Genomic DNA, 141857 nt, shown 5'->3' with positions numbered 1-141857 from the left:
AGGCTGAATGCCCCTGGGTTCCATCCCCAGACCCTCAAAAAAATAAAAAAATAAATAAAAGAAATAGAGCCGGGCATGGTGGCGCATACTTGTAATCCCATATTTGGGAAGCTAAGACAAGAGGATCGCAGTTTGTGGACAGCCTCAGCTACTTAGTGAGACTCTTTGCAACTCAGTGAAACCCTGTTTCAAAAATAAAGAATAAGCTGGGCGTGGTGGCGGACGCTTGTCATCCCGGCGCCTGGGAGGCGGAGACAGGAGGATCACGCAGGTTCGAAGCCAGCCGCGCACGCTGGCTCAGGAGACCCTGTTTCCAAATAAAAAAATGTAAAAATAGGTCTGGGAGTGTAGCCCGGAGATAAAAGGGCTTCCAGGAACCCCTGTACCACCAAAAAAATAAAATAAATAAATAAATAAATAAAGAATAAAAAATAGGGTTGGGGGTGTAGCTCAGAGGTAGAATGCCCCTGGGTTCCGTTCCCAGTACAGTAAGTGAATAAATAAATAAATATTAGGGCTGGGGAGCATAGCTGAGAGGTAGACTATCCCTGGGTTTAACCCCCAGTTTCACACACACAAAAAAAAAAAAATTAAAAAATAAGAAAGGACTTTCTTATCTAGTATTTGGAGGCTAGGACAGGAGGATCACAGGCTCGAAGCCAGCCTTAGCAACTGCAGTCAGCAACTTAGGAAGACCCTGTTTCAAAATAAAATAAAAATGTCTGGGGGATTAGCTCTGAGGTAGAATATATCTGGTTCAATCCCCAGTACCAAAAGAAAGGAAGGAAGGAAGGAAGGGAGGGAGGGAGGGAGGGAGGGAGGGCAAGCGAGCAGTCTTCTTTCTAGGGTCCGAGGCTGGTGGGCAGTGGAGGCTGGCGGGCAGTGGAGGCTGGTGGGCAGAGGCTGGAGAAGATCTCCAGCCCCTGGGAGGGGAGGGCAGTGGGGGGCTGGCATGGCGGTAGCCCTGGCCCAGGCCTCCACCTTGTCCCACCCCAGGGGTTCCAGGAGGAGGTGGCTCAGTTCCAGGAGAGGCTAGCCACCAGCCAGGGCCCTGTGAGTTGTGCCCTTGTGGCCCTGATGTCCCACGGGGGGCCCCAGGGGCAGCTGCTGGCGGCTGACGGCCAAGAGGTGCAGCCAGAGGCCCTGGTGCGGGAGCTGAGCTACTGCCGGGCACTGCGGGGCCGCCCCAAGGTCTTCCTGCTGCAAGCCTGCCGTGGGGGTGAGTGGCGCCTTCCTCCCGCAGCCCTCAGCCTCCCTCCTTGCTGTCTGCTTCCCCCGGGGGCCCCGGCACTGGTGCTTTCCACCCCTCTTCCAACGTCTGCTGGAGTCAAGCTCACAGATGTGAGCCCTTCACCCTCAGCTCTGTCATCCAGCACCCAGAACCATCTGCCTCCTGGCGGGCCTGACCCAGGGCTCAGGGTGCTGGGTTCTCATCTGACCCCATTATTCATGTCTGGGCTCCTGGAAGCATCTCCAGGTACCCCCTGAGTCAAAGGAGCTCCTCCCTTTCCTTCCCCAGGGAACAGGGATGCTGGCCTGGTACCAAAAGCTCTCCCCTGGTACCGGCGCTGGCTGCGGGCACCTCCAGCCATCCCTACACAGGCAGATGTCCTCCTGGTCCATGCTGATGCCCAGGGTGGGTCCTGTCCACCTTTCTACTGGAGCTTGGGTTTGGCAGGGTTGGGGGTGGAACCTGTTGGGAGTGTTTCCAGGGCTCTCGGAGGGGTTCTGCTGCCAGCGCCTTCATTCCCTTGTTGCCAAGACAAAAGGAAGAAGATCTCCCTAAACCTCAAGGGCCTTTGGGAAGTGAGGGCCCTGTGTGGCCTCTGGGGAGCCCCAGGAGGCTGGAGAATGCACTTGACTCCTCCTGCAGGCAGCCCCTCCATGGGCCCCACGCCAGGAAGCTCTGACCAAGCAGACATCCTGACAGTCTACGCAGCCACGGAGGGTAAGAACCACGCGCTTACGCTGGGCTCACTGATGCCATAAGATCTGGAGTGGCCTCAGGGCAGTCTCAGTCCAGTTGCAGCTAAGTCTTCTTCCTTCCATAGTTTCTTTCTTTCTTTCTCTCTTTCTTTCTTTCTTTCTTTCTCTTTCTTTCTTTCTTTCTTTCTTTCTTTCTTTCTTTCTTTCTTTTTTTGGTGGTACTGGGGTTCCTGGAAGCCCTTCTACCTCCAGGCTACACTCCCAGACCTATTTTTATACTTTTCTAGTTTGGAAACAGGGTCTCTTAAGCCAGCCTGTCTGGCTTCGAACCTGCGCGATCCTCCTGTCTCTGCCTCCTAAGCGTGGGGATTACAAGCGTGTGGCACCACGCCCGGCTCATAGTTTATTTTTTTTATTTTAATTTTTTTGTGTGGGTTTGGGGATTGAACCCAGAGGCATTTGACCTCCGAGCTACTCCCCCTGCCCAATTTTTAAAAATTCTTTATTTTGAAACACGGTCTCACTGAGTTGCAGAGGGCCTCACTAAGTAGCTGAGGCTGTCCACAAACTGCGATCTTCCGGTCTCAGCCTCCCAAATGCTGGGATTACAAGCGTGCGCCCCATGCCCGGCCATAGTTTATTATTTGTATTAATAGTAATGATGGCCGGGTATGGCAGCACATGGTTGTAATGCCAGGACTTGGGAGGCTGAGACAGGAGGATTGCGGTTCACAGACAGCTTCAGCTTCTTAGGCCCTTAGTGAGGCCCTCTGCAACTTAGTAAGACCTTATTTCAAATATAAAGAATAATTAAAAAAAAATAAGGCTGGGGGTATACAAGTGTATGGTCACCTCCAGGCTGTAAGTTCTGTCTGGGGGAGGCATGGCAGATCTCTGCCTGATGGCCCTGCCCAGTGCCTGGCACCCAGTAGGCCCACAGTAAATGTTTGTTCAATATTGAATTTACCTACGTATTCACTCTGCAAATATTGAGAAACAACTTGTCCAGATGCCAGCAGTCCCTGCCCCTGCCTGTTCTGGCTGACCCCCAGGCTCTGTACTTGCCCCCACCCCACTGGGCCCCTTGGGTGGTGAGAGGGCGGGTGGGGGTCCCAGGGGTCCGAGTCTACTCTGGCCGTGCCCTGACTCAGGCTGTGTGGCGTACCGGGATGAGAAGGGCTCAGACTTTGTGCAGACCCTGGTGGAGGTGCTCAGAGCCCAGCCAGGGGGAGACGTCCTGGAGCTGCTGACGGAGGTACGGAGCAGAGGGGCCGCGGACCGGGCGGGAAGCAGGCTTTGGAAAGCGGCCGGGAGGTGCCCGAGGGACCAGGGCCATGCTGGTTTATTTGAATGGTTGTGCTGGCTGGCTGGAGGCGAAGCCTTGACTGGGATCTGTGTAGCTAAGAGCAGCTGTTCGCGCTGATGGGGGCACTAGAGGGCGGGGGCCTTTCCCACTGGCTGGGGCTTCTCTGGTGAGAGCAGGGAACTCATGGTAGGCCTTTGGGACACTGTGAGGCTCCAAGATCACCAAGTCGCACTGGAAGCCTTAGCCTTCCAGAACGGCAGGTAGGCGCTCGGTGGGTACCAGGCTGACTGCTCAGTCCTAGAGTGCTGGGCACAGGCTGAGTGTGGCCCCCAGGTCAACAGGCGGGTGTGCGAGCTGGACGTGCTGGGGCCCGACTGCGAGGAGCCCCGCAAGGCCTGCCTGGAGATCCGCAGCTCGCTGCGCCGCCAGCTCCGCCTGCAGGCCTGATGCCTGCGCTGCCTCCTGCTCTGTCCAAGCCACCCACCCTCGGAGTGCAATAAACGCGTTAATAATCGCTGTGCCGTGGCACTGACTGCTCTGGATCTGAGAGATAAAGGATGTAAAATGATAAGGGTGCAATCGTGCCCCTGGGAACCAGAGGCTGCACCGGCGCAGGTGCCCGAGCCCAGGACCAAGGGACTATGTGGGCTGAGGGGCTGGGCTGATGTCCTGGGAGCGGCCAGGGGGAAGGGCAGGAGGGGCAGCCCGGCGACCTCATCCCTCTCCGCCGGGCGCCATGCAGGTGCAGTAGACGCTGCTTCTGCCTCCTGGCAGTGAGAGTCGGGCCCAGAAACCACTGCAGATTCGCCGGGAGAAGCGGGGGGGCAAGGGCAGGGCCCCGGGGCGGTGGGCAGGCAAGCCCCAGTAAAGGTCCGAAAGGACCTCGCGGCGTGGAGAGGCGGCCTGGCTCGTCGGATCCAAACTCGTAGCCAGGCCCGCAGGAGCGGCGCCCGCCAAGCCGCCCAGTCCCGCCCAGCGCAGCTCCGCGCCCGGCCGGAACCCCGAGGGCGGGGCTGCTCTCCAGGCCCGGCCGCGCAGGGGGCGGCACTGCGCAGGCGCGTCCACACGTTTTATGGGAGAAGCCGGGAAAGAGCACTTGTGGGGCCGCGTGGCCTAATGGATAAGGCGTCTGATTCCGGATCAGAAGATTGGGGGTTCGAGTCCCTTCGTGGTCGCTGCTGTGTATGCTTTTACTAATACACCTAGAGTTTTCCTGAGCACACGTAGGGCCCGACCCAAGCCCTGGGACCCCTCAGAATCCACCCCAAGCAGAGCATCTCGGAGCCAGCATCCGGGGACTGACAGCGACTCCTATCAATAGGAGTCCAGGCGATGGAGACAGACCGGGTTTATGGTCCTGGTGGGGGTTGTGGAGTTTCCCCAAGAACAAGAACACCAGAGGGCCCGTGCATTTGTTGTGCACAGTATTTATTTATTTATTTTATTTATTATTTATTTATTTTATTTATAATACTGTGCATAGAATTGGGTAATACGTGCATTTGTGCACAGTATTGGGTAATTCACGACACTGAATTGTACAATTGAAAACGAGTAAGATGGCAGTTTGTATAGACATACAGAGTATATATTCACAAATTTTAAAAATTCAAGACAAGCTTGTAATCCCAGTACTTGGGAGGCTGAGCCAGGAAGATCGCAGGTTCACAACCAGCCTCAGGTACTTGGTGAGCCCCTCCCCAATTTAGTGTGACCCTGTTTCAAAATAAAGAATAAAAAATAGGGCATGAGGTGTAGCTCAGAGGTAAAATGCTCCTGGGTTTAACCCCCGGTACCAAAAAAAAAAAAAAAAAAAGCAAGACAAAATCTAATAGATTATTATTTTTTTTCTTCTCGACACTGAGGATGGAATCCAGGGGCATTCTACCTCCGGGCTGTATCATCAGCCTTATTTTTTATTTTTTTATTTTGAAATAGAGTCTCACTGAGTTGCAGAGGACCTCACTAAATAGCTGAGGCTGGCCGGGAACCGCGATCCTCCGGTCTCATCCGGGAGGCTGGGATCCCAAGTGCGTAATCCCGAATGCTGGGATTACAAGTATGCGCCACCATGCCCGGTTTAATAGATTACTTAGATTTCTTGCAATGAGAGTGCACCCGTGTATGACTAATGTTAATGTACTTTTTTTATTTTTTTGGTACTGGGGATTGAACTCAAGGGAGTTCTACCTCCGAGCCACACCCAGCCCTATTTTATTTTTTCCAGTTTGAAATAAAGTCTCACTAGGTTGCTGAGTATCCCTACGTTGTCGAGGTTGTCCTCGAACCTGCGATCCTCGAGTCTCAACCTCCCATAGATGAAAAGCGTGCGCGGTGCGTGTAGAGGCAGGCAGGGTCGAGCTGTCCTTAGCCTGGAAGGTTCTCTGTCTGCTGAGCTCGGCGTCTGGGGCGGGCTAAGCCCTGGATAATGGAGGGCCGCAGCGGCCTGCGCGCGTCCGGGGCACCCACGGCCGAAGTCACTCTGCGTCGCAGAGGTGTAATAAGGGCTCACAAATGTACGACCTCCACGACGTCAAACACAAAACAAAGAAAGGAAAACAGGGGGTAAACAGCCACGCAGAGGCGGTAAGAGGGCTTGAACCCGCAAGGCCCAGGCGGAGGCCATCAGGCCCTGAGCAGAGTAGGGAACAGAGCGCGCTGCAGCCCAACCTCATGCGCATCCTGCTCGCACACATTCTTCTGCAGCGGCGACCCCGCAGTGGAGGGCTGGTCGAGGACTTGGCCCCGGGATCCCTGCAGGCCAAGCGAGACGCACACATACGCCCCAGGCCAGCGAGCCTAGATGACGCCCAGCGCGTCCTGACTCAGTCTCGGGTTCCCAGGCGCAAGTGCGAGATCTGAGCAGGAGCCTGGAGCGGTCTGGATTCGGCCGGGAGATGGCGCAGAGTCCTGCGGGAACCAGGCAGAGGTGAATATGGCGACAAGGGAGACAGGCAGGATGCTCAGGTGTCAGCCCCGGTGGTCTAATGGATAAGGCGTTGGCCTCCTAAGCCAGGGATTATGGGCTGGATTATGAGTCCTACCTGGGGTAAAGGGATAAAGGAAGCATTCTAGGCCAGGGTTAAAGTAAGCAAATAAACTCTTGCTGCCTTAATAAATCAGGGGAGGGTTTGGTCTATTTTCTGAAAAAGAGTGTACATTTCCAATCTTCAAATAAGAGTGTATTTTTAACAGAATTTCAAGAATTGCCATTCTAAACCTAGTAGAGTGGCGCATGCCTGTAATCCCTGCTACTTGGGAGACAGGAGGGTCAGAGTATCAGAGGCAGAGTGTCCCTGGCTTCAATCCCCAGCACCAAAAAGCAAAAACGGAACAAAACTATCTGTGTGTGTGTGTGTGTGTGTGTGTGTGTGTGTGTGTGTGTGTGTTGGGGATTGAGTTAGGGACATTCTACTTTCGAGCTATATCCCCAGCCCAAATTTTTACTCTTTATTTTGAAACAGGGGAGGGTCTCACTAAGTAGCTGAGGCTGTCTGTGAATCGTGCTCCTCCTGTCTCAGCCTCCTGAATACTGGGATTACAAGAAGGTGTCACCACGCCTGGCTCAAAACTGTTCTATTGGCCCTGTAGCTACAAGATTATTTTATGATGGTCAGAAAATGTCCAGAGTTTCTGTTCATGACATTCTGGAGTTGAGGGTTATATACATTACAAGGTAAACTTTACCTTGCAAATATCTAGAAAAAGCCGGGTGTGGTGGCACACACTTGTAAGCCCAGTACTTGGGAGGCTGAGACAGGAGGATCCTGGATTCGCAGACAGCTTCAGCTACTTAGGCCCTCCGCTATTTAGTGAGACCTTGTTGCAAAAGAATAAATAACAGGGCTGGGAGGTAGAATGCCCCATTGGGTTCGATCCTCAGTAACACACACACACACACACACACACACACACACACACACACCCCCTAGAAAAACTAGCTCGATAAAGACAAGCTACTCTGGACGTGGAGGAAGTTTGGTGGAACATGTCCTGAGTCAGCAACTAATCCTGCAAGTCCTGCTTACTGGCCAAGGACAAATCTTGTCCGGAGGGGATACTGAACGCGGCCAACATCTGGCCCCCTGGAGGACCTCTCCTGCGCATCCTCCTATCGTGTGCATCGAGTCAACCCGACAAAACTTTCGCCCAGCGTGGGGCTCGAACCCACGACCCTGAGATTAAGAGTCTCATGCTCTACCGACTGAGCTAGCCGGGCGGCTCCACACGTGGCTTTTTTTCTACATGCTAATTGGAGTTCTCCAAACCTCTTGTTTCAAAGCGGTGCAGGCGGTCCTGGCTCCCGGGCTCGCGGCGGCGTCCGTGCCGCGTCGGTGTCTCCTCCCCGCGGACGCAGAGGCCGCCTGTGCCCATCTGTGCGGCCTCCAGGGCCGGAGGTAGGGACCCGCCACCGCGGCTCGTTGGTCTAGGGGTATGATTCTCGCTTTGGGTGCGAGAGGTCCCGGGTTCAAATCCCGGACGAGCCCGCCTTTTTGCCGCGGGCCCTGGCGACCCGATCCCAGTCACCCGAGGGTGCCAGGCCCCTCGCCATGGCAGGTGCCCCGCGTGCCAGCCAGTCCGCCGGGAAGGCGCTGGCTCTGGCGGGTGGTTCTTCAAAGCTCCTTCCTCTAGAAGGAGGATCGCGCAGGTTCAAAGCCAGGTTAAGAGAGCCTGTTTCCAAATAAAATATAAAATAGGTCTGGGAGTGTAGCCCGGAGGTAGAAAGCCTCTGGGTTCCATCCCCAGCACCACCAAAACAAAAACAACAACAACAAAAAAAACTAAATAGGCTTTATCAGCCAGGTGGGGTGGCCCACACCCGTAATCCCAGTACTTGGGAGGCTGAGACAGGAGAATTGCAGGTTCAAAGGCAGCCTCAGCTACTTAGCGAGTCAGCAACCTACCTAGCAAGATGCCATTTCAAAAATAAAAGTAAAATAAAGTAGGGCTGGGGTGTAGCCTCAAGGCCCCTGGATTTCATCTCCAGTACCAAAAATAAATAAGTAAGTAAATAATTTTTTATTTTTTGCAGTACTGGGGATGGAACCCAGGGGCCTTCTACCTCCAAACTACACCTCCAGCCCTCCAGCCCTATTTTTTTTTTTATTCTTTCTTTTGAAACAGGGTCTCACTGAATTGAAAAGGGCTTCTCTAAGCATCTGAGGCTGCCTGTGAACTGCGATCCTCTTGTTCACCGTCAGTAATTTTTTTTTTTTTTTTTTTTTTTGCGCTTCTGGGGATGGAACCCCGGGGCATTCGACCTCCGAGCTACACCCCCTGCCCTATTTTTTATTCTTTATTTTGAAACCGGGTCTCACTGAGTTTCACAGGGCCTCACTAAGTAGCTGAGGCTGGCCGCAAACCACAATCCTCAGCTCTCAGCCTCCCAAATGCTGGGATTACAAGCATGTGCCACCACTCCTGGTTTAGTAAATCATATTTATTTATTTATTTATTTATTTATTTATTTATTTATTTATTTGGTGGTACTAGGGGTAGAACCCAGAGGCTTTCTACCTCTGGGCTATACTCTCAGACCTATTTTATATTTTTTATTTGGAAACAGGGTCTCACTAAGTTGCTGAGAGCCTCACTAAGTAGCTGAGGCTGGCTTCAAACCTGTGCAATCCTCCTGTCTCAGCCTCCCAAGTGCAGGGATTGCAAGCCACCACGCCGGGCAGTAAATCTGTTTTTTTTTTTTTTTTTTTTGGTGATATTTTTACATTTTTATTTGGAAACAGGGTCTCCTAAGCCAGCGTGCGCGGCTGGCTTTGAACCTATGCAATCCTTCTGTCTCTGCCTCCCAAGCGCAGGGATTACAAGCGTGCGCCACCACGCCCAGCTAGTAAATCATTTTTAAAAGTGGGCTGAGGGCCAGGCGTGGTGGTGTAAACTTATAATCCCAGTTTTTGGGAGGCTAAGACAGCAGGAAGGCAGTTCAAGGACAGCCTCAGCTACTAAGTGAGGCCCTCTGCAACTCATTAACCCTGTTTCAGAATAAAGAATGAACCGGGTGTAGTGGCCCAGGCTTGTAATCCCAGCATTTGTCAGGCTGAGACAGGAGGATCCAGATTCATGGACAGCCTCAGCTACTACTTAGTGAGGCCCTTTGCAACTCAGTGAGACCCTGTTTCAAAATAAAAAATAAAAAGGGGGTGTAGCTTGGAGGTAAATTGCCCCTGGGTTCCATCCCCAGTACTGAAATAAATAAATAAATAAATAAAAAATAAATAAATAAAAATAGGGTTGGGGTTATAGCTAGGAGGTTAGAATGTCCCTGGGTTCCATCCCCAGTACCGAAAAGAAAAAAAAAAAAAGAAAAAAGAAAGGAAGGGCTGAAGGTGTAGCTCAGAGGTAGAATGTCCCTGGGTTCAATCCCTCGTACCAAAACAAACAAATAAATAAAACAACAAATATCCAGGCCTGGGGTTATAGTTGGGTGGCAGCAGGCCCTGGATATAATCCCCACTACCTCGATGCCATGAGAGAAGACTGTTGCACAAGAGCCCGTCCTGGGCTCTCGGGGAAGGCTCGCAGGCTCAGGACTGGCCAGTCTGGGTGACTTGGGAGGCTCGGGCGTCCGGGCTGTTTTTGTGGTCTGGTTTGCGGGCCTGGTTTCCAGGGCAGGTGGACGTGGCCAAGCGCGGATGGAGGGGTGGGGCTGGGGCTCTGCTCGGTGGGCAGTGCAGTGTGAGTCCAGGGCCTGGAGCCGGCGTTGCCTCCCTGGACGCTGGCTAGGCTGAGAGGGTCCAGCGCCCAGGAGGCCCCAGATTTCAAAGCTTCTTAATGGGAAGGTAAGAGATGGTTCATCCATGCAGGGCTTTAGCAGAGACGTCGGGGCTGGGAGGAGTGACCCCATTTGAACCCTCAAATCCTATAGGCCCCAGGGGTTCCTGCCCTGGCAGGAGAGTTGAAAGCAGGAGCACTCCAGGACGTGGACCAAACACCCTCTCCCTCTCCTCTCTCTCCTCTCTTCTCTCCCCCCGTTTCTTCTCTCTTGTCTCTCTCCTCTCTCTCCCCTCTCCTCTCTCTGTCCTCTCTCCTCTCCCTCTCTCTTTTCTCTCTCGTCTCTCTTCCCTCCTCCCTCTCTCCTCTCTCTCTCCCTCTTTCCTCTCTGTCCTCTCTTCTCTCTCCTCTCTCTCTCTCTCTCTCTCTCTCCTCTCCTCTCTCTCTCTCCCTCTCTTCTCTCTTCTCTTCTCTTCTCTCTCTCTCTCTCTCTCTCTCTCTCTCTTTCTCTGGTACTGGGGATTGAACCCAGAGACATCCTACCTCTGAGCCACACCCCCAGCCCAATTTTACTTATTCGGAAAGGGTCCCGCCAGCTGCCGAGCGTGTCACTCCGTACTGAGGCTGTCGCGGCGCCGGATCCTCCTGTCTCGGCCTCCACGCAGTGGGATCACAGGCGCGGGCCACCGTCTTTAGGAGATGAGGAGTCTGCGCGACTCCTAATCCCGGCTCCTGTGTGCGGGCTGCCATGGGTTCTCCTGAGCCTTAACAAGCACGCCTGAGCCTCCCGCCCCGGACCTGGCCCCGCCGAGGCCGTGGTGAGGGGCATCCAGGCTGCGCCGGCCGCCTTCTTTCCTTGCCGCCACAACCGTCTAAGACTCTGGGAACCTTCATCTTGGGCCTTCACATCTGAGTCTGGGCCTCCCTCCCTCGGGCCTCCGAAGGCCTCCCCAGCCTCAGGCCCTGGTTCTGGGCTTTCTACCCAGCTCGGGGGGGGGGGGGGGGGGGGGAAACCGGGGACTGTGGGCGTGGCCTCCAGTGCTGGGAGGGGCTGGCCGGGGGTGTGGGCGTGGCCTCCAGTGCTGGGAGGGGCGGGCCCGGGTATGGGCGTGGCCTCCAGTGCTGGGAGGGGCGGGCCCGGGGTATGGGCGTGGCCTCCAGTGCTGGGAGGGGCGGGCCCGGGTGCTGTGGGCGTGGTCTCCAGTGCTGGCAGGGGGCTGTGGGCGTGGCCTCCAGTGCTGGGAGGGGCGGGCCCGGGACGCGGACCCCGAGCGCCAGTCCTGGGCGGTTGGGCCGGGGGCGCCTGGGGAGCTTCCCAGGCTGCCGGCCTCAGGTCCACGGCGCCGGGAGAGGGCTGGAACCCAATCCCGGCCAGGACTTTCTGAGTGGACGGGTCTGGCCACGCTGCGGTTCCCCTCGCCCCGACCTCTCCTGTCGGGACCAGCATCAACATTTTCTCCCACAAACAGCAGGAAAAGAGTACTTCAAGGAAACCGACGGCTGCGGAGGGCGGGGAGGAGCCTGGGTGAGCTCGCCAAGAGCAGCAGGCGCCGGCCTGGGCAGCCGGCTCGTTGGTCTAGGGGTATGATTCTCGCTTAGGGTGCGAGAGGTCCCGGGTTCAAATCCCGGACGAGCCCTGCTTTTGAGGCCGGGGCGGGGTTGGCCGTGACCCGGGCGCCAAGGAAGACCCTTCCCACGGCGGCCGGGCTCCAGGACTGAGAGCCGGCGGCCGGGGAGTTCCCGTCGGGACAGAACCTAAGGGGAAGTTAAAGGGAGCGTACTTTTGAGAGCGCAGCCTCCGCAGCTTTAACCTATTCGCAATTTAGCGAGACGCTGTTTCAAACTTTAAAAAAAGTAAAATGGGGCTGGGGGGTGTGCCTCAAAGGAGACGGTCCCTAGGTTCAGTCCCCAGTACCATACACACAAAAAAAAAAAAAAAAGAAAGAAAAAAGAGAAAAAAGAGAAGAACTAGAAGGCGGACGGGTTCCTTCCGCTAACCAAACGCAGGGGGGTGGATTTGTTGGGTCCAAAGACCCCCAGGAACCTTTTTTAAAGTTGCCCCTTGCTCGTTTAGATGGTTGGAGATCCAGTTCTAGTGGTCTGAAAACCTGGTGTGGCTCAACAAGCTAGTTGGTCAAAAGATCGCCCAACGTGGGGCTCGAACCCACGACCCTGAGATTAAGAGTCTCATGCTCTACCGACTGAGCTAGCCGGGCTGATGCGGCCACGGCTCGCATAAATTGGCCATCAGCGAACTAAAATGAATAGGTAGTTCACAAGAAACCAGCCTGCAGATGGGGCCACCAAAGATGGGACCACCCTCCCTCAGGGACGCCCTGGGGTCCTGCCCGGAGTCCATTCCAGTTCCCATCTCGGAAACCCGGTTGGGAGCGGCGGGGAGGCAGGAGCTTTAGGACCTTGCAGGGTGGGGCTCGGGTGCCTTGTGCGGCCAGCGCAAGCTGAGCCCAGGACCCTGGCACCCGGCCGGAAATGGGCCCCCACATTTAATAAAATCCTTGAACTTACATCATTGTATTTATTTATTATTCTGTGCATTGAACCCAGGGACATTCTATCTTTGAGCTACAGCCCAAATATTTATTATTATTATTATTATTATTATTATTATTATTATTAAATTTTTGCGGGTCTGGGGATAGAACCCAGGGGCATTCGACCTCCGAGCTACACTCCCTGCCCTATTTTTTATTCTTTATTTTGAAACAGGATCTCACTAAGTTGCGGAGGGCCTCACTAAATGGCCTCACTAAATAGCTGAGGCTGTCGGGGAACCGTGTTCCTCCAGTCTAAGCCTCCCAAAGGATGGGATTGCAAATGTGCGCCACCATCCCTGGCTACAAATACTTTATGTAAAATTTTTATATAAAAATAAAATATGGCGGGGCGTGGTGGCGCACGCTTGTAATCCCCGCGCTTGGGAGGCGGAGACAGGAGGATCGCACGGGTTCGAAGCTAGCGGTGCTGGTTTAAGAGACCCTTTTTCCAAATAAAAAGTATAAAATAGGTCTGGGAGTGTAGCCCGGAGGTAGAAGGGTTTCCAGGAACCCCAGTACCACCAAAATAAATAAATAAATAAATAAATAAATAAATAAATAAATAAAATATTAGCCGGGCATGGTGGTGCATGGTTGTAATCCCAGGACTTGGGAGGCTCAGACAGGAGGGTGGCGGTTCGAAGACAGCTTGAACTACTTAGTAAGACCCTCTACAATTTAGTGAGACCCTGTTTCAAAAATAAAAAATAAAAAATCGGGCTGGAGGTATAGCTCGAAGAATGCCCCTGGGTTCAATCTCTAGCACCACAAAAATATTTTTAAAATATTTTTATTCTTGAAGAAGAGCCTCGCGAGGTTGAGGCTTCTGGCCACTTGCTGAGGCTGTTCTCGACCTCGCGATCCTCCCGTCTCAGCCTCTCCAGCCCTGGGGTTTCGTGTGTGTGTGTGTGTGTGTGTGTGTGTGTGTGTGTGTGTGTGTGTGTGCGTGCCTCCCCGCCTGGCTCTTGAATTTATATTAAATCCGCCAGATTTCGCCTGTTCCCAGGGAGATTTCTCGGTGCTTCATTTGAATTATCTAAAATTGATCTATTTTAGTTAAAAATAGGGGGAGAATCTGCCTGCGTCTGTGGTCTTTCCTCGTTCGAGCTGGGATTTCAGGTTCTTCCAGAGGCCCCCTCGGGCTCTGGCCAAGAGGGGAGGGCGCGCCTGGCCGCTCCCCCCGCGGACAGAGAAACGCGACCCGCGGGGCCGCTCTGTCCTGGCGGGTCCCAGGAAGGGCCAGGGAGAGGAGGCCTGAGCCCGGGTCCAGGCCGCAGCCGACGAGGCGCCCGCCGCAGCGCCCCTGGCGGCCAGCGGAGCAGCCCGGGCTGGGCTGCAGGTCAGCGATCGCGGCTAGGGAGACAGAGGTGACGGGGCATCCGCGGGAAGGAGCCCCACGTTTTCATTAAATTTGGGGGTTGATATTCGCACCCACGCGGCTATGTGAATCCAGGACGTCCCGCACCCTACGCCCTAAGCGACAACGAGCCACCCCGCGTTTTGTTTTGCGTGCTTGCTTGTTCTTGGACACCTCCACACCCATTTTCTCAGCCTCGAAACAGTGTCCAGGGACCCGGCAGCTGCCCTCCAGTCTTTGGGGGGAACCGAGAGCAGGAGCCTAAAGAAAGCCCCTTCAACTTCCAGGCCCCACTTGGCGCGGGGGACGCCACTCTGGCCTGTAATGTACTTGGGAGACCGAGACAGGAGGACCGCAGGTTGGAGGCCAGCCTCAGTAATTTAGCAGGCCCCTCAGCAACCGAGCGAGACTCTATTTCAAAATAAAAAACTAAAAGTGACGGACGCGGCGCCATTCCTGCCGTGTGACAGGGTCGCAGCTGGGAAGAGAGTTCCGCAGGGCTGGAAGACTGAAACTAAAGCCATTATCCCTCTTGATTTTAGTTATAATAATGATCGTATTAATGAAGCTTGAAAATTGCTTGGAATGAGGATTGACGTTTTGTAATAATCTGAAAATCGATGTGAATATGACTGGAAATGCCCTAAGATTTGTGCTGGGAACAGCACTTAGAGGAATATGACTATGGGAGAACCTTCAAGAAGCTGCAGAGAAAGGAGCTCCCTGCTCTGCTTACAGCACCTGACTCACTTAAGGTTTTAGCCATGAAAGGAGAAGTTAACTTTAGGGAAATTATAAACCTACTGTGCAGGGCCCTCCATATGCTGCTTGTAAGTTAGGGGGTCGACTGTGGTGCCCCCTCGGGGGGCTAGCGCTAGTCAGGATACTTTACACCTCCAACCAGCCTCCACTTTCCTGTAGAGAGTTAATATGGCTGGATGTCAGGACTCCGCCATTCCTGCAGAGGGCTGGGCAGGCAGGGGCCGCCTGGGTGCCTGCTCAATAAGCACAAAAGAGTTCTCTTGATAAACAACTTAATAGGTATTATAGACAATTAGGTGTAGGCATTGTATGTTAGAGAAATAGAATAAATTCAGTGAGGTTTTGGTGGTTGAGTCAGAATAAGTTAATAAATACCTAGTGGCCAAAATAGCAGATAAAATGAGCAGTTAATTTTAGAAGTAGATACAGTAAGTCTAATATTTAGTGTTAAGATAGAGGATAGGATAAATTTAGAGTTTATTATGTGTGATGTAGAGCAGTAATATATTTAGTAGGTCAACTCATTACTTTTTTTTTTTTTTTTTTTGGTGGTGGTACTGGGGGTTCCTGGAAGCCCTTCTACCTCCAGGCTACACTCCCAGACCTATTTTATATTTTAACTTGGAAACAGGGTCTCTCTTAAGCCAGCGAGGCTGGCTCTGAACCAGCACGATCCTCCTGTCTCGGCTTCCCAAGCACGGGGATTACAGGCGTTCGCCACCACGCTCAGCAACTCATTACAAATTAATAAAAAACAAAATACAGAAAAAACAGGTGGCTTCGAGGTGTGCCTGCTACGTGGAATTCAGGTTAATGAAAAACTAAAAGAAAAACAATAACTGTGTAATGTGATTTTTAAAAATTAAATGAAAAGCAAAATACATATGATGTGGCTTGCTGTGACTTGTCAGATTCGTGTGTAAATAAATATAAATAAAGTATATTCTAGGGCACAGGCAGAGATGCCTTCCCCTGCTCCTAAGCATGGCGTCTCTCATTCTTCGATTTCGCTGACCACCTCTCCCTCAAGCCCCCTGGCCTGGCCGAGGCTGGACCCCGGCACAAAAGGGCTGGGGTGTTGCTAGAAAGTAGAGCGACCTGGGTTCCATCCCCAGCACCAAAGAAAAAAGAATAAAAAAATGTCTGGGTTCGCTGGGCGTGGTGGTGCACGCTTGTAATCCCCGCGCTTGGGAGGCAGAGACAGGAGGATGGCGCAGGTTCGAAGCCAGCCTTTCTGGTTTAAGAGACCCTGTTTCCAAATACAAATATAAAATAGAGCCGGGCGTGGTGGCGCATGCTTGTAATCCCAGCGTTTGGGAGGCTGAGACCGGAGGATCGCGGAGGGGGTGTAGCTCAGAGGTCGAATGCCCCTGGGTTTCATCCCCAGACCCTCCCCCCCAAAAAAAGTCTGGGCTCCCTTTGCTCAGGGATGTGGATACCAAGGGCCCCGGTTCCGCTAGTCTGAAAGGGCGTTCGTTCCTCGCCCTCCTCCCTACCCCTCGAGCTACTCGGGCTGCTGCAATAAAGGGAGGGGTCCTCCCTGTGCCGCCGAGGTGGGCAACGCCAGGCGCTGGGGTCTCGCAGCCGCTGCCCGCCCCCTCCCAGGTCTGGGCTCGCTCTTCTGAGTGGCCCAGGGCCAGATGAGTGGCAGTCACTTTTATTTTTTTTGGAACTGCGAGTTGAACCCAGGGCATTCTGCCTCCGAGCTACCCCTCCAGCCCCATTTTATTCGTTATTTTGAAAGGTTTCACCAAATTGCAGAGGACCTCGCTAAATTGCTGTGGCGGTTTGCAAACCTACATCCTCCTGTCTCGGCCTAGCAAGTCAGGGGCTGCAAACCTGCGCAGGCAGCCACTGCCGAGCCGCCTCCCTCGTCCCCACAGCCACTCCACTCCAATATATATATGTTGGGCAGCGGGGCGTTCTACCTCCGAGCTGCAACCCTAAACCCCAATCTTTTTTATTTTGAAACACAGACTCCCTCAATTGCTGAGACTGGTCTAAAACCTGCAATTTTCTGGTCTCACCCTTCCAAGGACTGGGATTACAGCCAGTGAGCACCACGCCGGGACCTGGGCCACAGGGCAGGAGAGAGGGCCTCCACTTCCGCCCGGCTAGCTCAGTCGGTAGAGCATGAGACTCTTAATCTCAGGGTCGTGGGTTCGAGCCCCACGTTGGGTGGACTGCTTTTGATTCATAAAATTGCAACTTGGAATTAGAATGGCCCTGGGCTCAATCCCTAGGGTCCAAGAGAAAAGGAAGGCAGGAGGAGGTGAAGCCAAGACATTTCATTGAGTTAACCTCGAGTTCCAAGTCACCTGGGGGTCCGGATCCTGAACTGTCCCCTAGTCTTTCAAAGTTTGAGAGGTCTTTAGGCTCAGCAGGGTTTTTCTGCTGCTGGAGCGTTCAGCGTGCTAGGTGGTTAGGTCCTTGCTTCTTGAGCTTCTGTCTCTGTCTCTGTCACACAGTCCCCCTAGAGCAGGGACGGGGGCCACACCGAGATCCCGTATTTGGGAGGCTGAGACGGAGAACCGGGGTTAGAGGCCAGCCTGGGCCATCTAGCGAGGGGAGGGGCAGGGCAGGACAGGGCAGGGCAGGGCAGGGCAGGGCAGGGCAGGGCAGGACAGGGCAGGGCAGGGCAGGGCAGGGGCAGGGCCGGCGCTGGGGCTGCGCCCGCTGTGTCAGTCACCGGCAGGGGCGGCCCTGGGCTCTGGCCATGTCCACTGCCCTTGAATTTAACCTCGGGGCGGGTCTGAAACCCGACTCTCCTCCCTTCAACCCACCCCAGGATGCCAGGACGGCCACAAAGAGTATGGGAGAAGGGAACTTGCATGGCTCGTTGGTCTAGGGGTATGATTCTCGCTTAGGGTGCGAGAGGTCCCGGGTTCAAATCCCGGACGAGCCCCTTTTCCCTCTCTCCAAACTTTTTTCTTCCCCCAAGATGTGGTTCAGAGATTGAGGCTCTGCACTGGATTTCCGAGTCTGAGTTCTAGGAAGGTGAGGGTGTGTGTGTGTGTGTGTGTGTGTGTGTGTGTGTGTGTAAGAGAGAGACAGAGACAGACAGAGACACAGACAGGCAGAGAATTGGACCTGGGGCGTTCTACCTCTGAGCAGCACCCTCAGCTCTATTTTTTGTTTTTATTTTGAAACAGGGTTTCGCTAGGCTGATGAGAGTTTCACCACTTGCTGAGACTGTCTTCTAACAGAAAGGTGATTTTTTAAAAGGTCTCTTGCCAGGCATGGTGGTGCACGCTTATAGTCCCAGCATTTGGGAGGCTGAAACAAGAGGGTCACCATTTGAGGACCGCCTCAGCTACTTAGTGAGGCCTCTGCAACTCAGCAAGACCCTGTTTCAAAAATAAGAATAAAAATAGGGCTGGGGATGTAGCTCAGAGGTAGAATGCCCCTGGGTTCCATCCCCAGTACCTCAAAAAAGAAAATAAATAAATAAATAAATAAATAAATAAATAAATAAATAGGGCTGGGGATGTCGCTTGGAGGTAGACTGCCCCTGGGTTCCATCTCCAGTACCACACGCACGCACACACAAGGCCTCTTTTGAAGGCGCTCTTGCTGAAGCTGCCCTCTCCCAGCTTATTAACGTCTCGTTGGAGTCTGTGCCCAAAGAGATACCTCCATCGGGTTGCTTCCGGGCACTGAAGGAGAGGTCTTCCTGCACAGGTCAAGAGCGGAATCTTCTCCGAGGGCTCCCAGCACTCGGCCGGGGCTAGAGGCCGGAGCTGTAGAGGGATCCTGAGCCTGGGCGGGCCCTGCTGTTCACATTTGTATCTGGAGACTGGGTGATTTCTATCTTTCTCCTTCTCAGCCCGCGGCGGCCCGGAGCCTCCAGGAATCCTCTCCTCCCTGGTCCTAATCCGGAAGGAATCCAGACCCAACCAGGCTGCTGGGGCGCCGTGTGTGAGTCCCAGCACCTGCCCCGGCCTCGGCTTTATTATGAGGACAGCGGTAACAGGCAGGGTCTTTGTTTTTGTTTGGGTTGGTGGGTTGAGAATGGGCCGTGAGCCAGCGATCATGAAGAATCCGATTTGTATATCTGAAGATCAATCCGAGGGAAAGACAGAAGCAGAAGCTTATTCTAGAGCTCACAGAATTCCCTACACAAATGCCAGCCTCAGCAAATTAGTGAGACCCTGTTTCCAAATAAAATATAAAATAGGTCTGGGAGTGTAGCCCGGAGGTAGAAGGGCTTCCCAGCACCACCAAGAAAAAATAAATAAAAAGAATAAAATGTCTCACCTAGCATAACGTTCTCCAGGTCTTTCCATCTTCTTGTGAATGACACGACATAAATATATTAAAAAGAATAAAATAAAAAATTACTAAATTAAAAAAAATAAAAGACTAAAAAATAGAGCTAGGGGTGTAGCTCCCAGGCACAGTGCCCCTGGGGGCATTGTGGGGCAGATATGGGGCTGGGGGTACGGAGGTAACTCTGCCAACCCCACCGACCTGCTTCCCCCATAGGCAGCAGGACTCTCAACGCCAGAGGTGGGGGCTCCAGCCCGTCAGAGACATCGCTCCTTTGGGGAGCCGGGCTGGGAACGGGCAGAAGCCTGCCTCTGGGCAGATGCTTAATAAGCAGCAGTTGTGCGCCTGCCTGTGTCTTGACCAGGCATGCGGTCCAGAGTGGCTTGGCTCCTCCAGAGCACCTTCTGGCAGCTGCTAGAGGAGGGTGGGAATCTACACAGGCGGCGGCAGGCAGGAGAGGGCAAGGGCCGTCATCCCGAGCCCCTGCTTTCCCCCCAGGATTCCATCCCCAGGCGCCGCACCTCCGGACCTGGGGCTGCAGCCCACACCTCTCCTCTGGGTGCTCCCGCCCTCGCTGCCGAAGGCCATGGCAGTGTGGGAAGGTGGAGGGGGCGTCCAAGGCCGCCTGCAGGGGGCGGGGGCCCCTGTCTCCAACACTAACATTACTTTATCTATTTTTTTTTTTTTTTTTTTTTGCGCGGTACTGGGGATGGAACCCAGGGGCATTCCTATTTTTATTCTTTTATTTTGAAACCGGGTCTCAGTGAGTTGCAGAGGGCCTCACTAAGTAGCTGAGGCTGTCGGTGAACCGCGATCCGCCTGTCTCAGCCTCCTGAGTGCTGGGATTACCGTTGTGCCGGCCACCTCACCTAATTTATAGCACCCTCAGACCCACCTTCTGGATCTACGTACCCGGTAGCTCCCCTCCCGTGTCGCCCGGCTAGCTCAGTCGGTAGAGCATGAGACTCTTAATCTCAGGGTCGTGGGTTCGAGCCCCACGTTGGGCGGTTCAGTGTTTTAGCTTGGGCACCCGAGAGTTCATTGATTGAGCCCTGGGGAGCCGCAGCATTCTCAAGTGGCCCGGGATGAACAGATCCTGAGCCCTCTCCGCGGTCTGCAGGGCGGGTCCTCTCCAAGCACTTTTTTTTTTTTTTTTTTTTGCGGGTCTGGGGATGGAACCCAGAGGCTCTCGACCTCCGAGACACACCCCCTGCCCTATTTTTTATTCTTTGTTTTGAAACAGGGTCTCACTGAGTTGCAGAGGGCCTCACTAGGTAGCTGAGGCTGTCTGGGAACTGCGATCCTCCTGTCTCAGCCTCCCGAATGCTGGGATTACAAGCGTGCGCCACCACGCCCGGCTCCGGCCGCACTTTTGTTCCAGCGGGGGCGGCAGCGAGGTGACAGGAGGGCGGCTTGGAGACGCCAGGGCGCCACGCCCCCAGGGCTCCATCCCCTCCAGGGCGCCACCCCCCCAGGGCGCCATCCCCCCCAGGGCTCCATCCCCCCAGGGCTCCATCCCCTCCAGGGCACCATCCCCCCAGGGCGCCATCCCCCCAGGGCTCCATCCCCCCCAGGGCGCCACCCCCCAGGGCTCCATCCCCTCCAGGGCACCATCACCCCACGGCGCCACCCCCCCAGGGCGCCATCCCCTCCAGGGCACCATCACCCCAGGGCTCCATCCCCTCCAGGGCGCCATCCCCCCCAGGGCGCCACCCCCCAGGGCTCCATCCCCTCCAGGGCACCATCACCCCAGGGCTCCATCCCCTCCAGGGCTCCATCCCCCCCAGGGCGCCACCCCCCAGGGCTCCATCCCCTCCAGGGCACCATCACCCCAGGGCTCCATCCCCTCCAGGGCGCCATCCCCCCCAGGGCGCCACCCCCCCAGGGCTCCATCCCCCCAGGGCGCCACCCCCCCAGAGTGCCATCCCCCCCAGGGCCCATCCCCCCCAGGGCTCCATCCCCCCACCCCAGGGCGCCACCCCCCCAGGGCGCCACCCCCCCAGGGCCCATCCCCTCCGCCAGCATCGCGGGCTGGGCGCAGGGCGCGGGTTTCTCCCCAGTTCGTACCTGCGGCGGGAGGGGCCCCGAGTTGGGCTCCTGGCGCCCTTGAACTCCCCACCCAGCCGGGCAGGGCTGACACCTGAGTCTTCTCTGGACTCTAAGTCCCGCCCAGGTCGCCGTCGCCTACTAAGGAGAGCGGCCCGGACGTTGCTCGTGGCTCGTTGGTCTAGGGGTATGATTCTCGCTTAGGGTGCGAGAGGTCCCGGGTTCAAATCCCGGACGAGCCCCTCCTTTTCCATGAACCAAAAAGTAGTTGTCTCCTTAGACTTCTGGGGCCTCTTTTCGGGGGTAGAGCTGAGACTCTCAGTTACCTAACTGAGACCCTGTTTCAAAATAAAATGGGGCTGGGAGTGTGGCTCAGACAGAGAATAAATACCTCGGGGTTCAATCCCCAATACATAAAAGAAGAGAAAAAAGAAAACTAAGCTAGTTTCAGATATCTTAACTTTGGGGGGAAGGAGGTTCACTTCCGGGCTACCCCCCCCCCCAGGCCTTTTCATTTTATTTATTTTTGATGGAACTGTTGATTAAACCTAGGGGCACTCCTCCTCTGAGCTATGACTTTAGCATAGCCCTACTTTTTATTTTTTTTAATTTTGAAACAGGGTCTCGCTGAATTGCGGAGGGAGGGCCTCACTAAATTGCCGAGGCTGGCTGCCAACTTTGCACTTCTAATTGTAGCCTTGGGATTGTAATTGTAGTCTAGGGGGGTTCTATCTCCGAGCCACACACCCCAGCTCCATGATTCTAGGCCGCCAGTGTCAGAAATTATAATGATAAACCGGGCGTGGTGGCGCACGCTTGTCATCCCAGCATTTGGGAAACTGAGACCGGAGGATCGCGGTTCGCGGCCAGCCTCAGCTACTTAGTGAGGCCCTCTGCAACTCAGTGAGACCCGGTTTCAAAATAAAGAATAAAAAATAGGGCAGGGGGTGTAGCTCGGCGGTAGAATGCCCCTGGGTTCCGTCCCCAGTACGGAAAAAGCAAGCAAACTAAGTAAAAAGAAATAGTAGTGAGACCTGGGGGCGCCAGGGCGGAGGACCCGGGCCTCCGGTGGTCTGCTCGCGCGGTGCGTGTCCCTCGGCCCCCCCCCCAGCTCCGTGCGCGGGAGCTCGGCCGGGCGCAGCAGGACGGCTCGACGAAGGCCGAGCCCCGCCGCGCTCCCTCTGCCCTCGGAGCCGTCCTCCAGGGCGGCCGGGCGCGGGGAGCCGGGAGCAACCCGGGAGGGAGCTCGGGTAGGGGTTGGAAAGTTGCCAGGAATCGCCGAGTTCTCCCCAACAAATGCCCAATGCGAGGGCCGGCTAGCGACCAGAGGGAAGTTCATCCTTCTAAGGGTTTCAGGCAGCTTGCGACGGCCGCCCCAGTGGCCTAATGGATAAGGCACTGGCCTCCTAAGCCAGGGATTGTGGGTTCGAGTCCCACCTGGGGTAGTATGGTGGCGGCTTTGCCCCTGTTTTAGCTGTGGCGGGGAGTCTGAGACTGACGTCAGGAGTTCGTCCTCAGTGGTCAGGAATTCCCTTCCCGGACACGCGGAGGGGAGGTACCGCAAAACAAACTCGGAGAGGGAACCCCTCCAATCCTCAGCAGGGAAGTGGGTGTAAGTTACTCAACCCCACCCTTACCAGGCTCAGAGGCATTCCAACCCGTGAGCTACATTCCCAGTCATATTTATTTATTTTTTTTTAAACTAGGTCTCTCTCTCTCTAGTTTGCTAAGTCCCACTAAATTTCTGAAACTGGTCTTGAACCTGTGATCCTCCTGTCTTAGCCTCCCAAGTACTGCTGCCACGTTCCCCTCACCCTGATTTTTTTTTTTTTTTTTTTTGGTGGTACTGGGGTGGAACCCAGAGGCTTTCTACCTCCAGGCTATACTCCCAGACCTATTTTTTATACTTTATTTGGAAACAGGGTCTCACTAAGTTGCTGAGAGCCTCACTAAGTAGTCGAGGCTGGCTTTGAACCTGTGCGATCCTCCTGTCTCAGCCTCCCAAGCGAGGGGAATTACAAGCGTGAGCCACTTGATTTCTTTTTTTGTTTTGTGTTGTTTGTTTGTTTTGTGATCCTGGGAATTTAACCCAGAGGCATTCTACCTCTGAGCTACACCACACCCCTACTTTTTAAAAAATTCTTATTTTGTTTGTTTTTTGCAGCACTAAGGATGGAACCCAGGAGCATTCTACTTCTGAACTATACTCCCAGCCTTATTTTTTAGTTTTTTTTTTTTTTTTTTTTTTTTTTTTTTTTGTGGGTCTGGGGATGGAACCCAGAGGCATTTGACCTCTGAGCTACACCCCCTGCCCAATTTATTATTATTATTATTTTTTTTTTTTTTTTTTTTTTTTTTTTTTTTTGCGGGTCTGGGGATGGAACCCAGGGGCACTTGACCTCCGAGCTACACCCCCTGCCCTATTTTTTATTCTTTATTTTGAAACCGGGTCTCACTAAATAGCTGAGGCTGTCTGCAAACCGCGATCCTCCGGTCTCAGCCTCCCGAATGCTGGGATTACAAGCGTGAGCCACCACGCCCGGCCAATTTTTTATTATTATGAAACAGGGTCTCACTGAGTTGCGAAGGGCCTCGCTAAGTAGCTGAGGCTGTCTGTGAACCGCGATCCTCTGGTCTCAGTCCTCTGAATGCTGGGGTGACATGATTTAATACCTGTCGACTCCACCTGTTGGCCTTGGCTCTAGCCCAGTGCATTGCGAGCTCAGGAGTCATGCAATATTCAACACAGAGTATTTCACGTAGTCATCACAGCTCTAGAGGGTGAGTCATATTTCTCCACTCTACAGAGGGTGAAGTTTTGTGATCCAGAAGAGGTTGATCACTGAGCGGGTGGCACACGCCTGTAATCCCAGTACGTGGGAGACTGGGACAGGGGGATCGCAGGTTTGAGGACAGTCTCAGCAATTTAGTGAGACCCTTTGCAACTTTGTGAGACCCTGTTTCAAAATAGTATAATAGAATAGGGCTGAGAGTAGAATGCCCCTGAGTTCAGGATTTATTTAGTTAAATAAATAAATCAGTAAATAAATAAACAGATGGTTGGTAGGTCCCTGAAAGTCATACAACTGGAAATGGTGGAGCTGAAAACTGCAAACAGGTCTATAAAAATGCAAAACCGATTCTCTTATTATTTATTTTTTATTTTTTTATTTTTTTCGGGTCTGGGGATGGAACCCAGGGGCATTTGACCCCCGAGCTACACCCCCTGCCCTATTTTTTATTCTTTATTTTGAAACCGGGTCTCACTGAGTTGCCGAGGGCCTCACTAAGTAGTTGAGGCTGTCCGCGAACCTCGATCCTCCAGTATCAGCCTCCCAAATGCTGGGATTACAAGCGTGCACCACCACGCCCGGCTCTATTTATTTTTGCAATACTGAGAATTGAATCCAGGGGCATTCCACCTCCAAGCTACACCCCCGGCTCTATTTTTTATTCTTTATAGTTATTTTTTTATTTTTTTGGTACTGGGAATTGAATCCAGGGGCATTCTACCTCCGAACTACACCCCCAGCCCTATTTTTTATTCTTTATTTGAAAACTGGGTCTCACTGAGTTGCAGAGGGCCTCATTAAGTAGTAGCTGAGGCTGTCCACGGACTGTGATCCTCCTGTCTCAGCCTCCCGAGTGCTGGGATTACAAGTGTGCCCCCCACGCCCGGCCTACAGCTGATCCTCTTAATTAATCCAAGCATACCCATCCCTCCCAGCGCGGACCCAACCTGGCTTGGTGGAGTAGAGCACGGAGCTGAGGGTTCTCTGTAGCCGAGGGGTTTTTGCTGCCATGGTTACCCCCAGGATAGCTCGTTTTCACTGTTGCCTGATCCCAAAGCAGTTATTCCGTGACATAGGTGACAGCATTTTATTTTCAGTGCTGGACTCCACGGAGCCCAAGACGGGAAGGGACAATTACTCTCTGCTTGACTCTAACGAGACTCTTGGGAATGCCGTGGGGCCAGGCGGCCGCGGTAAGAGCTTGCCCTGTGGCCCTCCTGTATAACCTTCTTACACCGGGGCTCCGTCCAGGGACTCTGGCTCCTTGTGCCTGTGCACAGCCTGCTCCTGGAGACAGCTCCTTCTTCCTCAGACCAGTCATCGCTGGCCAAGTCGAAAGAACAAAGCAAGCGCAGGACCCCTGGGGCCAGTGAGGACTGCCATTCCTTCTGGGAGAGACAGATCAGTGGTGGGCGTCATCCGGAGCTACTTGGTGGTGGAGCCTCGTAGGGTACTTGGTTTTTTTCCTTTTACCTTCCTTTCTTTCCCTGCTTTCTCTCTTCCTCTCTTTATTTCTTTCTTGGTACCAGGGATTGAACCCCGGGGCATTCTATCTCCAGGTTACACCCCAAGTCCCCTTTTTATTTTTCCGGGTCTGGGGATGGAACCCAGGGGCATTAGATCTCCGAGCTACACCCCCTGCCCTATTTTTTATTCTTTGAGACAGGGTCTCACTGAGCTGCAGAGGGCCTCACTAAGTAGCCGAGGCTGTCTGTGAACCGCGATCCTCCTGTCTCAACCTCCCAAATCCTGGGATTACAAGCGTGCGCCACCATGTCCGGCTTTCCCCCAGCCCTTTTTAGTTTTTATTTTTATTTTTTTGTTTTGAAACAGAGTCTCGCTAGGTTGCTGAGTGGTTTGCTACTGGCAGAGGCTGGCCTTGAACTTTTGATCCTCCTGCTGCAGCCTCCTCGGTCTCTGGGATTACAGGTGTGCGCTACAGTGCTCATGATTTCTCAGGTCCTGTTAAGTGGAGCCACGTAAGCAAGCCCAAGGCCACGGGCGGGTCCTCGCCATCGCCCATCCTTAAGTCTGTTCTGTTTTCCCCGCGGTCCTGACTGTGGGGAGTACAATGGGCTCAGCGTCTGCCCACTTTAATTTTTACAAGGTAAATTCAGGGAGCTCAGTGGAAAAATGCAGGAAAGCCTGGCCCAGACCTCGGTAAAGTGCTCTGTAGACGTGATTCCAGAGGGGAGCAGCGTTGATTAGATTATTTCTCTGTGAGTAGTTACCGATGGGTTGTGATCTGACCCTCAGCAAGTGAGGCGGGAACGCGTAACATGTCCAAACAGGAGATGAGGAAACAGAGACGTTTCTTCTGAGGTAACAGCAAGACTGATCCGTGTTGTGGCCCGCGATGCCAAAGAACAGTTACTATGGCAACCACTTTTTTTTTTTTTTTCGGTACTGGGGATGGAACCCAGGGGCATTTAACCTCTGAGATATACCCCAGCCCTATTTTTTATTATTTATATTTTTTGAAACAGGGTCTCACTGAGTTGCAAAGGGCCTCACTAAGTAGCTGAGGCTGTCTGTGACCCACAATCCTCCTGTCTCAGCCTCCCGAGTGTGCGCCTGACTGACAGCCACTTTCTAATGCCCTCCCGAACTCACTAGAGATACTAGAGTCACAGAGCATCCCAAGTTCCAGGCCAGTGCATGGAAGATGAGTGAGACCCCATTTCAAAATAAAAATAAAAGCCGGGCGTGGTGGCGCACGCTTGTCATCCCAGCATTCGGGAGGCTGAGACCTGGAGGATCGCGGTTCGCGACAGCCTCAGCTACTTAGTGAGGCCCTCTGCAACTCAGTGAGACCCGGTTTCAAAATAAAGAATAAAAAATAGGGCAGGGGGTGTAGGTCAGAGGTAGAATGCCCCAGGGTTCCATCCCCAGACCCGCCAAAAAATTTTAAAAAAATAAATAAATAAAAATAAAATGGGGATAGAGGTGTATCTCAGAGGAAGAATGCCCCTGGGTTCAATCTCTAATACAATATTTAGTTATAAAGATAAGCTATATATATAGCTACAGTATTTTATTGTGCTCAGTCCTTACAAGTACAAGGTAATAGTACAAAGGTTTGAGAACAAACTCACTGTTACAGTCTCCTGAGGTACTGTGACATACCTGTAAGGAAACTAACTTTCTTTCTTTCGTTCTTTCTTTCTTTCTTTCTTTCTTCCTTTCTTTCTTTCTCTCTTTTTTTGTAGCACTGGGGATGGAACCCAGGGGCATTCTAACTCTGAGATATCCCCTGGCTCTATTTTTATTCTTTATTTTGAAACTAGGTCTCACTAAGATGCAGAGGATCTCACGAAGTTGCTGAGGCTGGCCACTAACTTGCGATCCTCCTCTCTCAGCCTCCCAATAATTTATTTTATTATTATTATCTTTTTGGTTATACTGGGGTTCCTGGAAGCCCTTCTACCTCCGGGCTACACTCCCAGACCTATTTATACATTTTTATTTGGAAACAGGGTCTCTTAAGCCAGCGCGGCTGGCTTCGAACCTGTGTGATCCTCCTGTCTCTGCCTCCCAAGCGCGGGGATGACAAGCGTGCGCCACCACGCCCAGCTCAGCCTCCAAATACTTTAATTCCAGGTGTGCACCACCATACTGAGCCCTGCATTCTTAAGAGCCGTGGTTTCCAAAGCTTTAGATTTTATTTATCTTTGCTTCCAGCCCAGGCTCCCACCCCATGAGAGGCACGAACCTGTCGAGCGTCTCCGAGTTCCTCCTCCTGGGCCTCTCCAGGCAGCCCCGGCAGCGGCAGCTCCTCGTCCTGCTCTTCCTGACCATGTACCTGGCCACGGTCCTGGGGAACCTGCTCATCATCCTGGCCATCGGCGCAGACGCGCACCTGCACACCCCCACGTACCTCCTCCTCGGCAGCCTGTCCTTCGTGGACCTCTGCTTCTCCTCCACCACGGTCCCCAAGATGCTGGCCAACCACCTGCTGGGCAGCAAGGCCATCTCCTTCTCCGGCTGCCTCACGCAGATGTATTTTGTTTTCATGTTTGTGGACATGGACAACTTCCTCCTGGCCGCGATGGCCTACGACCGCTATGTCGCCATCTGCCACCCCTTACAATACACCGTCAAGATGACCCCTCAGCTCTGTGCCCGGCTGGTGGGGGGCTCCTGGCTGGTCGCCGGCCTGAATGCTCTGCTGCACACCCTGCTGCTGGCCCGGCTCTCCTTCTGTGCCGACAGCGCCATCCCCCACTTCTTCTGTGACATCACCCCGCTCCCGCAGCTGGCCTGCTCAGACACGCGCCTCAATGACCTGACGATTCTTTTTGAAGCGGGGCTGGTCATGATCGCCCCGTTTATTTGCATCCTGGTGTCATACATCTTTATTGCCTGTGCCGTCCTGAGAGTCCCCTCGCCTCGGGGCAGGTGGAAAGCCTTCTCCACCTGCGGCTCCCACCTGGCGGTGGTTTTCCTCTTCTACGGCACCATCATATCTCTGTATTTCAACCCTTCGTCCTCCCACTCGGCTGAGAGAGACACTGCAGTGGCTGTGATGTACACGGTGGTGACCCCCATGCTGAACCCCTTCATCTACAGCCTGAGGAACAGGGACTTGAAAGGGGCCCTAAGGAAGATGGTGGGCAGAGCTGGGCGTGGGGGTGCGTGCCTGTAAACCCAGTACCTGGGAGGCTGAGATGGAGGATCGCAGGTTCAAGACCAGCCTCAGACACTTAGTGAGACTCTCACCAACCTAAGGAGACCCTGTTTCAACACAAAAAAATAAAAAAAAAGGGCGGCTGGAGGTGTAGCTTGGATGTAGAATGCCTCTGGGTTCCGTCCCTAGTGCTTCAAAAAGAAGGAAAAAGAAAGTAGGCAGCAGGCAGGACACTTCCTGTGAGGTGAGGAACCCGACTAAGCTCATCTCCAGGAGACATACAGTTCACCAGTGGAGTTTGACCACAGAAACCCTTGCACACATTTGTGATCCCAGAACATGAAAGGTTGAGACCGGAGGGCTCTGGGTTAAAGGCCACCCTCAGCAATTTAGAGGCCCCCTTTCAAATAAAAATAAAAAGGGCTAGAGGTATGACTCAGAAGTAGAGTGCTTCTGACTTCAAATCCCAAAACCAAAGAAAGAAAGAGAAAGAAAGAAAGAAAGAAAGAAAGAAAGAAAGAAGAAAGGGAGAAAGGAAGGGAGAGGAAGGAAGGAAGGAAGGAAAAAGAAAAGTCTGGAAAAAAAAACCCAGGACCACTGTTCACTGTGCTGCAGGGGCCTCGAAGGCAGTGGTTCCTTGTTAATTTGTGGACTCTGATTCGCCTGAGACCTTCCGCCTCTATAAAGTAATGGGACTTGTTTCCATGACTTGAAATTATTTCATATCTAAAGCAAGTATTTTCTTCTCACATGGTTAGGAAGCTGCTGCTCCTGTGTGTCTGAACATGAGTCACCTAGGAAGCCTTTACAGCACTGTCTTCCGATACTGAGCTACCAAAGCAGTCTGTGCAGGTGGGCCCTCTGAATAAGTCAATTACCTTGCCAGGTTACTTTCAATTTTATGAGTTTTTATTCGCTGCTTCCCTAGAATCTGGTTCTACCAATGTGTCCTCTGTAATGGTCAGTCATAAAGGTGGGCTAGCGGGGCGTGGTGCTGCGCGCTTGTAATCCCAGCATTCAGGAGGCTGAGACAAGGGTATTGTGGTTCGCGGACAGCCTCAGCTACTTGGTGAGGCCTTTACAACTCAGTGAGACCCTGTTTCCAAGTAAAGAATAAAAAATAGGGATGGGGTGTAGCTCGGAGGTAGAATGCCCCTGGTTTCTACCCTCAGTACCGCCAAAAAAAAAAAAAAAAGGTGGACTCAGAAGACGCTCACACAATTAGTTTTGAGACTCAAACCAAAGCCAGCAGCGTGAACTGTGAGCTCGGGTGAGTGATGGCGAGGCTCCGCGCTGTCCCGGCGCCCCGCATCCCCAGGTGAAGTCTCCAGCGCGTGGGAAGCCGCCGGCGCGAGCCGATTGGCTGCCGGCCGGGGGCGGGCCTTCCGGCGGCCGGCGTAGGGCGTCGGCGGCCAGGCTCTTCCGGCCCCGCCCCGCCCGGCTGCTCTGCGGCGCCGCCTGCGGAGGGCGGTGGGCGGGAGGCCGTGGCCTGCGGGAGGGGCGGGCTGCCGGGCGGGAGGCGCAGCGTCGCCCGCCCGCAGTGTCTCGGGGAACTTAGGAAACGCGCAAGAGCGAGATCTGTCTGCTCTTCCCCCACTCAGGTGGTGATACTTGTTTCTAATTACTGAAAAAAAAAATTTTTTTTTTTGGTGGTACTGGGGTTCCTGGAAACCCTTCTACCTCCGGGATACACTCCCAGACCTATTTTTTTACTTTTTTTTTTTTTTGGAAACAGGGTCTCTTAAACCAGCGCACGCGGCTGGCTTCGAACCTGCACGATCCTCCTGTTTCCGCCTCCCAAGCACCGGGATTACCAGCGTGCGCCACCACGCCCGGCTAATCACTGGCATTTAAACGCCTTTCCAGTAAAAGTATCTTACTCAGTATCTTACCCTTACTCACCCTTACTCAGTATCTTTTTCTTGATACTGAGGATGGAACCCGGAGGCATTCTACTTTTGAGCTACACCCCCAGCCCTATTTTATTCTTTTTATTTTTTATTTTTTTGCGGGTCTGGGGATGGAACCCAGGGGCATTCTACCTCGGAGCTACTCCCCCTGCCCTATTTTTTATTCTTTATTTTGAGACAGGGTCTCACTAAATTGCAGAGGGCCAAAGCAGCTGAGGCTGGCTGTGAACCTGCGATCCTCCTGTCTCAGCCTCCCAAGTACTGGGATTACAGGCCTGCACCACCACGCCTGGCTTTGAAAGCCTACATGTCGCAAATAGTTTGCACCACCCTTCTGGAGGTGCGCTGAGAATCCACTGCAGTGGTTTTCAATCGCATACAGGATAACATCACCCGAGGAGCTTAGAAAATGTTTATACAGATACTTGGCAAAGCTTTACCCAATTAAATTGGGCCCTCTTAGCCGGGCGTGGTGGTGCACGCTTGTAATCCCAGCGCTGCGAGGCTGAGACAGGAGGATCGCACAGGTTCGAAGCCAGCCTCAGCTACTTAGTGAGGCTCTCAGCAACTTAGTGAGACCCTGTTTCCAAATAAAATATAAAATAGGTCTGGGAGTGTAGCCTGGAGGTAAAAGGCCCCTGGGTCCCTGAGTTCCATACTCAGTACCGAAAAAAAAAAAAAAATTGGGCCCTCTGGAGTTTGGTGTGGTGGCACACACCTGTGATCCCAGTGCTTGGGAAGCTGAGACAGAAGGCTCACGGGTCTGAACCTAGTCTCACCAAGTTAGACCCTGTTTCTAATTAAAAAATAAAATAGAGCCGGGCGTGGTGGCTCATGCTTGTAATCCCAGCATTCGGGAGGCTGAGACAGGAGGATTGCGGTTCGCGGACAGCATCAGCTATTTAGTGAGGCGCTTCGTAACTTAGTGAGACCCTATTTCAAAATAAAGAATTAAAAATAGGACAGGGGGTGTAACTCGGAGGTCAAATGTTCCTGGGTTCCATCCCCACACCCGCAAAAAAAAAAAAAAAAATAATAATAATAATAAAATAAAACAGGGTCGGGCATGGTGGCGCATGCTCGTAATCCCAGCATTTGGAAAGGAAACATTGCTGAGTGCCAGTGATGCATGTCTGTAATCCCAGTCCTTGGGAAGCCGAATAAGAGGACCTCAAGTTCAAGGCCAGCCTCAGGAAGTTAGAGACCCTCAAAACAGTGAGACCCCAGCCAGGCAGGGTGGCACACACTTGTAATCTCAGCATTTGGAAGGCAGAGTCAGGATGATTGTGGTTCGCAGCAGGCCTCAGACAAACAAATAAATATATAAATAAATATAAACTGGGCATGGTGGTACACACTTGAAATCCCAGTACTTGGGAGGCTGAAACAGGAAGATCAGAGTTTCTTGGCCAGTCTCAAAAACTTAGTGAGACCCTGTTTCAAAATGAAAAGAATACAGCTGGGTGTGATGGCGCACGCTTGTAATCTCAGCATTCCAGAGGCTGAGACCAGAGGATCGCGGTTCGCGGACAGCCTCAGTGTGGGGAGCCATTTTCGCGGACAGCCTCAGTGTGGGGAGCCGTTAAGGTTTTTTACCTAATCTTGTCTCACCCTTACTCAAAAGTGCACTTCTGACTGTCCTTTCCCCAGAGTCAACAAGGTTTGGAGTCATGGAGTCTAAGTAAATAAGACCCTCTCGGAATGATTGATGCTAACTGTTCTGTCTGCTAGTTAAGATTAGGTTTATGTTGTAGCAGGGTACCGTTTGACTCGCAAAGTGATATATGTACTTTGGATTTGTCATTATTGCATTCCTGTACGACCCAAAGCCGGAAATTGTATAAATACCAGAAGAGAAATAAACCTGGTTGTCGGCCAGTAGAGATATCGGACCAGGAGTGTGCTGGCCACCCTCCCATTCTTTCATCCTCACGCCTCTCTTCAGAACCCGTACTTTTGCCGGCTGGCTCCGGCACCTCAGCTACTTAGTGAGGCCCTCTGCAACTCAGTGAGACCCTGTTTCCAAATAAAGAATGAAAAATAGGGCTGGGCGTGTCGCTTGGAGGTAGAATACCCCTGGGTTCCATCCCCAGTACTGCAAAAAAAAAAAAAAATTGTTTTTTAAAAATGACTGGGGGTATAACTTGGAAACAGAATGTCCCCGGGTTCACTCCCCAGTGCCACTAAAATAAAACAAAACACAAATCCCTGAACGGTGGCAGAGAGGATCATGGGTAAAGGGGCTCCTCCGAGGACTCAGAATTGCCATGTTGGGACGTGGCTGGTGAATGACAAGAACTGTCTCGTTCCGGCAGGACAGTAAGGAAGTCAGACCTCACGGGGAAGCCTGGGTTAAAACCACCCCGACTAGAGGAGAGACTGGTGCAAGACAGCGGAAACAAGGCGCACTTGGGTGAGGACAGGGACGCGTGCTGCTGCAGGAACGAACACAACACCCGCTCCGCCTCCGCCTCACTCGTCCCTGCTTGTGCCTTTCCTCTGCTTTGTTCTTTTTTACTCCCCTTTCTCCACATCTTACACACACACAGGATGTTAGTTGTTAGCTTTCCACGTTTGATTAAAAGTTCCAGAATGTCACGTCGGAATCAAGAGTGGAGGACACGAGGTCCTGGTGTGGACTGGGCTGCGGGCACCGACGGGCAGCTCCGATGGGCAGCTCTACAGTGGGGAGGCGGTGTGTTGTGTTAGGGCCAGGCAGCTTCTTTTGTGCTGCAGGGCAATTGGGCGACCAGGGCCTGAGTTCCTGTGTGCTGGGAGGGGCTGCACAGCTCATCTTTGTGGGGTGTGTGTGTGTGTGTACGCGCTTTGCTCTTACCCATAGACTTTTGTTTGTCCATCTGTGATCAGCCAGCTTCTGGAATTACAGGGACAGGCCAAGCCCGACTGAGCATGACCTGCCAGGCCTCAGTCCCAGTCCCAGGTCCCCCAGTCCAGTCATGAATCCCCACTGAGGAGGGGGTGATGGAGTATAAATTAGGCTGTGGAACCCACACCCCCACAGGCCTGTAGATTAGGGGGCCACCCGCAGACAAGGATGAGCCATCGTGGGCTGGGAAGACATCCCCAAAGAAGTCTGTAGGAGCATTGTTAGGGTTTGGACCTAGCCTGTCTCCCAAAGACTCCTGCGAAAGCTTGGTTCCCCTGCAGCAGTGTCCAGATGTGGGGTGGGGAGGTGACTGGATCCTGAGGGCTCTGGATTCACGCGTGGACTAATCCACAGAGGGGTTCTAACCTGAGTGGATCACTGGGGGGGAGCTTCAGGAGAGGAGGCCTGGTCAGAGAAAGCAGGTGGCTGGGGGTGCCCGAAGGGCACTTCCTGTCCTTGGCCCCTCTCTGCCTTCTGCCTTCCTCCTCCTCCATCCTCCTTCCTCCTCCTCCACCCTCCTCCCTCCTGCTCTCTCCCCCCTCTTTCTTCTCTCCTCTTTTTCTCTTTTCTCTCCTCTCACCTCTCTCTCTGCTCCCTCTCCCTCTTTCTCTCTCCTCTCTCCTCTCTCATCTCTTTGTCCTCTTCTCTCCTCTTTATCTCTCTCCTCTTTGTCCTCTTTCTCCTCTCTCCTCTCCTCTTTCCCCCTCTCTCCTTTCTCTTTTTCTTACATCTCTTCCTCTCTCCTCTCCTCTCTCTCCCCCTCCCCTCCTCTCTTTCTCCTTCCTGGCCGCCATGAGCTGAGCAGCTGTCTTCGGCCACACCCCTCCACCATGACAGGGGCGGAGACCGCTGAAACCCTGAGCCCTTTCCTCCTTTAGATGTTTTCCTCAGCCCGGCGTGGTGGCACAGCTTGTAACCCCAGCGCTTGGGAGGTGGAGACAGGAGGATCGCGCAGGTTCGAAGCCAGCCTCAGCTACTTAGTGAGGCTCCCAGCAACTTAGTGAGACCTGTTTCCAAATAAAATATAAAATAGGTCTGGGGGTATAGTGAGGCTCCCAGCAACTTAGTGAGACCTGTTTCCAAATAAAATATAAAATAGGTCTGGGGGTATAGCCCGGAGGTAGAACGCCTCTGGATTCCACCCCAGTACCACACACACACACACACACACACACACACACACACACACACACACAAAAGGATGTTGTCATCAGTGTTTTAGGCACAGGGACGGTAAGGTCAGGCAAGTATGAAGTTCCCCAGTCACAGCTTGCTATGGGGGCTCCCCGGTTTCTCTGCCCCTAATTTTAAGAAGGCACTCTTCACAACAAATGCTTTAAAGGATCACGGCCACCTCTGTAGTGCCACTTGCCCCCCACTTCCCTGACCCCTTATCTGCAAATGTATCAGGAACTGCAGTCAGTGACCAGATATGAGAAAAAGGGGAGGTTGACCCAGATACTGCTGCAATATCCTCAGTGTCTGAGCTGAGAACAAAAAATTTTTTTTGTGGTACTGGGGATTGAACCCAGGGGCATTCTACCTCTAAGGGACACCCCCAGCTCTATATTTTATTCTTTTTTTTTTTTTTTTTGGTGGGTCTGGGGATGGAACCCAAAGGCATTCGACCTCCGAGCTACACCCCCTGCCCAATTTTTTATTCTTTATTTTGAAACAGGGTCTCACTGAGTTGCGGAGGGCCTAAGTAGCTGAGGCTGTCCGTGAACCGTGATCCTCAGGTCTCAGCCTCCCGAATGCTGGGATTACAAGCGTGTGCCACCACGCCCGGCTTATTCTTTGTTTTGAAACAGGATCTCCTCATTAAGTTGCAGAGAGCCTCACTAAGTAGCTGAGGCTGGCCACAAACCCATGCTCTTTCTGTCTCAGCCTCCCAAATTCTGGGATTACAAGCGTGCGCCACCACACCCAACCAAAATTTTTTTAAATAATTGCCAAATTATGGAACCAGCTAAATGTCCATCAACAGATGAATGGATTACAAAATGATGGGCTATGTACACAATGGAGTTTTACTCAGCCATAAGGAAGAACAAAATTACATCATTCACAGGGAAATGGATGGAACTGTCGAACATTATGCTAAGTGAGATTAGTCACAAAAAGTAAAAAGTCGCATGCTGTCCCTAATATTTGGGAGCTGGGGAGAAAAGGGGTCATAGGAGGAACTCTAGACGAGGAAGGAGAAGCCAGAGATGAGCAGGTAAGGTGACCTAGCCGAGGGGGACGGGGGGACTCGCTAATGTACAGGGTGTACACTCACAAACATCGCAAAGTCAGTCACTAAGCCAAACCTGAGGAGGGGGAGGGCCTGGGATGGGACTGGGGAGGGCTAAGTGAGTGCTGTGTGCCTGTGTGCCTCCACCATCTTGAGCCCCATTAAGATGTACGACTACAATGCACTATTAGAAAATGTAAAAAAAGTTTAATAACTGATTCTTCAGCCAGGCGTGGTGGCGCACGCTTGTAATCCAAGCATTCGGGCTGAGACCGGAGGATTGCGGTTCACGGACAGCCTCAGTTTAGTGAGGCCCTCCGCAACTTAGTGAGGCCCTTTTTCAAAATAACGAATAAAAAATAGGGCAGGGGGTATAGCTCGGAGGTAGAATGCCCCTGGGTTCCATCCCCAGACCCGCCCCCCCCAAAAAAAAACCCCCCCAAACCCTGATGTTTCAAATCTACAAATATAAGCTTAGACGAAGCCAGGTGATGACATTTGAAGTCTCAGGGGATTTTCTCCACCCCAAGTTCCGGCCCAGGATGTAGAGGATCTACTTTGCCATCACTGTTGGTCCACAGGGACCAGGAGCTGGGTGGGGCAATTATGTTCCGCTTGTCTCTAATGAGACTCTCAGGGAGTCTAGTCCCAGCGGCCATGCAGACTACTGTAAATACCTGCCTCGTCCTTCTCCACAGAGGATAAGGCCACGAATGCCTTCCTTGCTCAGACCTGCCTATACTTCTGAGTCTTTCCAATCCTTAGAATAATGAAAAACATTGACCAGCAAATCCAAGGTAATGAAAACACGTAGCAACAGCTCTGACCTGGCCAGGTACCACTGCCACGATGGACGTGTCAGGGTCTCCTACTGATGACGACGGTCTCTGCGGAACCCACTTTGCTAAACCTCCACGCCCAGGGATCAATGACAAGGGCTGAGTCCACCAGTCAGAGCTAGAGGTGAACACAGTGGCAGCCAGTTGGTCCTCTTGTCCCCGTGAGCTGCTACGGTGGGAGCGCACCTGGGGCTGTTCACAGACCCACAGCATCTCAGAGAAGGGCCATGGGTGTGCCTGCTGTTGTTCTTTTCTTTACATTTTTTTTTTTTTGTGGCCCAGTTTGAAATCCAGGGGCATTCGACCTCTGAGCTACACCCCCTGCCCTATTTTTTATTCTTTATTTTGGAACAGGGTCTCACTGAGTTGCAGAGGGCCTCACTAAGTAGCTGAGGCTGTCCACGAACCATGATCCTCCAGTCTCAGCCTCCCGAATGCTGGGATTACAGGTGTGTGCCACCACACCCGGCTTTGCCTGTTGTTCTTATGGTCGGTCTCTCTCTCTCTCTCTCTCTCTCTCTCTCTCTCTCTCTCCCTCCCTCTCTCTCTCTCTCTCGTTTTTGGTACTGAGGATTGACACTGGAGGCATTATGTTACCTCCAAGCTATGCCTCCAGCTCAATCTTTTGAGTTTTTTTCAATTTGGAAATGGGTTCCCACTAGGTTTGTGAGCCTCACCACATTGCCAAGGCTGGCTTTGAACCTGTGATCCTCTTGTCTCAGCCTCCCAAGTACTGGGATTAAAAGCATGCACCACCACGCCTGGCTATGTTATATCTTATAAAAGCAAAAGACGGAGTCCACTGGGACCAGCATTATCTAAAACTGGGACAGGGGCAGGTGCTGCCTTAGCAAGCTTGACACAGGTTTCCTCACACGACCAAGGCTGGGCTGGTGTCTGGCGTCTAAACCCTCAGCGTCTACACTTCTCACCTCGATCTTTCTTCTTGCAGCTGGGCTCAGACCATGAGAGGCACGAACCTGTCGAGCGTCTCTGAGTTCCTCCTCCTGGCCTCTCCAGGCAGCCCCAGCAGCGGCAGCTCCTCGTCCTGCTCTTCCTGACCATGTACCTGGCCACGGTCCTGGGGAACCTGCTCATCATCCTGGCCATCGGCGCAGACGCGCGCCTGCACACCCCCGTGTACCTCCTCCTCGGCAGCCTGTCCTTCGTGGACCTCTGCTTCTCCTCCACCACGGTCCCCAAGATGCTGGCCAACCACCTGCTGGGCAGCAAGGCCATCTCCTTCTCCGGCTGCCTCACGCAGATGTATTTTGTTTTCATGTTTGTGGACATGGACAACTTCCTCCTGGCCGCGATGGCCTACGACCGCTATGTCGCCATCTGCCACCCCTTACAATACACCGTCAAGATGACCCCTCAGCTCTGTGCCCGGCTGTGGGGGGCTCCTGGCTGGTCGCCGGCCTGAATGCTCTGCTGCACACCCTGCTGCTGGCCCGGCTCTCCTTCTGTGCCGACAGCGCCATCCCCCACTTCTTCTGTGACATCACCCCGCTCCCGCAGCTGTCCTGCTCAGACACGCGCCTCAATGACGTGATGGTCCTCACGGAGGGCGCCCTGATCATGACCGCCCCGTTTGTTTGCATCCTGGCTTCCTACGTCCACATCACCCGCGCGGTCCTGAGAGTCCCCTCGCCTCGGGGCAGGTGGAAAGCCTTCTCCACCTGCGGCTCCCACCTGGCGGTGGTTTTCCTCTTCTACGGCACCATCATATCTCTGTATTTCAACCCTTCGTCCTCCCACTCGGCTGAGAGAGACACTGCAGTGGCTGTGATGTACACGGTGGTGACCCCCATGCTGAACCCCTTCATCTACAGCCTGAGGAACAGGGACTTGAAAGGTGCTCTTAGAAAAGTGGTTACCATGAAATTTTAGCTCACTACTAAAAAAACGTTTTTAATTTTTTTTTTTACTGTGTGAAGTTGAGTGTTTGTCTTTTGTAGAAGTATCAAGTTGGGCATGGCGGTGCACGTCAGTGATCCCAGTACTTGGGAGGCTGACACAGGAGGATCACTGGATCAAGGCCAGCCTTGACAACTTAGTGAGACCTCCTGCAACCCTGTGAGACTGTTTCAAAACCAAAAGTTTTAAAAATGACTAAGAGATTGCAAGCATGTGCCACCATGCCCGGCTAGATTATATCTTATAAAATAAAAAGACAGAGTCCACCAGGACCGGCATCATCTAGAACTGGGGAAAGGGGCAGGTGCTGCCTTAGCTCAGATTAAAATGCCCCCAAGTTTAGCCGGGCGCTTGGGAGGCTGAGACAGGAGGGTCGCACAGGTTCGATGCCAGCCTCAGCTACTTAGTGAGGCTCTCAGCAACTCAATGAGACCCTGTTTCCAAATTAAGTACAAAATAGGTCTGGGAGTATAGCCCGGAGGTAATAAAGCCTCTGGGTTCCACCACCAGTACCACACACACAAAATAAATAAACAAATAAAATAAAATGCCCCTAGGTTCAATCTCTAGTACAAAAAAGAAAAGGTGGAGGGAGAGGAGCTGGGCATAGTGGCACATGCCTGTAAGCTCTGGTACTTGGGAGACTGGGACAGGAGTATCACAGGTTTGAGGACAGAGTTAGCAAGTAGTGAGACTCTCAACAACCTAGTGAGACCGTTTCAAAATAAATAAAGAGTGAAATAGGGCTGGGGGTACAGCTTGGAGGTAGAATGCCCCTGGGTTCAATTTCCAGTACCACAAAAAAAACACAATAATAATAAAAACAAAATAGGGCCGGGCATGGTGGCGCACGCTTGTAATCCCAGCATTCGGGAGGCTGAGACCAGAGGATCGTGGTTCCCAGACAGCCTCAGCTAATGCCTGTGGGTTCAATACAAAAATTATTTATTTCTAACTCTAGATAGAAGCTGCATCACCAGTCCTATTTTATTGTGTGTATGTGTGAGTGTGAGTGTGTGTGTGTGTGTGTGTGTGTGTGTGTTTGTGTGTTACTGGGGATGGAACCAGGGGCATTCTACCTCCAAGCTATGCCCCAGTCCAATTTTTTTTTTTATTTTTTGGTGGTACTGGGGGTGGAACCCAGAGGCTTTCTACCTCCAGGCTACACTCCCAGACCTATTTTATACTTTATTTGGAAACAGGGTCTCACTAAGTTGCTGAGAGCCTCACTCAGTAGCTGAGGCTGGCTTCGAACCCGTGCGACCCTCCTGTCTCAGCCTCCCAAGCGCGGGGATTACAAGCGTACGCCACCACACCCAGCCTTATTCTTTATTTTGAAACAGATCCTCATTAAATTGCTGTGGCTGGCCAGGGACCTGTGATCTTCCTGTCTTAGCCTCCCAAGCGGTGGGATTACAGGCGAGTGCCAACATGCATGACAAGTTGGGACAATTCTGATTGGGTATCTTAGTATATTTCATCATCTAGACAGACTGAGGCTGGAGTTGTGATTGCACAGGCGCGCCAGCTCCTACTGGCGAGCATACGCGTTGGTCATTTTTGTGGCTGAGCCAACACTGAGGTCCCGTGCTCAGATGTGACTGCAGAACGGTCTGATTCTGTCTGGCTCTACCCGTCACAGAGCGAGTGGCCTTTTTGGCACGGATGCTCTGTGAATTTGTGATGTTCATCAGGTGAGCTCAGAGCTGTGAGTGCCAGGCCAGCTCCAGAATACTGGGGCGATTCACTCTCTAACAGAGACGCTGAGGAACACACCAGATGGGACCTCAGACTGCTGACGGTACGGAGGGAAGGGCTGAGAGCTCCAAGATGCCCTACTTCTACCACTTGTTTGAGCTAATTAAAAAATCTCTGGCCAGGCCTAGTGGCGAATGCTTGAAATCTCAGTACGTGGGAGGCTGAGACAGGAGAATCACAGGTTCATGGCCAGCCTCACCTACTTAGTAAGGCCCTCCAAATTTTAGTGAGAACCTGTTTCAAAAAAATTAAAAAAAGGGGTTTGGAGACCAGGCATGGTGGCACACGCTTGTAATCCCAGGACTTGGGAGGCTGAGACAGGAGGATCCCAGGTTTGAGACAGTCTGTTAGGAATAATGTACATCAGCACAAGTACGATGATGATTGTTAGAAATAATATGCATTGTGTTTCTTTTCTCTGACATCTTTCCCCTTTGAGTTTTTGCAAGATGCGGGCTGATGCCTGCTTAGTTAGATATGACTGCCTCGGCCAGGGGATTCCACCAGAAGACTATCTGTGTCCCACAGAGCACACCTTATCGGACTAAGCCACACAAGGACAAATGTATATGCACTGCACCGACAGCTGTGGAGTGAGCGTCCCTGAGCGCCACTCTGCCGTCTGTGAGGATGAACGCTGGCTTGGCCAGGGCACTCCCTGGTAGCCGCTGGGCAGTTCCTCCAGACGACGGTCAGATGCTCACAGTCTCCCATCGGTGAGCCAAGGAAGCCTGTGTCACGGTGACTTAGAGCCACCTGACTTAAGAGCACAGCTGCTCTTGGTCAACGACCTCCTGTCGACCACCTGCTCTCCAGCGATTAGTGAGAGTCCCCTGGCTGAGGTCTCCGGTAGGCAGGCATTTGCACTCCCAGTAAACTAAGCAGCCTGCCTGGACTTCATGCTTGGACGAGCTTCTGTTGCCAATTCATCACAACAGTCTCAGAGACTTGGGAGGCCTCTGCAGATTAGGGAAGCTCTGTTTCAAAATAAAGAACAAAAAATCGGGCTGAGAGCCCGGCGTGGTGGCGCACGCTTGTCACCCCAGCATTCGGGAGGCTGAGACAGGAGGATTGCGGTTCGCGGACAGCCCCAGCTACTTAGTGAGGCCCTCTGCAACTCAGTGAGACCCGGTTTCAAAATAAAGAACAAAAAATAGGGCTGAGGATGTAGCTTGGAAGAAAAATGCCCCTGGGTTCCATCCCCAGTACCGAGAAGAAAAAAAAAATCAGGCTAAGGGTGGAGCTGAGAGGTAGAATGCCCTTGGGCTCAATCCACACAGACAGACAGACAGACACACTCCAGTGTCAATCAGCTGTATTCTTTTTTCCCCACTTTCTGTTCCATTTATGCCAGTGCACTCAGATATTTTTACTTAGGTCCTGATTTATATCCCAGATTCTCAACTTTTATTTTTATTTTATTTACTTATTTATTTTTTTGTGGGTCTGGGGATGGAATCCAGAGGCATTCGACCTCTGAGCTACCCCCAGCCCTACATTTTATTCTTTAACAGGGTCTCACTGAGTTGCAAAGGGCCTAAGCAGCTGAGGCTGGCATCAAACTGTGATCCTGTCTCAGCCTCCCAAACGCTGGGATTACAACTAGTTTTTATTCTTTTTTTTTTTTTTGCAGGCCAGGGGATAGAACCCAGAGACATTCGACCTCTGAATGTCTCACTCTGCCCTATTTTTTATTCTTTATTTTGAAACAGGGTCTCAATAAGTTGTGGAGGGCCTAAGTAGCTGAGGCTGGCCAAGAACCCTGTCTCAGCCTCCCAAGTACTGGGATTACAAGCGTGCGCCACCGTGCCCGGCTCCAAACTTGCGAATTCTCTCTTCTACCAATTGGTTGAAGGTTTGGATCTCAATATGCTTCAAAGGCTTACGTGCTGCTCCAGGCTTGGTGGGGCGCGCCTGCAGCTCCAGTGCCTGGGAGACCCACACAGGATGGCTGCAAGTTCAAGGGCAGCCTTAGCAATTTACAGAGACTTTCAGCAACCCAATGAGACCGTTTCAATATAAAAAAGTAGCTGGGTGTGGTGGCACATGTTTTAATCCCAGCTCTTGGGAGGCTGAGACAGGAGGATCACACAGGTTTCATGCCAGCCTCAGCTACTTAGTGAGGCTCTTAGCAACTTAGTGAGACCCTGTCTCCAAATAAAGGATAAGAAAAAATAGGTTTGGGAGTATAGCCTGGAAGTAGAAAAGTCCCTGGGTTCCACCCTCAGTATCACACACACACACACACACACACACACACACACACACAGGGTTGGGATGTATGTATCTCAGAGTAGAACACCCCTGGTTTCAATACCCAGGTCTCCCCAGCCCCCCATGCCTCATGTCTCGATGGTTTGGTCCCTAGCTGGTGGCATTATGGGGAAGTGGTGGCAACTGTAAAAACTGAGTCCTAGTTAGCGGAAGCAGGCCCTGGGGGTGGCCATTGAAGGGCTTTTTGTGCCTGATCTGTCCCTCTGCTTGCTGGCTGTCATGAGGTGATCATCTCTGCGCTCTCTCTCTCTCTCTCTCTCACACACACACACACACACACACACACACACACACACACACACACGGCCATGATGTTCTGCCTTACCACAAGCCCACAGAGATGGATCTACGGTACTATGAACGGAAACCTCTGAAACTGAGCAAAATAAGTATTTCCTCGTGTGTGTGTGTGTGTGTGTGTGTGTGTGTTGGGGGGGAGGGTGCTGGGAATTGAACCCAGGGACATTCTGCCTCCGAGCTACACCCCAGCCCCTCTCTTGCCTTGCCAGCCCTGTCTTGGCAGGCAGCTGAAGTTCTCCTGTTGCTGAGGTTGGCCTTGAAACTAATTCTGTCTCAACTCCCATGTACTGGGATCTCAAGTATGCACCACCATGCCACCTAAATTTCCCTCTTTTAAGTTCATTTTCTCAGGCATTTTGTCACAGCAATTGAAAGCTAACACAGTTCAAAACCACTGAGCCCTTGCAATGAACTTTTTCGTTGTTATTGTACTTTCCAATTTCAGAATTTCTTTTTTTTTTTTTTTTAAGATTTAAAGAAGTTTATTAGAAAGATAGAAATACAGAAAATAGAGCCGGGTGTGGTGGCGCACACTTGTAATCCCTGCGCTTGGGAGGCAGAGACAGGAGGATCGCACAGGTTCGAAGCCAGCCACGCGTGCTGGCTTAGGAGACCGTTTCCAAATAAAAATGTAAAAATAGGTCTGGGAGTGTAGCCCGGAGGTAGAAGGGCTTCCAGGAACCCCAGTACCACCAAAAAAAAAAAAAAAAAAATACAGCCCCATGCCATTTATGGCATGGGGGGGTGACTCTAAATGAATACACCCCAATTCCAGAATTCTGTTTGATTCCTTTCTCGGCTTTTCTCTCTCCTCCTCCTCGGACTCAGCATTGTTGTTACACTTTCATTCACTTTTTTTTGTGGGTCTGGGGATGGAACCCAGGGGCACTTGACCTCCAAGCCTATTTTTATTCTTTATTTTGAAACAGGGTCTCACTAAATTGCCAAGGGCCTGAGTAGCTGAGGCTGTCTGCGAACTGCGATCCTCAGGTTTCAGTCTCCTGAATGCTGGGATTACAAGCATGCGCCACCACGCCTGGCTCATTTACTTTTTGTATATGTGGTACTAGGGATTGAACCCAGGGGCGTTCCATCTCTGAGCTACACTCCCAGCCATTTTAATTTTTATGTTGGGGATCTCTTATTTTTAAGACAGCTATCACTAAGTTGTGGAAAACCTAAGTTGCTGAGGCTAGCCACGAGCCTGCAATTCCCGTCTCAGCCTCCCAAGTACTGGTCGTACAAGTGTGAGCCATCATACCCGACTGTTATGATTTTTAAAGACAGTGTGTGTTAGCAGGGACTGAACCCAGAGGCATTCTACCTTTGAGCTACACCCCAGTCCAAATTTATTATTTGGAAACAGGGTCTTGCTAGGTTGATTAGTCTCAGTACTTGCTGAGGCTGTCTTCAAACCTGCAATCCTCCTTGTCTCAGCCGCCCAAAGCACAGGGATTACAAGAGTGTGCCACTATGCCCAGTTCCTATAAATGACGTTTATCCTTGTTGACAGAAAAATAAATGGCAGATAAAGGAATAATGATTGAACTCAGGACCATTCTATCTCTCAGCTATACCCCCAGCTCTACTTTTTTTTTCAGTACTGAAGATTGAACCCAGGGGCATTCTATCTCTGAGCCACACCCCCAGCTCTACTTTATTTTTCATTTTCAAATAGGGTGTAAGTTGTCTAGACTGTCTTCAAATTTGTGATCCTGCCGGGCGTGGTGGTGCACACTTGTAATCCCAGCATTCTGGAGGCTGAGACAGGAGGATCGCGGTTTGCAGACAGCCTCAGCTACTACTTAGTGAGGCCCCTTGAAACTCAGTGAGATCCTGTTTCCAAATAAAGAATAAAACATAGGGCTGGGGGTGTAGCTTGGAAGTCGATGCCCCTGGGTCCTATCCCCAGTACTGCAAAAAAAAAAAAAAAAACCAAAAATAAAAAAACAAAAAATCTTGTGGACCTCCTGCCCCCAAGTACCAGGAATACAGGCATGCCCTAACACACTTGGCTACTTTTACTTTGGAACAGGGTCTGGCTAAGTCTCATAACAAGGTATTAGAATTTCAGGTGTGCCTCACCTCACCCTTCTTGTTCCTTGAAAATCTTGTTTTTTGCAACAGAGTATTGAACCCAGGGGCATTCTACCTCCAAGCTACACCCCCAGTCTTATTTTTTTTCTTTTTATTTTGAAACAGGGTCTAAGTTGTAGAGAACCTTACTAAGTAGCTGAGGATGGCTTCAAACCTGTGATCCTCCTGTCTCAGACTCCCAAGTACCGAGATTACAAGCGTGCGCCACCTTGCGTGGCTGTCCTTTCAGATTTTCAACGCTTGCCAATCTTGTTACTACACTGCAATACTGCTTATGTTTTGTGGTCACTTTTTTCACGTAACCGGTGACAGGCTCCTTACTAGATTTACTAGTCCCACAGCTTTCCAGGGGCTCTGGCAAAGGGGGCGGCTCCCTTTTCCTGTCACTGCCTGGGGACAGGGGACCCTGTGCTGCCCTGAGAGCCGGAGCAGCACCCCCACCCACACTGGAGAAAACATGTGCTGGGGCCTGGCCCTGCCAAGCAGGGTCTTCTCTCCTGGAAAGCCCTTTTGCCCTGGCCATTGCTCGGAGCCACTCTGCCATTTCTGGATTTATGTGTGGAATCCTCGCAGAAAACAATGGAGCTGCTGCCCTGGAAACAAATGCCGTCCGTCCAGCGCAAGCCAGGCTCCCAAAGAACACTGTGGGCAGCCAGTTTTGTCCCTGGTTTCAAAAGACGCTGATGGCTTGTATCATAAGGTCATTAAAGGATAGTTGGTAGTTTTAATTGTTGTGGATTAAGATTCAAAGCTGAACTGAATCATAAAATTTACTTTCTTCAGAATACTTTGTATTCAGGCTGGGGGTGTAGCTACAAGTAGAATTCCCCTAGGTTCAATCCCCAGTATTACAGAGAAAAACAAAAAACCAAAAACAAAAAAAGAGCCCCTGGGAAATTTATTTTTATTTATTATTATTATTGTTATTTTTTGGTGGTACTGGGGTTCCTGAAGCCCTTCTACCTTCGGGCTGGCTTTGAACCTGCGCGATCCTCCCGTCTCCGCCTCCCAAGCGCGGGGATTACAAGCGTGCGCCACCACGCCCGGCCCCCTGGGAAATTTAAATCATGCAAACTGACCAAAAAAATCCCTTAATTGCACCATAGAGTTGGTTCCGTAAGAGCATCACTGGCTTTGCCTCTAGACAGAGAGAACCAAAGGGTCTGGGCATCAGTAGGCCAAGACCTCAGACATCCTCTGCAATGAAGACATGTGAAGAATCCTCTTTGGGGACAACGTGCTAACCACTAGAGGCGTCATCTAACTACTGTGCCTTGTGAGGTAGTGACCACTCCACTGCCAAAGATCTGATGGTCTGATGGCTGTGTAGCGAGAATTAAGCATGTATGTTTGACAAGCCACGGATACAGGCATCCAACTTTTTCCTGCCTCCAGGGTCTACCATTTTTCTTCAGGTTCCTGGGTTTCATTCCTAGCAGGAGAGATCTTGGGTCGTCACAGGGACAAGATCCTGAAGCCGGGTGTGGTGGCCCACACTTGTACTTGGGAAGCTTAGGAGGATGGCAGGTTCATGGCCAGCCTCAGCTACTTAGTGAGGCCCTCCACACTGTTTCAAAATAAAGAATAAAGAATAAGGGCTGGGGGTGTCGTTCAGAGGCGGAATGCCAATGATACTGAAAAAAAAAATCCTGAAGCACCTTCCTAGATAGCCAGACCTGAGCGATCCAAAGGTCTCTTGGCAATGAAGGCACGAGACAGCTGTGTGAGACATTAACAGCTGGCGAGAATACAGAAAGAACAGATACCTTTAAATTATACCACGAATCAGGTGTGCTGGCGCATGCTTGTAATCCCAGCATTAAAGAAGCTGACCCCAGCTTTGCAGCCAGCCTCCGCCACTTAGTGAGGCCCTCACACAATTTAGTGAAATCCCATTTCAAAATAAAAAATAAAATCGGGCTGACTGCAAATGTCGTTAAAAATTAATTATTTTGTTTATTTATTTATTTTGGTGGTACTGGGGGTGGAACCCAGGGGCTTTCTACCTCTGGGCTATACTCCCAGACCTATTTTATACTTTATTTGGAAACAAGGGTCTCATCAGGTTGCTGAGCCTCACTAAGTAGCTGAGGCTGGCTTTGAACCTATGCAACCCTCCTGTCTCAGCCTCCCAAGCGCGGGGATTACAAGCGTGCGCCACCACGCCTGGCTAAAATTAATTATTTTAGATTAGGTACAAGTGAGAGTACATTTTTGACAATCAAATACTGTACTTTTCCTCCAGAGCAAACAATTCAACACTCAAGCCATATGAGGGTGCTCTGGGAGGGTTACATGAATCGCCATCAGAAACTGTTGGTTTAATCGATCAGGACTTTGGTTCTTTTCGGGGACACAGTTCCAGATACAGACCCTGGCCTTTCCCTTCTCTCAAGTGTGAGTTCCCACGTGAGGGAACAGACCCATCTCAATAGATAAGCAGTGCCCTGCTGACCCGGCAGGTCAGTGGCCCCAGACTCATCATCTTGTCTTTCTTGGGAAAGAGCACTGTGACCTACACATTGTTGTACCAATTCATAAAAGCGCGCTTTAGTCCAGGAGCCCTGGCAGAGCCCTTGATAATGTGTCTCTCCTTGTACATTTTCAGTTGAGGTTTCAGCTAAGCTGGAATCTACCCCGGCTTGGCTCTCAGGTGTCCCTGTGTCCACGGCAGCTTAGGAGACTGCTGAGGCTGAGCCGGGCCGTCCTGACTCACTTTTGCTTCTGGGGCGGACGCGCCGAGTGGGTCTTCTCATGCCGAGTACAGTTTGAGAGCCGACCAAACCTTCGCCCACATTTTCTGCAACTGTAAGGCCGCTCGGCCTCATGGCTCTGAAGATGCAGCACAAATTCCTCATTCCTGGGGAAGGTTTTCCCACACTCTGGGCACTTGAATGTCTTCTCCCGTACATGGATTCCTTCATGGCGACTCCGATGAGAATTCTGACGGAAATTTTTCCCACACTGAGAGCAAGAATAAGGCTTCTCCCCTGTGTGGATTCGCTCGTGTTTGTTGAGGTTCGTTTTATGATTGAAGCTTTTCCCACAGTGGCTACAGTCGTAGGGTTTCTCCCCAGTGTGAGTCCTCTGGTGGGAAATGAGGTAAGAGCTTTCATGAAACTGCTTTCCACACAGCGGACAAGTGTACCATCTCCTCGTTCTCTGGCTCTGGGTCAGTGCGAAGACACTGATGTCCACGTATTTTGAGAGCTCTTCTAGGGGAGTGTCATTTTCAATGGTGACCAAAAGATTTCTCATTTTCCTTTGACATGGAATGGATTTAGTCAGTCTTTTGTCTTGGCAACCTGGAGGTTGCGCAGAGACCGCAGAGCAATCTGCTCCATAACCATCCGGAGATTTCCCCCTGCAACCTTCCTCCTGGAGGTCATCGCCTGCGGGACTACTGTCCCTGACTGTGGAAAGAGAGAATATTACAGCTGCTGAGGACATGACCACACCAGACAGGAAAAAACAAGACAGGTGTGTGTGGTGCTGAGGATCATACCTCCAAGCGACACCCCCACCCCTATTTTATTATTCATTTTTAATCAGAGTTCTGCTAAGTTGCTGAGGCTGACCTTGAACCTGTGACTCTCTTGTTTCTGCCTCCCAAGTACTGGGGTTACAGGAGTGTGCCATGATGCCCAGCTGACCGCTAATCTTTTTTTTTTTTTTTTTTTTGGTCAGTACTGGGGATGGAACCCAGGGGAATTCTACCTCTGAGCTACGTCCCCAGTTCTATCTTTTTTTTTTTTTTTTTTGGTGGTACGAGGCATGGAACCCAGGGGCCTTTTACCTCTGAGCTACACTCCCAGACCTATTTTATTTTTCTTTCTTTCTTTTTTTTTTTTTTTTTTGCAGGTCTGGGGATGGAACCCAGGGGCATTCGACCTCCGAGCTACACCCCCTGTCTTATTTTTTATTCTTTATTTTGAAACCAGGTCTCACTGAGTTGCAGAGGTCTCACTAAGTAGCTGAGGCTGTCCACGAACTGCAATCCTCTGGTCTCAGCCTCCCGAATGCTGAGATTACAAGCGTGCGCCACCACGCCCGGCTATATTTTATATTTTATTTGGAATCAGGGTCTTACTAAGTTGCTGAGAGTCTCACTAAATAGCTGAGGCTGGCTTCGAACCTGTGTAATCTTCCTGTCTCACCCTCCCAAGTGCTGGGATTACAAGTGTGCACCACCACTGTTTCCTGTGATCCTCCCATCTCAGCCTCTCAAGTACTAGGATTACAAAGTATGCACCACCACGCCTGCCTTCGTGTGTGTGTGTGTGTGTGTGTGTGTGTGTATAACTGGGTATGGAACCCAGCGGACTTCTACCTCTGGGCTACATTCTCAGACCTATTTTATTTATTTCTTTTTATTTCTTTATTTTGTATTATTTTGAAACAGGGTCTCACTAAGTTACGGAGGGCCTCATTAAGTAGCTGAGGCTGTCCGCGAACCATGATCCTCATGTCTCAGACTCCCTATTTTATTTTTTATTTTGAAACAGGGTCTCACTAAATTGCTGAGGCTGGCTTGGAACCTGTGATCCTCCTGTCTCAGCCTCCCAAGTACTGGGATTACTTATGTGTGCCAGCACATACAATTTCTATCTCTTCTATTCCTTTTTTTTTTTTTTTTTTGGTACTGGGGATGGAACCGAGAGGCATTCTACCTTCAAGATACACCCCCAGCCCTATTTATTTATTTATTTGTTTATTTATTTACTTATCTGGTATGGGGGATGGAACCGAGAGGCATTCTACCTTCAAGCCACACCCCCAGCCTTTTTTTTTTTTCAGCACTAGGGTTGGAACCCAGGGGCATTCTACCTTTGAGCTATACTCCAGCCCTATTTTTTATTCTTCAATTTGAAACAGGGTCTTACTGAATTGCAAAGAGCCTCACTAAATAGCTGAAGTTTTCTCAAACCGTGATCCTCCTGTCTTAGTCTCTCAAATGCTGGGATTACAAGCATGTGCAACCACACCTGGCTTTTTTTTATTTTTTAAATGGTGTAAGTTGCAGAAGGCCTTATGAAGTAGCTGAGGCTGTCTGTGAACCTGGATTCTCCTGTCTCAGCCTCCCAAGCACTAAGACTACAGGCCTGTGCCACCACACCCAGCCCCTTTTATTCTTTTTTGCAGTACTGGGAATGGAACCAAGGAGCATTCTATCTCCTAGCTATACCCATAGCCCAATTTTTTATTCTTTATTTTGAGACAGGGTCTCACTGAGTTGCAAAGGCCTCACTAAATAGCTGAGGCTGTCCACGGACTGCGATCACCTGTCTCAGCTTCCCAAATGCTGGAATTACAAGTGTGCACCACCATATCCGGCTCCTTTTATTCTTACCAGTATAGTGACTATTAATTTTATATTCCTAGACAAAAATCTAATTTGGTCATGGCAATTTTTATCAGGTTTTGATATTTTTGTTATACTAATTTTGTAAGAGGAACTCAGAAGTTTTCTTTCTTTCCTTTTTTTTTTTTTTTTTTTGGTGGTACTGCAGTTCCTGGAAACCCTTTTATTTGGAAACAGGGTCTCTTAAGCCAGCGAGGCTGGCTTCGAACCTCCGCGATCCTGTCTCCGCCTCCCAAGCGCAGGGATTACAAGCGTGCGCCACCACGCCTGGCCAGAAGTTTTCATTTTTTATATTCAAAGTTTTCATAAAACTATGAAATTGTGTAAATTTTAGTTTTACAGAGTACCTATCTACGAGCTAAAGCTCCAGTGCTCCCCCCCCACCCCCCGTACTGGGGACGGAACCTAGGGGCATTTTACCTCCAAGTGACACCCCAGCCTTATTTTTTATTCTTTTAATTTTTTTTTGTGGTGCTGGGGGTGGAACCCAGGGGCTTTTCTACCTCCGGGCTATACTCCCAGACCTATTTTATATTTTATTTGGAGACAGGATCCCACTAAGTTGCCGAGAGCCTAAGTAGCTGAGGCTGCTTCAAACCTATGTGATCCTTCTGTCTCAGCCTCCCAAGTGTGGGGATCACAAGCGTGCGCCACCATGCCTGGCTCTATTCTTTTTTTCTTTTTTTGTTTTGCAGGTCTGGGGATAGAACCCAACAGCATTCGACCTCTGAGCTGAGCTACAACCCTTGCCCTATTTTTATTCTTTTTTTTTTTAATTTTTATTTTTTTGGTGGTACTGGGGGTGGAATCCAGAGGCTTTCTATCCTGGGCTATACTCCCAGACCTTTTTTTTTTAAATTTTTATTTGGAAACAGGGTCTCACTAAGTTGCTGAAAGCCTCACTAAGTAGCTGAGGCTGGCTTCGAACCCGTGCGATCCTCCTGTCTCAGCCTCCCAAGCGCGGGGATTACAAGCGTGCGCCACCACGCCCGGCTTTATTCTTTATTTTGAAACTGGGTCTCACTGAGTTGGAGAGGCCTAAGTAGCTGAGGCAGTCGAGTTGGAGAGGCCTAAGTAGCTGAGGTAGTCTATGAACCGCGATCCTACCCAAATGCTGAGATTACAACCTTGCGCCACCAAGCCCGGCTCTATTCTTTATTTTATGAGTTAATTAACTAATTTATTATTTATTTATTTTTGTGTGCGTCTGGGGATGGAACCAGGGGCATTCGACCTCCGAGCTATACCCCCTGCCCTATTTTTTTTTATTTGAAACCGGGTCCCACTGAGTTACAGAGGGCCTCACCAAGTAGCTGAGGCTGTCCTCAAACCGCGATCCTCCAGTCTCAGCCTCCCAAATACTGGGATTATAAGAATTAGCCACCATGCCCGGCTTCTATTCTTTATTTTTGAAACAGGGTCTCACAGAGTTACAAGAGCCTCACTAAGTAGCTGAGGCTGCCTGAAAACCGTGATCCTCCTGTCTCAGCCTCCCAAATGCTGAGATTACAAGCATGCTCCACCACGCCCAGTTACTCCAGCCCTATTTTTATTCTTTTGTTTTGAAACAAGGTCTCACCAAGCTGCAGAGGGCCTCATTTAAGTAGCTGAGGCTTGCTGCGAAATCATGGTCATCCTGTCTCAGTCTCCCAAGTGCTGGGTTTACAATGTGTGCCACCACACCCGGCTTTACAGGGCTTCCTGTTAAACTGTCTGAGGTTGTTACTTTTTCTTGAGTGGAGAGTAAATCTTATTTCTTTTTTTGGTACTGGGGATTGAACCTAAGGGGATTCTACTCCTGAGCCCTTTACTTATTCTTTATTTTGAAATAGGGCCTAAGTAGCTGAGGCTGGATGTCAATTTACAATCCTCCTGTTTTAGCCTCCCCAAGTACTGGAATTACAAGCATACACCACCATGCCTGGCTACCCCTTTGTTTTGATTGTACCTAGAGGCATCCTACTTCTGAGCGACACTACCAGTTCTCTTTTTAAATTTTTATTTAGAAAGAGGGTCATATTAGTTCGATGAGAGTCTATTTGTTGAGACTGTCCTCAAAATTGCAATCCTCTTATCTCAGGCTCCCAAGTTTACAGGTGAGCCACTCTTCCAACTATAACCTATTAATTTCTAATTTTATAATATTTTCTTTATTTTTTGTGGTACTGAAGATGGAACCCAGGCTTTCCATCTCTGGGCTATATTCCCAGACCTTTTGTGTGTGTGTGTGTGTGTGTGTGTGGTACTGGGGGTAGAACCCAGGGGCTTTTCTACCTCCAGGCTATACTCCCAGACCTATTTTTATTTTATACTTCATTTGGAAACAGGGTCTCACTAAGTTGCTGAGAGCCTCACTAAGTGGCTGAGGCTGGCTTTGAACCTGTGTGATCCTCCTGTCTCAGCCTCACAAGCTCTAGGATTACAAGCATGTGCCACCACACCTGCCTACCCCCAAGACCTATTTTATATTTTATTTTAAAACAGGGTTTCACTGACTTGCTGAGACTCATAGCCTGCTGAGGCTGTTCGCGAACTGCAATCCTCCTGTCTCAGCGTCCTGAATGCTGTGATTACAAGAGTGAGCCACCACGCCCGGCAAAGAATTTTTGTTTTGATTCATCCTATTTTTCTAACTTTGAATCGAAGGCTTAATTATTCTTTTTTCCTACCTAATACACTTTTTTTATAGCCATGAATTTTCTTTTGAGCAAACCATAGATTCTGATACCCACAGACTGATAAGGATAGCAGATTCAGAGTGTTTTTAGAAAAATTATGCAATTCCAATTTGTCTATCCTTTTTTTTGTGTGTGGTACTGGGGGTGGAACCCAGGGGCTTTTCTACCTCTGGGCTATACCCCCAGACCTATTTTATACTTTATATGGAAATAGGGTCTCACTAATTTGCTGAGAGCCTCACTCAGTAGCTGAGGCTGGCCATGAACCCAGATCCTCTTGTTTCAGCCTCTCAAGTACTGGGATTACAAGCGTGCGCCACCACGCCCGGCTTTGCCACAGCTTATTAACTCATATATTTCTCATAATACTATTGTGGAGTATAGGAACTGTTATGGCTTTACGGATGTGATAAAACTGAGGCAGGAAGAGGTTAAAAATTTGCCAAAGAGCTGGGCATGGTGGTGTACGCCTGCATTCCCAGTACTTGAGAGGCCGAGACAAGTGGATTCCAGGTTTGAGGCCAGCCTCGGCTATTTAGCTAGGGCTTGAGCAACTTAGTGAGACCTTGTTTCAAGAAAAAAGAATAGGGCTGGGAATGTAGCTCAGAGGTAGAATGCCCTGTGTTTAACCCCCCGCAAATAAACTGTCTGCCACTGGTCACACAACCATGGGAAGGGAGGAGGGGACTGAGTGTCAGTTTGCAGAACTAGCCAGAGCCGTGCTGCGTCCTGCCGTGGAGCCCCAGGCTACCTGGTTGTGCATGGGCTTTCTCTATTTGTCCTTGATTCCCCAGTGCTACACATAAGCTGATATGGCACAGCCTCACTGTGATCTGCTTCGGCATGCTTCAGCTTTTCTCCAGAAATGTGCTGCTACCCTAGAACTGGAACAGAGGCCCCTCCGGAGGGCTTCATACGTGTAACTTTGCCTGCAAGGCTGTCTGCTTCTGAGGCGGTAGTTAAGTGGAGCGTAGGTTTGACGGCACAAATCCATTCTGACTAGAACTATTAGCTGTTACATGGTGTAGTCAGAGTTGGTGGTGCATAGTGGGCTGACTTAACTTCAGACAGGACAGAAATACTCTGAAACAGCTGCTCTGAGTAGCCCTGAAATACTTTTTATTTTGGTGGTACTGGGGATTGCCTTTGAGCTACATCCTCAGCCCTATTATTCTATCTGTCTATCCATCCTATAGATTATGCCTGGGGACATTCTACCTTCACGCTACACTCCCAGCCCTTTTAATTATTTTGTTTATTGTTTTTTTGGTGGTACTGGGGTGGAACCCAGAGGCTTTCTACCTCCGGGCTATACTCCCAGACCTACTTTCTATTTTATTTGGAAACAGGGTCTAAGTTGCTGAGAGCCTAAGTAGCTGAGGCTGGCTTTGAACCTGTGTGATCCTCCTGTCTCAGCCTCCCAAGTGTGGGGATTACAAGCGTGCGCCACCACGCCCGGCCCGTTTAATTATTTTGTCTTGAAGCAAAGGTGCACTCACTAGGCTGTTGACGTTCTCACTATGTTGCAGAGGATTTCCTAGCACCTGTGATCCTCCTGTCTCAGCCTCCCAAGCACTGGGAGTACAGACATATACCACCATGCCTGGCTCTATTTTTTACTTTGAAACAAGGTCTCACTAAGTTGCAGAGAGCCACACTAAATTGCTGAAGCTGGCCACAAATCTTCAATCCTCCTGTCTTAGCCTCCCAAGTATGGAGATTATAGGCATGTGCCACCATGCCTGGCTTGAAAGATTTTCTTTATTTAGAGGAAAGCATTAAGAGATATGTATTACACTGGGTTTATCAGAGTTGGCAAAGTTGGCATTTATTTTGGGTGAATGGTTGATGGTTTGGTTGCCAACTCCAGAAGTGCTTTGGCCTTGTACCTTGAGGCTCCAGACGCAACCTCACCTTTCACTCTTCCCTCCTTCCACCTGCACCATGAAACTCATGGTTCAAGCTTAGAGTCATTCACCACATTTCATAAACGCTTCTTGTTTTTTCCCCTCAGCCAGGTTTGGGTTGATATTCAGCAAGTTACAGATACACAGTGATACATTCCTGCCTTCCATCACCCCAACCATGGGTCATGTCATCACTTAAAGCAATATATGATGTGGGGCTTGTTTATATATGAAGAGCTGTCACAAGGCCGAGTCAGTATGTGGGCCTGGGAGCAGAATTTGGAAGAAGATGGATTTGATTTTTTTTTTGTGTGTGTATGTGTTTCTGAGGATGGAACCCAGGGGCATTCGACCTCTGAGCTACACCCCTGCCCTATTTTTTATTCTTTATTTTGAAACCAGGTCTCACTGAGTTGCAAAGGGCCTCACTAAGTAGCTGAGGCTGTCTGTGAACCACGATCCTCCTGTTTCAGCCTCCTGAGTGCTGGGATTACAAGCACATGTCACCATGTCTGGCTTTGAATTTGATTTTAGGTAAGTTGAAATCCATGACAGGAAAGAAAATGAGATTGTCCTCTCAAGTTTTTCGAACTGGAACACAAAAGTAAAGATGTAGAGATGTGGAGTCATTGGCACGTACGTAATAGTTGAGTACCATTTAATCATTTTGAAAAGGGACAAGTAGGGCGTGGTGGGCACGCTTGCAATCCCCGCGCTCGGGAGGCTGAGACAGGAGGATCGCACAGGTTCAAAGCCAGCCTCAGATACTTAGTGAGGCTCTCAGCAACTTAGTGAGACCCTGTTTCCAAATAAAATATAAAATAGGGCTGGGAGTATAGCCCGGAGGTAGAAAGCCCCTGTGTTCCACCCCCAGTACCACAAAAAAGAAAAGGGACAAGTATAAGGCTTTGAACCTCATGAGGAGTCAAAAGAGAGTCTTTAACATAAGAGAACAGAGAGCCTGACATGGTGGTATACATGTGCAATCCCAGTACTTGGCCTGAGACAGGAGAATAGCAGGTTCAAATCTCCTTAGTGAGACTCTCATCAACCTAACAAGACCATGTTTCAAAACAAATTAGCTGGGCATGGCAGCTCACATTTGTAATTCCAGTACTTGGGAGGCTGGCTGAGACAAGGGATGGCAGGTTTGCAGCCAGCCTCTGCTACTTAGTGAGGCCTCTGCAATTTAGTGAGACCCTATTTCAAAACTAAGAATAAAAAATAGGGCCGGGCGTGGTGGCGCAGACTCGTAATCCAGCATTCAAGAGGCAGAGGATTGTGGTTCAAGGACAGCCTCAGCTACTTAGGTCCTTCGCAACTCAATGAGACCCTATTTTAAAAAATAAAATACTGGCCGGGCGTGGTGGTGCACGCTTGTAACCTTTGCGCTTGAGAGACTTAGACAGGAGGATCGCGCAGGTTCGAAGCCAGCCTCAGCTACTTAAGTAGTGAGGCTCTCAGGAACTTAGTGAGACCCTGTTTCCAAATAAAATGTAAAATGAGTCTGGGAGTATAGCCTGGAGGTAGAAAGCCTCTGGGTTCCACCCCTAGTACCACATAAAATAAAATAAAATAAAATACTGGCCAGGTATGGTGGCACATGCTTGTAATTCCTGACCTTGGGAGGCTGAGACAGGAGGATCACACAGTTTTGACACCAACCTCAGCTACTGAGTGAGGCTCTCAGCAACTTAGTGAGACCCTGTTTCCAAATAAAGTATAAAATAGGTCTGGGAGTATAGCCTGGAGATAGAAAAGCTCCTGGATTCTACTCCCAGTAAAACACACACACACACACACACACACACACACACACACACACACACACAGTAGTGCACGCTTGTAAATCTCAGCATTCAGGAGGCTGAGACTGGAGGATCATGGTTTGCGGACAGCCTGAGCTACTCAGTGAGACCCTCTGTAACTTAGTGAGACCCTGTTTCAAAATAAAGATAAAAATAGAAGCCAGGTGTGGTGGTGCACGCTTGTAATCCCAGCATTCGGGAGGGTGAGACCAGAGGATCGGAGTTCGCGGACAGCCTCAGCTACTTAGTGAGGCCCTCTGCAACTCAGTGAGACCTGGTTTCAAAATAAAGAATAAAAAATAGGGCAGGGGTATAGCTCGGAGGTCGAATGCCCCTGGGTTCCATCCCCAGACACACACATACACACACACAAAAAAATAGAGCAAGGGGTGTAGCTCAGGTCGAATGCCCTGGGTTCCTTCTGCAGACCCATAAATAAATAAATAAATAAATAAATAAATAAATAAATAAACCAACCAACCAACCAACCAACCAACCAAACTAACTAACTAAAAAATAGGACTTGCGGTATAGCTCAGATGTGCAAAGTCCGTGGGTTTTTTCCTCGATACTGCAAAATGATTAAGTAAAAATAGGGCTGGGGGTGTACCTCAGATGTAAAATAACCCTGGGTTCAAATCCCAGTTCCACAAACAAAAATTAAAAAGGGCTGGAGTGTAGCTAAGAGGCAGAATGCCCCTGGGCTCAATCCCCAGTACCACAGGGGGAGGGGGGAAACCGAGACAGAGAATATGTGTCTCAGTGTAAGTGAACCATGTCTAAGTAAGCCAGGCTAGGTGATGCACCCTTATAATCCCAGTACTTGGGAGGCTGAGACAGGAAAATCACAGGTTTCTAGCCAGCCTCAGCTACTCAGTGAGGCCATGTGCAATTTAGCGAGAGTCTGTTTCCAAATAAAAATAAAAATAGGGCTGGGGGTGTAGCTCGAAGGCAGAATGCTCCTGAGTTCCATTCCCAGGACTACGCACAAAAAAATGATAATGATAATGCCAAGTAAAATGGTAGAACACTTAAATTCTCAGTAGGGTATTTTTATTGTTTTTTTTTTTTTTTTTTGGCAGTACTGAGGATGGAACCCAGGGGCGTTCTATCTTTGAGCTACACATCCAGCCCTATTTTTTTATTCTTTATTTTGAAACAGGGTCTCACTGTGTTGCAAAGGGCCTTACTAAGTATCTGAGGCTGGCCATGAACCACAATCCTCCTGTCTTAACCTCCCAAATGGCAGCACCAGGCCCAGCTAGACTGTTTCTTTACATATATATGTGCTGGGCATGGTGACACACGCTTGTAATCCCACCATTGGGGAGCCTGAGACGGGAGGACCGCAGTTCACAGACAGCCTCAGCTACTTAGTGAGGCCCTTTGCAACACAGTGAGACCCTGTTTCAAAATAAAGAATAAAAAATAGGGCTGAGGGTGTAGCACGGAGGTAGAATGCCCCTGGTTCCATCCCTAGTAACACACACACACACACACACACACACACACACACACACACACGAAACAGTCTAAAGCAAGGAGTGGTGGCACATGCTTGTAATCTCAGCATTTGGGAGGCTGAGAAAGAAGGATCATGGTTTGTGGACAGCCTCAGCTACTTAGTGAGGCTCTTTCAACTCAGTGAGACCCTGTTTCAAAAGAAAGAACAAGCCAGGTATGGTGGTGCAAGATTGTAATCCCAGCATTTGGAAGACTAAGACTAGAGAATCGCGGTTCGCAGTCTCAGCTACTTAGTGAGGACCTCCACAACTTAGTGAATCCGTTTCAAAATAAAGAATACAAAATAGGATGCCAGGCGTGGTGGCGCACGCTTGTAATCCCTGCGCTTGGGAGGCGGAGACAGGAGGATCATGCTGTTCCATCCCCAGACCCGCAAAAAAAATTAAAAAATAAAAATAGATAAATAAATAATATAAAAAATAGGGCCAGGGGTAGCTTGGAGGTAGAATGCCCCTGGGTTCCATCCCCAGTACTGCCAAAAAAAAAAAAAAAGAAAGAAAGAAAGAAAGAAAGGAAGGAAGGAAGGAAGGAAGGAAGGAAGAAAGAAAGAGTTCTGCTAGTCTAGTGTGGTGGTGGTCTATGATTATAACCCCGGGACTTGGGAGGTAAGACAGGAAGACTGAAGGCTCAAGGCTAGCCTCAGCAACTCAGCAAGGTCCTCAACAACTTAGCGGGACCCTATTTCAAAACAAAAGATAAAAAGGTCTTGGGGGTATAGTTAAGGTAGAATCTCTAGATTCATTCCCCAGTAAAAATAAAATGAATAAATAAATAAGTGAAAGAAATGAAAGTCTGTCCACATCCTCCGTTTGTTTTCAGGTCTTGCTTACCAAATGCAGCTCCTCTTCCCTCACTGCTTCCAGCATGGGGAAAGCGGCCACCCACCGCTGGCTAGGACTCTCTGGGGATTCTTTGCCACGTGTGAGAAAACTAAAATGCACGCACCTGTGCTTGAGCAGGCAGGACTAATGCCTCAAAAATTTCAGAAATGGACACATTTCTTTTGCTATAACATACAACCTGGACACACAAAGGGCTTGAATTATTACCTAGTAACATCATCTCCCCAACATCACTATTATCTTCCTTCTCTGAGGGTGGTTGTTGAGCAGGATCCATGCTCACACATTCTTCTTGGGAGTGAAACACATTCAAATCCTCAAAGACCACCAGCTCCTGAAAGAACAAGAGGCCCCTTCTTAGTAACTGAGCTTCCTCCACAGCCCTGCTGGTAAGAAAGACTCTGACACAAAGATCAGGGGAAGGTGATGAAGGGGATCTATAAACCCTGAGCAGCACAGACAGGACAGCCAGACTGAGAGGAGCCCACAGAAAGCAGAAGAGAAACGTCCCAAGAGTCTGACTCCCAAGAGTCTGCAAGAGCAGAGGCGGATGCACTGAGTGAGTAGAAAAACCAAACCCACCTCAGAGGCAGCTTTAAAACACACAGCCACTGTCTCCTGTTTCTGCTGTACTCCTTTGGGCAGAAGTTTCACTAAGGGACGAGGATGCCCTGGAGAAAAAGGAAGCCATAGTTAGTGAAGAACTCAGTGACTAACACAGACACTTGGCCTGCAACGTCAGGCCAAGCTGTCCTTGTTCCTTTAGCAGGCCATCCACAGCTTCTTCTGTTTCATGTAGCCCCAACCGAGCTCAAGCCATAAACTCCAGAGCACTGAACCTATATGGAGTCTCATTATGCAGAGAATTCCTCTAAGCACCTTTCAAAATTTCTAAGAGTCACTATAGAGGAGCTTGGGGGAAGGCAACAAACTAAAGGCATAAACAGAATTCAACTTGAAAATTCATCTGATCTCTTTATTCTTTTTTTTTTGGTGGTACTGGGGGTATAACTCAGAGGCTTTCTACCTTCGGCCTATACTCCCAGACCTATTTTATATTTTCTTTTGAAACAGGGTCTCACTAAGTTGCTGAGAACCTTACTAAGTAGCTGAGGCTGGCTTCGAACCTGTGCGATCCTCCTGTTTCAGCCTCCCAAGCGCAGGGATTACAAGCATGCGCCACCACGCCCGGCTCTCTTTATTCTTAAAAAGATATTTCCAGTCGCGTGCAAGCTTGTAATCCCAGTATTTGGGAGGCTAAGACAGGAGGATCACAGATTCAAGGCCAGCCTCAGCAAGTAGTGGGACTCTCATCAACCTAGAGAGATTTTGTTTCAAAATAAACAGAATAAAATAAGAGCTGGGGGTATAGTTTGGAGATAGAATGACCATAGGTTTCATGCCCAGTAACACACACACACACACACACAATGTTTGGATAAAACTGACAACACAAAAAGATACACACACTGCATATTCTGTGGCTTTACACACACCTCGCTCCAGCTTGAAAAGAAAGCAATACCTCAACATATTAAAACTGACTTCTAATACCCACCATCCTAAATTGAATTCAAGACTAACATGGAACCTTAGCTCAGCCCCCAGTGCCACCCCCTTCTCTGCTAAGTGAAATAAACATACGCTTCTCACCTCGCTTCTCACCTCTGTTCGGAAGGCTTGAACTCACATCCTTCATAATAACCAGGGTGTCCTTCACTTTCTGACTGGGCTGGACCAGGGCTGGCTTGGGCAAGAAGGTAAGGAAGTGCTCCAGAACCAGCTGGTGGATGGTCTTGGGCCCACTAGCGGCATCTCGAAGGAGGTCTTGGCCCAGCTTGGAGTCTGGAGGAACTCTCAGTATAAAGGACTGCTTTGGTTTTGGGGATATAGGAACCACTTTTGCAGTCATTATGCTTCGCGACAAAAGACCACACTCGTTTCTGGGGGATTCTAGAGTCACCTCTTATTGAAGGAAATCTGCCAGATAGTCAAGCTGCAGACAAGAAAGCATGAATTACCCACAAGACAAGGAGGGCATGACTACACTCCAATATATAGGAGCTGGGTGATGGGAACACATGAGATTCAAACCATAGAGAAAAGACAACTGGGGGAGGGAAATCGTATCTGAAACGGAAGTTCTCTAGCCAGGATACTCGTAGGAAGGCCCGAAAAGAAGACCTTCAAAATGAAAACCAGGCCAAACAGGAAGAAAACAAAGGCGGCGGGCAAAGGCCGGTAAATAGGAAGTGCGAAATCCTCTGGGATTTCCACTTAACTCGTGCCTGTACAAAGAGCAATGGACTAGAAGACTGCAATCTGGGGTTCAATTCGGAGGGTGCCTGCTTAGAAGCCCCTCGGGCTGCAGCTCCCTCAGGGGCCCTTCGGAGGGTGGCTGATACTTTCCAGGGGACCACACGAAGGGCGGCATCCAGGGTCCCCGCTCAAGGCCTGCCGCCTCCCCGAGGTCAACGCCCGGCTGGGGCGGGGGGGACACCCGCTAGGGCCGCCGGGGCCAGGCTCACGCTGGGGCTTCTCCCACCGGCCAAGGGACACCTGATGGCAAAGCCGGCCCGCGGCACTGCAGAGGCGCGCGCCCCGCTCCCGACCCGGACCCTCGCGAAGGATCGCTCAGCTCCCCACAAGGTGCTTCAGCAGGGCTCCCGGCCCCTCGGAGCCGCTCACCTCTCGAAGCCCCTCCGTCCCGGGATGGTCTCTGAGGATGGCGCAGAGACCCGGGCTCGGAAACAGACGGGAACGAGACACCTCGCCCTCCGAGTGTCCTCACAGCAGCCGGCAACTATTGGAACTCGCCGCTTCAATTGAGAGGACGGCGGGGACGCGGTGCCTTCTGGGAAGCCGGGCGCCTCGCGTCATGACGTCACGCCCGGCGACTCGCTTCCGGTTCGGAAGCCTGGTCTCCCCGCTCGGAGCGAGCAGTGTGCGCCCGCGGGGGCGAGGGCTGAGGGCGGGCGGCGGGGCCCTCCGAGCCCGATGGAGGCCAGGCCAGCGGAAGCCGCTCTCCCCGCAGCCCCGCCTGGGAGACGGAAAGCAGGAGGCTGGCTCCATTTCCCCAAGACGGGGGACACCAAGGGCGGCCAGGTTCACCGCAGGGCCTGCTGGGTAATGTAGTTCGACTCAAGGGAGCCAATGGGAGGCCACCGGTGGTGGGCGGGGCGGGCCGAGACTACCGGAAGTGCGCTGTCTCTCGGACCGGAAGGTGTCCGCGCGGCGCCGCGGTCTCCGCGGTCACCTCGGTGCGGGTGGAGGAACTGCGGAGGTGGCTGGGTGTGGGCGGCGGCTCTCGCAGTCGCGAAGGGCCGCGCGGAGAGCAGAGCCCGGCCACCCTTCTCCATCCCAGCTTGCCAGTTTTGCCCTGCTCTTGGTTCTGTTCCCTTTTACTTTCTGAGAAATCGTCGTCCGACCTCTTCCTGTTCTTGCCTGTTTCGGTTCTCGGTTTCAGCCTCCCACAGAGGTTGGACGGCATCTTTTTACTCTGCATTTTCCTGCAGTCTTCATTGTCAGATGAGGTACTGATCTGGTGTGGGACAACCTCTGGGCAGGGATTTTCTCATTCTTCCAGGTGACCCCAAGCCTCCAGCAGGATGGCTTGAAATAGATAATAAAGAGTATGAAAACTGCCGGACGTGGTGGTGGCGCACGCTTGTAATCCCAGTACTTGGGAAGTTGAGACCGGAGGATCGCGCAGTTTCGAATCCAGTCTCAGCTACAGTGAGGCTCTCAGTAACTTAGTGAGACCCTGTTAACAAATAAAATTTTTTTGTGTGTGTGGTACTAGGGGGTGGAACCCAGGGGCTTTCTACCTCCGAGTTATATCCCAGGCCTATTTTTTTATAATTTATTTGGAAACAGGGTCTCACTAAGTTCCTGAGAACCTCACTAAGTAACTGAGGCTGGCTTTGAACCCTATGATCCTTCTCTCGGCCTCCCAAACGCTGGGATTACAAGCGTGCGACACCACGTCTGGCTACAAATAAAATATTTTCAAAATAGGTATAGGAGTGTAGCCCGGAGGTAGAAAGCCCTTGGGTTCCATCCCCAGTACCACACACACACACACACACACACACACACACACAGCCGGGCATGGTGGTGCATGCTTGTAATCCCAGCGTTTGGGAGGCCGAGACAGAGGATGCGGTTCCCCAACAGCATCAGCTACTTTTATTTTTTTGTGGTACTGGGGGTGGAACCCAGAGGCTTTCTACCTACGGGCTATACTCCCAGACCTATTTTATACTTTATTTGGAAACAGGGTCTCACTAAGTTGCCGAGAGCCTCACTAAGTAGCTGAGGCTGGCTTTGAACCTGTGTGATCCTCCTGTCTCAGCCTCCCAAGCGCGGGGATTACAAGCGTGCACCACCACGCCTGGCTAGCATCAGCTACTTAATGAGAGCCTTTGCAACTCAGTGAGACTGTGTCTCAAAATAAAGAATAAAAAATAGGGCTGGGGGTATAGCTCAGGTAGAATGCCCCTGCCTTCCACCCCCAGTTAAGAAAGAAAGAAAGAAAGAAAGAAAGAAAGAAAGAAAGAAAGAAAGAAAGAAAGAAAAGCTCAACCACGCAGCTATCCAGACCAAGGGTCAGAGGAGGACCTTCCTGGCTATTGGGTGCAGAAGGTTTCAATGTTTCAATAGCAGAGGAAGAGTTTTAATGCAGAAGACACTCTCAAGGCAAGTGTGGGTTTACCCCAGAGGAGCTGCTGAGCTGCACAATTGGGTTGTGGTTTATATTGTTTAAGGAGATTTAACAAAAGCTGGGGTCAAGTATGGATCAAGGTCTCTGGAATTGGGGGTCCCTGAAACCTTGCTCATAAGCATTGCGTTTTGCAGCCCAGGGGTGCATGAATAGTCCTAGTAATCAGTCAAGTTTGGTCAGGAGGTTCTTCTGGTGGTTCTGTACCAGAAACCAGTTGGACCTGTCTCAAGAGCACCGCCACCTTGTAGTTAGGTGGACTGTTAGTTTGTCCAGTCAGATGCAGACAAGATGTCTGTGGTTAAGCCAGAGGAGCTTGCGATGAACTATAGGGTACCTGTGGTTAAGGCAGAGCATCCTCTGTATGAACCCAGTGCATAAGCTCTCTATCTGTAGAAGCTGTTTATAATCATTTCCCCTTCCCTATCTCACTATTGGTCAAGCTTATCACTTTAAGCTTTTAAAGTACTTTGGAGGCTGAAACAGCCTCAGCAACCTCCTTTCTTTCTTTCTTTCTTTCTTTCTTTCTTTCTTTCTTTCTTTGTACTTGGAATTGAGCACTGGGGCATTACACAAATATTGGTAAATCAAGGGCTACACCCTCAGCTCTTTTTTTTTTTTTTTGCGGGTCTAGGGATGGAACCCAGGGGCATTCGACCTACGAGCTATACTCCCTGCCCTGTTTTTTATTCTTTTTTGGGTGTGTGTGTGTGTGTATGGAACCCAGGGGCATTCGACCTCCAAGCTACACCCCGTGCCCTAGTTTTTATTCTTTCTTTATTTATTTATTTTTATTTTTGGTGGTACTGGGGGTGGAACCCAGGGGCTTTCTACCTCTGGGCTATACTCCCAGACCTATTTTATATTTTATTTGGAAACAGGGTCTCACTAAGTTGCTGAGAGCCTCACTAAGTAGTTGAGGCTGGCTTTGAACCTGTGTGATCCTCCTGTCTCAGCCTCCCAAGCGCGGGGATTACAAACTTGCGCCACCACGCCCGGCTTTTTTATTTATTTTGAAAGAGGGCCTCACTTAGTAGCTGAGCTAACCTCTGACCCCACCAATATTCCCATGGTGTGTCTAGAATCAGCTAATGGGAACGTTATGATCCAGAAACAGGACGGCGTCACGGTGGCAGTGTACAAAATGGCCTCTGTGTCTCTGCCCAGTTCTCCAGCGGCCCGGCATAGGGACTCAGTCCTATTTATGTTAATCATCTTGTAAAACTATAAAGTTCTAGTGGTTAGGCCGTTCATTTGAATGTGTATTGGGCACTTTATTTTAGACTGTTACTTTTTAGCCAGCCTATTTGGATATTGATAAGAAAGGATCACATTTTGAAACAGGAGGTCCATGTCACTTTGTATATAGAATTTTGTTATGTTCAATAGATCTGTTTGGAGAAAAACTTGAAAAAATAACAGGAGAAAAAAATGTATATGAGGGAGTGGTGGGAAATCCACAGAAAGCTTTTCTTTCTTTTTTTTTTTTTTTGTGGTACTGGGGTTCCTGGAAGCCCTTCTACCTCCGGGCTACACTCCCAAACCTATTTTATATTTTTGAAACAGGGTCTCTTACGCCAGCGCAGCTGGCTTCGAACCTGCGCAATCCTCCTGTCTCCGCCTCCCAAGCGCGGGGATTACAAGCGTGCGCCACCACGCCCGGTCAGAAAGCTGTTCTTGGGAAGTTATAACTAGGGAAAATTGGGAGGAACCAGAATGCAAGTCATAGCGCACAGCACGGGATTGCGCGGGGACGGGCTGCATGCGGCGTCCACCTGTGCACTGAAGCTCTACAGGAGCGCAGGCGAGTTTGCAGCTCTGGTCCTAGCTGGGAGAACCAGCGAGTCCACACTCTGGTAAAGAGAAGAGCTGGGATAAAACGTTTGGAGCCCGGCGTGGGGGCGCACACTTGTCATCCCAGCATTTGGGAGGCTGAGACAGGATGATTGCGGTTCGCGGCCAGCCTCAGCTACTTAGTGAGGCCCTTTGCAACTCAGAGTGAAACCCTGTTTCAAAATAAAGAATAGGCCGGGCGTGGTGGCGCACGCTTGTAATCCCCGTGCTTGGGAGGCGGAGACAGGAGGATCGCGCTGGTTCGGAGCCAGCCTCGCTGGCTTAAGAGACCCTGTTTCCACATAAAAAAGTTAAAAAATAGGTCTGGGAGTGTAGCCCGTGGAAGTGTATCCCGGAGGTAGAAGGGCTTTCAGGAACCCCAGTACCACCAAAAAAAAAAAAAAAAGTAAAAAATGAAATAGGGCTGGGGATGTAGCACAGAGGTAGAATGTCCCGGTTAGATCCGCAGTAATACACGCACACACACACGCACATGCTCTAACACGGCCTTGCTACGTCATCCAGGCTGGCCTTGAGCTCCTGGGCTCACGTGCTGCTCCTGGCTCAGCTTCTCACGTTTCTGGGACTACAAATGTGTGCTACCATTTTTCTTCTCACGTGTGTCTGTAAAAAGGGGTTGATATAGAAAGTGTGTGAACTAGAATATCTAATAGTCCACAAACCCACCAGCTCTCTTACAAACCCAAACAGCATACTCTGGCCCTTGGAATATGTGTGAAGCGTTTCCATGCTCGCAGCCCCAGCCCTTTCAGGCTACTCAGTAGGGAAATGGGATTCCACTGCGTCCAACTGAGTGACACATGCGATTATGATCAGCTTTCCTAATGGCTTTATTCACGAGGTCCAGTAAGTACTATTAAGAATCACTGTTCATTAATCCAGGCACGCAAATAGCTCTGTAATAATCCAGTCAGCCCGTATTTCCTCTAGGTCTCCAGTCCTCGAGCCAGGAGCAGACTGGATGAGGGAGGGGCACATCCTTGCCATGGGAAGGGAATGGAGAGCACCAAAGCGCTCACTCATTCGAGGAATTATTACTCCGCAGCCAAGTCGTTCCTTCTCTGCAGCCTGCCCCATGCTATCAGTACTGCGCACATCGCCCTGGATTTACCAGTGTTTGCGTAACTTATCTCTGCTTTGATTTGGTGAGCTGCTCAAGCGCGAGAGCTGCGTTTTTATTCATTATATCCCCTGTAGCAAGCAGCTGGCGTCTGGCGGTGCTGTGAGTGAGTGCGGAGGGCATGCTGCGGGTGCAGGCCAGGCGCGGCCATGGCGGGCAGCGTGGCCTTCACTGGGGCCCCTGGCCCTCCACCGGGCAGATGGTCAAAGGACCCAGGTTCTTTCCGCCATCATGTGTCCCGGGGCCAAAGAGAGGCTGAAGAGGCCCCGAGGGAGAAAAGTTGGAGAAAGTGTAGATGTGGGACCTGGCTGTCACGTTGTAGAAGGAGATGTCTCCAGTGCCCCAGTCCAGGAAGATGCCCACGCGCTTGGGGGGCTCCCTCATTTGTAGGCGGGTTGGAGGGAAGGTGGACGCTTGGTACTCATTTCTCTTCGTCATCATCACCACCCAGTAGCCATTCTCTGGCGACAGGGCTGCGCTCCCCTTCCTGCTCACCGAGGCCTTGCACACTCCCAGGACCCAGGCCGTCTTGTCGCCAACCTCCACCTCCCAGTAATGGCAGCCGGAGGCGAAGCTGGGCAAGCCCAGGGTGATGATGCAGCCGCTGAACCTTTCTGGGCTGGTGGATAGCCGGTCCGCCTTGTGTCCAAGTTTCACGCTCTTCATATCATCAGAGAAGACGAGGTTGGGGTGAGCGGTTGCTGGATCCAGGGTCACGGCAGCTGCAGAGAGAATTAGAATCCCTAGCTGGGGGCCCGAGGGCAACGGCCCCCAGGGTCTCCGCACCTCTAGGAAACAGACATGGTGCCTTCGAGGCTGTGGGGTGGGACCCGGGCCCGACCAGCCTTGATCTGGACACTTACTGGCCTGTGTCTGAGCATCAGTCAGCGCTGGAACTGCAGAGAAAAAAGAGGTGGGAGAGCTTCCTGAGTATTCCCGTTCAGAGGATAACGAACGGATGACATTAGCCCCAGAACGCAAAAGACAAAGCCTTCGCTGGCTGCTTAGGGCCCTGCATCCTCCGCGTGTGTGACCCCAGGTCTACCAGGACCCGTGCCCACCCAGGAGGCCGGGCTAGTGGCTGACTTGCCAGCGAGGCAGCTACAAAGCCTCTGCAGTGCTGCGGGCCCCGTGCAGCTTTTCTCCTGTCTCTGTTCAAGATATTTTCCTCTCTTCTAAACAACATCCTGAAATCAACTGCCCAAGGGTCCCCCAAGCAACCTCTGGGCAGCGCCACCCCACCACGTGCTCACCCTTGAACGTTTTCAACTCAGAGCACAGCGTTTCTAAGAGGGAAGAACGGAGAGAAGCTAGGTTAGGGCCCGGAATGGCCGGGAGCCGCTTAAGGCCTTGCGTGTGGAGGAGGGGGGCCCGCGGAGGTGAGCAAGCCCCCCCTCTCCCCAGCGCTCACCCGAGAAGTGCCGCATGCTCTTCTCCACAAACTCGGCCTTCTGGTAGAGCAGCCGGATCTTTTCTCTCACCTCCGCAGGAGTGGCCCATGGTTCAGGGACAGTCACGGCCTTGGCCCTAGAGACAAGAGACTGTGGGGCAGAGAGGGCTGGAGCCAGGGGGTGGCCGGGTCCTTGTGAGCTGGAAGCGAGTGTGGTCTCCCAAGGGCACACCAGCCCCACCTGGACTGTGCAAGGAAAAGACCGCCCTGAGCCAGGTGGTGGAGGACACCCGTCATCCCAGTACTTGGGAGGCTGAGATACGAGGATTGCAGGTTTGAGGACAGCCTCAGCAAGAAGCAAGCCTCATCAATCTAGCAAGACCCTGTTTCAGAATAAAAATGCAATGGGGATGGGGGTGTAGCTTGGAGATAGAATGCTACTGCAAAAAAAAAAAAAAAAAAAATTCTTCCCTGGACTTAAGAGTTCTGAACACTGGATCTCAACTCTGGCCAGATTGACATCCACTGGTTTTAAAAACCACTGATAACAGCCAGGTGTGGTGGCGTGCACTTGTAATCTCCGCGCTTGGGAGACTGAGACAGGAGGATTGCACATGTTCGAAGCCAGCCTCAGCTACTTAGTGAGGCTCTCAGCAACTTAGTTAAGCCCTGTTTCCAAATAAAAAGCATAAAATAAGCCGGGCGTGGTGGTGCAAGCTTATAATCCCCGCGTTTGGGAGGCAGAGACAGGAGGATCATGCAAGTTCAAAGCCAGCCTTGCTGGCTTAAGAGACCCTGTTTCCAAATAAAAAAAATATATATATATATATATATATAATAGGTCTGGCCTGGCATGGTGGCACACGCGCGCTTGGGAGACGGAGACAGGAGGATCGCATTGGTTCAGAGCCAGCCTCGCAGACTTAAGAGACCCTGTTTCCAAATTAAAAAAAATATAAAATAGGTCTGGGAGTGTAGCCCGGAGGTAGAAGGGCTTCCAGGAACCCCAGTACCATTAAAAAAAAATAGGTCTGGGAGTGTATCCCAGAGGTAGAAGGGTTTCCAGGAACCCCAGTACCACCAAAAAAAAAAAAAAAAAAAAAAGCATAAAATAGGTCTGGGAGTATGGTTACACCCCCAGTACCACAAAACAAGCAAACAACAACAACAACAAAAAAAACCCGGGCTTGGTGTACACCTATAATCCCAGTGCTTGGGGGACTGAGACAGGAGGATTACTGGTTCAACACCAGCCTTAGCAATGTAGCAAGATCTTGTTTAAAAACAAAAAATAAAATAGGCCTGGGGGTGTAGCTCAGAGATAGAATGCCTATGGGCTCAATTTCCAGTTCTACTAAAATAAACTAATATCAAAAACCACAATAAGTTTATTTATTTTTATTATCTTTTTTTATGGTACTGGGCATGGATCCCAGGGGCTGTCTACCTCTGGGCTATGCTCCCAGACCTCTTTTATACTTTATTTGGAAACAGGGTCTCACTAAGTTGCTGAGAGCCTCACTAAGTAGCTGAGGCTGACTTCGAACCTGTGTAATCCTGTCTCAGCCTCCCAAGTGCTGGGATTACAAGTGTGGGCCACCACACCCAGCTAGTCTTTTTATTTATTTTATTTTATTTTATTTTGTTTTTTCAGGTCTGGGGATGGAACCCAGAGGCATTTAACCTCCGAGCTACACCCCCTGCCCTATTTTTTATTCTTTATTTTGAAACAGGGTCTCACTGAGTTGCGGAGAACCTCACTAAGTAGCTGAGGCTGTCCGCGAACTGAGATCCTCCCGTCTTACCCTCCCAAATGCTGGGATTACAAGCGTGCGCCACCATGCTCGGCTAGCCTTTTTATTTTTGAAACAGGGTCTCATTGAGTTGTGAAGGGCCTCGCTAAGTAGTTGAGGATGTTGGTGAATTGCTGTCCTCCCATCTCAGCCTCCCGAATGCTGGGATTACAAACGTGATCCCCACGCCTGGCTTCAAAAGAGTCTTTAAAAATAATAACCCTCTAACATGTGGGTCCCATCCAAGATTTTGATTTAATTGGTGGGTCTGTGGCCTAGATACCAGGATTCACAAAGCGTCCCAAGTGGCCGATATGTGGCCTCCTCCCATCTCTCTCCTGCTTTGTGCACTCATCCCAGCTCCAAGAGCTCCCCAGACTTGCCTGCAGACAGGACTGTGGGGCACCTTACATAAGGTGAACTGCCTGGGGCACGACACGTTCCTGCCGTTTCTTAGGAAGCTGCCATCTTGGTTCTGTAGGCAGGGCTCAGTGAATTCTTCCCAGTCTTCCACCCCATGCCCTCCCTCCAGCCTGGGCTCCTGTTGTTCCTGTATAAGTCCAGGATGGCCTCAGGAAGTGTCCAGAGTCGCAGGCCCAGGCACATCTGCAAGACACCCAAGGGGTACCCCGGAGGCTCTCTGTACCTGCGTAAGGTGACTCTGATGTCCTAGGAGACAAAAGAAGGAAGCCCTCGTTACCAGTCTCCTAGAGGCCTGCTCACTCCTGGCCTCTCCTCCTGGATTCCTGCATCCCAGCTGCTCCCTCCCCTTCCTGGATGCTAACTAATCTCCCAGGCAGAAACCCCTTCATGCCCCGCAGTGGATTTGCACCAGGCGCTGCTCACCACTCCTGGGCCATGCCAGGGCCACCCTGGGCTCCTGAGAGGGCCTGGGGCTGGGGCACGGGAGTCACCAAGGCCCAGTCCCTCCCCAGTCCTCGAGGGCCTTGCTCCCTGGCTCAGGAGAGCCGGTTCCCTGGGCGCAGTGGGCAGGGTGCCCAGGCCAGGCGCTCACCTGCAAGAGCTCCCACTCTGGCTGGCCTTGCTTGGCCTCCAGCTGCCCGATGAGCTCATGGAGGAGGGCGAGGTCCCGGGACGTGCGGGTACCGAAGGTCTCTTGGACCCGGCCAATGGTCTCATCCAGCTCCTCCAGCCAGGCCAAAAAGAGCTGCTCCTGCTGCTCCAGGAGCTGACACAGCTGCTCCAGCTGGCCCCGGATCCTCTGCCTCTGGGTTTTGGTTTGTTTCTGAGAACAGAGCACAGGAAGTGTGCCCAGAGAGTGCCCAGAAGCCCACCTCCTGGACCTGGTTAAGAGGCAGGCCTCAGTTTCTTGGAGGCCTGGACTTCTAAGCAGGGCAGTATTGTCTGGAACTTTCCAGAACAGACTGGGGGTAACGGGGCTACCCTTGGAAAGTGCTCTGAAACCTGGCATTTTGGGTTCAGTTGTGTCTCCTCTGAGACGCCTGTGTTGGGTCCCTCACCCCCCATACCTCAGAATGTGGTCTCAGGTGGAGATGGAGTCCTCACAGATGTATTAACCCAGTATGACCGGTGTCCTTACAAAGTGAGGCCCTTCAGACACGGAACCCCAGTGAGAAGAGGGCCGTCCGCACCGAGGAGGGAGCCCGGCAGGCCCTTCCCTCAGCCTGGCTCGCAGAGAACCCGCCTGCCAGCCGGCTGACTTCAGAGGGATGGGCTCTAGAACAGGGAGAATTCTGTGTATGACAGTCACAGGAAACCAAGATCCTGCGGTCACCTTCCTCCTGCCTTGAAAGCCATTGTGAAGATGGCCCCGGGGTTACACTGGAGAAGGCTGTGAGACCTCGAAGTGCTCCAGGTGGCCCCTCTCTACTCCCAAGTGCTGGTGTGAAGGAGATTCTGGGAAGTGCTTCTGAATAGAGCGGGCAGCCCATTTGTGTGGAGAAGTGTTTCCACCACCATGGCATAGAGCTCAATCACTGGCGCTTCTCTCGTCCCCTCCCCCTCTCTCTCAGTGCTGGGAATGGAACCCAGGGGCATTCTACCTCTGAGCTACACCCTCAGCCCTTTTTCTTTCTTTCTTTTTTTCTTTTTTTCCCCTGTAGGTCTAGGGATGGAATCCAGGGGCATTCTACCTCTGAGCTACTACCCCTGCCCTATTTTTTATTTGTGTGTGTGTGTGTGTGTGTGTGTGTGTGTGTGTGTGTGTGTGTGTGTACTGAGGTTCCTGGAAAGCCTTCTACCTCCGGGCTACACTCTCAGACATATTTTTATATATTTTTTATTTGGAAACAGGGTCTCTTAAGCCAGCAAGGCTGGCTTCAAACCTGCGCAATCCTCCTGTCTCCGTCTCCCAAGTGCGGGGATTATAAGCGTGCACCACCATGCCTGGTGTTTATCCTTTATTTTGAAACAGGGTCTCACTAAGTTGCGGAGGGCCTCACTAAGTAGCTGAGGCTGTCCGCGAACCGGGATCCTCCTGTCTCAGCCTCCAAATATTGGGATTACAAGTGTGCACACCATGCCCGGCTACCCCATTTTTTATTCTTTATTTTGAAACTGGGTCTTGCTGAGTTGCAAAGGGCCTCACTAAGTAGTAGCTAAGGCCGCCTGGGAACTGTGATCCTCTTGTCTCAGCCTCCCAAATGCTGGGATTAAAAGCATGCGCCACCATGCCCAGCTTACTTTTTCTTCTTTTTTCTTTTCTTTTTTTTGCGGTACTGGGGATGGAACACGGGCATTCTACCTCTGAGATACCCCCCCAGCCCTAGTTTTTATTCTTTATTTGGAAACAGGGTCTCACTGAGTTGCAGAGGGCCTCACTAAGTAGCTGAGGTCACTTTTTCTTTCATTCTTTCTCTCTCTCTCTGTTTTCAAACAGGGTCTCACTAGGTTGCTGGGAGTTTCAGTACTTGCTGAGGTTAGGAAGCTTCTTCAGAGATGTATCATGGTCTCAGGGCATCTTTCCTTCCTTCAAGGAGGCCCTTCAGCTTCATAGACTGGGGTTAAGACTTTTGTCACTTTTGGTTCAGAAGGACAGGACTCTTTAGTTCTTTTGAATCAAAATTTTCTCCTCACCTTTTGGTGCTGTTTCAGCCTCCCAAGCATTAGGATTACACTACACACATGTGTCACCATACCTGGCTAAAACCATGGTTTTGAAGAAAATATTTTTATTTGAATTAAAAAAAATCAATGTGGCTGGGCATACACTTGTAATCCTAGCATTTGGGAGGCTGAGACAGGAGGATCGTGGTTTGCAGACAGCCTCAGCTACTTAGTGAGGTCCCTTGCAACTCAGTGAGACCCTGTTTCAAAATAAAGAATAAAAAATAGGGCCAGGGGTGTAGCTCAGAAGTAGAATGCCCCTGGGTTCCATCCCCAATATGGCATATATATATATATATATATATATATATATATATATATATATATACATACACACATACATATACACATGTATATATACACACATATATATATGTACACACATACATACATACATATATGTTTTTTTATAATTCTTTTTTTTTTTTGGTGGTGGCACTGGAGGTGGAACCCAGAGGCTTTTTACCTCTGGGGTATACTCCCAGACCCATTTTTTATATTTTGTTTGGAAACAGGGTCTCACTAAGTTGCTGAGAGCCTCACTCAGTAGCTGAGGCTGGCTTTGAACCTGTGCGATCCTCCTGTCTCAGCCTCCCAAGCGCGGGGATTACAAGCGTGTGCCACCACGCCCGGCTGGTTTTTATTTTAAAAGATTATATATATATATATATGTATATATATATGGTTTTTATTTAAAAAGACAATAATAGCTGGCCACGGTGGCACACACTTGCAATCCCAGCATACAGGAGGCTGATATGGGAGAATTGCAGTTTGCAGGCAGCCTCAGCTATTTAGGGAGACCCTTTGCAACTCAGTGAAACCCTGTTTCAAAATTAAAAGGACTAGCTGGGCGTGGTGGTGCACTCTTGTAATCCCGTGCTTGGGAGGCGGAGACAGGAGGATCACACAGGTTCGAAGCCAGCTGTGCTGGCTCAGGAGACCCTGTTTCCAAATAAAAAATATAAAAAGTAGGTCTGGGAGTGTAGTCCAGAAGTAGAAGGGTTTCCAGGAACCCCAGTACCACCAAAAAAAAAAAAAAAATTAAAAGGACTAAAAAATAGGGCTGGGGGTGCAGCTCAGAGGTAGAATGCCCCTAGGTTTCATCCCCAGTACCCCCCCCCCCCACACAAAGACAATAACAACTATAAAAACAATAGAGAGGAGTGTTAGAATTCTAATGTGTTTTCTCCCTATTCTTCAGTCTCATCCCTTGGTGGCAGCCACTGGCCTCAGTTTCCCCAAGCCCTTTTGTGGTGAGATGAGGAAGTGCGCGGGTCCTCGGGGGCTCCTCCCTGCCAGAGGGTCTCCATTGTCAGGACGAGCTTGCCCTTGGATGCCGTTACTTCCCTGACCCCCAAGAGAGACCATCCGCTTTCCTGAGAACCCTCGGGGACCCCTGCACATTCCCGGTCCCTCCCTCCTCCCGCAGATGTGAACGGGCCTGGCCGCAGGCCGTCCCTGGCCTTACCAGCAGGCTCGCTGTCTCCCTGTCCCCCTGTGCTCTCTGCTCCTCCCCAGAGTTCCTCAGCTTCTTCAGGCGCTCCAGTTGCTTCTGAATTTGCTCCTGAGGAAAAAGGACTTCTTGAGACACACTGGGCTCGTCATCATTAGCTGGTGCCAACCCTGGAGAGGAAACTCTGCTTCCAGAAGCCAAGCCGAAGTGCTGGAATCAAGAGTATGAGGCTGGGTACTCAGGAAGGAGAAAGAGCTGGCCTGGTGGTGCTCACCCGTAGTCTCGTATTTGAAAGGCTGAGACAGGAGGACTGCAGGCTTGAAGCCAGCTGCAGCAATTTAGCAAGGCCCTCAGCCACCTAGGGGAACTCTGTTTCCAAAGAAAAAATAAAATAGGAGCCAGGTATGGTGGCGCATGCTTATAATCCCAGTACATGGAAGGCTGAGACAGGAGCATCACAGGTTTGCAGCCAGCCTCAGCCTCTTAGTGAGGCCCTCCACAACTTAGTGAGACCCTGTTTCAAAATATAAATTAGGGCCGGGCATGGTGGCGCCTGCTTGTATTCCCAGCATTTGGGAGGCTGAGACAGGAGGATTGGGGTTCACGGCCAGCCTCAGCTACTTGGTGAGGCCCTTTGCAGCTCAGTCAGACCCTGTTTCAAAATAATGAATAAAAAAATAGGGCTGGAGTTGTAGCTCTGAGGTATAATGCCCCTGGGTTCTATCCCTAGTACCGCCCCCACCCCCACACACACACGATGGGAGTGTGCTCAGAGGTAGAATACCCTTGTGTTCAATCCTCAGTACCAAACCCACAGAGAAACACACATGCTGGGGTGTAGCTTGGAGATAAAATGCCCCTGGGTTCCATCCCCAGCACTGCACACACACAAAGAAGCTGTCACTGCCGGGCGTGGTGGGGCACGCTTGTCATCCCAGTACTTGGGAGGCTGAGACAGGAGGATAGCAGTTCGTGGCCAGCCTCGGCTACTCAGTGCGGATCTCTGTAACTTAGTGAGACTGTGTTTCAAAATAAAGAATAAAAAATCAGGCTGGGGTGTAGTAGCTCAGAAGTAGAATGCCCCTGGGTTCAAGCAAAGCCTAGACGCGGTGAGAGTCCCAGGAACCCCCCAGAGCCCCTGGGTCCAGTCACGTCCAAAGCCAGACCCCTGGACTCCAAGCAGCGTGAACAGGCCAGTTCCCTGTTCGCTGGCCTCCTTTGTATTGTGCTTTTGCCACGACAGCCCAGTCCTGGCTAACACCCATATCCCGGAGTGGCTGGAAGATGAACACCGTCTAGCGTGACTGAGTCCCGGGCAGGGAGCACCTACCCTGTACTCCAGGGCGGCCTCCTCGATGGGGCGCACCCAGTGTCCTCGGTGCTCCTGACTCAGCCTGCAGATGAGGCAGATGGGCTCCCCATGGTCCTCGCAGAAGAGCAGCTGCACCTGCTTCCTGTGGCGCTGGCACTGCGGCAGGGGCTCGGGGCTCAGGCCCCCGGAGCACCCCTGTGCTTGCGAGGCCTGGCACTGGGGGCAGCTGGCCGGGCGGCTGCCGGCAGCCTCAGGGGCCCCTGGAGCGGCGAGGCAGTGGCTGGCATCGTGCACACAGGTACCACCCAGCAGGCCTCCTTCCTGGGCGCAGCAGAGGGCAACCGCAGCCTTGTCCTGTGAGCTCCCTGGGGACAGGGCAGCAGGAAAATCTGAGTGACACAGCCAAGATGTTTACGAGAGAGCCCAAGCCCCTGAGGCTGAGCTCGTGGTCAGATCTGGCCGCTTCCCAGCACGTCCTGCCCTGACTTAAGCCCAGTCAGGCAGCAGACAGGCCACTGGGCTGAGAGCTATGGGCGAGGCATCGCCCTGACCCCAACTGGGGGCTCTTTGCTAGATCCCATGCCTTCCCCCTGTGAGGACGTGGACCTAGCAGGTGATATAAGAGAGGGCAAGACGGCCTGCATGACACCCGCTTTGCCAGTACAGCCAACCCAGGTGGGCTGTAATTAGTGGCATCTAATTCATCCCTGGAATTATAGGTTAGGGCAGAGTACACGGTAAACGGTTGGAACGTTTGTGTCGAGTGAAGGAGCAAACGGGCTACTGCTCACAGCCAAGTAGCTCCCCTGCTCCCCTCACCATCCAGGATTCCCATCACATCTGCAAGCGAGACTGCAGCTAGACCTCCAAAACCATCTTCCCTTCTCCCTCGAGGTAGAATTAATTACTGCTTTCCCCCACCTCCTGCTAAATCCTAGATTCTCAGCCTCCCTTGCTAGCAGGAGCAGCCTGACCACATTCTAACCAAAGGTATGTAAATAAGATGTCAGCAGCAGCTACTAGAACTTCTAGGAACCTTCCCTAGGGTTTCCCCTTTGTTTCTCCATCTTGCTACCTAGAATGAGGATGTCACCATCTGAGACCATGAGTTTTACAGTAAACTTGTGGAGCAGAAAAACAGCAGGAGCCTGGGGTCCTCCTGGCCCCATGAAGCTGTCCCAGACCACCTACATGTGATTTATGCTAAAGAGGAACAAACTCGTTTAGACTCCTGTAATTTGGGGTGTTCCTGTGACTCACAAACAGACCTATTTTTTTTTTTTTTTTGCGGGTCTGGGGATGGAACCCAGGGGCATTCGACCTCCAAGCTACATACCCTGCCCTACTTTTTATTCTTTATTTTGTTTTAATTTTAATTTTTTGGTGCTACTGGGGTAGAACCCAGAGGCTTTCTACCTCCAGGCTATACTCCCAGACCTATTTTATACTTTATTTGGAAACAGGGTCTCACTACGTTGCTGAGAGCCTCACTAAGTAGCTGAGGCTGGCTTCAAACCTGCGTGATCCTCCTGTCTCAGCCTCCCAAGTGCGGGGATTACAAGCGTGCACCACCACGCCCGGCCCTTATTCTTTATTTTGAAAGTGGGTCTCACTGAGTTGCAAAGGGCCTCACTAAGTAGCTGAGGCTGTCTGCGAACCGCGATCCTCCAGTCTCAGCCTCCCGAATGCTGGGATGACAAGGGTGCTCCACCACGCCCAGCCAGACCTAATCTTGATTACTAACTTCTCAGTAAGAGAACTAGGATTTTGGTCAAGATCTCTCTTCCTCACTCCAAAAAGGCAAATGGTAGTGTCTCAGCACAATGACATCCTACCAGGGGGTATCTGTGGGGAGGGGCTATCTTTATCCAGTCTTTCCAGATTCTCAACCGGGGCCCAGGAAGCCCATGGATTCTAAACAACTTCTGAGGGTCTGAGAACAAGCTGAAACTTGATATGGCATCTTGTGATATTGTGTGCAAATGTATTTTTCAGGGTCCATGGCCAGTACCAAATTTGCAAAGGTACCCCAGGAGACACACATGTATTCCAGTGATATAAAAGCAGTAGGGATAAAAGGAAATTCAGGGGAAACATCTGTACAGACCACCATTGCTAAGAATGTGAGATCTTCTGGATTCTGGGCTTCCTCCTCACCTGAAGTTGACGGCACTTCTGGATTTGAGAACTTGCAGAGCACGCCATCTGGCCTCTTTCCCAATGTCTCAGGGGTCTCTGGGCCCCCAAGTCCATTTTTCTCCTGGGACGCTGTGGATTTTTCCTCACTAGCCAATGGTACATTGGAAAGTGTATTCCCGAGGGTTTCCCCTGGCAGGATCGTAGACCATTCCTGGTTCCTGGAGCCCTTCTCCAGAGACACAGTAGCCCCTCCGTTCAGAGTGGCTACTCCCCTGGGGATGGCTGCTGAGTCTGGATCTCCACTTCTCATTTTCTCAAGAGAGGTCAGTAGACTTTCTGGATTTGGGTTTTCTCCAGAAAAAGTGGTGAGTTCGAGGCTTCTGGGACGCCTCTTTCCTGAAGGCAAATCGACTTCAAAGTTCTTGGGTTCTCTTCTCCCCAGGGACCCGCTGGACAGCCCCTGGAGCCTTCCTGTGGAGCTGGCATTCCTGCGGAGCGGGGCACTTGCCTTCCTCTCCCTGCCCCCCGGCAGCTGGGCAGGGACTGGGCTTCTCCTGGCGAGCAGCTCTATGTTCCTGGCCAACAGCTTGCCCTGCACGTCCAGGACGTCGGGGCCCTTCTGATCCCTCCGTCTGCTCTGGGACTTCTTCTGGGTGCCCCTCCCCGCCTCAGGCTGGCTGGACGGCCCACCACTGCCCTGCTGCTGCCGGTCACCTTCACAGCCATCCGGTACTTTGAAGCTCTTGGCTCCGCTCTCCTCAGGACACGCACCTGGGGAAGTGGCACCGACACTTTTTCGTGCCAGACAGTCTGGAAAGACAACCAGATGCAAAGACATGAAGCTGTTGACTGAGAAGGAAGAAAAACAGGATCCTCTCAAATTACAGAAGGTAAAGCACAGCACATTCCAGACAGTGCTGCCCTGGGAGCACGTGCCTGTAGCCCAGTAGGTGGGAGGCTGAGACAGGAGGATCACAGGTTCAAGGACAGCCTCACCAAGTAGTGAGGAACTAGTGACACACAGACGTTTTAAAATAAAACAGGGCTGGGGGTGCAGCTTGGAGGTAGAATGCCTTTGGCTTCAATTCCTAGCATATATGTGAAGAAAGGACATTCTTTCTAGACAATTACCACTAAGTAAGCACACACTCGTGCTCTACTATGTTTTCACAAACAGCACCTTTCAAACATTTTTTTTTTTTTTAGGTACTGGGGATGAAACCAAGAGGAATTCTACCTCCAAGCTATACCCCAACACTATTTTTATTCTTTATTTTGAAACAGGGTCTCACTGAGTTGCAAAGGGCCTCACTAAGTAGTAGCTGAGGCTGTCCTCAAACTGCGATCCTCCTGTCTCATCCTCCCAAATGCTGGGATTACAAGCATGCACCACCACCTGGCTCTTTTCAAACTTTTTAAGTAAGAGAAATAACTTATTTCAAATAAGATATTACACTAAATAAGATATAATAAAACTAATAAATGAAAACTCTGAAAGCCGGGCGTGGTGGCGCACGTTTGTAATCCCCGCGCTTGGGAAGCTGAGAGAGGGGGATGGCGCAGGTTCGAAGCCAGCCTCAGCTGGCCTAAGAGACCCTGTTTTCAAATAAAATATAAAATAGGTCTGGGAGTGTAGGCCGGAGGTAGAAAGCCTCTGGGTTCCACCCCCAGTACCCCTAAATAAATAAATAAATAAATAAATCTGGGTGTGGGGGTGCACACTTGTAATCCCTCCCAGCATTCGGGAAGCTGTGATAGGAGGATCACAGTTCATGGACAGCCTCAGCTACTTAGTGAGGCCCTCTGCAACTTAGTGAGACCCTGTCTCAAAATAAAGAATAAAAGATAGGGCAGGGGGTGTAGCTCGGAGGTCAAATGCCCCTGGGTTCCATCCCCAGACCTGCAAAAGAAAAAAAAGGAAAAGAAAGCCGGGCGTGGTGGCACACGCTTGTAATCCCCGCACTTGGGAGGCAGAGACAGGAGGATCGCGCAGGTTCGAAGCCAGCCACACGCGCTGGCTTAGGAGACCCTGTTTCCAAATAAAAAAAAAATGTAAAAATAGGTCTGGGGGTGCAGCCCGGAGGTAGAAGGGCTTCCAGGAACCCCAGTACCACCAAAAAAAAAAAAAAAAAAAAAAAAGGAAAAGAAAGAATAAAACAAATAGGGCTGAGGGTGTAGCTTGGACCTAGAATGTCCCTGGGTTCCATCCCTAATACTGCAAAATAAACAAACAAACCTGGAAAGCATTTCCAATGTAGTCTTAAAGTCTAGAAATAGAAGAAAAGTTCAAACACAAAAGAATATTTCTTTAAATTGACCATGAATTAAATGTCCCCCCCAATTTCAAAAAGTCTTCTTTTGTGGTATTAGGGATTGAACTTGGCATTCTACCTGAGTTACACCCCAGCCCTATTTTATTTTTTATTTCGAAACAGGGTCTAAGTTGCAGAGGGCCTCGCTAAGTAGCTGAGACTGGCCACGAATTTGTGACCCTCCTGTCTTAGCTGCCCAAGGACTGGGATTACAGGCATGCACCACCACGCCTGGCTAGAATCTCAGCCATTTATTTATTTATTTATTTATTTATTTATTTATTTATTATTTTTATTCTTTGCAGTACTGGGGATGGAACCCATGGGCATTCTACCTCTGAGCCACACCCTCAGCCTTTTTTTTTATTTTGGTGGTACTGGGGTTCCTGGAAGCCCTTCTACCTCCGGGCTACACTCCCAGACCTATTTTTACATTTTTATTTGGAAACAGGGTTTCCTAAACCAGCGCCCGCGGCTGGCTTCGAACCTGCGCGATCCTCCTGTGTCTACCTCCCAAGCGCGGGGATTACAAGCGTGCGCCACCATGCCCGGCGCCTTTTTTTTTTTTAATTCTTTTTATTTCGTGAAACAGTGTCTCAATGAGTTGTGAAGGGCCTCGCTAAGTAGCTGAGGCTTTCCACAAACTGCGATCCTCTGGTCTCTACCTCCCAAATGCTGGGATTACGGCCAGCTAAATCTTAGCCTTTTAAAAAGCCACCAGGAGCCTGAAGGAGCTTTACTAAGCCAGATACAGAGGCCAGAGAGGGACAGGGTGTGCTTGACCCAAGCTGCTCCCTCGCTGCTCCCTCAGCGGGAGCCGCCGTCTAAGCCCGCCTTCCCTCCTCCTCTGCAGCCAGCAGCAGCCCTGGCCCGAGGGCGCTGGGCCACTCACCCTGGCCGGCGGCCCTGTGCAGCTCCTCTGCCAGGAGGCGCTGGTTGGTGGCCCGCAGGACCTGCAGGGCCAGCTGCACGGCGTGATTCTCCCCGTAGTGGGCGAGCATCAGCGTGGCCAGCTTCACTGGCCCGGCCATCTGGAGGTGGCCCCGGGGGATGCGGGGGAGCTCCTTCTCCAGGCTGGTGTTCTGCAGCTTGAACTTGAACTTCTCAAAGTCGTAGGGCACCAGCTCCTCCAGGGCACTCAGCAGATGGTCACTGAGAGTCTTGGCCATGGTGCCGGCCAGGAGAGACTGAAGCAGCTGCCTGGCTTCTGGCAGAAGAAGTCCTCTGACTTGGGACCTGAGAGGCAGCTTGTGAAATAACGGGAAGAAAAAAAAAAAAAACAACCAAAGCCCAAACAGGAAATGTTACACGCTTTTGTGGGAACTAAAATGAAGGGCGTAGGTGTGTCCAGTGTCCACGCTGCTGCCATGTCTGCTCACAGATGCAGAGGCTCTCCCTGCAGGGAGGGCTTCTCCTTGCCAGCCCGCAGCCTCCACAGTCGCCGCAGCAGCCTGTCCGGGAGGCCCTGGGATTGGAGTCCAGTCTTGCTCCAAGGACCCGGGGCCGGCAGAAGAGTAAGGACTGAGAGCCGTACTGAAGGTCAGCACCTCCTGCCACCTGCTCTCTCCCCACTGCTGGGATTTGTGGATCCCCTAAGGCCAATGGCAGGGCGAGGGACAGGCAGCGAAGGCCCCCGGCACGCTTTGCCCAGTCTGCCCATGAAGCCTGGAAAGGCGCTGCCAGGAGATGAGCCCCATGCCACCTCTGTCCATGCAGTTCAGCAACACGCCGACCTGGAAACGTGACGCCCGGGCCACCAGCGCCCGACTGGTCTGTTCCCGGTGCTGACTTGGCCCTCGCTCTCTGGGAGCTGGGGGGCTCTTTGGGGCACCTTTTCTGAACACACGTTCTGAGCACTTGCCAGGTTGCTGGAGATACAGCAGTGGAAAGACACAGGCGGCTCGAAGGCCAGCGGGATTCCGTGCAGGGAGCCACTTCCGCTCCACCTGCAGCTGAGCTTTTGCACTGTTCTTTACCCTCCAACTTTTTTTTCCGAGAATTTTCAACCTGCAGAAAAGTGGAGAGTATGGTATAATGAACACGTCTGTATCCTTTACCTAGATCCAGTTGCTTTCAATTTACAATATTTTCTGCTTCTCCCTCCATTTTTCTTAAATATTTGGCAACAAACTGAAAACGTTATATCACTCTAAACACCCTAGATATCCTAAATACTAAGGAGGCAATGATACTATTTTAGATAAATGCAATACATTCATCACGTCCAAGATGATGTGTGTGTGTGTGTGTGTGTGTGTGTGTGTGTGTGTGTGTGTGTTTACTGGGGATTGAACCTACCACTGAGCTATATCTTTAGCCATTTTATTTAGAAAGAGGATTTTGCTCAATTTTTGAGGCTGGCCTCAACCTACCATCCTCCTGTCTCAGCCTTCACAGAACTGGGATTATAGCATGTGCCACTGTATCCAGCCTGAGACAGGTAATCTTGTTAGAAGAATCATTCCATAATTAGATTTCCCCAATTGCACAGATGATGTCTTTGATAGAATTTTTTCCTCAGCCCAGGATCCAATGATTGTGCATTGCTGTTAGTTGTCTTTATATCCTCCTCCTCCTCCTCCTCCTCCTCCTCCTCCTCCTCCTCCTCCTCCTCCCCTTCTTCTTCTTCTTCTTCTTCTTCTTCTTCTTCTTCTTCTTCTTCTTCTTCTTCTTCTTTCTCTCTCTCTCTCTCTCTCTCTCTCTCTCTCTGGTACTGGGGATGGAACCCAGGGGCTTTCTACCTCCAGGCTACACTCCCAGACCTATTTTATACTTTATTTGGAAACAGGGTCTCACTAAGTTGCCGAGAGCCTCACTAAGTAGCTGAGGCTGGCTTCGAACCTGTGTGATCCTCCTGTCTCAGCCTCCCAAGCACAGGGATTACAAGCGTGCGCCACCACGCCCGGCCTTCTTTTTTATTTTAAGATTTTTTAAAAGTCCATTCCAAACAGAATATTCATCAAGCTAGTCGTGGTGGTGCATCCCACTACCTAGGAGACTGAGACCGGAGGTGCAGGTTCGCAGCCAGCCTCAGCTACTTAGTGAGGTGCTGTTTCAAAATACAGAAGAAAAAATGGAACTGCAGATGTAGCTCAGAGATAGAATGCCCCTGGGTTCAATCCTCAGAACTGCCCCCCCAAAAAAAGAGAAAAGATGTTTTGTGAGGACTAGGTATTTAGCTCAAGAGGTAGAGTGCTTGGCTCGTTCAATCCTTAGCACTGTTAAAAAAATAAAAATAAAAAGGGCTGGGAATGATGGTGCATGCTTGTAATCCCAGAATTTAGGAGGCTGAGACAGGAGGCTGTCCACAAACCACGATCCTCCTGTCTCAGCCTCCTAAATTCTGTTCATAGATAGCCTCAGCTACTTAGTGAGGTCCTTTGCAACTCAGTGAGACCCTGTTTCAAAATAAAGAATAAAAAACTAGGGCTGGAAGCCGTGCTCATCTGTAATCCCAGTGCTTGGAAGGCTGAAACAGGAGGATCACAGGTTTGGGGACAGCCTTAGCAAGTGGTGAGACGCTCATCAACCTAGGAAGACTGTTTCAAAATAAAAATAAGCCAGGCATGGTGGCGTACGCTTGTAATCCCTGTGCTTGGGAGGCAGAGACAGGAGGATCGCGCAGGTTCGAAGCCCTTCGCTGGCTTAAGAGACCCTGTTTCCAAATAAAAATATAAAATAGGTCTGGGAGTGTAGCCCGGGTGTAGAAGGGTTCCATCCCCAGTACCACCAAAATGTAAATAAAAAGTAAAAATAAAATAGGGCTGGGGGTGCAGCTTGGAAGTAGAATGGCCTTGGTTAAATCCCCAGTAACACACACACACACACACACACACACACACACACACACACACACACAGTTTACCTATTGCGCAATCAGTCTGCATGTTGTGTATTTCACACTCTCCAGCTCCTCGGGTTTCGTTTTGGTTCATCACGTTCATGTCACTGGATGCAACAAGCCCCCTCAACAAGCGGGGAGCCCAAACGCATATTTATGGTGCTGATAGTAGGTGTGTGAGTTTCTGTGTGGCCAGAAGGGTGTAGAATGGGTCTTGCTGGACCAGCATCAGTAGCAGACCTTGGCAGGCTGCCATCTGAACCCTCTCAGGAAGCCTGCTGCGCTGGGCAGATGTGACGGGGTTGTGCAGTGACATGGGGGTGTTTCGTGGTCACCCTGTCTTGCCCGGCCGGGGCATTTCTCTGAATACATATGACAGAGTGAGTTCCGGAGTGGGGCTTTCCCCTGAAAACAGGCTATTTTGCAACTGCAGCGGCATTTTTTGCAAGGGGGGCAGTTCTGGAAGTCACAAGGCGGTGACTTGATGTCACTGGGAGTCCTACTAGGTCAAGACAGACGCACACAATGGTTGTTTATCAAATATCTAGTGATGTTTTTTAAAATAAAGGAATTTGAAAATCGGATTATAGCCCTTGTGATGTATTTATTTAGTTAGTTTTGCGGTACTGGGGATGGAACCCAGGAACATTCTACCTCTGAGCTACACCCCAGCCTATTAATTTTTTTTATTCCTTATTTTGAAACAGTCTCACTGAATTGCAAAGGACCTCACTGTCACTGAGGCTGTCCATGAACCGCAATCCCCATCTCAACCTCCCAAATGCTGGGATTACAAGTGTGCCCCACCTCGCCTGGCCCTTGTGATGTCTTTTGAGTGCTTGATGTAACAATGAAAGTCGAGTGGTAATGAGCTCTTCTTTCTTGTCCTCTGGTACCAGATGTGTGATCCTCTTTGGGGTTAACAGGATAAATCTAAATCCAGCGCTGCTGCTCTAAAGGCTCCACCTCTGCTCTTCTAAGCACGACTCTGCTCCGACGCCCTGGCCTCTGTGCCACTCCCGACCTATCCCCTTCTGTGCCATTCATTCTTTTTCTTCTTTTTTCTTTTTTTTTGCGGGTTTGGGGATGGAACCCACGGGTATTCGACCTCCGAGCCACACCTCCTGCCCTACTTTTATTTATTTATTTATTTTTTTTGGGTGGTACTGGGGTTCCTGGAAGCCCTTCTACGTCTGGGCTACACTCCCAGACCTACTTTTTTATATATTTTTATTTGGAAACAGGGTCTCTTAAGCTAGCGCGGCTGGCTTCAAACCTGCGCAATCCTCCTGTCTCTGCCTCCCAAGTGCGGGGATTACAAGTGTGCACCACCACGCCCGGCTTTATTCTTTATTTTGAAAAAGGGTCTCACTAAGTTGTAGAGGGCCTCACTAAGTAGCTGAGGCTGTCCGCGAACCACGATCCTCTGGTTTCAGCCTCCCAAATGCTGGGATTACAAGTGTGCACCACCACGCCCAGCTGGAATTCATTTCTATATCATTTGTTTTTGTCATGCTGAGATCCAATCCAGGCTTGCACATGGGTCAGGCAAGCACTCCATTACTCAGCTCCATTTTGGATATTTTTTCAAATGAATATCGTACTACTTTTATAATAAGAAGCTCTGTTTTTTTGTTTTGTTGCGGGTCTGGGGATGGAACCCAGGGGCATTCACCTCCGAGCTACAGCCCCTGCCCTATTTTTTATTCTTTATTTTGAAACCGGGTCTCACTGAGTTGCAGAGGGCCTCACTAAGTAGCTGAGGCTGTCCGCGAACCGCGATCCTCCCGTCTCAGCCTCCTGAATGCTGGGATTACAAGCGTGCGCCACCACTCCCGGCTTAAGAAGCTCTTAAAAGCCATATATAATTAGCTTAGCCTCTAAGGCAGTGTCTGTCCTGTCCCCTAAAACACCATCTCAAAGGAGGTCTATGATATTTATTTTTGCAGAGCTGAGGATTGGCCTCTGGGACATTCTACCTCTGAGCCGTATCCCCTGCCCTATTCTTTTTTTCTTTTTGCAGTACAGGGGATGGAGCCCAGGGGCATTCTATCTCCAAGCTCTACCCCAGCCCTATTTTTTTATTATTTATTTTGAAACAGGGTCTCAGTGAGTTGAGGAGGAACTCACTAAACTCACTAAGTAGCTGAGGCTGGACATGAACCTATAATCCTCCTGTCTCAGTCTCCCAAGAACTAGAAGTGTATGCCACTCTGATCCACATGGCTTATGGTATTTATTTATTTATTTATTTATTTATTTATTTATTTTGCGGGTCTGGGGATGGAACCCAGAGGCATTTGACCTCTGAACTACACCCCCTGCCCAATTTTTTCTTTATTTTGAAACAGGGTCTCACCACGTTGTGGAGGGCCTCACTAAGTAGCTGAGGCTGTCCGCGAACCATGATCCTCCTATCTCAGCCTACTAAATGCTGGGATTACAAGCGTGTGCCACCACGCCCAGCTTGGTTTATGGTATTTAAATATAACACATCTAGCCGGGCATGGTGGCGCACGCTTGTAATCCCCGCGCTTGGGAGGCAGAGACAGGAGGATCGCGCAGGTTCGAAGCCAGCCACGCGCGCTGGCTTAGGAGACCCTGTTTCCAAATAAAAATGTAAAAATAGGTCTGGGAGTGTAGCCCGGAGATAGAAGGGCTTCCAGGAACCCCAGTACCACCAAAAAAAAAAAAAAATATATATATATATATATATATCACATCTGCCAGGTGTGGTGGCGCACGTATGTAATCCCCACGCTTGGGAGGCTGAGACTGGAGGATCACACAGGTTCGAAGCCAGCCTCAGCTACTTAGGCTCTCAGCAACTTAGTGAGACCCTGTTTCCAAATAAAGTATAAAATAGGTCTGGGAGTATAGCCCAGAGGTAGAAAAGCCCCTGGGTTCCACACCCAGTATCACCAAAAAAAAAAAAATAAATAAAATATATATATATATATGTATATGTGTGTATGTGTATATATATATATGTATATGTGTGTATGTGTGTGTGTATATATATACATATATACATATACATATATATATATATATATATATATATATATATATATATATATATCTCACATCTGAAGCTGGGTATGGTGGCTCATGCTTATAATCCCAGTACTGGAGAGGCTGAGACAGGAGGATTGTGGTTCGTGGCCAGCCTTAGCTACTACTGAGTGAGGCCCTTTGGAACTCAGTGAGACCCTGTTTCAAAATAAAGAATAAAAATAGGGCTGGGGGGTATAGCTCGGAGGTAGAAATCCCTTGGGTTCCATCCCCAGTATATCATGAAAAAAATTAAAGAAATTTTAAAAATATATAACACATCTGAGCCAGGCATGGTGGCTGGGACAGGAGGATCACAGGTTCACAGTCAGCCTCAGCTACTTAGTGAGGCCCTCTTCAACTTAGTTGTTTCAAAATAAAGAATAAAAAAATAGAGCTTGGGGATGTAGTTTGGAGGTAAATGCCCCTGGTTCAATCTATGGTACTACTAAGGAAAGAAGGAAGGAAGGAAGGGCACATCTGTTATTGAGAGAATAACACCTGACACTTCCAGCCCTATTTTTTATTCTTTATGTTGAAACAGGATCTCAGAGTTGCAAAGGGCCTCACTAAGTAGCTGAGGCTGGCTTTGAACCTGTACGATCCTCTTGTCTCAGCCTCCCAAATGCTGGAATTATAAGAATACAGCACCATGCCCAGATCTTATACTTTATTTTGAAACAGGGTCTCACTGAGCTGCGGAGCACCTCACTACACTGTAGGAGGCTGTCTGCAAACTGTGTCTCAGCTTCCCAAATGCTGGGATTACAAATCTCCAGCTCATATTCTTTATTTTGAAAGTGTCTCAATAAATTGCAGAGGGCCTAAGTAGTTGAGGCTGGCCTTGAACTTGCAATCCTCCTGTCTCAGCCTCTCAGGTACTGGGATTACAAGCATGCGCCACCATGCCCAGCTCAGTATATTTATTTATTTATTTAATTTATTTTGGTGGTAGGGGAGGGGGTGGAACCCAGAGGCTTCCTACCTCTGGGGTATACTCCCAGACCTATTTCATCAAAAATCAAAACACTAGTTAGGCATGGTGGCATATGCTTGTAACCCCACACTTGGGAGGCTGAGACATTATTACAGGTTTGAGGATAGCCTTAGCAGGCAGTGAGAATCTCATCAACTTAGTGAGAACCTGTTTCAAGATAAAAAATAAAATAGGGCTGGAGGTGTAGCTCAGAGTTAGAATGCCCCTGGGTTCAATCCCCACTGCCAAACATACACACAAAAGTCAATATATAGCTGGGTGTGATGGTACATGCTTGTAATCCCAGCATTCAGGAGGCTGAGACAGGAGGATCTGGGTTCACAGCCAGTCTCAGCCACTTTGTGAGGCTCTCTGTAACTCAGTGAGACCCTGTTTCAAAATAAAGAATAAAAAATAGAGCTGGGGGTTGTAGCTCGAAGGTAGAATGCCCATGGGTTCCATTCTCAGTACAGAAAAAAAAAAAGTTAATATACAGCCAGGTGTGGTGGTGCATACTCGTAATCCCAGCATTCGGGAGGCTGGGAGTCTGAGACTGGAGGATCATGGTTCACGGCCAGCCTCAGCTACTTAGCAAAGCCCTTCACAACTCAATGAGACCCTGTTTCAAAAATAAAAACAGTAGCCGGGTGTGGGGATGTGTGCTTGTAATCCCAGCATTCGGGAGGCTGAGACTGGAGGATCACGGTTTCGGACAGCCTCAGCTACTTAGTGAGGCCCTCAGCAACTTAGTGAGACCCTGTTTCAAAATAAAAAAATAGGGTTGGGGGTGTAGCTCAGAGGTCAAATGCCCCTGGTTTCCATCCCCAAACCTGCAAATAAGTAAGTAAGTAAATAAATAAATAAATAAAATAAAAAAATTTAAAAAAGACTAAAAAATAAGGCTGGGGGTGTAGCTCAGAGGTACAATGCTCCCGAGTTCCATCTCTGGTACAGAAAAAAAAAAAAAGTTAATATAAACCTAGCATGGGCAAAACCCTGGGTTTGATCCCTAAACACTGAAAGAAAGAAGAAAGAAATCAAATATACTATGAGCTGGGTGTGGTAGCACATGCCTGTAATGCTAGTACTTGGGAGACTGAGACGGGGGATCGCAGGTTTGCGGCCAGCCCCAACAATTTATAGCAAGGCCTTCTGCTATTTAGTGAGACCCTGTTTCAAAATAAGAAATTAAATAGGGCCAGGTACGGTGGCTCACACCTGTAATCCCAGTACTCAGGAGGCTGAGACAGGAGGATCACAGGTTCAAAGCTAGCCCCAACAATTTAATAAAACCTTGTTTCCAAATAAAAATTAAAATAGGGCTGGAAATGTAGCTCAGAGGTAGCATGCCCCTGTGTTCAATCCCTAGCACCATAAAAAATAAAATAATAAAATAAATAGGGGGTTGGGAGTGTAGCTCACAGGTAGAATGCCCCTGGGTTCAATCTCTAGTACCAACTAACAAACATCCTTTGATATACCCAAACATCTGTATTGAAATGGCTGAAACAAGCCAGGCATGGTGGCACATGCCTGTAATTCCAATACCTGGGAGGATGAGACAGGAGGATCCTAGGTTTAAGGCCAGCCCCCAGTGTCAAAAAATAAAAGGCTAAAACACAATGGTGGCCTTGAACCTCTCAGGTGAGGGGTGGATAAGGGTCTAGAGTAAAGTAAATACATAGGCCACTCACTACAGCCAAATCCTGGACAGGCTGTCCAAATACAACTAGAGCCGGGCGTGGCGGCACAAGCTTGTAATCCCAGCATTTGGGAGGGGGAGACCGGAGGATTGCAGTTCAGACAGCCTCAGCTACTTAGGCCCTTTGCAATTCAGTGAGATCCTTTCTTTTTTCTTTTTTTGGTGGTGGTACTGGGGGTGGAACCCAGAGGCTTTCTACCTCCGGGCTATACTCCCAGACCTTTTTTTATATTTTATTTGGAAACAGGGTCTCACTGAGTTGCTGAGAGCCTCACTAAGTAGCTGAGGCTGGCTTCTAACCTGTGCGATCCTCCGGTCTCAGCCTCCCAAGCGCGGGGATTACAAGCGTGCGCCACGCCTGGCTTGAGATCCTGTTTCAAAAATAAAGAATTAGCCGGGAGCCGGGTGTGGTGGCGCACGCTTGTAATCCCCGCGCTTGGGAGGCTGAGACCGGAGGATCGCACAGGTTGGAAGCCAGCCTCAGCTACTTAGGCTCTCAGCAACTTAGTGAGACCCTATTTCCAAATTAAAAAAAAAAAAAAAAAAAAAAAAAAAAAAAAAAAAAAAAAAAAAGGTCTGGGAGGATAGCCCGGAGGTAGAAAGCCTCTGGGTTCCACCCCAGTACCACCAAAAAAAGAATAAGCCGGGCATGGTGGCGTATGCTTGTAATCCCAGCATTCAGGAGGCTGAGACTGGAGGATTGCGGTTCAGGGATAGCCTCAGCTACTTAGTGAGGCCCTCAGCAACTTAGTGAGACCCTGTTTCAAAACAGAGAATAAAAAATAGGGCAGAGGGTGTAGCTTGGAAGTCGAATGCCCCTGGGTTCCGTCCCCAGACCTGCAAAAAAAAAAAAAAAATATATATATATATACACACACACACACACACACACACACACACACACACACACACAACTACAAGCCAGGTGTGGTGGTGGATGGCTGTAGCTGGTACTTGGGAAGTTGAGGCCTGAGGATCAGCCAATGTAGATGAAAATAAAAAAGGGCTGGAGACGTAGCTCTGAGGTAGAATGCCTTGGGCTCAGATCTCAGTGCTACAAACACACATAGCATGTGCAACTACCACTGCAACTCACCCAGCCTGTGATGCATTTTACGCTCTCTCTCCAGTTTTAGTTGGTGCACTGTAATTGTCCGATGAAAGTGAGCGTCACTGTGATACCTTCATATATGAACATAACTCCATCTTACCTCTTTCCTTCTGGGTACCTTTCCTGTCCCTCCTCTTCTCCCTCCCAGAGTCCTTTCTATGACTCTACTGGTCTCTTTCCTAATTTTCATGAGATTTTTTTTTTTTTTTTTTTGGTGGTACTGGGATGGAACCCAGAGGCCTTCTACCTACTGACCAATTTTATATTTTATTTGGAAACAGGGTCTCACTAAGTTGCTCAGAGCCTCACTAACCTGCAGGCCTCCTGTCTCAGCCTCTCAAGTACTGGGATTACAAGCGTGTACCACCACCCCCGGCTTATGAGGTCCCTTTTCTATCCTTTTTTTTCTCTCTAGTTTCCACATGTAAGTGAAAACATGCGCTGTTTTCTGAGCCTGGCTTATCTCACTTAGTAGGATCTCTACAGTTTCATCTGTTTTCCTGCAAGTGACACAATTTTCTTCTTCCTATGGTCGAGTAAATCCCCATTGTGTATGTATTGCCACATTTTCTTTATCTGCTTATCTGCTGACAGATACCTAAGGTGGTGCCATAATTCGGCTGTTGAGCCAAATCCATTCATGAGGTGGATGTAATAATGTTACTCTCTTGGAACAGAAGCGTGAAGTTTCAGGCTTGTTGAGATAAGTTACCTGGGACCACACAGTAAATGCCAGGAAGAAGTGATTTCTGAGTTAGACTCTATATAATAGTCACTTGAAACAGGAAAATGTCTAAAAACGTCAAAATTAAAAATCCAGCCGGGCGTGGTGGGCACGCTTGTAATCCCCGCGCTTGGGAGGCAGAGACAGGAGGATCGCGCAGGTTCGAAGCTAGCCGCGCGCGCTGGCTTAGGAGACCCTGTTTCCAAATAAAAATGTAAAAATAGGTCTGGGAGTGTAGCCCGGAGATAGAAGGGCTTCCAGGAACCCCAGTACCACCAAAAAAAAAAAAAAAAAAAAAAAAAAAATCCATTAAAAAAAAAAAAAAGCCGGGCGTGGTGGCGCACGCTTGTAATCCCAGCATTTGAGAGGTTAAGACAGGAGGATCGCGGTTCACAGTCTCAGCTACTTAGGCCCTTTGCAACTCAGTGAGACTTTGTTTCAGAAATAAAGAATAAAAAATAGGGCTGGAGTGTAGCCCTACCGCCAAAAAATCCATAAAAAATAGTGGACTCGAGTCACAAGCCTCAACAGGTTTTCCTTTTTTATTTATTAATTATTATTATTATTATTGTTATTATTATTATTTGCGATACCAGAGCTGGAACCCAGGGGCATTGTATCTCAGAGCTACACTCCCAGCACTATTATTTAGTCTTTTTATTTTATTATTTCTTTGCGGGTCTGAAGATTGAACCCAGGGGCATTCGACCTCTGAGCTATACCCCCAGCCCTATTTTTTAATTCTTTATTTTGAAACAGGGTCTCACTGAGTTGCAAAGGGCCTCACTAAGATGAGCGATCCGTCTCAGCCTCCCGAATGCTGGGATTACCAGCGTGCACCCCCACGCTCAGCTCTCAACAGGTTTTTCTGAAATGGGCCTATACTTGCCTACCTGCCCAGCCCACGCCGAGCATGGTGCAGGCACCCAAGGATCCGAGCTACTAGTGGCCAGGCACCAAGTCTGCGAGTAAGTGTTTAAAATCAAGTCTTGAGGTTGGAACACTCCGCTGGGTCATCCAGTCACCCTAAACCCAGACTGGGTTCCCAGCAGCGACCCGCAAGCCCCCAAGCCGCGCTCTGATCCGCCGCCAGAGAGACAGACCGCCAGACAACGAGCCACCGTCCAGGACGCAGGCGCAGTAGCGAGGCCGCGCCAGGGACTACATCTCCCAGCAGGCCCCGCGCCGAAGGCCGTGTGGCTCGAGGCCAAAGGGGCGTTGCGCACATACTTTTAGAATTGGCTCCCTAGAGCTGCTCGGGTGGCCGAGACCTTCTTGGGGAGGGATTTCTCGGAGGAATTTGGTAACAATTTGTATTCTAGGCCCCACTCTGAGCCAGCTGAGTTCTGGGTCAAACGTGGCTCTGGGATTTGCGTCTTGATAAATCTTTCTGCGGAAACCTGACCCAGGTCACCCACTGGCCACACCCACATCGGGCTTGGGTTCCCCGCTTCCACCCAGAGGCCCCGCCCCTCACCACCTTATTTATATCACTGGCCTCGGCTCTGTCTCCAATTGGCCCCTTTCTAGTCCCGCCCCGTAGAGCAAATCTTCCCTCCTCATTGGCCAGCGCTGAGTCTGCGACAAGCTCGACAAAGTTCTCTAGAGTCTGCGGAACGTGACCCGGAAGTGGGTCTGGAGCAGGCGCCGTTGCGCCGTGACGCACAATACCTGCGCTAAAACTTCCGGCGTGGAACTTGAGGGCTGAGTCCTGCGTGGGTAGGCGACTGGAGATAAGTGGCGGAGGCTAGGCCTCGCTGAGGTCAAGCTCTAAGCTGGGACCGTCCGGCGGGATTTAGAGTCCTGAGTCCCCTGGCTTCTGCCGACGCCGTCCATCCTTGCGCCGGGCCTGGGGGCGCGGTTCCTGGCGGACGCAGCTGGTTTTGGGGCCTAGGCGCTGTGGTGGCCCGAGGATGGCTTCGGGCCCGGGCTCTCAGGAACGGGAAGGGCTCCTGATAGTGAAACTGGAGGAGGACTGCGCCTGGAGCCAAGAGCTGCCCCCGCCGGATCCAGGGCCCAGCCCAGAGGCCTCCCACTTGCGTTTCAGACGGTTCCGCTTCCAAGAGGCCGCTGGTCCACGGGAGGCCCTCAGCCGGCTCCAGGAGCTGTGCCATGGGTGGCTGAGGCCGGAGATTCGCACCAAGGAGCAGATCCTGGAGCTCCTGGTGCTCGAGCAGTTCTTGACTATCTTGCCTCAAGAGATCCAGAGCAGGGTGCAAGAGCTGCATCCAGAGAGTGGCGAAGAAGCAGTAACCCTTGTGGAGGACATGCAGAGAGAGCTTGGCAGACTGAGGCAACAGGTGAGAAAGTTCTTCGGTCCGTGATCTGGCCCTGAGCATTGGGACATCGTACTGATCTAGTATTTACTTGGCTGTCCTGAGTAGATCTTGCATGGGGAAAAGGGATTTTTGTGGTTTAATCTGGAACAGTCTTTTGATTTTCCTCTTATGAACAGAGTGAGCAATAAAGAGTTCTTTGTTTCCACAGGGAAGCAGTGTCTTGGCAGTAGTTGTTATTAGCCCTGGAATTTGATCGCCAGCATTCAAATCCTCACTCTGCTGTTTAGTAATATTGTGACTTTGGGCAATTTTCATGATCTTTTTGGGCCTCAGTGTTCTCGCCGGTAAAATGAGGACAATAAAATATTTTGGGGGCCTGCTTTGAGGGCTAGAAGGAGAGCAGTATGTAAAATTTTGATGATAGTATTGGCTTATAATTCGTGTCTAAAGCCCATTGATGTTATAATAGGATCTCACAAAGCTGGACTTCAGTTAAATTTTTTAAACCCAAGGTGTTCTACCGCTGAGACACACCCCTAGCCCTTTTTAAAAAAAATTTTAACTTTTTGTTTTGAAACAGGGTCTCACTGGGCTGATGATAGTTTCACTACATGCTGAGCCTCCCCGCAAATCTACAGTCCTCGTCTCAGCCTCCCAAGTGCTGGGATTACAGGCATACACCACCATGCTTGGTGTTCAATGAATTTTGGGGAAAAAAAAAAATTGGCACCAAGGCTCTGAGGCACCACCCCCCCAAAGTTAGCTTACCCAGTAGTGATGAATAGAAGCACACGGAAAAGGTGAAGGAGAACAACAAAAGTGTATCAGAAGAGTGTATGGGGAAGGTGTACACTGGGGGTGGAACCTCTCCATTCCTCCTCTATGCTTCCGTCCGCATTTTCATTGATATAAACGGAATAAAAAATGCCATTAGTGTAAACCATCCTCTCTTGCTGAGTTCAAAGAGATCATCTGTGCTTCTCTGTTGAAGGATCGCCCTTAGAGTCCTGTGGTAATTTTCCTTTTTGTTGGCCCTGTTGTGATGATGAGTGATGTGGGTTGGTTCCCAGGTCACAAACCCAGGGCGGGGAACAGAAGTGCTTTTGGAGGAGCCTTTGCCTCTGGAAACAGCAGGAGAGTCACCGAGCTTCAAGCTGGAGCCAATGGAGACTGAGCGAAGCCCTGGCCCCAGGCTGCAGGAGCTGCTAGGCTCCAGCCCTAAAAGGGACCCCCAGGCTGTAAAGGACAGGGGTGAGGAACAGTTATCTGGGTAGGGGGGAGGGTGGAGGGGCTCTGGGGTTGCCCCTTGACACTAGTGGAATGCAGCACAGGTGCCAAGGAGAAGGAATTTCTGAAGTGGAGGTTCAAATGTGGGCTGAAAGACCTAGAAATGGTGATGTGAATTCTCCTGGGGGGTGGGGTGGAAGGAATAAGGGGACTCTTATAGTAGAACCAAGTGTATGCAGAAGAGGCGATTTAGAGCTGGGTGAATGATGGGGCTTGGAGTGCTGCTGGCCAGCATAGAAGGCTGCTAGCATTTCCTTCCTCTGACACCATCATTTTGGATATCGCTTTTATGCCTCTTGCCCTTTTGCTTAGTGTCAATGTTAAATGCAGAGATTGAGTGTTGGGGAATGATACTGTGTTATAAACAGGGTTACCAAAGTTTAGGACTGCTTTTCTCATTGTGATTTCTGTCACCTTCAGCATTATCTGCTCCCTGGCTTTCTCTCTTTCCTCCTGAAGGGAACATGGAAGACAAGGAGATGCCAGGGCCCCAGGTGATATGGAATTTCCCATTGGCTCTCTTCAGTACCCTTCTTCCCTGGAGTGTTCCTTTAGGGGTGGGTTGGGCTCCTCTGCCACTTGGAGATCCTCTCTTCCTGACCAAGTGACTTTTACCTTCTTTGTCTCCTCCACCCATCACTTGTATTCCTGGGACCCTTTTCCCCATGACATGTGTCCTTGGCATCCCTGGGTGTTCTACTTGAATTGTTCTTGGTATATCTGGGATTAAAAGAGATCTTGTGTTATTTCAGTTGCCTGAGAGCTTAGAGGATGTGGCAATGTACATCTCCCAGGAGGAGTGGGGACATCAGGATCCTAACAAGAGAGCTCTTTCCAGGGATATGGTGCAAGAGAGTTATGAGAACGTGGACTCACTAGGTAAGAACTTTTTTTAGAGGGATGATGACTGTGCCATTTCTGACTGGGGTCTGCTACTTGGGCACTCATCTCTCAGACATAGCTAGTAAGCAAAACATAAGCTTTGCTAAGAAGGCTCCACAGGAGAATTCCTTTTATCTAAAGTGTCTTGTACTAGAGTTAGTTAAATACCTGCTATGTGGACTGTTGGCACACTTACAGGCAATCCTGGACTTGAGCCCCATCTGTTGGACACTAAGATAATTTTTTTTTTTTTTTTTTTTTTTTGGTGGTACTGGGGTTCCTGGAAGCCCTTCTACCTTGGGGCTACACTCCCAGACCTATTTTTACATTTTCATTTTGGAAACAGGGTCTCCTAAGCCAGCGCGCGCGGCTAGCTTCGAACCTGCGCGATCCTCCTGTCTCCGCCTCCCAAGTACGGGGATGACAAGCGTGCGCCACCACGCCCGGCTGGTAGCACAAAAAACTTCCCCCCCCAAAAAAAACTCCCAAAGGTAGCACAAATCAAATTCACTCTTGCCCAAATCACAAACACCCAGTTTCCTAGGATGCTGAGGGTCTCTTAAATTCTTAATTCTTTGCAGTTTTGAAATGTTTATTCAGAGATGCCTTAAGTTTCTTCTTCCACATTAGTATTTTTTAGACTCTCCCCTAAAAACAAAAATTTCAGAAACATTGGCATCAACATTCCAGCTCACACATTATACAAATTCAGGAAGGTGAGAAGGCCATGTAAAAATTTGGAAACAAGCATCGTGGTTCATGGCCAGCTCAGTGAGGCCCTTTGCAACTCAGGGAGACCCTGTTTCAAATAATAAAAAAATAAAGCTGGGCATGGTGGCGCATGCTTGTAATCCCAGTACTTGGAAGGCTGAGACAGGAGGATCACAGCTTCGTGGCCAGCCTTAGCTACTTAGTGAGGCCCTCTGCAACTTAGACCCTGTTTCAAAGTAAAAAATAAAAAATAGGGCTGGAGGCCGGGCGTGGTGGCGCATGCTTGTAATCCCAGCATTTGGGAGGCTGAGACCAGAGGATCATTGTTCACGGACAGCCTCAGCTACTTAGTGAGGCCCTCTGCAACTCAGTGAGACCCGGTTTCAAAATAAAGAAAAAAAATAGGGCAGGAGGTGTAGCTCGGGAAGTCGAATGCCCCTGTGTTCCATTCCCAGACCCGCAAAAAAAAAAAAAAAAAAAAAAAATAGGGCTGGGAACGTAGCTCGGAGGTGGAATGTCCTCCTGGGTTCTGTCCCTAGTACTGCAAAAAAAAAAAAAAAAAATTGAAACAATATGGGCTAAAAAGTGCATTAAAATGCATGTATAGGCAGAGATGAAAAATGATGCCTATAAGCCGAGCATGGTGGTGATGCTAGTAATCCCAGCATTTGGGAGGCAGAGACCAGAGTTCACAGATAGCCTTAGCTACTTGGCAAGGCCCTTTGCAGCTCAGTGAGACCCTGTTTTAAAAAAATAAAAAGACTAACGCCGGGCGTGGTGGCGTGTGCTTGTAATCCCCGCGCTTGAGAAGCAGTGACAGGAGGATCACTTAGGTTCGAAGCCAGTCGCCCTGGCTTAAGAGACCCTGTTTCCAAATAAAAAAGTATAAAATAGGTCTGGGAGTGTAGCTCAGAGGTAGAAGGCTTTCCAGGAACCCCAGTACCACCAAACAAACAAACAAACAAAAGACTAGCTGGTCATGGTGGCGCATGCTTGTAATCCCCGCGCTTGGGAGGCAGAGACAGGAGGATCGCACAGGTTCGAAGCCAGCCTCTCTGGCTTAAAAGACCCTGTTTCCAAATAAAAGTATAAAATAGGTCTGGGAGTGTAGCCCGGAGGTAGAAGGGTTCCATCCCCAGTACCACCAAAAAAATTAAAAATATAAAAAATAAAAAGACTAAAAAATAGTGCTGGGAGTATAGCTTGAAGGTAGGATGTCCCTGGGTTCCATCCCCAGTACCACAAAAAAAAAAAAAAAAAAAAGAAGAAATGATGCCTATAGAAACCCCCCTCCCCCAAAAATTGATGCCTCTAAAGCCAGGTGTGGTGGCCCAGGCTTGTAATACCAGCATTTGGGAGGCTGAGACAGGAGGATCTGGTTCCTGGACAGCCACAGCTACTTAGGCCCTCCACAACTCAGTGAGACACTGTTTCAAAATAAAGAATAAAAAAATAGAGCCAGGCTGGTGGCAGCACACTTGTAATCCCAGCATTTAGGAGGCTGAGATGGGAGGATTGAGGTTCAAGGACAGCCTCAGTTACTACTTAGTGAGGCCCTTTGGAACTCAGTGAGACCCTGTTTCAAAATAAAGAATTAAAAAATAGGACGAGGGCTGGGTGTGGTGGCGCACGATTGTAATCCCTGCGCTTGGGAGGCAGAGACAGTATCGCACAGGTTCGAAGCCAGCCTTGCTGGCTTAAGAGACCCTATTTCCAAATAAAATATAAAATAGGTCTGGGAGTGTAGCCCGGAGATAGAAGGGTTCCATCCCCAGTACCACCAAAAAAATAAGGCTGGGGGTGTAGCTCAGAGGTAGAATGCCCTGGGTTCCATCCCCAATACTGCAAAAAAAAAAAAAAGAAAAAAAAAAAAAGAAAAAGATGCTTATAATATATGACAAACTAATAGTTGGATTTAGGTGGAGGATAAATAGATTTTTTTTTTTTTTTTTTTTTTTTTGCCAGTCTGGAGATGGAACCCAGGGGCATTTGACCTCCGAGCTATGCCCCCTGCCCTATTTTTATTTTTATTTTGAAACCGTCTCACTGAGTTATGGAGGGCCTCACTAAGTAGCTGAGGCTGTCCGCAAACTGTTATCCTCTGGTGTCCACCTCCATATGCTGGGGTTACAAGTGTGCACCACCATGCCTGGCTCCCCAGGCCTTTTTCTGATTGCCCATTGTGTTATATTTTTCCCTTGGAGTTGTTCAGTCAAAAAGTCAAGGCTTTTTTACTGTATTAAGCCTATCTATCTATCTATCTATCTTTCTTTCTTTCTTTTTTGGTGGTACTGAGGTTCCTGGAAGCCTTTCTACCTCCGGGATACACTCCCAGACCTATTTTTTATTTTTTGGAAACAGGGTCTCTTAAGCCAGCGCGGCTGGCTTCGAACCTGCGTGATCCTCCTGTTTCCTTCTCCCAAGCACGGGGATTGCAAGCGTGCGCCACCACGCCTGGCATTTAAACCAATTTTTCAAGGAACCAAATACTAACCATGTTTTCTTAAGTTATTTTTAATTACAAAAAGTGTACATTCTCATTTAAAATTTTTTTTTCAAGTGCTTTGAAAGTAAAGCAGCCAGGCATAGTGGCGCATGCTTGTAATCCTGGCATTTGGGAGGCTGAGACTGGATGATCATGGTTTGCAGACAGCCTCAGCTACTTAGTGAGGCCCTTTGCAACTCAGTGAGACCCGGTTTCAAAATAAAGAATAAAAAATAGAGCAAGGGGTGTAGCTCAGAAGTCGAATGGCCCTGGGTTCCTTCCCCAGACCCGCAAAAAAAAGAAAAAGAAAAAGAAAGAAAGTAAAGACAAACAAAAAACATAATGTCCCTCAACTCCTTTATCTCTGAGAGGTAACCATTGGGAATATCAGTTGGGTTGATGACAGACCTACCAAGCATTCTGAGTCTACCCACCGTGGACAGGGAACAAGATTATCTGTTTCCCTTGCCTGGCACAGGAGAGTGGTAATGCAGCAATGTGGTTTTTTTCACCGTGAACAGAGTCTCACATTCCCAGCCAGGAGGCGTTAAGCACCCAGGTGGAACAAGGAGTGAAGCCATGGGATCCCAGTGTCCAGAGTTGCAAGGAGAACGTGAGCCCCAGAAGTGCAGCTCCAGGTAAAAAAATGAAGATGAGCAGTTGCGCAGCAAGCTCCTGAGGTTGAGCATGAGGTGGTTGAGGATCTGGGCTCAGGGCCAGGGCCCATTGCTGCCATGGAGGTATGTTTCCTCCTGTGTCTCCATTGCCCACTTGGCATCCCCGTGAGGCAAGTGCAGAGCTAGGGTACAAATTGTGAGGCAGCACTCACTCTAGGGCTTACGAGGTCAGTCCTGGTCTAGCCCTTCTCCAGCCCACCCATTCGTGAGGGGCAGAAGCTAGAGGCCCAGGAGAAAGAGAGGTGGATGCCCTGTGAGGGGGATTCCAAGATTGGTCAGAGCTCTGATACTTTTAGCATCCCCCCCCCCCCCCCAAATATGCTTTCCTTAGAGGGAAAGGGTGGGGAACTGAGACAGAGCTAGCCGTTTGAGGCCTCTGACCTGAGAGGTAGCAGACCTGAGGGGATTTCTTTTTTCCAGTGTAGAAATAATGTGGAGGTTTGGTTTTACTCTCTACCAGGGGAAGAGAAGTTTGAGAATCCAGAAGGAAGTGCTCAGTCTGTTTCACCTGAGAACACCCACTCTCAGGTGCTGTTTCCTGGCCAGGCCAGAGGGGAGGTACCTTGGAGTCCTGAGCAGGGAAGACCTCATGACAGGGCAGAAGGACATTGGGAACCACCCCCAGAAGACAGAATGGAGCAGTCTGTAGTAGAATCCCCAAGTTGCAGAGAATTGGGGCGACCAAAGGAACTGCAGCCGAAGAAACTCCATTTATGTCCTCTGTGTGGCAAAAATTTCTCTAACAACTCAAACCTAATTAGACATCAGAGAATACATGCAGCAGAAAGACTATGTGTGGGTGTGGAGTGTGGTGAAATCTTTGGTGGGCACCCACACTTTCTGTCACTACACAGAGCACACTTGGGAGAGGAGGCCCATAAGTGCCTTGAATGTGGAAAATGCTTCAGTCAAAATACCCACCTGACCCGCCATCAGCGCACCCACACAGGTGAGAAGCCCTATCAGTGCAGTGTGTGTGGAAAAAGCTTCTCTTGCAACTCCAACCTCCACAGGCACCAGAGGACACACACTGGGGAGAAGCCATACAAGTGCCCTGAGTGTGGGGAGATCTTCGCTCACAGCTCCAACCTCCTTCGGCACCAGAGGATCCACACAGGAGAGAGGCCCTATAAGTGTGCAGAGTGTGGGAAAAGTTTCTCTCGGAGTTCACACCTCACCATTCATGAAAGAACCCATGAGAAAGAGAGACTTGACCCTTTCTCTGAGTGTGGGGAGCCCATGAGTGACACTGCTCCCTTTCTTACTAACCATGGACCCCACAGAGCTGAGAAGAAACTCTTTGAATGTTTGACTTGTGGGAAAAGCTTCCGACAAGGTATGCACCTCACCAGGCATCAAAGAACGCACACAGGAGAGAAACCATACAAGTGTACTCTTTGTGGGGAAAACTTTTCTCATAGATCCAATTTAATCAGGCACCAGAGAATTCACACAGGAGAAAAACCTTATACCTGTCATGAATGTGGAGACAGTTTCTCTCACAGTTCCAATCGTATCCGTCATCTAAGAACACATACAGGAGAGAGGCCCTATAAGTGTTCTGAATGCGGAGAAAGTTTCTCTCGGAGTTCACGCCTTATGAGTCATCAAAGAACTCACACCGGTTAGAAACAGTGGGATTTCTCTTAGTTCCAGAGGGTGTCTAAGAGCTATTGTTTCTTGTCCAGCTGGCCAAACAAATTACCACTGTGTCTTCCAGGTAATTGTTATTACAGAGGAGATGGGGGCATTGCACAGCAAATACTGAGGGAGCAGAGGATTAGCATCAAACTAACACGATCAGTGTGCAGTAGTAGGGATGCAAGTCTTTGAGTTGACTTGCTCAGGGCCACTTTTCTATTAAGTCCACCCTGTCCCAGGTGCACCTACCTTCTTGGCATATTTAACCAAGATGTGGTTTGGGTGCCTTATTGTATCCCATGTTCATCCTAAAAGTTTTGGGGATCCATGTGATCTGTACTCCTTCCTCACTGGGACATTCATTGGAAGTATTTGGGCTCTTGGGCCCTTGATACCAAAGAAGAGTGGCCAGGTCACCAGGGAAAGCAGTTGGAGGTCAAATAAGACTGGTAGTAATTTGCCACTCTCCCAAAGCCATTGGCTTGGAAGCAATGGACAATCTAGGTCAGCCACTACAGTGCCCATCAGTGGTCTGACAGTAGTGCCCATTAGCAGACCACACATACAGGTATGACCTCAGACAAAAAAGGAACCAAGAAAAACCTAAGGAAAATTGTAAGGTGGAACTTACAGGTCATCTTCACCCAGAAACTGGCAGATGAAGTAGATCTGTGATTATCCACCCTTTCCAGAGACTGAAGCTTCTCCCACCTGTATCCCAAAACAAGATTCAGAGTTCTGGATTCTTGTTCCTGGGTGGAGAGTTTCATGGAAGATGGATTCCTTAGGAAATACGAAGCTTGTATATGCTAGGGAAGTTAGGGAATATGTCTTTCCTTGTTGAAAATGGAGGTAATAAATATCTTCAGGAAACATGAATGTGTTTGGATCTTCATTGAGAGCCTTTTTTTTTGTTATTGGTGGGTCTGGGGATGGAACCCAGGGGCATTCGACCTCTGAGCTACGCCCCCTACTTTTTATTTTGAAACAAGGGTCTCACTAAGTTGTGGAGGGACTAAGTAGCTGAGACTGTCCACGAACCGCAATCCTCTGGTCTCGGCCTCCCAAATGCTGGGATTACAAGCACGCCTCACCTTGCCTGGCTGAGGGCCTTTGTCTTAATCTCCAGTGTTGATCTGTCTCCTCTGTCCACTGTCACGGAGGACCTCTGGATTTCTGGTTGGTCAGAAAGATTCTGACAAAGGTGGCAGCAGATAGGCTTAGGGATGTTGTGGGCCTGGTGGGCTCCAGGTTGGACTCGTACCTGCTAACAAAAGGTCAAGTTGAATGGTTGCTTGAGGTGATGATGTCGTAGGGTCTCCAGAAATTATGCTTTCCTTCTGTGTTGTACAGCAGTTAAAATATTTTCGATTCTTTAAAATGTTTACATTTAGGGCTAGAACTGTAGCTCAGTGGTAATTATCTGCCTGTCATGTATAATGCTCTGTGTTCAATCTCTAGCACTGCAAACAAAAAAGTCCTCACATTTACAAAAAAAAATTGTTTTTTTTAAAGTAGCTGAGGCAAATCAGGCTCTTTATAGATACAATATTTTGGTCTTACATCTCGTTCCCAGGGAGGAAATAAGATGGTCTTGATATAACTGAGTCAGATTATTAATGGGAGATAAAAAGCAGGGCAAAATAATTAGGAGAAAGCATTCTATTCTAGAATGGGAATAGGAATTTTAGGAATGTGTATCTATATAAAAGAGGTAGAATTCCAGAAGATATTCTAGGAGTAGGGAATTGGATGCCAGGAAAATATCTCAGGATATGGCCCTGAAGGAGTATCTTACTAGATATTCTTTGGTGGAAAAAGATGATGGAACAATGGCTTAGCAATAAGCTATCAAAGCAAGTGTGTGTGCGCGTGTGTGTGAGAGAGACTGGGGATGGAACCCAGGGGTCTTCTACCTCCCAGCTCCCAAACCTCCTTCCCTCTCCTCTCCCTCTCTCTATATATGTTCCCCCCCGTCCCCCCAGATACTGGAGATGGAACCCAGGGGGGCATTCTACCTCCAAGCTACACCCTCAGCAACCCAGGGGTATGGTTTGGACACGATGAACAGTTGGCATTTCCTCCACATTTACCTCTGGGCAGGGAGGCTCCTTCCTAGAAAAGAGGTGTCAGTTCCTTTGCTCAGTGTTATCTGCTGGGAGGGTCAGGGGCCCTGCCCCAGCAACCAGGGAGACACTGGATTGCCTGGTTATCTCAGAGGAGCTTTGTGCCTCAGGACTGATTTCTAGAATCAGACACTTAAGTCCTTTCTCAGGAATGGGCAAAATGAATGCTTCAGCTGCATGTGGCTGCTCCCTTTTGCCAGGGTTACTGACTGGTTTTGCCCAGTGCCCTGGCTGGTTTGGGAGGACCACTGCAACTGTCTGGGTGTTGATCAGCCTCTGCTTTCCCAGTTGGGTGAGGTGCAGAGATATCTTCATTTCAGTGAGACCCTGCTTCGAAATTTAACAAAAAGGCTGAGGGTGTAGCTTGAAGGTAGAAGGCTGCTGGGTTCAGTCACCAGTACCCAAAAAATAAAAAAGATACCAGTCATGGCAACAACAAAACTAATAGCCGGGTGTGGTGATGCATACTTGTAAACCCAGTGCTTGGGAGGCTGAGACAGGAGGATCGCATAGGTTTGAAGCCAGCCTCAGCTACTTAGGCTCTCAGCAATTTAGTGAGACCCTGTTTCCAAATAAAGTATAAAATAGGAAATAGGTCTGGGAGTATATACCGGAGGTAGAAAAGCCCCTGGGTTCTACCCCCAGTACCACCAAAAAAAAAAAAAAAGTAACAATTTAGAAAATGAGGACTCTATTAATAAACTACATTTTCTCCATTTCTTAAATGGAGTAATGATCAACCTTAAAAAGCTTGTTATTTGAAAATATGACTTAAATGCTCACTTGGCACTTTATACTAAAATGGAAAACAGCCATAAAGATTTATTCTATTTTTTGGTGTGTGTGGTACTAGGAATTGAACCCAAGGGTGTTCTACTCCTGAGCTATACCCCTAGTCCTTTTTTATTTTGAAATAGGGTCTTGCTAAGTTGCTGAAACTGGTCCTCCTGTTTTGACCTCCCAAGTATTGGGATTACAGGTATGTGCACCACATCTGGCTGGGGTTACTCTAAAACTCCAGGTTTGAATGTGAGAACAATTTAAAACAATTTGACCGTTTTTAAATCTGACAATGTGTGTATCAAATAACTTTTAAGGTTAATACTGTCATTTGGCAATGTAATTTTTTTTTGTTTTGCTTGTGTAGAAAACCCCAGGGCATTCTACTTCTGAGCTATACTCCTAGCTCTATTTTATTTTGAAATAGGGTGTTACTAAATTGCTAAGGCTGACTGCAAACCTGTGATCCTCCTGTTTAGCCTCCCAAATACTGGGATTACAAGCATGTGCTACCATGTCTGGTGAGTTTCTACTTTTATTTAAGAGATGGGGTCTCACTTTGTTTTACAAGCTGGCTCAGAGCCTGAGTTCCTGAGACTAATGCACTATCCCCCACTTTCATAGTTTAATTTCTAATAACCCTCTTTAATAGCTTGAACTTTTCTGCCAAAAGATGTTCTGACGTATTTACTTTTTTTTTTTTTTTGGTGGTACTGGGGTTCCTGGAAGCCCTTCTACCTCCGGGCTACACTCCCAGACCTATTTTTACATTTTTATTTGGAAACAGGGTCTCCTAAGCCAGCACGCGCGGCTGGCTTCGAACCTGCACGATCATCCTGTCTCCGCCTCCCAAGCGCGGGGATTACAAGCGTGCGCCACCACGCCCGGTGTGACATATTTACTTTGAAAAATAGAGGAAGCAAATGTTTTCCAAGTATTCAACTGATACGGTTTATCCTGTCACAATGGTTCATTCAACTGATATGGTTTATCATGGCACAACAATATAAAGCCACCAAATTTGAGGTTTGTGAAGACATTTTAATGTGGGGAATTCTCAGAAATAGCACATTAAAAACAAGAGCTTTGGCCGGGCGTGGTGGTGCACACTTGTAATCTCTGAGCTTGGGAGGCAGAGACAGGAGGATCTCACAGGTTCTAAGAGACCCTGTTTCCAAATAAAAAAGTATAAAAATAGGTCTGGGAGTGTAGCCCGGAGGTAGAAGGGTTTCCAGGAACCCCGGTACCACCAAAAAATCAAAGCCCCCCCAAAAAAACAGCTTTGGCATTCAACAGAATCTAAATCTCATCTGTTACAAGCTTATGTGACCTTGTTACTTAAAACTATGTGTTGTCTTCTTCCTTTTTATATGAGAGTCCTACATCTAATAGTTAATTTTTACAATGTGTTCCAGGCGGGGGGCATATTTTAGTCTCAAAAAATTTGTCTCATCTAATCAGGATTCTACCTCTGAGCTATTTCACCATCCCTCTTTACTTTTTATTTTAAAACAGGGTCTTCCTATGTTGCTGAGGCTGGCAAGCGTTTGTCTCCTCCTGTCTCAGCCTCTCAACTACTGGGATTACTGTACTGGGCTCCATGTAATCAAGATTGTGAGTACGGTCTCCAATACAATTGTGGGGTGTGTGTGTGTGTGTGTTGCTGGGGATTGAACCCAGGGGCATTCTACCTCCACGCTAAACCCCCAGTCCTATTTTTAGTCTTTATTTTGAAACGGTCTCATTAAGTTGCAGAAGGCCTCACTAAGTAACTGAGGCTGTCTGGAAACCTGCAGTCCTCCAGTCTCAACCTCTAAAGCACTGGGATTACAAGCGTGCCACACCATGACCGGCCCCAATACATTTTTAATGGAATACAGTACCTCAGTTTGGTGGTGCAGAACTGTTTTATGTAAACTGGGCTTGGGGGAGCATGCTCGTAATCCCAGTACTTGGAAGCTGAGACAGGAAGCTCACAGTTTTAAGGACAGCCTCAGGTACTTAGGCCCTCCGCAACTTAGACCCTGTTTCAAAAATAAAGAATAAAAAATAAGCCGGGCGTGGTGGCGCACGCTTGTAATCCCAGCATTCGGGAGGCTGAGATCTGGAGGATCGCGGCTCGCGGACAGCCTCAGCTACTTAGTGAGGCCCTCTGCAACTCAGTGAGACCCGGTTTCAAAATAAAGAATAAAAAATAGGGCAGGGGCTGTAGCTCGGAGGTCAAATGCCCCTGGGTTCCATCCCCAGACCCGCAAAAAAAAAAAAAAAAAAAAGAATAAAAAATAGGGTTGGGGTTGTAGCTCAGAGGTAGAATGCCTCTGGGCTCCATTCTCAGTAACACACACACAGAACTGTTGATTTACTTCAGTCTCAGGGAGCTACTATGCTGCTGCTCCTCCAACCTGTCATCTTTTCTCTACTGTTTCCTTACCTATTTACAAAGGGAAATGGAGATGGTTATCATAAAGATTAAATAAACATGCATATACGATCCTATATACTCAACAAACATTACTTATTAAATGCTATTGTAACCTGCAAATTAAAAAATATATATGATGTATAGAAGCTGGGCATGGTGGCACACACTTGTAATCCCAGCGCTTGGGAGGCTGAGACAGGAGAATAGCACAGGTTTGAAGCCAGCCTCAGCTATTTAGTGAGGCCCTGTTTCCAAATAAAGCATTAAGTAGGTCTGGGAGTATAGCCTGGAGGTAGAAAAGCCCCTGGGTTCCACTGTCAGTAACACACACACACACTACACACACACACACACACACACACACACACACACACACACACACACGATGTGTAAGTATTAAGAGGCTATCATTAGTCAATCGATTTGGGTATTTGTATCTTTACATATCTTCAATTATTAGCATATGTTACTTCCATAAGAGGAAAACAAGCACTAAATAGGCAGCAACAGAATTAAGAATAATTCGAGTTACCTTTTTTTTGTGTGTGTGTGTGTGGTACTGGGGGTGGAACCCAGGGGCTTTCTACCTCGGGGCTAATACTCCCAGACCTATTTTATACTTTATTTAGAAACGGGTCTCACTAAGTTACTGAGAGCCTCACTCAGTAGCTGAGGCTGGTTTGAACCTGTGTGATCCTCCTGTCTCAGCCTCCCAAGTACTGGGATTACAAGCGTGCGCCACCACGCCCGGCTCTCTAAATACCTTCTTTTTTTTTGGTGGTACTGGGGTTCCTGGAAGCCTTTCTACATCCGGGCTACACTCCCAGACCAATTTTTATATTTTTATTTGGAAACAGGGTCTCCTAAGCCAGCAACGCGGCTGGCTTTGAACCTGAGCGATCCTGTCTCCACCTCCCAAGTGCGGGGATTACAAGCGTGCGCCACCATGCCTGGCGTTAAATACCTTAAAGGTAGATTTTTTGTTGATGCTGGGGACTTAACCTGGTCATTGTGCATAATAACTACTGAACTATATGGTAGAATTTAAAGCTTTTCTCACAGGTATTTCACCTTTGATAAAACTGGTAGAAAAATCATTCAGATTCTTATCTTAGATAGAAAAAAATAACATCCAAACACTTAAAAATTTAGTATCTTCAAACCATATTTGTAATCAATATATAAATGGGCATTGATATGCAAAATGTGTTTATTAAAAACAAATACACTTCATAGGCCTATATAAAAAATGATCATATAACAGCAGAAATCTATACACAAAAATCTTAACAACCAGAAGTTGAAGGCCTATTGAAGGGATCCTTATTATAAGGCCTGGGATTCAAAAAGCTACCAATTCTCAAATGGATCCTACTCTGGAACCTTTGAAACTCAGGTATGGAATCAACAAAATCAAGAAGGTAGTGCAGCCAGGCGTGGCGGACCACATTTGTAATCCCAGCATTTGGGAGGCTGAGACAGGAGGATCACGCAGGATTAAGATTAAGCTGTGCTGGCTTAAGAGACCCTGTTTCCAAATAAAAACCTATGAAATAAGTCTGGGAGTGTAGCCCGGAGGTAGAAGGGCTTCCAGGAACCCCAGTACCACCACCACCAAAAAAAAAAAAAAAAAAAAAAGACAACCTCAGCTATTTAGGCCCTTTGCAACTCAGTGAGACCCTGGCTTCGAACTTGCGCGATCCTCCTGTCTCTGCCTCCCAAACATGGGGATTACAAGCGTGCGCCACCACGCCCAGCAAGACCCTGTTTTTAAAATAAAGAATAAAAAAATAGGAGTGGAGGTGTAGCTTGGAGGTAGAATGCCCGTGTTCTATTCCTATTACTGCAAAAAAAAAAAAAAAGTATTCCAAATTCTCTCTTACAGCTGATAACCTAAATCCTGCAGTTTCTCCTCTTTGAATATCTTCCTTTGTGGTTCCACCTTTTGTTTTAGGGGGCAATCTTTTTCATTATTTAATTTAACCAAATCCTATTTTTATCCAGCTTGTTTTCCAACTCTCCACACTTTTCAAGAGTTTTCTTATATCCCCATCTTCTAAGCCTTGATGATCACAAGAAGTCAGGTTCCGTTTTGTAAAGACTTCCCCATGTATTTGCTATGGTTGTTTTACTTCATCCCAACTTTTTGCCCAGTTAAAAACTGCACTTTTTATATTATAGATTTTATTCTTAGAAACTCCTGTCTTTTGTCTTGCTCATCCTCACTTTCTTAAAAATTACAAGACTTTCTTCAAATTGCTTCCATCTATAAAGTCGTTTGCAGCTCAAGATCACACCTTGATCCATTGGTTGAATCAAAACTGAAGTGTTTTGGGGAAAGAATATACATTTTATTCAACCATCCTCACTGGTTAGTGATTCAGCAGAAGAGTGAGCTGGGAATTTTCTAGAAGTAACAATGCTCTCACATCTTCTACATGGAATCTTAAAATATTAAGTTGAAAATGCCGGACGTCAGGAATAAAGTTTTGAAAGAACTATTCTGAAAACAATTCTTTGGTGAACCAAACATCTTCAAGGTTTATATGTCACATATTCACATATTTATATATCACATATTATTAATGTGCCTGTGTCCTCTTACATTTTTGGGCAGCTCTGATTTGCCAATAATGACCGAGTTCCATCTGTATTTGAACATAGAAGGGCCGAAAACCCTTGTTTCTTTTCCTCCTTGGCAGGCAGATTGCTTTTCTACTTTCCTTAGTATTTTCTGGCACTGACTTCCAAAAGAGGTCAGTCTCAATCACCACTGTATACCTGAGCTAGACATAATCTCTCTTCTTTGATTATCATGGGCAGTTTTTTTTTCATGGCTCAACGTTTTCTGAAGTTGAATTTAGGACCTGTTCCCCACATACTTTTGGTTCCCAATTGCATGTCTATTTCTAAATCTAAAAAACCAGCCAGTGTTACTTTGAAGTCAGTTCGTCCAAAACACTGTGCAAATTTCTCTGCAGCCCACTGAAGCTCCGTGCCTCTAACAGGCACACCAACGGGCGTTTCTGTTGGTGCCACACGTAGACAGGATCGTCTATATCGCCATATTTGGCTCCCATTGTCCTCTTTCTCTTCTCAGCTCCTACTAATGGCACATCCTGCTTTAGTATAATGTCTAAAATCAATTTATTCTTTTTATTGCATAAAGTACTGATTTATTGATTCCAAATTCATCCATTATACTTTTAAGAGATCATCCAGCTTCAATCCTACTTAGAACTTTCATTTTCTCCTCCAATTTCAGTGTTGTGTATTTCCCTCTCTTATTCATACTGAATTTGATTTCAAATATCTAACAGAAGAAAAGAAAGGACTAAGTCTTACTGAATTGGGGAAAAAAAACCCCTTCAAACAATAAAAACTAAAAGTCCCCAAAGGTACAAGCATTTGTAGTGAAGAGTAATGGGCGAAGTGGCTAAGGGCTCATGATTTAAGTGCTCGTCATATGTGTTTAGAAAGCTGCTACTGCCAAAGGCCTATGTGGCTGTAAGGGGAAACCAGTTTCTGGAATCCTAGTGCTTCTCTTCTTGGACAGAGCTGCATACTTTCTCTACATCAACAGAGGAAAAGGGACAAAATGAAGAGGGGAAGCATCGAGAGTGTTTAAAAGAACAGAATGAGCCGGGTGTGGTGGGCTCGCTTGTAATCCCCGCGCGGAGGCGGAGACAGGAGGATCGCGCAGGTTCGAAGCCAGCTGCGCTGGCTTAGGAGACCCTGTTTCCAAATAAAAAGTATAAAAATAGGTCTGGGAGTGTAGCCCGGATGTAGAAGGGCTTCCAGGAACCCCAGTACTACCAAAAAAAAAAAAAAAAAAAAAAAAAAACCAACCAGAATGAGGCTTAAGTCAATAAAAGTGGTGTGAGGAGAGGAAGTGTGAGACTCAAAGGCAGAGTGGTAGCATGTGGCAGAGATGCAGTGTCGCTTCTCCTCTTCCAAAATGACCTGATTTTACCTCACTGCCAGAAAAGAAAACATTATACATTTGTTCTGTATGTAGTGTTCACAAGGCAACAGTTCATCTATCTCAGTCAGTCTCAAAGTTTTAAGGAGCCCAACACTGGAATGTCTGGAGAGGTGGTAACTTGGGAACACTTGTATAGATTCTTTAAGTGAAGGAAAGATAGTATGTTCTTTTGCATATGCAAGTGAAATCCAACATTTATTGCATTCAATATAGCAATCTCAGAGTTTTAATGAGTATCTTATGTTGTCAAGAGAATGTATAATTTGTTAGCACTTTTCTACTCTTAGGTCTTCTTCCTTGGGTCTATGTGATGTATTGTCAAGTATTATTTTTCACTGAACTGTTCCATATTTGGGATATTATCAAGTTCCAGAATCACAGTTATCAAATTTCATTCATTAGCAGTAAATCTGAAAGTTTTATAAATATTTTACCCTTTTTTTTGGTGTGGTACTGGGGTTCCTGGAAACCTTTCTACCTCTGGGCTACACTCCCAGACACCTATTTTTTTATATATATATTTTTTATTTGGAAACAGGGTCTCTTAAGCCAATGAGGCTGACTTCAAACCTGCATGATCCTCCTGTCTCCGCCTCCCAAACGTGGGGATTACAAGTGTGCACCACCACACCCGGCAAATATTTTACCATATTTAAATAAATAAAAAGATATCCTTTCATTTGTTTTCCTAAATTTACATTAGAATGTAAACAACATACTTTTCATAGTTAAACTTAATTTAATGTGAACCAAGACTCAATTGCCTGAAGAATTCAAATGGTTTCTCTAATGGTGTTTCTGATCAGTTGTCTCCCATCAGTCTTTTTGCTGACAAACTCTTTTAAAGCTCTTCGTCCTCAAATACTCTTTTTAGGTCCTCCTGGTGCTGCCCAAAGCCATTCCAGATTTTTAGAAAATGTCTTACACTAGACTGATTTTATTCCAGATACAGAACTTCATGGGAAGAAACAAAACTGCCACTTTTATCCATTCCAGGTGCTATGAAGAAAGAAAAGTATGTCAAAGATATAAGAAAAATGGCAAGTATTTGTTTTTCTTTGTCTCCTTTTAGGTCAGAGTCTGACTACCCCATTCATTCCCCAATTATATGCAATCTTCTCTTAAATCTCTCATCTAGAAACCTAGAAAAGTCAGAGCAGTGGTTTTTCTCTAACATTTGCTTGAAGAAATGCCAACTTTGAATTATTGAGCACTAAGAGAATCATAAAAATATATAGGTTGTGGAGCCAATTACAGGCTAAGAACAAGTTTTTAAAATAGCAGCTATAACTAAAGAAATTAGTTATAAATGGACAAAGGAAAAATAAAAGTATTTGTTGGTCAAGAGTAGTACCATTAATTCCAATCAAACACCCATTAAAAATATTCAGTCCGCTGGGTGTGGTGGTGCACGCTTGTAAGTAATTCCAGTACTTGGGAGGCCTGAGACAGGAGGATCTAGGTTCGCAGCCAGCCTGAGCTACGTAGGCTTTCCGCAACTTAATGAGACCCTAGGGCTGGGTGCGTAGCTCAGAAGTAGAACGCCCCTGGGTTCAATACCCAGTACCGACAAAATAAAAATAGATTCAGTCCACTATGGCAACTGTGTGTATGTTTCAGAATTAATGTATTTTCTTTCACCATTTCCCAGCTGTCTATTCATGTTTTCTAAGAGTGCCCAAACTGGGAAGATGAACTCAAAAGAAAAAATTAAGAGGATATTTATGGGCTCAAAGGGAAGGGTAAGCAACTACTGCACTATACCTCATACAGTGAAAATCATCACTATTTGTTCCTTGCTTCCTCTTTCCACATGGTCTGTTTTCGCTTTAACCATCTCCCTGACATAAGATTGTTGCCTACTAATGATATCTAAAAGCACTGCTGACAGAACTTCATTTCTTCAACTTAATAAATTCTATGTTCAGCACTGAACCAAGGTGATGAGAATCTCAATGCTAAATTAATACTGGCACTAGTCTTGAGGGGCTAAAGAAATGAAATTTCTTTGATAAAATTTCAAGGGACTTAGGCAAGTGTTTCTTATTATTGTCTATCTCAATTAAAAAGGATCAAGCTTTATGCTGCAGGAATTATTATACTTTTCTATTCCCAAAGAAGTACAATGACTTCTCATCTTCAGTCTCACCTCAAAAACTTACCTCTAGCCGGGCGTGGTGGTGCACGCTTGTATTCCCTGTGCTTGGGAGGCGGAGACAGGAGGATCGTGCAGATTCGAAGCCGCGCTGGCTTGAGACTGTGTTTCCAAATAAAAGAGTATAAAATAGGTCTGGGAGTGTAGCGTGGAGGTAGAAGGGTTTCCACCCTTCTACCACCCAAAAAAACCCAAACAACAACAACAACAAAACTTACCTCTAGATGAACTGCCCTAGAAAGAAGGTCAATCAAAAACTCTAAAATGTAGCTGGGAGTGGTGGCAGCACAGGCTTGTATTCCCAGCATTTGGGAGGCTGAGACAGGAGGATGGCAGTTCGCGACCAGCCACAGATACTTAATGAGGCCCTCTGCAACTCAGTGAGAACCTGTTTCAAAATAAAGAATAAAAAAAAAAAAAAATAGGGCTTGGGGGTGTAACTTAGAGGAAGAATGCCCCTGGGTTTCATCCCCTGTACTGCAAAAACAAAACAAAACAAACAAAAAATACTCTAAAATATACTCCAGGAGTTATTTGGTAAGATGCAATCTTCTCATTCTTAATCAAAGGACTCCAAGATAAGGTCCAAGTTTTTAAAAATTTCCACCATTTTCTCTAAATGTTATCCATCTCAGTAAAAATGTGCTACCAATCTTACATTTTCATCTTCCCAGCTTTCAAGTGTGCTCTTACTCTTCCCTCTGCCTGGTATGTGTCCCTACTCCTGTGTGGGGAAAATCCCTCAAGTCCTTTTATAATTGACCCCAACTACAAATCAGCTTTTATTTCCTTGGAGTTCATAGGGTTCTTCTTTTTAATCTCTTGCATTAGCTGGGCATGGTGGCGCGTGCTTGTAATCCCCGCGCTTGGGAGGCTGAGACAGGACGGTCGCACAGGTTCGAAGCCAGCCTCAGCTACTTAGTGAGGTTCTCAGCAATGCAGTGAGACCCTGTTTCCAAATAAAATATAAAATGGGTCTGGGAGCATAGCCCATAGGCCTCTTGGGTTCCACCCCCAGGACCACCAAAAAATAAATAATCCCTTGTATTACTGATATTCATGAAATTGCTTCAATCCTTGAGACAAAGATGTCTTATTCAACTCTTGCACTGACTACACACAGTCTTCTTTTTTTCCTGTGTTGCTGGGGATTGAGCCCAGGGGCCTTCTACCTCTGAGCTACACTCCCAGCCCTGCTTTTTATTCTTTTCTTTCTTTCTTTCTTTTTTGCGGTAACTGGGATGGAACCCAGGGGCATTCTACCTCCAAGCTATGCCGGGGCTCTTATTCTTTATTTAGAAAGAAGGTCTCACTGATTTGCAAAGGGCCTAAGTATCTGAGGCTGCCCTTGAACCGCAGTCTTCCTGTCTCAGATTCCCAAATGCTGGGATTACAAGCATATGCCACCACGCCCAGCTTTATTCTTTATTTTGGAACAGGGTCTCACTAAATTGTGGAGGGCCCCACTAAGTAGCTGAGGCTGGCCATGAACCCAGATCCTCCTGTCTCAGCCTCCCAAGTACTGGGACTACAGGTGTGAGCCACCACACCCATCTTACACACAGTATATTTAATAAATAATCCCTTGACTGGAATACTCTTGACATTACAAAAATCTAGATATCAGAGCCGGATGTGGTGGTGGACGCTCATAATTCCAGCCACGTGGGAGGCTGAGACAGGAGTATTGCGGTTCGAAGACAGCTTAAAATACTTAGTGAGGCCCTTTGCAACTCAGTGAGATCCTGTTTCAAAGTAAAGAATAAAAATAGGGCAAGGGGTGTAGCTCGGAGGTAGAATGCCCCTGGGTTCCATTCCAGGGCCAAAAAAAAAAAAAAAAAAAAATCCAGGTATCACCAATAACTGGAGACACTGTGATTCTTATATGACTCAGTACGTATTTATGGAATGCCTATCCGATTTATGCTCAGCAGGAAACTCAAGATGAAAGCACAGTTCCCACCTTCGGGAAAGCATGGCGTTACAGGAAACGCTGAGCAGGGCTCAATAGGAGCCCTACATTCCTGTTCAGCAGCTGTCACTAATGATGAGCACTTGCATAAGGCTCTCGACTCTGTGCGGCGGTCAGCACGCCACCGGTTAGGTCCCAATTTCTTAAGGAGAAGTAGAAATGGAGAAACAGAAAGGGAACCCATCTTCACAGGTGAAAACCTACCTCACGAGGGGAAAACAAAAGCTAACGTCCGCGAGGGAAGCGACCCAGGAGCCGACAACCCGCGGGGCCGGCTGGGATCGCGCCTCTTCCTCCAGGGGGGGCGGCCGACGGCGGCGACCCCAGGCCGGGCCGGGCCGCCGAGGCTCCCTCCCGCGGCACTCCGGGCGCAGGCGCGCGCCGCTCGGGCGGTGACGTCACTTCCGCTTCCGGCAGGCGGCTGCAGGCTCCGGGAGGCGCCCGTCGCGGAGGCTCGCGGGGCGGGCGGCGGGCGGGGCCGGTACCGGGACCTCGGGGCTCTCGGCGGCGGGCGGCGCTCGCGGCGGGCCGGGGAAGGCGGGGAGCGGCCTCCGAAGCCGAGCCGTCTGAGGTAACCGCGCGGCTGCGGCCCCGCTGAGGCCTGCGACGCGGGCGGGCGGGCGTTTCGCCGGCCGCGGGCTTGGGCGGGCGGGCGCCCGTCGGGCCCGGAGCTCGACCTCCGCGCCCTTCGCGCAGGTGAGCCCGGCCGCGGCCGCCGGCGCGGGAGGAACGCTCCCGCCGTCCCCGGCCTGCCGGCGGGCGGCCCGCGGTGGCGGGAGCACGGCCAGCGCAGCCGCAGCGAGAGCTCCCGCCGGTGCGAAACTGGAAGCGCCCGGCGCTGCGGGCGGGCCCGCGAGGAACCGGCCCTGTCTTCGAGCGCCCGTGACGTCCTGGTGGGTGAGGCTCACGAAGCTCTTCTCAGTCTCATCTTCAGCCCCAAATCGTCTCCAGAAAGAAAAAGAAGAAATATGTGTGCGCATATATGTGGAGGGAAGAAGCACTTCTCTCCACAACAGCCATTATTTCATTTTTTAAAAACAACTTGACATTTTATAAACAGAAGCCAGCTGTGAGTTGTTCTAGATGAGAAATTTGAATAAACCACAGGCCTGTAATCCCAGTACATAGGAGACCAAGACAGGAGGATTACACATTCGAGGCCAGCTACCCTCAGCAATTTAACAAGACATTCAGCAACTTAAGAACACCTTTATTTTTTTATTTTTTATTTTTTTTTGCGGGTCTGGGGATGGAACCCAGGGGCATTCGACCTCCGAACGACACCCCCTGACCTAGTTTTTATTCTTTATTTTGAAACCGGGTCTCACTGAGTTGCAGAGGGCCTCACTAAGTAGCTGAGGCTGTCCGCGAACCGCGATCCTCTGGTCTCAGCCTCCCGAATGCTGGAATTACAAGTGTGCACCACCAAGCCCGGTTTAAGAACACCTTTAAAAAAAATGACATGGGGGTATGATTTGAAGGTTAAATGCCCCAGGATTTAATCCCCCGTACCAAAAAAATTTTTTTTTCTTTTTTGTGGTAATGTGGATGAAAACCAGATGCATTTTACCTCCAAAACACATCCTCAGCCCTATTTTTTATTTTCTTTTTTGCGGTACTGAGGGTGTAACCCAGGGGCATTCTACCTCCGAGCTACACCCCCTGTGCTATTTTTTATTCTATTTATTTATTTATTTATTTATTTATTTATTTTGTGGTACTGGGGTGGAACCCAGGGGCTTTTCTACCTCCGGTCTATTCTCCCAGACCTATTTTATATTTTATTTGGAAATAGGGTCTCACTAAGTTGCTGAGAGCCTCACTAAGTAGCTGAGGCTGGCTTTGAACCTGTGTGGTCCTCCTGTCTCAGCCTCCCAAGTGCTGGGATTACAAGCTTGCGCCAACAAGCCTGGCTCTAAATCTTTTTAAATAAATAATTTGCATAGTGTTCTTGGTTTTGCTAAGTTGCTAAGAGCCTCAATAAGTTGCTGAGGCAGGCTTTGAACGTTTGATCCTTCTGTTTCAGCTTCTCAAGTACTGGAATTACAAGTATGCACTTACCGCACCTGGCGGCATTTATCTTAACAAGTAGCTGAAAGGTCATACAAGTTGTACCCTTTTTTTTTTTTATTTTATTTTATTTTATTTTATTTTTTATTATGGAACCCAGGGGCATTCGACCTCCGAGCTATACCCTCTACCATATTTTTTATTCTTTATTTTTGAAACAGGGTCTCACTAAGTTGCGGAGGGCATCACTAAGTAGCTAAGGCTGTCCACGAACTGCAATCCTCAGGTCTCAGCCTCCTGAATGCTGGGATTACAAGCGTGCGCCACCACGCCTGGCTAAATTGTACCCTTTTAAGTAGTTTTTATTTTTGCAGTACTGGGGATGGAACCCAGGGGCATTCTACCTCCAAGTTACACCCAACCCTATTTTTTCTTTATTTTATAACAGGGTCTCACTAAGTCACAAAGGGTCCGGCTAAATTGTACCCTTTCAACAAAGATAGAGGCCAGTTGTGGTGGTGCATGCTTATAATCCCCGGACTTGGGAGGCTGAGATAGGAGGATCAGAGTTTCAAGGCCAGCCTGGGCAGCTAGGCAAGGCCCTTCACAACTTAGACCCTTTTTCCAAATAAATAAAATCAGATTGGGGATGTAGTTCAGAGTAGAATCCCTCTAGGTTCAACCCCAATGCCCCACACACTAAAAAAAAAAAATAAATAAGAAAAATAGACTGAAGCCAGGCTTGGTAGCACATACCTATAATCCCAGTACTTGAGAAGATGAGATAGGAGGATAATAGGTTTCAGGCCAGTTTTAGCAACTTAGGCCTTCAGCAAAACTTATTGAGTCCCTGTTTCAAATAGGGCTGGGGTAGGGTTTAGTCCCCAGTACCACACATACAAAAAGAGACAGAGACTGGGGTGTAATGTGTTAAAATTTAAGAAAAATCCAGAATGTTTTCCTAATCTTATTTTCTCTTATTTTTCTTTTGGGGGACACAAGATAGGAAGCACACCAATTACAGCTTTTGGATAATCTTCAAAGTTCTTTCAGCCAGTGGATGCCAATTTTCTTAGCATCAACATTTCCTGAGCTGTTCAGTTAAAAGAAAAAGGACAAGTGTGGTGGCACATGCCTGTAACTCAGTACCTGGGAGAATGAGACAGCAGAATCTAAGGTACGAGGCCCGAGGGTTGCAGAGTTATGTGTGGTTGCACATGCTTGTAATTCCACTACTTGGGAGGCTGAGACAGGAGGATTGCAGGTTCACAGCCAGCCTTAGCTACTTAGTGAAGCCCCCCACAACTTAGTGAGACGCTGTTTCCAAATAATGAATAAAAAATAGGGCTGGGGGTGTAGCTCACAGGTAGAATGCCCCTGAATTCAATCCCCAGTTCCACATACCAAAAGAGAGTTGCAGGTATAGCTCATAGGTGGAATGATCCTGGATTCAATCCCTAGTATATAAATAAATGAAGTCAAGATATGACCTTTTCTCTTCATTTTTCTCATAAGTAGCAAGTATTGAAGTTCCTATGACTTTATTATTGACATGTACGTTTTCTGCCCTCAGCGCCCTTAGGAAGAAGATAATTTCATTGATTTTTGTACCGGACCTGATGGGGCCTCAGTTGTCAAAGGTGACACCATTGAGGTGTCAGATACGGAAGTGAAACTGGTGCTAGGGCAGAATGATGATGGTAGATCTGAAGGTGATTGAGCATTTGGATGCTCACATCAGGGCTCTGTGGGAAACTGAGGGGCATGCGACAGAGAGCGTCAGTCAAAGTAAAAAGTCAACGCCACACACAGACAGTCTGGATCTCAAGAGCTCCTGCTGGCGCTTCCGGAACTTCCATTATCACAACGCAGCTGGGCCCCGTGAGGCTGTCAGCCAGCTTCAGGAATTATGTCGTCAGTGGCTGAGACCAGAGATCCACTCAAAAGAGCAGATCTTGGAACTGCTGGTGCTAGAACAGTTCCTGGCCATTCTGCCCAAGGACACGCAAACCTTGATGCAAAAGCACTATCCACAGAGCATTGAAGAGGCTGTGGACTTGGTAGAACACTTGCAGAGGGAATATGATCAAATGAGAAATGGGGTGAGAAGATTTCTGACATGTACAACGAATAGGGTGAAGGTAGATGTAGTGATGTTTGAGGTAGTTAATTGAGAAATGAATTAGGTCTCTTGTTCCTTTAGGGCAGTTAAGTTGGTTTTTGAAATCATAAGCACATAGGCAAAAAGTCATTTCATTGGTTCAAGAGATTATGGCAGAGACTTCTTTAGCTTTAGAGAAAAAGGGTTAGGTAAAGTCTTTGAGAATTGAGGGTAATGGTCTTTGATAAGGAGACAGAAGTTGAATTCTTAGAAGTAAAAGGCAGTGCTAGATGCAGCAGCACAGGCCTGTAATCCTAGTACTTGAGAAGTTGAGACAGGAGTATTTCAAGTTCACGACCAGCCTCAGGAACTTAGTAAGACTCTGTTTCTGTGTGTGTGGTGGTGGTGGGGTACTGCAGATTGAACCCAGGGGTCTTCTACCCCTGAGCTACAACTCTTAATTAAAAAAAAAAAATTTTTTTTTGGTGGTAGTACCCAGAGCCTTTCTACCTCCAGGCTATACTCCCAGACCTTTTTTTTTTTTTTTAAATATATTTTATTTGGAAACAGGGTCTTGCTAAGTTGCTGAAAGCCTCACTAAGTAGCTGAGGCTGACTTCGAACCTGTGCGATCCTCCTGTCTCAGACTCCCAAGCGCGAGGATTACAAGCGTGCGCCACCACGCCCGGCGAATTTTTTAAATTTTTAAATGGTCTCTGCCAGGCATGGTGGCACATGCCTATACTCCCAGTTCTTGAGAGGCTAAGACAGGAGGATTGCAGGTTCATGACCAGCCTCAGGAACTTAGCAAGACTTTCAGTAACCTAGTGAGACTGTTTCAAAACAAGAAATAAAATAGGGCTGAGGTGTAATTTGGAGGTAGAATGTCCAGGGTTCAATCCCCAGTAGCACAAAAGAGGAGGGGTTGGAGGTTTAGTTCAGTGGTAGAACACGCCTGAGTTGCTTCTTCAGTGTGTGTGTGTCTGTCTTTCTCTCTCTCTCTCTCTCTCTCTCTCTCTCTCTCTCTCTCTCTCTCACACACACACGCACACACACACACACACACAGAAAATAGTGTTTTGGGATGGAGGGTTCCAAAATGGGGTGAATATTTAGAGACCAAAGAAGAACAAAGATAGTAAAGTGAAGAAATTCAAAGAACCAGGGGAAGACTGCAAAGAGGAAAAACTAGAAAAAAGGGAACAAAGATTTGGAAAGAAGTAAAATCCCAACAGAATAATAATTGCTAGAAAAAAGACTGAGGGGTAGTGTCTTCCCAAATATAGACCAACATCCACTGGGCTGAGTGGTTTGCCTTTGAATTTACTAGTGAGTTGGCAGTAAGGATATGGTCTTGGGCAGGTGATAAACACCTGCTGGCCTCAGGCCTGCTGTGAAAAATATAGGGCAGGACATAGGTTTGGTGTCAGATCATTTGAATATAGGTTGGAGCCACTCTTCCTCTCTTTTTTGCTCTATTCTGTCCTGATTCTCTGACAGCCTTTCCTGGCCATAGTGAAAATGAGTTTGATAAGATTTTTATTCAGTTCCTTAATATTTAGAGAAAATGAGACAATAGGAAACCACTAAAGAAGGGATACAAGACAAGAGAAAAAGCCAGACCAGCAGTATAGAAAACCTTGCCCATGTCCTGAGATAAGACTGTATGCAGAGGGATGGATGTTGCTATGTTGTCTAAAGCTTCCTAAAATTGGTGTTCCTCCCTCTGCCTCCAGTACTTCAACTAAAAGTAACTTCCATGGTAACAAGGATGGGGATTATTTCCAGGTTACAGTCCAGGAGCTGGGAAAGGAGGCAGTGCTCTTGGGAGAAACAGCAGAGAACCCGGGCTTAAAGCTGAAGCCAGCAGACTCTGAACCAGTGAGTGTGTCTCAGGGTGAAGAATTTTGGAATGCATACCAGGGTCTACAAGAACACTGGGATGGGAAGAAAACTCATAAAGAAACTGAGCCTGCATATGAGAGGGGTAAGGAGTTTGATGGTACTTTCTTTCTGTGAACTATGGCAGTATTTTTTTGAGCTGAAATGCCATCTGCATTTTCTTGATACCTATCCTGTATACCTGTAACAATAGCCGTGATTAGTAGTAATGTCCTCTCAGTGGTAGAATGAACCAATTATGAGCCAGGCATCTTCTGTAATCCTAGTAGTTGAGAGGCAGAGACAGGAGGACCACACGTTTGAGGCTAAATAATAATAATTTAAAAATAGGGCAAGGGGTGTAATTCGGAGGTTGAATGTTCCTGCATTCCATCCCCAGACCAGCAAAAAAGAAAAAGAAATGGAAGCTTGGCATGGTGGTACATACTTGTAATCCCAGTACTTGGGAGGCTGAAACAGGAGGATTGCAGACTGGAGAACAGTCTCAGCAAGTAGTAAGACTTATCAATTTAGCAAGACCCTGTTTTCAAATAAAAGTAAAATAGACTGTAGCTCAGAAGTAGAGTGCCTCTGGGTTAAATCCCTAGTGCCAAAGAAAAAAGAAATGGAGTCAGGCATGATGGCACATGTTTATAACCCTAGTACTTGGGAGGCTGAGACAGAATTGCAGGTTCATGGCCAGCCACGGCAACTTATGCCCTCTGCACTGTTTCAGAAATAAAAAATAAAATAGGGCTGGGGGTATAGCTTGGAGGTAGAAAGTCTCTGGGTTCAATTCTTAGTACCATAAAAAAAAAAAAAGAAAAAGAAATGGGCTATTAGTTGAAGAAAGTTATGACAGTTGTGTACCAGGAAAAATAAAAATTTCATCTTCTGTGTGCACGGCTCCCTGAGTACTTCATTTTGAAATACTTTTAATTTTGGCCCAACTTAGAATAATTTACGTGATGAGAAGAAAATTAACAGGGAGGTGTCACTTTCTAATGACCACCAACCAAAGAGCTAGGGAATCGGTTTTAAGGACTGATAGGAATCTTATTTATGAATCACTTCTGACACCATACACAACACTTAAGGTATACCATCTGTCCTGAAAGAATCAAGATCTATATTTCAGAAAGAAGATTGGATATTCACAGAATCAAGGAATTTTCTCTGGATCTTTTTTCATCCACAGCTGTTCCTACCCATCAGATTGTAGCCTCTCCAGAGGAGAAAGACACCAAAGACTGGAGAGTAGAATCTGAGCTTGTCTTGCCCAAAACCCAGGTGAGCTAGCTATGCTTTATAGTTGTCTAGAGCTGCCTTTCTCTGTAGCCCATGATGTATACTGGCCTGGGGGATTCAGAGACATGTTAGGGTTAGTCTTTCCCCACCGGGGTACTGGGTATCTCCTAGGCTATTTGCTGATCCCTTTGCCCTTTTCTGGTTTTTAATACGGTTGGGCATGGTGGTGCGTGCTGGTAATTCCAGTACTTGGGAGGCTGAGATGGGAGGATCAAAGGTTCAAGGACAGCCTTAGCAATGTAATCAGATTGTGAGTAACCTATGAGACCCTGTTACACAAAATAGAAAAGAGCTAGAGGTGTAGCTCAGAGATAGAATACAAATGCCCCCCTACACACATGCATGCACACACACATTCAGGCATGTATTGCATAATGATTGGGATACTTTCTGAGAAATACACAGGTGCCAGGCATGGTGGGGCATGCTTGTGCCAGTACTTTAGAGATTTAGACAGGAGGATTGCAGGTTTGCGCCAGCCTCAGCAACTTAGTGAGGTCTTCTGCAACTTAGTGAAACCCTGTTTCAAAATAGGGCTAGAGGTGTAGCTCAGAGATAGAATGCCCTTGGGCTCAATCCCCAGTACCAAACACACACACACACAAAATACACTTAAGTGCTAGGCATGGTGGTGCATTATTATAATACTTGGGAGGCTGAAACAGGAGGATTGCAGGTTTGAAGCCAGCCTCAGCAACCTAGTGAGACTCTCAGCAGTTTAGCAAGACCGTTTCCAAATAAAATAAGATGGGTCTGGGAGGTATAGCCTGGAGGTAGAAGACATCTGAGTTCCATCCCCAGTGCCAAAAAAGAATAAAAAAAGAAATACACTTAGATGATTTTGTTGTTCAAACATTATGGATTGTGTTTACACACACCTAGTAGGTATAGGTCAGTCACTCCATGAGACCTCTTAATGCAATCAGTAGACACAGTATACTGTAAAGATTGCTGCCCTCATATCATGTGTATACTGTGTAAACTTTATAATTAGAAGGAGTATACTCAAATAACTAAAAATACAGTAAATACATAAACCAGTAACATAATCATTTAAGTAATATGTTCTTTTTTTCTTTTTTTTGTGGGCCTGGGGGTGCAACCCATAGGCATTTGGCTTCCGATCTACATCCCTTCCCTATTTTTTATTCTTTATTTTTGTTTTTGAAACAGGGTATCACTAAGTTGCAGAGGGCCTCACTAAGTAGCTGAGGCTGTCTGTGAACCACAAACCATGATCCTCTGGTCTCAGCCCAGCTAAATAGTATGTTCTTGTACATACCTATGCACTGTACTTTTGTATAGCTAGTAACATAGGTTTGTTTATACCAGCATCACCACAAACACATAGGGCATTAATGTCACTAGGCAATAGAAATTTTTGAGCTTTTTTTGCTTTTTTGGTGGTACTGGGTTTCCTGGAAACCCTTCTACCTCTGGGCTACACTCCCAGACTATTTTATACTTTTATTTGGAAACAGAGTCTCTTAAGCCAGAGAGGCTGGCTTCGAACCAGCGCGATCCTGCTGTCTCCGCCTCCCAGGCGTGGGGATTACTAGCGTGTGCGCCACCATGCCCGGCCTTGAGCTCTTTTTATAGTCATATGGAACCACTTTCATGTATATGGCCTATCATTGACCAGAACGTCCTTATTTGGCCCATGAGTAATGTATTATTAATTCCTTCATATATGGCCTACCATATAGTTCTTAGCCAGACGGTTGGGCTGCTTCTATAATAGCAAATACTGAGCTAAATTTATTCTCTTTTTTAGAGCTTGTTGACATTTGAAGAAGTGGCCTTGTATTTTTCCCAGGAGGAATGGGAGTTACTGGACCCCACGCAGAAGGTTCTCTACAATGATGTCATGCAGGAAAACTATGAGAATCTCATCTCTCTAGGTAGAGTCTCCCTCCTTTTGTATAGAAGTTTAGCCTTCCCCATTCTTGGCTTGCTGAGAATGAAGTTCTGTGAGAATCTCAGTCGTCTTAGCTGCCTTGGTGTATCCAGATCACCTGGGGAGTTTTTCCCAAATGTATATACTCATGTTTTAGCCTGTGTAGAATTCATCATCCACTTCTCTCTGAAATTTGTTCTTCCAAGTCTTTTCCTTGCTCAGGCAAGGAAAAAAATACATTGAGTCAATCTTTCCTTCATATTCTACTAGTAACCAGTTCATTAGCAAGTTTATTATTTTTATTGTTTATTTATTTATTTAATTTTATTTTTTGCAGTACTGGGGAAGGAACCCAGGCCATTCTACCTCCAAGCTACATTCCCAGCCCTATTTTTTTTTATTCCTTATTTATTTATTTATTTTTGCGGGTCTGGGGATGGAACCCAGGGGCATTCTACCTCTAAGCTACACCCCCTGCCCTCTTTTTATTCTTTATTTTGAAACCGGGTCTCACTGAGTTGCAGATGGCCTTACTAAGTAGCTGAGGCTGTCCGCGAACCAGGATCCTCCAGGTCTCAGCCTCCCGAATGCTGGGATTACAAGCGTGTGCCACCACACCCGGCTCCTTATTTTGTTTTTTGTTTTTTGGTTTTTTTGGGGGTCTGGGGAAGGAACCCAGGGGCATTCTACCTCCAAGCTATACCCCGTGCCCTATTATTATTATTTTTTTTTATTCTTTATTTTGAAACAGGATCTCACTAAGTTGTGAAGGGCCTCACTAAGTAGCTGAGGTTGTCCTCGAACCGCAATCCTCTGGTCTCAGCCTCCCAAATGCTGGGATTACAAGCGTGCACCACAACACCCAGCTTCTTTATTCCTTATTTTGAAACAGAGTCTCACTAAGTTGTGAAAGGCCTCACTAAGTAGCTGAGGCTGTCCATGAACCGTGATCCTCTGGTATCAGCCTCCCAAATGCTGGGGTTACAAGTATGTGCCACCACTCCAAGCAAGTTTTTTACCTCCGTTTTGACATATATTGGCTCCAATCATGTCTCAAACTCTTGAATTGTTAGCATCCTTGTCTAAGCCAGCATCATTTCCAGATAGCTTTCTAACTGGTACTATCTCTACTCTTGCCCTCCCATAGTCTGTTTACCATATAATACCCAGAGCGATCTTTTAAAAATCTCATTAAGTTATGATAACTCTTTGCTTCAAAATTCTGCAGTGAGCTAGGCGTGGTGGCACATGTTTGTAATCCCAGCATTCAGGAGGCTGGGACCGGAGGATCGCTGTTTGCGAACAGCCTCAGCTACTTAAATGAGGCCCTCTGCAGTTTAGTGATACTCTATCTCAAAATAAAGAATAAAAAAATAGGTCAAGGGGTATGTCTCAGAGGTCGAATGCCCCTGAGTTCCATCCTTAGCCTGTAAAAAAAATAATAATAATAATTCTGCAGTGATTTTTTTTAAATTCAGAATAGAATTTAAACTCCTCATTGGGGCATCAGGATCTTTCATGAGCTGGAATGAGCTGTCATTGTCTCCTGAGACTCATGGCCTTGCTCAGTTCTCTTTATATATTTTTTTGTTTCTGTGGTGCTAGGGATTGAAACTAGAGGCCTTCTATCTCCAGGCTGTTTTATTTTTTAATTTAGAAACTGAGTCTCAAGCCAGGCTTGGTGGTGCACGCTTGTTATCCCCACGCTTGGGAAGCGGAGACAGGAGGATCGCACAGGTTCGAAGCCTGCTGCACTGGCTTAAGAGACCCTGTTTTCTTTCTTTCTTTCTTTCTTTTTTTTTTTTTTTTTTGGTGGTACTGGGGTTTCTGGAAGCCCTTCTACCTCCGGGCTACACTCCCAGACCTATTTTTTTTTTTATTTTTTATATGGAAACAGGGTCTCTTAAGCCAGCAAGGCTGGCTCTGAACCAGCACGATCCTCCTGTCTCCGCCTCCCAAGCGCGGGGATTACAAGCGTGCGCCACCACGCCCAGCTCTTAAGAGACCCTGTTTTCAAATAAAAAAGTATAAAAAGTAAGTCTGGGAGTGTAGGAACCCCAGTACCACCAAAAAAAAAAAAGAAAAGAAAAGAAACTGTGTCTCACTATGTTATTGAGAGCCTCACTGAATTGCTGAGTCTGGTTTCTTTCTCTCTCGGCCTCCCAAGTAATGGGATTACAGACATGTACCACCATACCTGGCTGCTCAGTTTTCTTTAACCACATTGGTTATCTTGTTGTTTCTTGAACTTGCATACTTATTTCTTCTTTCCCTTTTCTTCTGCCTGGCACTTTTCTGCCACATAGCAAAGTTCTCACTTTCAGATTTTTTTCTTTTTTTCTTTTTCAGTATTGGGATGGAACCCCAGGGGCATTCTACCTCTGAGCTACACCCCTAGTACTATTTTTTATTCTTTATTTTTTGAAACAGGGTCTCACTGAGTTGCAGAAAGCCCCAACTAAGTAGCTGAGGCTGTCACGAACCCTGATTCTCTTGTCTCAGCCTCCCGAATGCTAGGAATACAAGCATGTGCCACCATGCCCGTCTGACTTTAAGATTTCTGCTCATATCTTTTCTTCCTCCTCTTCCTCCTCCTCCTCCTCCTCCTTTTCCTTCTCCCTCTTCTCTTCTTTCTCCTCCTTGTCCTCTTTTGCCGCCTTTTTGGTTTTGAGAATTGGACCCAGGGTCTTCGAGCTCTGCTCGCAGCCTTTTTTAATTTTTTATTTTGAAACCAAACAACACTAAGTTGCTGAAGCTGGCTCTGAACCTGTGATCGTGCTAAGTTGCTGATGCTTCTACGAGAAGAATCTTAGAATTTTATTTATTTATTTATTTATTTTGTGTGTGGTACTAGGGATGGAACCCAGGGACTTTCTACCTCCGGGCTATACTCCCAGACTTATTTTTTGTATTTTTATTTGGAAACAGGTTCTCAGTAAGTTGCTGAGAGCCTCACTAAGTAGCTGAGGATGGCTTCATCCTGTGTGATCCTCCTGTCTCAGCCTCCCAAGCACGGGGAATACAAGCGTGCGCCACCAACCCCGGCTGAATTTTTTTTTATCATTAATTTTCTTCAAAACCTTTTTCAATTCTTGACATTGTATTTGTTTGATTGCCTCACTACCCCACTAGAATGTAAACATGAAATCAAGGGAATCTGTCTTCTTTACCACTATAGTCTCAGCCTATAGAACCATGACTATCACATCGTAGCCATTCAGTAAATAAATATTTATTTTTGGTGCTGAGACTTGAACCAGGGGCCTCAAGCATGCTGAACATACTTTCTACTGAGTTACATTGTCAGCCCCAATAAATATTTATTGAAAGAGTAACAAATTATCTCCATACTGGACAGTATGTGTAGAAAAGGTCCACCAAATGCTTTTGGTCTGTTTCTTCTGCCTGGATATGAACAGCGAGCTATAGGACTCCATGGCTAAATAAATCTAAGTAAGCAACTATAATTATGACAGCAGGCACTTGTGTACATGATACCCAGGCTACTGTCCTACTGGAATCGCTATCCCTGGGCCTGTCTAGGATGAATTCTCTTAAGGAGTTATTAAAACCACTCATATTCCTCACAACTTGTAGAATTTGGTTTCCCTTTGGTTGAACATGGGTGTTCTTATTAGCAGAAGAGATGTGCACTGAGTTCTTATTTCCTATATCTTTTTTATTGATCCACTTTGGGCTTTACTTCTTGGTCTTTGCAATCTACTTATGAAATGCAGTATACTATAAACATAATTACTGGATCTGCGCCAGACGTGGTGGCACACACTTGTAATCCCAGTACTTGGAGGCTGAAATAGGAGGACCACAGGTTCACAGCCAGCCTCAGCTACTTCGTGAGGCCTCTGCAGCTTAGACCCTGTTTCAAAATAAAGAATAAAAAATAGGACTGGGGATGTAGCTCAGAAGTAGAATGTCCCTGGGTTCCATCCCCAGTACCTCAAAACAAACAAACAAAAAAACACTGGATCTGGAAGTCTGTCTGTTTAATCATTTGCAGTAACAAACTGTAAATGTGTCCTTCAGTTTTCCTTAGTAGTTTGGAATTAGGGGACCATTTCACTGTGAGGTAATAGTCCTTGACCTGATTTTTTCTATTTCATAGCATTATTTGTACTTCCCAAACCCAAAGTGATTTCCTGTATAGAACAAGGGAAAGACCCATGGATTCAAGGATCCTCAGAGTTCAGAGACAGTCCCAGAGAGTCTCCTACAGGTAAGTATACCCTGGGAAGAAGAGATATCTGCCTCTAAGTGAACATTTACAAGGATTTAGCTTTTTATGTGTGTGTATGTATGTGGTACTAAAGATGGAACCCAGGGGCATTCTACCTTCACGCTACCCCTACCTTCCCTCCCAGCTCTATTTTATTCTTTTATTTATTTATCTATTTATTTTTGTGGTTCTGGGGATGGAACCTAGAGACATTCTACTTCCAAGCTACACCCCCAACCCTATTTTTTTAGTCTTTATTTTGAAATAGGGTCTCGCCGAGTTGCACAGGACCTCACTAAGTAGTAGCTACGAACTGCAATCTTCCTGTCTCAGCCTCCCGAATGCTGGGGTTACAAGCGTGTGCTACTATGCCCGGCTAGGACTTAAAAATTTAAGAATCTGCTTCTCTGTGGGGTTTTTTGTTTTTTTAAATCAAAGATCATTGAGATTTTCTTTCCATTCTGTGGCTTTCTTGTTCTGGGATACATGTTACCATTGTAACAGTGCTGTGGGCTCTTTTCCTCAATTCAAATAGATAAGTTGAATTGGGAAATTAAAACTAATAGTTCAGTTGCAGCTTCAACAAATTTTTATTACAAAGTCAGTAGGAAATAGAACAGAAGAAGAGCAGCGTGCCTGAACGATATGCTGGAGAGCCTGAACATGGAACTCTGCCTCCATCTCCAACCCTGGCCCTTAAATATAGGTTTTCTTATGTTCTTATCAGCGTTACCAATACAACGGTTTAATAACTTATCTCTTAGGTGGTGCTTCCTTGTCTCCAGGCAGTATATTTACTAGGTACAGGGTTAATAAACTATCTTGTTTTACTCCATAGTGTCAGACTGTATTTGTTGCCCATCAACTATGGGTGCTTTGAAATAACACATGGAGTTTATATTTTCCATTCCAATACCAGGTCACAAAGAATAGGAGGGAAACAGAGGTATCAATTGCCTCTACATATTTTTTTTTTTCTTTTTGCAGGTCTGGGGATGGAGCTCAGGGGCATTCGACCTCCAAGCTACACCCCCTGCCCTATTTTTTATTCTTTATTTTGAAGACAGTATCTCACTGAGTTGCAGAGGGCCTCACTAAGTAGCCGAGGCTGTCCGCGAACCGTGATCCTCTGGTCTCAGCCTTCCAAATGCTGGGATTAGAAGCATGCGCCACCACACCTGGCTTTCTCTACATATTTTTAAAGCTGAAGGCTTTAACTGCCTCTGCATTCTTACTATAGGTCAACATAAGGGCAAAGGACAGAGGGGAGGGAGAGTTCTAGATTGTTAACAGGCCAGGCTGTGTTTCTCCCTGTTGGAGTGCCTGTGTAGCACCTAGGCTCTGACTGCTTTTTACATTTTTATGGAAGTTAATAGCAGAGCAGTTTTTCAGTACCAGCACAATACAGATGGTTGATTCTTATCTTTATTCCAACAGGGTTAAGTCCAAGAAATGACACTGAAAACCATCAGACTCTATCTCTTTTTGACTTAGAAATACAGGCACCAAGAGACATAGTATCAGAAAAAAACAAAGGGAAAGTTCCCCAGAAAACAACTGGCAAAGAAAATCATGGTGATATACACAAAGTAGGTAAGTGGTGCCAAGATTTTCCAGTGAAGAAAAAGAAGAAACGTTCAACATGGAAACAAGAGCTATTGAAGCTTATGGATCTTCACAAGAAAGACCGTGCAAGAGAGAAGCCTTTTAAATGTCAGGAATGTGGGAAAAGCTTCAGAGTTAGCTCTGACCTTATCAAGCACCAAAGAATTCACACTGAAGAGAAACCTTTTAAGTGTCAGCAGTGTGATAAGAGGTTTAGATGGAGTTCAGACCTTAATAAGCATTCAACAACACATCAGGGATTAAAACCATATAAATGTTCATGGTGTGGGAAAAGCTTCAGTCAAAATACAAATCTTCACACACACCAAAGAACTCACACAGGAGAGAAGCCCTTTACGTGTCATGAATGTGGGAAAAAATTCAGTCAGAATTCCCACCTTATTAAACACAAGAGAACACACACAGGTGAGCAGCCTTATGCCTGTGATACATGCAAGAGAAACTTCAGCAGACGGTCAAGCCTTCTTAGACACCAGAAGCTCCATCAATGAAAGCAAGCATATACAGTGTCCTTATATCAAAGAAATTCACCAAATAGAGCTTGATTCTGAAATTAGTGAAAAAATGGAAACACATTCTTCATTGGAAAATTGGGAGCATAAATGTCATGATTCATCGAAAGGAATCAAGGTTGCCTCTGTAGGGAGCATAATAGTCATACAACATACTATTTTTTACTGTTTTTCTTTTGTGTGTCTGTGATACTAGGGATGGAATCCAGAGGCATTCTACCTCCAAGCTACACCCCCAGTTCTGTATTTTTTTATTTGGAAACAGGGTCTCACTGTGTTGCAGATGGACTCACTGAGTTCCTGAGGCTGGCTGCAAACCTGCAATCCTCTTGTCTCAGCCTCCCAAGTACTGGGATTATAAGTGTGCACCACCACACCTAGCTCTTGTTTTATTATTATTATTTTGTTTTACTTTTAAAGTAACCCTTAGCAAGAAAGATACTCTTTGTGTATGTTTGTGGCACTGGGGATTGAACTCAGGGGCATTCTATCTCTGAGTTAAATCCCCAGCCCTATTTTTTTATTTTTATGTGGAAACAGAGTCTCATTATGTTGATGAGAGTCTCACTACTTGCTGAGACTGTTCTTGAACCTGTGATACTCCTCTCTCAGCCTCTCAAGTACTGGGATTATAGGTGTGCACTACTACACCCAGCTTGCAAGAGAGAGATTCTAAGAGCAGCTGAGTAAGCGAAACTTTTCCTAGCAATTATACATGTAAACATAAAATTTCAACTTTAAATAGCAGCCAATCAGTAGTCTTCTGTGTCACAGAAGTAAATATTTTTGGTTTTGCATTGATCTCTCTAGTCTTGAACATAGATTTGTAACATCGTCTTCCAAGAAGAAAAACAGTTGACATATGTTCATGTTTAATTGCAGACCATGCTTACTAATTTCAGTAGTCTTATGGGGGCAGAAGGAAATTTTTTTCCCCCTGAAGTATTGGGGATTGCATTCAGGGGAATTCTACCTTTGAGCTATACCCCCCAGCCCTATTTATTTTTTTATTTTTTGGGAAAGTTTTTCAGGAATTAAATTAGGTTTTGGTAGAATGGCTAATATTTATTCTGCTTATGCAAGAACAAGGGAGATCTTTTCATCTTTTAATATCTTCAATTTCTTTAGTGTTTTATAATTTTTATTGTAGAGGCCTTTTACTTCCTTGGTTAGGTTTATTACTATATATTTTATTGGCTTTGAGGTTATTATGAATTGTTTTTTCGGATTTCTCAGTGGATTCATGATTGACATAGAAAAGCTACTGATTTTTTTAGATTAGTTTTGTATCCTGTTACTTTGCTGAATTTGTTAATCAGCTTTAGTAGTCTTTTGGTTGAGTTTTTTAGGTCTTCTAAATATAGGATTATATCATCTGCAAGTAGAGATAATTTTAATTATTTTTCTATTCAAATTACTTTGATATTCTTCTCTTATGGCTCCAGCAAAAATCTTGACTATATTGAAAAGTAGTGGTGATAGTGGTATCTTTGTTTTGTTCCTGATTTTGAAGAGAATTCCTGCAGTTTTTCCCCTGTTCAGTATGATGTCGGCTTTGGGTTTATTGTATGTTGCCTTAGTGATATTGAAATAAGCTTCTTTTGTTCCAATTTTCTGTAGGTTTCTTTTTTCTTTTTTTTGATACTGGGGATGGAATCCAGGGCATTTTGCCTCTGAGCTATACCTCCAGCCCTATTTTTAATTTTTTATTTTTGAAACAGGGTCTCACTGAGTTGCAAAGGGTCTTACTAAGTAGCTGAGGCTGTCCATGAACTGCAATCTTCCTGTCTCTGCCTCCCAAATGCTGGAATTACAAGCGTGCGTGCGCCATCACACCCAGCCTTCTGCAGTGGTTTTTTTTTGTTTTGTTTTTGTTTGTTTATTTTGCAGGTCTGGGGATGGAACCCAGGGGCATTTGACCTCCAAGCTAACCCCCTGCCCTATTTTTTATTCTTTATTTTGAAACAGGGTCTCACTAAGTTGCAGAGGACCTCACTAAGTAGCTGAGGCTGTCCGCGAATCGCGATCCTCCAGTCTCAGCCTCCCAAATGCTGGGATTACAAGCGTGCGCCACCACGCTGGCTTTTATTCTTTATTTTGAAACCAGGTCTCACTGAGCTGCAGAGGGCCTTATTAAGTAGCTGAGGCTGTCCGTTAACTGCAATCCTCTGGTCTCAGCCTCCTGAATGCTGGCATTACAAGCATGCACCACCACGCCCGGCTTTCTGCAGTTTTTTTTTTTTTTTTTTTTAAAACATGAATGGGTGTTAGGTTTTGTCAAATGCTTTTTCAGCATCTCATGAGATGATCGTGTGATCTTTGTCCCTAGTTCTTTTTTGTGGTGAATAACATGTATTGATTTCCATATGTTGAATCATCATTGCATTCCTGGGATGAAAATAATTTGGTCATGTCAGTTTTCTTGAGGTGGTTTTGAATGTGCATGGTTAGTATTTTGTTTAAAATTTTTTACATCTATATTCAATTATATTGGTCTTTAATTTTCTTTCTTGAGTGAGGTATCTTTGTTCAGCTTTGGTATTAAGATGATATTGGCCTCATAAAAGGAGTTTAGAAGGATTCTATCTCTTTCTATTTTATGGAATAACGTGAAGTATTTGGTTTAGTTATTCTCTTAACATTTTGTAAAATTCAGCTGGGAATTCATCTGGATCTGGGCTTTTTTTTGATGGGAGGCTTTTTGTTGTTTCTCTTTGCTTGCTATCATTCAGTTTAGGTTTTCTGTATTTTTCTGATTCAAGGTTGTATGTGTCTAACAATTCGTGTATTTCTTCTTTGGTGTCCAGCTTATTGGAGTATAAATTTTCAAAATATTTTCTGATGATCCTCTGTATTTTCCCACTCTCTGTGGTGATGTCTTCTTTTTCATTTCTGATTTTAATTATTTTGGTTGATTCTTTCTTTTGGTTAGGTTGGCTAAGGGTTTATCAATCTTACTAGTCCTTTCAAAGACCCAGCTTTTCGTTTTGTTGATCATATGTATTGTTGTTTCTTTTTCTCTAGTTCATTGATTTCTGCTCTGTTCTTAATTTTCTGCTGGGTTTGGGACTAGACTGTTGTATTTTTAGGTCTTTGAGATGTGTTGTTAGGGTGTTTACTTGGTGTTTTTCTTTTTATTATGTGGGCACTTAGTGCTATAAATTTTCCTCTTAAAACCATCTTCAAAATGTCTATAGATTTTGATATGTCATGTTTCTACTTTTGTTTAATTCTAGAAATTTCCTTATTCCTCTCCTTATTTCTTCTTTGATCCAGTCCTCATTCAAGAATCTATTGTTCAATCTTCAAGTATTTATGTAATTTATTTTGGTCATCCTGTTGTTGATTTCGACCTTTATTTCATTGTGATCTTAGAAGATATAGGGAATTATATTGCATTTTTAAAATTTGCTGGTACTTGCTTTGTGGCCCAGAATGTAGTCTGTTTTGGAGAAGGTTCTGTAAACAACTGCAAAAATGTGTATTCAGTTGTTGGTTGAAATATTCTATATATGACTGTTAGTCCATTTGGTTTATAGTGTTCTTTAGATCAAAGAGTCTTTATTCACATTTTGCCTGGATGATTAATCTAATGATATAAGTAGTGTGTGGAAAAGTCTCCCAATATTTTATTTGAGTCTCTGGCAGCCCTGTTGTCCCACAGAGTTTGTTTTACAAAAGTTAGTGGACCTACATTTTGAGCATAAATGTTCACTATAATTATATCTTCTCGTTGGATTGTTCCCTTTTATTAATAAGAAGTGAACCACTTTTTCTCTTCTAATATGTTTTAGCTTAAAGTCTATTTTGTGAGATATGAGTGTTGCTATCTCTTCTTGTTTTCAGTCTTTATTTGCATAGTATAACTTCTTCCATCCTTTCACCTTTAGTGAATGGCTATCTTTGGCTGTAAGGTGATTTTCTTGTAAGCAGCATATAGTTGGATTATATTCTTTAATCCACATTTACAACATATGACTTTTAATTGGGGAGTTTTGTTGGTTTTTTTTGTGTGTGGGTGGGGGTACTAGGGTGGAACCCAGGGGCTTTTCTACGTCTGGGCTGTACTCCCAGACCTATTTTATACTTTATTGGGAAACGGTCTCACTGAGTTACCGAGAGCCTCACTAAGTAGCTGGCTTCGAACCTGTGTGATCCTCCTGTCTCAGCCTCCTAAGCGCTGGGATTACAAGTGTGTGCCACCACACCCAGCTAATTGAGGAGTTCGGACCTTTGACATTCAGTGTTATTACTGAGATATTTTTTGTTTTCTGTCATTTTGAGGTCTATTTTCTGTTTGATGTAGTATTATTTATCTTATTCCTAGTTGCCCATCTAGTGGAGTGTACTCCTCCTCTGGTTCTGGTATTTGTTTTTTTTTGTTTTGTTTTGTTTTGTTTTATTTCTTCATGTATTTTCTCTAATGCTGGCTTGGTAGTCATGAATTCTTTTAGTTTCTGCTTCTCTTTGAAATGTTTTTATTTCTCTATCAATTTTGAATGCTACCTCTGCTGGATATAAAAGTCTTGGTTGGAACTTGTTTTCTTTCAGGGTCTAGAGTACATCATGCCAGCCTCTCCTGCCTTTGATGACTTGGGTGGGAAGTTTGGATGATTCTTACTGTTTTGCCCCTGAATGTCAATTGCTTTTAGGCCTTCTTCAGTGCCTATTATTCATAAATTAGGTCATTTCATATTATCCCTTATTTCTTGGATGTTCAGATTGTGTTGTATTGTCTTTTTTATTGCTGACTGTGTTTTCAGTTTTGAATGAACTGTCTTTCTAAGAGTGAAACTGTTTTCTCTGTGATCTAGCCTGCCAGAGGAGTTTTCTTTTCTTTTTTTTTTTTTTCTTGGTACATTGTAATCATACATCACATTGGAATACAAGACTTGAGAGGATATATAAGCACACATCATCCAATTAGCCCTCATCCACTCCCCATCCCATTCCCTCCCCCTCCCTCAATCCCATGCTTATTTGGTGATTAACTTTGATACATTTGTTTACATACCTCCTGAGTTTTAAAGAGGCTCCATTCTCCCCTATCCCATACCCTCTGATTGGTCACCTTAATTGCTTCGCTATAGGGCCCTTTCTATACCTCGATCTCTTCCTGTTACCCCTTTCCTCCTAGTTATTGCTGATTAGGGTAAGCATCTGGTTTTTATTTTCGGCGATATTTCTCTGTGCATACCGCGTTGCAAGTACCGATCCCATGCTTGACGGCCCCAGTAGTGGCCTGGCTACCTGGTGGACTGATCCAGACCTCGCTGGCTCAGGCAGCGGCCTTGCCTCATGGGAGGCCCCGATTCTGGCCTTGCTGGCCCCCACACCGGCCTAACCCCTCGGCTGGCTCCAATCCCGGCCTCAGTGACCCCAGCACCTGCCTTGCCTCAAGGCAGGCTTCGTCCCAGCCTCAATAACCCTGCCAGAGGTGTTTTCTATTGCGGTCTTTAATTCATTTATTGACTCCTTCATTTTACTCACAGTCTCTTTTGGTTCTTATTTAGGCCCTCAGTTTCTCTATGGATATGCTCTTTGATTTCTTGTACACTTTCTCTTAGGTCTTTGATCATATTGAAGATCAAAATATGTATTGGTGATCTCCCTTGTTGAGTTGTGTGTTTATAGATTCCCTGCTGTTCATATTCTTATATTTTCAGAGTTCTCAGGTTTGTATTTCTGTTGTCTTGCTATCTTCTACTGTGTGTGAGTCCTGTGTCTGTTTATTCCTTTATAATAAGGTCTGTGCTATCTCATATAATACAACTTTTGAATTTGTTCCCGAGAGCCTCTTTAACCAGATATAGTTCTTAGTGCAGGCTTATAAGAGTCTCTTATTAGCTGCAAGCTGACTGTACTCTCCAGACCCAAATTCCATAGGGCCAAAGACTATGATGTTCTGTTCAGAGCCTGCAGCCTGGTGGCTGGGATTTAATGCCTCACTGACACCACTGCATCTCTGCTGATTATAAATCCATAAAACTGCAGAATGCTGACCTCTGGCCTCTGTAACCAATGGGCCTAAGCTCATAAAGGCTGGAGATTGCTGTTTTTTGAGCTTGTGGTCCAGCTTACTGAGTTGATGGCCCAGAGACAGTGCTGCTAACCTGCTGGTTATGATCAAATGAAGCACTGTCAGTCACTGGCATGCATGTATGCCAGACACAAACCCTGCTGGCAGAGTGTTTAGTTGCCAGCCTCTAACTGTAATCACATGAACCCCTGCTGGCCCCTGGCCTTCCTGCTTTCAGGGCCCAGTCTCTGGCAGGGAGAGATTGTACTCTTCTGGGGTTTGGGTGGCCCAGTTATTTAGCCCTAGGGACACCACTGCTGATCTAGGTGGCTGTGATCATGTGAGATCTTGTTGATCTCTGGCCTTGGTAGCACATTCTTTTTTTCAGTGGTGAAATCATATTTACTTCACCACTGGGAATCTGCCAGATGAATAATGCACTATTGTTTGCCTCTCATTAGTGGTGTTTGGAAAACGGAAAACATATCTAGTGAGATCATATAAAACGGGTTGGAATTTTAGCCATGAATATATATTAGATGTAAAGAATTTTCTTCAATAAAAGAAATTAGACTGTTTCTTACCTCACAGTTTCAGTAGGATAAAACAGCCATAAAATTAGCACTTGAAAGAATAATAATGGGAGTTTAGGATCAACTGCTTAGTTTTTGTTTACTTTTTACTTTGGCTTTTGTTTGTTACTAAGGATAAAAGTTACATTTGTATGAGGACTAGAATGTGTGTGTACTGTAGACAGGACCCTATGGCTCTCTTGGCCTGGAGACTTGGGCATCCAGTCGGCAGATTTGGTTCCCAAAAGGCAAGGTTTGAGAAGTAATGCTCAATGTTGGGCAAGTATGGCAAATTACATTCATGTTGTGCTCTGACACTGAAAGTTCTTAAGAGAGTCCATCACCTGCAGCTTTGGGCGATAAGTTGGATGGATTGCTGATCATCTGTAGAGCCTATGGATTTTCTTATAAGTCACCCATTTACAGTAGTAGTTTATATGTGTTCCTGGTAGGGTTTTTAGTTTTTGTTGTTTTTTTTTTCAGGAAAGAGGATAAGGAAATGATCTCTTCCAAGTCTTATAAATGAGAATGTTGCGGCACATGATGTGGTAGTGCAGCTTCTTGGGAAGCTGAGGCAGGAGGAGCACAAGTTGGAGTCCAGCCTGGACAACTCAGTGAGACTCTGTCTTGAAGAAAAGGGCTGGGGTTGTGGTAGAGCACTTGGCAAATCCCCAGTAATGAAAAACAAAGGTACAGGGATTGCTTAAGACCCCATTGTTAGACAGTCTGTTTACTATCTCTTAGATTTATCTTTATCAGGTATAAAGACAGGGTTGGTAGGACCATTTTGTTATGTTTTCATGCACAACAAGCTTGAATAACATTGTGTTGTAAATTGTAGCTTATAAAGCATTCCTGTCTCTTGATTCATTCCTGAAATACTCTTTTTAAGTCCGTTTTCTCTCTAAAATAGAAGAAGCACTCAGCTCACGGTTATTCAGGGAATTAGATGAGTTGATGAAAGTAGAGCACCTAAAACAGAGTTTGGCCTATAGTAGCCGCATGGTTAGAATATGTTCTTCCCTTTCCCCTGATCCCAGGAGTAAGTCAGATTGACACCTACATTAGAGAAGCAGATGCCTTTGTGGCCATTGGAGCTCTATCTAGGAACTGAGCACTTGTGGTAATCATGCTAAGTCGGTCTGATCCTTGGTTTTAATACTTTATGGTATATGTCATAAGATGCCCCTGAGCTGTTGGTCTAGACCTCTCAGCAGCAACTTTTATTCCTTTAGATTAATTAAACCAAGTTTGTTTGTTTTGAAACACAGCCACCTCTAAAGCTCTGGTCTGCATAGCTTTTTTTTTTTTTTTTTTTTTTTGCAATACTGGGGATGGAACCCAGGGGCATTCTACCTCCAAGCAACACCCCCTGCCCTGTTTTTTATTCTTTATTTTGAAACAGGGTCCCCCTGAGTTCCGGAGGGTCTTACTAAGTAGCCCAGGCCGTCTGCGAACTGCAATCCTCCTGTTTCTGCCAACAAGCCCGGCTTGCATAGCTCTTATGCAACACCCTCTCAGCCTTAGATCCTTGCAACTCTGATTCTTCTCCTAGGGTATATGTAGAATTCTTCTGGACACTATATTTACCCAGCTCAATTTAATGAGGGTCTACTGTGTTCCATGCATTGTCCTAGACGCTGAAGATACAGTGAACAGAGATGAGAGCACATTTCATGGAGAAAGGTAAAATAGTTTTTTGTTTGTGTTTTTATTTTTTTATTTTTGCTAGTGTAAGATTCTAGTGCTCCTTTCCTGCGTCAGTCATGGGAGCACATATATAGATAGAGGAGCCATGAGATCATTGCCATTGGGAATGATGAGTCTCTTCATGAATGGCAGCTGTTTCAGTCCCCAGACCTGTAACAAACATTGTGGGAATGAGAAATAAAAGCTTATTATGTCAAATCATGGGTGCATTTGTACTGTGTTTTGTGCAGCATAATCTGGCCTGTTTTAGTAGACTAGAGCATAGAGGAGAGTCGTTGCAGGTGATTACTCTCCTAGAGGACAAGAATCCCTTTTGATTCCACCTGGAATTTTTTTGTCCGTTGGAAGAGATCTAGCTTACCCTAGATGCTTCATTGAACTATGCACTACCACTGGAAACAGGCACTCACAAGACTAGATGATAGGGAAGAAAGGCATTACTGTCTGGGATAAATCCTGACCAACTCAGTTCAAGTAAACAAAGCAGCCTGAAAATAGCCAGGTATGGTGGTGCACACCTGTAATCCTAGTACTTGGGAGGCCGGGACAGGAAGATTACAGGTTGGAGGCCAGTGTCAATGACTTAGTGTGGCCCTCCACAACTTAAGAGATCTTATTTCAAAATAATGAAATAGGGCTGGGGTGTAGCTCAGAGGCACAATGGCCCTGGGTTCAAGCCCAGGGGCTTTTCTACCTCTGGGCTATACTCCCAGATCTATTTTATACTTTATTTGGAAACAGGGTCTCACTAAGTTGCTGAGAGCCTCACTAAGTAGCTGAGGCTGGCTTTGAACCTGTGCGATCCTCCTGTCTCAGCTTCCAAGTACTGGGATTGCAAGTGTGCGCCACCATACCCGGTATTTTTATTTTCAAATTGTGAACCAGCTCTGTATGTCTGGAATAAATCCCAATTGTATCTTCTAACTTAGTCTTGAAGTCTCTCTGGAGAAAGACTAGCTACATACTCTGGCCCTTCCCTGTCAGAACATAAATGTTTACAGCATCCTTCCTAGATACTTCTTTATCCTAGTGGATGGCCTAATGCCTAAAGTTCAGCTTGTGACTAAATGTCCTCATTGTAACTTGTTTATAGCAGTAGGCACCCTTGCGGCTGTTGTCTGATCTGTGGCCAGTTTATTACCAAGATAGCTACTCTCTAAAAGATCCCTGACCAAGAAGAGAACTAGATTTAGGTTCATTGGTCATGTAGGACACAAAGAAGGAAAGACACATGGAATAACAGATAGAGTTTATTACTTACAGATCCCAGAGAGAAGAGGGCAGCATGTCTCACAGGACCAATCGGAAGTTGAGAGCCATTGAGATACACACATTCAACCAGCTAGTGGAAAGAGCAAGACAGAGGGACAGAGAGTGAAGAACCTGGTGTCCCCTAACCTAGGTGGGTTTCCTACAGAAGATCTAATTGGTGGATTTAGAGCAGCAAACATGAATTCCATAGAGGCATACTATGACTGAGATGTGGTTATTATGGTATACCCGAACAGACCATGGAGAGCGTGAGGGTTGGTGGGGCAGGTCAAATAGGTTGTATCTAGCTGTCCCATAGGGACATCATCACCTGGAGGCAGTCCTATAAGGCACATATTTGGGTTGACATTTAGGAACTGGGAAGAAGTAGAGAACTAGAAACTGTTAAGGGTGACTAAGCCCTACATTTGGTATGAGAAAATTAAGCATTCACAATGGGTGCCAAGGCAACATAAAGTTATAAAAGTTACCATCCCACTTGATTGTAATAAATAATTCTAATTGCATTGTTGGATTTGATTTGTAAATATTTTCTGGAGAATTTTTACATCAATGTTCATGAGAAGTATTAGATATATGTATATACATGTATATATAAAAATATATTTTTTATATCTCATAATATCTTTGGTTTTGATATAGAGGTAACAATTACTTCAAGAACGAGGGCCGGTGCATGGTGGTGCGTGCTTGTAATCCCAGCAGTCGGGAGGCAGAGACCAGAGGATCGTGGTTTGTGGACAATCTCAGCTACTTAGCAAGGCCCTTCGCAACTCAGTGAGACCCAGTTTCAAAAATAAAAAGACATCCAGGCGTCGTGGCGCACGCTTGTAATGCCTGCGCTTAGGAGGCTGAGATAGGAAGATCACGCAGGTTTGAAGCCAGCCTTAGTTGGTTTAAGAGACCCTATTTCCAAATAAAATATAAGTCTGGGAATGTAGCCTGGAGGTAGAAGGCCCCTGGGTTCCATTCCCAGTACCACCAAAATAACGATGATGATGATGATGATGATAAATAAGAAGACAAAAAAATAGGGCTGGGAGTGTGGCTCGGAGGTACAACGCCCCTGGGTTTCATCCCTAGTGAGACTCTACTTCAAAATTAAAAAAAAAGGTTAGGGGTATAGCTTACAGATAGAATGGCCCTGCCTGGATTCAATCTCAAGTATCCCTCCATCCCCCCAAAAAAAATGAGTTAGGAAGAATTTGCTCTACTTCTGTCTTCTGGAAGAGATTGTAAAACCAGTGTATTTTCTTCCTTAAATGTTCAAATTTTCTGTGTATGGTGGACTATGCCTGTAATCCCACTACTTGAAAGGCTGAGACAGGATGATCTCAGGTTTGAGGACAGCCTCAGCAATTTAGTGAGACTCTCAGCAACTTAGTGAGACCCTGTTTCAAAATAAAGACAGGCGTGGTGGAACATGCTTGTAATCCCAGCATTTGGGAGGCTGAGACAGGAGGATCGCGGGTTGCAGGCAGCCTTAGTTACTTAGCATTCTATTTTTTTAACTACACCCCTAGCCCTATTTTTTTATTCTTTATTTTAAAACAGGGTCTCACTGAGTTGCAGAGGGTCTAAGTAGCTGAGGCTGTCCTCCAACTGCGATCCTCCTGTCTCAGCCTCCCAAATGCTGGGATTACAAGCATGCACCAACACGCCCGGTAGGAGATTTCTTTAAAATCTTTTTACTAGCCATTTTAAGTTTTAACTTTTTAGTAAGATATGAAATATTGATAAAAATAGAGGCCATGGAAGATTTAACAAATTGATTGCTAAGGCCATTAAGTTGAGGAAAATACATTAAGGTGCAGTAGCCTCATGTACCTAGATGCTTTCAAAGGTTCACTCTTCTGAATTGACCAAGCAATCATGAGAAAAATTCCTAACTACCCACTATTATAATGATTTTCTCTTTGCATATGTTTGTGATACACAGACTCACATAAATATATATGTATATAAGCACATGTATAACTATACTTTGTGGATAACTATATTTCATATAAGGTAGA

The 141857-nt window shown here is 47.8% G+C and overlaps 6 protein-coding genes across 8 annotated transcripts; 4 read left to right on the top strand and 2 right to left on the bottom strand.

Moving 5' to 3' along the window:
- Positions 1-27436: 27436 nt before the first annotated feature.
- Positions 27437-28384, top strand: LOC308268877 (olfactory receptor 1F1-like; the record flags this gene model as incomplete). Its single annotated transcript, XM_080703980.1, has 1 exon — positions 27437-28384. The coding sequence occupies one exon, from the start codon at positions 27437-27439 to the stop codon at positions 28382-28384; it is 948 nt and encodes a 315-aa protein (XP_080560106.1).
- An 8819-nt stretch (positions 28385-37203) lies between these two features.
- Positions 37204-38131, top strand: LOC308268206 (olfactory receptor 1f45-like; the record flags this gene model as incomplete). The annotated part of the gene is given in 3 exon segments (XM_080703310.1): positions 37204-37243; positions 37246-37626; positions 37629-38131. Coding segments are annotated over 3 exon segments (924 nt in total).
- Positions 38132-39787: 1656 nt separating this feature from the next.
- Positions 39788-60620, bottom strand: ZNF200 (zinc finger protein 200; the record flags this gene model as incomplete). Its single annotated transcript, XM_080703979.1, has 6 exons — positions 39788-39921; positions 41803-41867; positions 47304-48000; positions 58916-59042; positions 59291-59379; positions 60374-60620. The coding sequence occupies 6 exons, from the start codon at positions 60618-60620 to the stop codon at positions 39788-39790; spliced, it is 1359 nt and encodes a 452-aa protein (XP_080560105.1).
- A 5950-nt stretch (positions 60621-66570) lies between these two features.
- On the bottom strand, positions 66571-81095 carry MEFV (MEFV innate immunity regulator, pyrin; the record flags this gene model as incomplete). The annotated part of the gene is made up of 7 exons (XM_080703978.1): positions 80784-81095; positions 77598-78389; positions 75459-75805; positions 74144-74239; positions 70601-70831; positions 67814-67943; positions 66571-67190 (listed from the first exon to the last, which is right to left on the bottom strand). Exons 1-7 carry the CDS (start codon positions 81058-81060, stop codon positions 66571-66573), a joined length of 2493 nt encoding a protein of 830 aa, XP_080560104.1. The 5' UTR covers positions 81061-81095.
- A 12117-nt stretch (positions 81096-93212) lies between these two features.
- On the top strand, positions 93213-109699 carry ZNF263 (zinc finger protein 263; the record flags this gene model as incomplete). The annotated part of the gene is made up of 4 exons (XM_080703977.1): positions 93213-93599; positions 94649-94848; positions 100475-100585; positions 109690-109699. The coding sequence occupies 4 exons, from the start codon at positions 93213-93215 to the stop codon at positions 109697-109699; spliced, it is 708 nt and encodes a 235-aa protein (XP_080560103.1).
- Positions 109700-118402: 8703 nt separating this feature from the next.
- On the top strand, positions 118403-130248 carry ZNF75A (zinc finger protein 75A; the record flags this gene model as incomplete). 3 transcript variants are annotated; one of them, XM_080703301.1, is made up of 6 exons in its annotated part: positions 118403-118813; positions 120600-120798; positions 121891-121982; positions 123775-123901; positions 128021-128131; positions 129569-130248. In XM_080703301.1, 6 exons carry the CDS (start codon positions 118403-118405, stop codon positions 130246-130248), a joined length of 1620 nt encoding a protein of 539 aa, XP_080559427.1. The 3 variants fall into 3 exon arrangements, with proteins under 3 accessions (XP_080559427.1, XP_080559428.1, XP_080559429.1); XM_080703302.1 differs by lacking the exons at positions 120600-120798; positions 121891-121982; positions 128021-128131; XM_080703303.1 differs by lacking the exons at positions 118403-118813; positions 120600-120798; positions 121891-121982 and having other exon boundaries at positions 123781-123901; positions 128021-128135; positions 129582-130248.
- Positions 130249-141857: the final 11609 nt, after the last annotated feature.

Source organism: Muscardinus avellanarius (genome assembly GCF_963383645.1).
Source record: "Muscardinus avellanarius genome assembly, chromosome: 10".
Lineage (NCBI taxonomy): Eukaryota > Metazoa > Chordata > Mammalia > Rodentia > Gliridae > Muscardinus > Muscardinus avellanarius.
This window is presented reverse-complemented; position numbering and strand designations above follow the sequence as displayed.